The sequence below is a fragment of the Musa acuminata genome, chromosome BXJ1-3 (assembly GCF_036884655.1).
Source record: "Musa acuminata AAA Group cultivar baxijiao chromosome BXJ1-3, Cavendish_Baxijiao_AAA, whole genome shotgun sequence".
Lineage (NCBI taxonomy): Eukaryota > Viridiplantae > Streptophyta > Magnoliopsida > Zingiberales > Musaceae > Musa > Musa acuminata.
Window position 1 is genome coordinate 22,735,216 of NC_088329.1, and position 144,179 is coordinate 22,879,394.

The window sequence follows — 144,179 nt, forward strand, 5'->3', positions numbered from 1 at the left end:
CATAAACTTCTTCAAAAATAAAGCTATTAAGAAAAGCACTTTTAACATCCATTTGAAATAACTTAAATTTATTACTACTAGCATAGGTAAGGAGCATCCTTATGACTTCTAATTGCGCCATAGGAGCGAAGGTCTATTTATAATCGATCCCTTCTTCTTAGTTGAAACCTTTGACCACTAATCTAGCCTTGTTTCTAACCATGATACCAAGTTCATCTTGCTTGTTTCTAAAGACCCATTTAGTACCAATAACTAAATGGTCATTTGGCCTCGGAACTAGCTTCCACACCTCATTTCTCTCAAATTGATTTAACTCATCTTGCATTGCGGTGACCCATGAATCATCTTTCAAGGCCTCATCAATGCATTTAGGTTCAATTTGGGAGAGAAAACCGATGTTTGCACAAAAATTCTTAAGAGAGAAACGAGTTTAAACCCCTTTAGATGTGTCTCCTATGATTAGCTCCTTAGGATGTACTTTCAATCCTTAGGTAAGGATGTTTCGGAAGAAGATGTATCCAAGTTGCTAGATGGAGAAGGGGTTTCATTTAAATTCAAAGCATCAAAATTAACATCATCATCAAAATCATTTTTCTTAACTTTGGAAACTTCATTAAAAATAACATGAACAGATTCTTCTATAATCAAAGTTCTTTTGTTAAATATACGAAATGCTTTAGAAACAAAAGAATAGCCAAGAAAAATTCCTTCATCAGATTTTTCATCAAATTTACCTAAGGCATCATTTTCATTCAAAATAAAACATTAACATTCGAAAACTTTAAAGTATGAAATGTTGGATTTTTTGTTGTTCTACAACTCATAAGGAGTTTTGGAAAGTAGTGGTCTTACTAGAACCCTATTCATAATATAGCATGTCGTATTTACGGCTTCGGCTCAAAAATATTTGGGTAGGCTATTTTCGTTTAACATGGTTCTTGTCATTTCTTGTAAGTTTCTATTCTTTCTTTCTACTACTTCATTTTGTTGATGATTTCTTAGAGTAGAAAAGTTATGGTTGTATCTATTAGATTTATAAAATTCTTGAAAATCATGGTTTTGAAATTCACCACCATGATCACTTCGAATTGACGAAATCATAAAACCCTTTTTATTTTGAACAAGTTTTCAAAACATAGAGAAATACCTAAAGCATTCACTTTTGTGTGCCAAAAAATAAGTCCAGGTGTATCTACTATAATCATCCACGATGACGAATGCGTATTTGTTACCTCCTAGACTTGATGTAGCAATTGGTCCGAACAAGTCCATATGGATCAATTGCAAAGGTCTAGAGGTGCTTATTTGGTTCTTATGTTTAAAGCTACCTTTTATTTGTTTTCCTAGTTGACATACATCACACACATTATCTTTGACGAACTTGATATAAGGAATTCCTCTTACAAGTTCTTTAGATAAAATTTGAGATATTAGTTTTATGCTAGCGTGACCTAATCTCCTATACCAAAGCCAAGCATCATCATTCAAAACCAAAAAGCATATTTCATTACATAGATCATTAATGTCGATAGTGTATATATTATTTTGTTTTAAGGTAATCATAGATGTATTTTTGTGTGGTTTTTCAATAATGCAAGAATTAGATTCAAATATAATGATATATCTTTTATCACACAATTGACTAATGCTTAAGAGATTATGCTTTAAGCCATCTACCAATAACACATCTTTAATAAAGAAGTTGGATTTGTTACCTATGGTTCCTTTGCTAATGATTTTACCCTTGTTGTTATCTCCGAAGGTGACATATTCTTTGTCTATACTAGTGAGGTTAGAGAATTAAGATGGATCTCTGATCATATGCCTTGAGCATACACTATCAATGTACCATCTCTTGCTCCTAGCTTGTAATGGTACATTTTTCTACAAAAAAATGATGATTTTTAGGTACCCATTTGACCTTTGGTGTCTCAAAAATCGATCTACATAGCTTATCATATTGCATTGAGTCATTTGAGATTCTTTTAGGAACCCAAATCAATTTATGTAGACTACATTTCTTGAATGGACAATGATAAGCTACATCCCCAAATTTGTAACAAAAGTTACATTTGTTTCGAGGTGAAACATGCAAAGTAGGGCCTTTAACAAAGGTGGTCGGATTTTGGTGTGAGCTAATCATAAATCCGATTCCGCCTTTTCTATGAATGTGACCCTTGTTGGCAAGGATTATGTTCAAGGACTTGCTACCAACCTCAAATTTCTCTAAGGTTTCTTTGAGTAGCAAGTTTTCCTTTCTAAGTGTTTCTAGTTCATCACATTTCATACATGGAGCAAAACTATCATTGTGCTCAACTTTTAATCTATCGAAATCACCAACAAGAGAAGCATGCTCCTTTTTTAATAATTTATATTTTTTAATACTTGATTTGTATTTATCAAATAAATTATGAAAAGCATTTAATAGTTCATCAAAGGATAAATTTGCATCAAATGAACTTGTTACCACATCTCCAATGGCCATTAGTGCATAGTGAGCAACTTGCTCAGTGATGGTAGGCTCCTCTTCTTCGGATGCACTTGAGTCATCCCATGTTGCTTTGAAAGTCTTCTTCTTTGGTTGCCTCTTCTTGGCTAGGGGACATTCACACTTGTAATGTCCTGGCTTCTTGCATTTGTAGCATATTACTTGATCTTTCTTGGGTTCAAATTTATTTTTAGTGTCATTTTTAAATTTATTCCTTTTTTAAATTTTTTAAATTTTTTGTTAAGAGTGTCAAATCTTCATCAAGTTCCTCATCACTTGAGTTTTCTTTCAAGTGGTCTTCTTGGGTTCTTAGTATTATATCTTTCCTGTTCTTTGGAAGAGTGTCCTCAAGCTCTTTATGAGCTTTACAAGTCATTTCATAGGTCATTCATGACCTAATTAGTTCTTCGAGAAGAAATTTATTTAGATATTTGTTCTTTTGAATGACCGTTACATTAGGGTCCCAACTCTTTGGAAGGGATCTTAAAATTTTATTAACAAGTTCAAAATCCGAGAAACTTTTACCAAGTCCTTTTAGACCATTGACGATATCCATAAATTGGGTGTACATGTTTCCAATAGTCACACTTGGTTACATCCGAAACAACTTATAAGTGTACACCAAAAGATTAATTTTTGACTCCTTCACTCTACTAGTGCATTCATGAGTCACTTTAAGTGTGTGCCAAATATCAAAAGCTGTTTCACAAATTGACACTCGATTAAACTCATTTTTATCTAATGCACAAAACAAGGCATTCATAGCCTTGGCATTTAAAGTGAAAGTCTTCTTCTCCAACACATTCCAATCATTCATTGGAAGAGAAGACTTTTGAAAACCATTTTCGATAATGTTCTATAGCTCAAAATCCATTGAAATTAGGAAGATCTTCATTCTAGTATTCTAATATGTGTAATCCGTCCCATTGAACATGGGTGGACATGTAATTCAATGACCCTCTTGGTTGTTGGCAAATGTCATCTCTCTTAGGTTTTAAACCAAACGAGAGTGAACCTTGCTCTGATACCAATTGTTAGAATCAAAAGTGGCACTAAGGGGGGGGGGGGGTGAATTAGTGCAGCGAAAAATTCTTCAATTTCATAAAATATTTCGTACATTCGATGGAAATCGATTTAGAAAGATAGCAACTTGAAACGTAAGAGAGCGTAGGTATAATGAAAGCAAGATGAGGAGGAGAAGCAGTTTGCTATAAAATGATTTGCAATTAAAGTAAATTACTTAAAACGAAATGCAAACCAGAATTTAGAGTGGTTCGGTCAATGTGACCTACATCCACTTTCGGATTCCTTCTCCGTCAAGATCATCGGCATCCACTAAATGGCTTCTTTCAATAGGTGAAGACCAATCTCCTTTTACAGCTTTTTCTCCTTTTGTCAGGTTTAGAAGAGAACCCTTACAAATCTCACACCTCTCTTGAATGATCTCAAAACTTAGAAAGGGAGGAGGAGGACTCTAGCACTTGTTTACAACACTTTTACACCCTAATAACTCAATATTATAATCACACTTTGGTGTATTTTCATGCAGAAAAGCGTGGGGTATTTATAGGCCCCAATGGCTTTCAAAAATGGAGTTAAAAAGTGTCTCATCCCGGATTTCCGGGGTACTGGCGGTACCACCGCCATTAATACGCAATACCACTGCCTGACATCTGACACTGAGTAGTACCACTGCCCAGTCTAGGCCATACCACCGCCTGACAGAGCTCAGAGATTGAGCTCTAGAGGTACCACCGCCTAATAGGTGCGGTACCACCGTTGGCAGCATTTACTACTGATGGTACCACCGCTGGCAGCATTTACTACCGATGATACCACCACCCAATCTGGGTGGTACCATCGCCCAGACCATCTAGGGTGCTGCTTTCTAGGCAGTGCCACCGTCGGCTAGGAATTCAACATCCGAGTTGGGCCTTGACTTTGGCCCAAACCAGCCTAACTCCGAACCCAGTTGGCCCCTCACGGAGTTGATGGGACTACCTCCCAAATCAACTCTAATTATCGTTCTAACTACGATTAAGGCAAGCATAGTCTGGTATGTCAAATTTTCACTTGGTGATCTTCCGACGAACTTTTCAGCTAGTCTTCCGTTGAACTCCCAACCAACTCTCGACTAGTCTTTCAATGTGCTTCCGGTGATCTCTCGACAAGCTTTCGAGAGTCTTCCAATGTGTTTCCGGTGATCTCACGATGAACTCTCGGCGAGCTCCCGATATATCATCCGAGTCTTTGATTCTGGCCCATCATCTGCTTTATGCCTTATTACTATCGTAATTAATCCTGCACACTTATCTCAACACAAGGATTAGATCAAATAATTTACCAATTGATTTCATCATCAAAATCCAAAATTCAACAACAATATCTACTCTTCTTGGCCCGATGCTCGAACTCATGTCTCGAAGCCTTCTATCGATACGTCGACCGATCCTTCGGCTCGATATCCAATCTTCTTACATATTTTTCTCCGGCCCAACATGATTCTTCCTGCTTTAATTGTCTCTCCCTAATCGAAGCATCCAGCGTCACTCAAAATATAGATTAAATCATAAACACTATCAATTGGTTTCATCATCAAAATCTGAGATTCAACAATCTCTCCCTTTTTTATGATGACAACCAATTGATGACGGAGTTAACCTTAACTCCCCCTATCAATATGGCATATTGATAGACTCTTGGATTCAAAAATCCAAGCAATATGTTATCATAAACTAATGCATAACATCATCATACTTCTTCCCTTTTGTCACCAATAAAAAGGAGACGTGCAACTATCAAGTGTTTTAGACATTATAGTTCAAATCATTGCATAATAAATATTATCTTCAGTTTTATCATCATGTAAGCTAGCAAAAACTTTTATATCATTTTTTAAAAAATGTAAGCTAGCAATATTTGAGATGTTCAAGAAAGCAACTTTTGCTTCTTGATGTTGAATCTCAGATTTTGATGATGAAGACAATTATAATTTGTTTGATCTAATCTATATATTGAGAAAAGTGTGCAGATTAACTATGATGGCTTTCCGTATTGAATGAAAACCAGTTTTGTCCGAATTAGTTTTAATCGAAACACAAGTCTTTTGAAATCGCAAAAGTTTTCTACTGCACTAATTCACCCCCTCTTAGTGCCGCTCTTGATCCTAATAATTGGTATCAGAGCAAGGTTCACTCTCATTTGGTTTTAAACCCAAAAGAGATGGCATTTGTTGGCAACCTAAAGAGCCATTCAATTACATGTCCGCCCATGTTCAATGGGACGGATTACACATATTGGAAGACTAGAATGAGGATCTTCCTGATTTCAATAGATTTCAAATTATGGAATATTATAGAAAATGGCTTTCAAAAGTCTTATCTTCTAATGAACGATAAGAATGATTTGGAGAAGAAAACTTTCACTTTAAACGCAAAGGCTATGAATGCCTTGTTTTGTGTATTAGATAAAAACGAGTTTAATCGAGTATCGATTTGTGAAATAGCTTTTGACATTTGGCACACACTAGAAGTGACTCATGAAGGGACAAGTAGAGTGAAGGAGTCAAAAATTAATCTTTTAGTGCATTCTTATGAGTTGTTTCGAATGAAACTGAATGAGACCATTTGAAACATGTACATCCGATTTATGGATGTCGTCAATAGTCTAAAAGGACTTGGTAAAAGTTTCTTGGATTTTGAACTTGTTAATAAGATTTTAAGATCCCTTCCAAAAAAAGTTGGGATCCTAAAGTAACGGCCATTCAAGAGGCCAAAGATCTAAATAATTTTCCTCTTGAAGAACTAATTGGGTCATTAATGACCTATGAAATGACCTATAAAGCTCATGAAGAGCTTGAGGACACTCTTCCAAAGAACAAAAAGGATATGGCACTAAAAACTCAAGAAGACCATTTGAAAGAAAACTCAAGTGATGAGGACCTTGATGAAGACTTGACACTTTTAACAAGAAAATTTAAAAAATTCATTAAAAGGAACAAATTTAAAAATGACACCAAAAAAAAATTTGAATCCAAGAAAGATCAAGTAATTTTCTACGAATGCAAGAAGCTGAAACACTTCAAGAGTGAATGTCCCCAAGCAAAGAGAAGGCAACCAAAGAAGAAGGCTCTCAAAGCTACATGGGACAACTCAAGTGCTTCCGAAGAAGAGGAGCCAACCAACACCGAGCAAGTTGCTCACTATGCACTAATGGCTATTGAAGATGAGGTAACAAGTTCATTATATGCAAATTTAACTTTTGATGAGCTTTCAAGTGTTTTTTGTGAATTATTTGATGAATTTAGAATCTTAAGTAAAAAGTATAACTCTTTGAAAAAGGAACATACTTCTCTTATTAGAAACTTTGATAGAGTAAAGATTGAGCATGAAAATAGCTTAGCATCCTGTACAAAATGTGATGAACTAGAATTACTTCAAAAAGAAAACTTGCTACTTAAGAAAACCTTAAAAAGTTTGAGGTTGGTAGCAAATCCTTGAACATGATCCTTGCCAACAAGGGTCACGTTCATAGAAAAGGCGGAATCGGATTTGTGAGTAGCTCATACCATAATCCAACCACCTTTGTTAATGGCCCTACTTTGTATGTTTCACCCTGAAAGAAATGCAACATTTGTTGTAAATTTGGGTATATAGCTTATCATTGTCCATTTAAATAATGTAGTACATATAAATTGATTTGGGTTCCTAAAAGAACCTCAAATGACTCAATGCAATAAGATAAGAAATGTAAATCAATTTTTGAGGCACCCAAGGTCAAATGGGTATCTAAAAATCATCTATTTTTGTAGAAAAATATACCATCACAAGTTAGGAGCAAGAGATGGTACCTTGATAGTGGATGCTCAAGGCATATAACTAGAGATCCATCTTAATTCTCTAAGCTCACTAGCATAGACGAAGGATATATTACCTTCGGAGATAACAACAAGGGTAAAATCATTGGCAAAGGAACCATTGGTAACAAATCCAACTTTTTAATTGAAGATGTATTGTTAGTTGATGGCTTAAAGCATAACCTCTTGAGCATTAGTCAATTATGTGATAAAAGATATATTGTTAAATTTGAATCTACTGCTTGCTTTATTAAGAAACCACACAACAACACATCTATGATTGCACTAAAATAAAATAATGTATACACCATTGACATTAATGATCTTTGCAATGAAATGTGTTTTTTGATTTTGAATGATGATGCTTGGCTTTGGCATAGGAGATTAGGTCATGGTAGCATGAAACTAATCACCCAAATTTCATCTAAAGAACGTGTAAGAGGAATTCCTCATATCAAGTTCGTCAAAAATAATGTTTGTGATGCTTGTCAACTAGGAAAATAAATAAAAAGTAGCTTCAAACCTAAGAACCAAATAAGCACCTCGAGACTTTTGCAATTGATCCATATGGACTTGTTCGGATCAATTGCTACATCAATCCTAAGAGGTAGCAAATATGCATTTATTATCGTGGATGATTATAGTAGATACACATGGACTTATTTTTTGGCATACAAAAGTGAATGCTTTAGGTATTTCTCTAAGTTTTGCAAACTTGTTCAAAATGAAAAGGGTTTTATGATTTTTTCAATTCGAAGTGATCACGGTGGTGAATTTCAGAACTGTGAATTCCAAGAATTTTGTGAATCTAATGGATACAACCACAACTTCAATACTCCAAGAAATCCTCAACAAAATGGAGTAGTAGAAAGAAAGAATAGAAACTTACAAGAAATGGCAAGAACATGGCATGCCAAATATTTTTGGGCCGAAGCCTACCCAAATATTTTTGGGCCGAAGCCGTAAACATGGCATGCCATGTCATGAATAGAGTTCTAGTAAGACCCTTACTCACCAAAACTTCTTATGAGTTATGGAACAATAAAAAACCCAATGTTTCATATTTTAAAGTTTTTGGGTATAAGTGTTTTATCTTAAATTAAAAAGATGCTTTAGAAAAATTTGGTGCTAAATCCGATGAAAGAATTTTTCATAGCCATTCTTCTATTTCTAAAGCATTTCGTATCTTTAATAAAAGAACTTTGATAATAGAAGAATCCATTCATGTTTTTTTAAATGAGGTTTCCGAAATTAAGAAAAATAATTTTGATGATGATGTTAATTTTGATGCTTTGAATTTAAATGAAACCCTTTCTCTATCTAGCAACTTGGATGCATCTACTTCCGAAACATCCTTACCCAAGGATTGGAAGTATGTGGATACTCATCCTAAGGAGCTAATCATATGATACACATCTAAAGGAGTTCAAGTTCATTCTTCTCTTAAGAATTTTTGTGTCAACGTAGCTTTTCTCTCCCAAATTGAACAAAAATGCATTGACAAGGTCCTGAAAGACAATTAATGGGTCATTGCAATGCAAGATGAGTTATATCAATTTAGAGAAATAAGGTGTAGAAGCTTGTTCATAGTCCAAATGACCATTTAGTTATTGGTACTAAATAGGTCTTTAGAAACAAGCAAGATGAATTTAGTATCGTGGTTAGAAACAAGGCTAGATTAGTTGCCAAAGGTTTCAACCAAGAAGAATTGATCGATTATGAAGAGTCCTTCGCTCCTATGACACGATTAGAAGTTATAAGGATGCTCCTTGCTGTTGAATATCAGATTTTGATGATGAAGTCAATTGTCATTTGTTATCTAATCCATATGTTGAGATAAGTGTGTAGGATTAACTACGATGGCAGTAAGTTATGCAGTAAGAGTTGTGCTAGAGTCAAGACCATGATCACGTTGGGGGTTCGAGAGTTCGACGAAAGTCTAGACGGTCATTAGAGGTTATGCGGGAACAAAACTAAGAAGTGCAGTAGTTTGCCAAAGAAGCTCGTTGGAACTCACCAAGTGGATCATTGCAAGTCCAAGAGATTTTCTAGAAGTCCGCCGGAGCATTACCGAGGGTTCGTCGGATGTTTGCCGGAAGTTCGCTAGAAGCTCGCCGGAAGAAGCGATTGATGCACCAGAGCAAGTTGCAGTAAATTTCTTAAGAAATATCGTAGTTAGCATGTAGATTAAGCAAGGAATGGGAGGTGATCCCATTAACTTAATCTGGGGGCAATTGGGCCCTCGACAAACCCAAATTGGGCTGAATGGATAAGCCCATTCAGACCCAGATTTCTTGGCCGACGGTGGCACCGCTTGGGTCAGCGGTGGCACCGCCCAGGAGCTCAGTCTCTCAGGAAAACTGGGCAGTGGAACCACCCCAATTAGGTGGTGGCACCGCCTGGGCTCAGTCTCCGAGCAAGACTGGGTGGTGGAACCGCCCCAGTCAGGCGGTGGCACCGCTAGAGCTCGGTCTCCGAGCTCTGTTAGGCAGTCGTACCGCTAGGACCTTGGAAATATGAGAGATGACATTTTTTAGCTCCAAATTCAAACCAGTTTGGGGCCTATATATACCCCACCCTTTCCTGCATAAAAGGGCACCAAAAATCCAATATTACTCTGTGATTTTTAGAGCTCAAAAGTGTTGTAAAGGCTAGAAATTCTCCTCCCTCTTTTCTTCTAAGTTTTGATCTTTCAAGAGAGGAGAGAAAATTCTGTAAGGGTTGTCTCCTAAGCCTGTCAAAAGGAGTGAAACTGTAAAAGGGTGGTTGGCCTTCGCCTATTGAAGGAAGGCCTCTAGTGGATGTCGGTGACCTTACCGGAGGAGGAAGCCAAAAGTGGATATAGGTCAAGATTGACCGAACCACTCTAAATCTCGGTTTACATTTACTTTCTATTTTCTATCTTAATTGCAAACTGCCTCCATAGCTTTACTTTTACTACACTTCGCCTAATCTAAGTTAAAGCAATTTCTGAATCGACTTTCGTATCGAAATTGCTTTTATCATACGAACGTCATATTTCAGTTTGCAATTACATTATGTTCTCTATCTTAACTTCAAACTACCTCTATATCTTTACTTTAACTGCATCTCGCTTGATCATAAGTTAAAGTGATTTCTGAATCGACTTTCTTACCGAAATCGTTTTTATCGTACGAACGTTATTTTAAATCGTCGAAAGTTTTCTACTGTGCTAATTCACCCCCCCCCCCCCTCTTAGTGCTCTTGATCCTAACAATTGGTATCAGAACGGGGTTAACTCTCAAATGGATTAAAACCCAAGAGAGATAGCATACGCTGGAATCCAAGAGGGGCACTCTATTACACGTCCGCCCATGTTCAATGGGATGGACTACACCTATTGGAAGACCCGAATGAGGATCTTCCTTATTTCAATATATTTTGAACTTTGGAATCTTGTCGAAAATAGATTTTCGAAGTCTTCTCTTCCAATGATCGATTGGAATGAGTTGGAAAATAAGACTTTCACTCTTAATGCAAAGGTTATGAATGTCTTATTTTGTGCACTTGATAAAAATGAGTTCAATCGTGTTTCGATTTGTGAAACTGCGTTTGATATTTGGCATACACTCGAAGTGACTCACGAAGACACAAGTAGAGTAAAAGAGTCAAAAATCAATCTTTTGATACATTCTTTTGAACTTTTCTGAATGAAACCGAGCGAGACTATTGGCGACATGTACACCCGTTTCACGGATATCGTCAATGGTCTAAAAGGACTCGGCAAAAGTTTTTCGGATTTTGAGCTCGTAAATAAGATTCTAAGATCCCTTCCTAAGAGTTGGGACCCTAAATTCACTACTATTCAAGAGGCTAAAGACTTAAATAACTTCCCTCTTGAAGAACTAATTGGGTCATTAATGACCTATGAAATAACTTGCAAGGCTCATGAAGAGCAAGAAGATATTCTTCCAAAGAACAGGAAGGATATGACACTTAGAACGTTAGATGACCACTTGAGAGAAAACTAAGTGATGAGGACTGTGACGATGACTTGGCACTTCTAACAAGGAAATTCAAAAAATTCATTAAGAGAAACAAGTTTAAAAATGACACAAAAAATAAATTTGAACCCAAAAAGGACCAAGTCATTTACTACGAGTGCAAAAAGCCGGGACACTACAAAAGTGATTGTCCCCAAGCCAAGAAGAGAACATCAAAGAAGAAGGCGCTCAAAGTAACGTGGGATAACTCAAGTGCGTCCGAAGAAGAGGGGTCCAACACCGAGCAAGTTGCTCATTATGCCCTAATAGTCATCGGAGAGGAGGTAACAAATTTAATTGATACAGATTTATCATTTGATGAATTATTAAATGTCTTCTATGACTTATCTGATAAATGTAAAATAATCAATATAAAATATAAATTATTGAAAAATAAGCATGATAGTCTTATTAGCAATTTTGATAAATTAAAAACTGAATATCATGATAGTTTAGCTCAATGTGAAAAATGCTATGATCTAGAAACTCTCCAAAAGGAGAATTTGCTACTTAAGGACGCCTTGAAGAAATTTAAGATTGGTAGCAAGTCTTTGAACATAATCCTCACAAATAAGGGTCACGTTCCCAAAATAAGTGGAATCGGATTTGTGAGAAGTCCTCGCCAAAATCCAACCACCTTCATAAAAGGCCCTATTTTATATATTCGGCACCAAAGCAAATGCAACTTTTGTTGCAAACATGGACATAAAATGTATCATTGTCCATTCAAGAAAATTAGCCCGAACAAACTGATTTGGGTTCCTAAAGGAACCATGATAAACTCTATGCAACATAATAAATAATGTAGATCAGTTTTTGAGGCACCCAAAAGTAAATGGGTACCTAAAAATTATCCTTTCTTATAGAGATATAAACCATCATAAGCTAGGAGCAAAAGATGGTACCTTGATAGTGAATGCTCAAGGCATATGACCGAAGATCCATCTCAATTCTCTAAGCTCACTAGTATAGATGAAGGCTATGTCACCTTCAGAGACAACAACAAGGGTAAAATCATTGACAAAGGAACCATAGGTAACAAATCCAACTTCTTTATTGAAGATGTTTTGTTAGTTGATGGTTTAAAACATAACCTCTTGAGCATTAGTCAATTATGTGATAAAGGATATATCATCAAATTCAAATCTAATACTTGCATCATTAAAAATTACACAAAACCACATCTATGATTGTATTAAAACATAATAACGTATACACCATTGACATCAATGATCTTTGTAATGAAATGTGTTTCTCGGTTTTGAATGAGGATGCTTAACTTTGTCGTAGAAGATTAGGTCCTAGCATTAAACTAATCACTCAAATATCATCTAAAAAATTTGTATGAAGAATTCCTCATATCAAGTTCATTAAAGATAATGTGTATGATGCTTATCAATTAGGAAAACAAATTAAGGGTAGTTTCAAATCTAAGAATCAAATAAGCACCCCTAGGCTCTTACAATTGATCCATATGGACTTGTTCAGACCAATCTCTATATCAAGCCTAGGAGGTAGTAAATACGCCTTCATCATTATAGATGACTATAGTAGATACACATGGACTTATTTCTTGAAACATAAAAATGAATGCTTTAGATATTTCACCATGTTTTGTAAACTTGTTCAAAATGAAAAGGGTTTTATGATTTCATCAATTCGAAGTGATCACGGTGGGGAATTTCAAAACCGTGATTTCCAAGAATTTTATGAATCTATTGGATACAACCACAACTTCTCTACTCTAAGAAATCCTCAACAAAATAGAGTAGTAGAAAGAAAGAATAAAAATTTACAAGAAATGGCAAGAACCATGTTGAATGAACATAGCCTACCCAAATATTTTTGGGCTGAAGCCGTAAACATTGCATGCTATATATTGAATAGAGTTCTAGTAAGACTCTTACTCACCAAACTCCCTATGAGTTGTGGAACAATAAAAAACCCAATGTTTCATATTTTAAAGTTTTTGGGTGTAAGTGTTTTATCTTGAATGAAAAAGATGCCTTAGAAAAATTTGATGATAAATCCGATGAAGGAATTTTTCTTGGTTATTCTTCGGGTTCTAAAGCTTTTCATATTTTCAATAAAAGAACTTTAATTATAGAAGAATCCATTCATGTTGTTTTCAATGAGATTTCCGAAATCAAGAAATATGATTTTGATGAGGATGTTAATGTCGATTCTTTGAATTTAAATGAAACCCCTTCTCCAACTAGCAACTTGGATGCATCCACTTCCGAAACATCCTTACCCAAGGATTGGAAGTATGTAGATGCTCATCCTAAGGAGCTAATTCTAGGAGACACATCTAAGGGGGTTCAAACACGTTCTTCTCTTAAAAATTTTTGTGCCAATGCCGCTTTTCTCTCCCAAATTGAACTTAAATGTATTGACAAAGTCATGAAAGATGATTCATGGATTATCGCAATGCAAGATAAGTTAAATCAATTTGAGAGAAATGAGGTGTGGAAGCTTGTTCCTAGGCCAAATGACCATTTAGTTATTGGTACTAAATGAGTCTTTAGAAACAAGCAAGATGAATATGATATCGTGGTTAGAAACAAGGCTAGATTAGTGGCCAAAGGTTTCAACCAAGAAGAAGGTATCGATTACGAAGAAACCTTCAATCCTGTGGCTAGATTAGAAGCCATAAGGATGCTTCTTGCCTATGCTAGTAATAATAATTTTAAGTTGTTTCAAATAGATGTTAAAAGCACTTATCTTAATGGCTTTACTTCTGAAGAAGTTTATGTTGAACAACCTCCCAGATTTGAAAATAATAGCCTCCCTAATCATGTATTTAAATTAACTAAAGCTCTCTATGATTTAAAACAAGCCCCAAGGGCTTGGTATGAGAGACTTAGTACTTTTCTTATTGAAAATAATTTCACAAAAGGCAAGGTCGATACTACATTGTTTATCAAGAATTTTAAAATTAATTTTCTCATTGTTCAGATTTATGTTGATGATATTATCTTCGGTTCTACGAATGAATCTCTTTGTGAATCTTTTGCTAAAACCATGTCTCTTGAATTTGAAATGAGTTTGATGGGAGAATTAACCTTTTTCTTAGGCTTACAAAATAAGCAACTAAGCAATGGCATCTTTTTTAGTCAAACTAAATATGCTTTAGATCTGCTGAAAAGATTTAATATGAATAGCTCAAAAGTATTAACACTCCTATGAGCACCTCCACTAAGTTAGAAGTTGATGAAAGTGGAGAAAACTTCGATCAAAAAACTTATAGGGGTATGATAGGAAGTTTACTTTACCTCACTACAACTAGACCAAATATCATGTTTAGTGTATGACTCTGTGCTAGGTTTCAATCGAACCCTAAGATATCTCATCTCAAAGCGGTTAAAAGAATACTTAGATATCTTAAAGGTACCACAAATCTAGGATTATGGTATCCAAAAACCGAGAATTTTAAGTTAATTACTTATGCTGATGCGGATTTTACTAGGTGTAGACTAGATAGAAAAAGCACATCAGGAACATGTCAATTTTTGGGACATTCCCTTGTTTCCTGGTCATCTAAGAAACAAAACTCAGTTGCACTATCAACAACCGAAGCTGAGTATATTGTAGTTAGTGCATGCTGTGCACAAGTTGTATGGATGAAAAATACCTTAGAAGATTATAAAGTCCATCTTAAAAACATTCACATTAAATGTGATAACACAAGTGCAATATGTTTAAAAAAGAATCCCATTCAACACTCAAGAACAAAACATATTGATATTAGACATCACTTTATACGAGATCATGTCACTAATCATAATGTAATCATAGAGTTCATTGATACTAAGAATCAACTAATTGATATTTTTACAAAACCTCTAAGTGAAGAACAATTTAATTTCATTAAAAGAGAATTAGGAATGTTAATATATCCGAATGCATGAACTTGTTAAGATTATTTTTCGGACTTTTTTTATTTAATGATCAAATCACTTAATTGCCATGATGATTTTACACAATTACATGCCTTAATTACATGTTGGAAATTATGTGTTTTGGATACAAAAATTTTTATGATAATAAGCATGTTTTATCTTCATGATTGAATTTGAAAATCTATAGCAAAACCTTATCCAAATGCATGAAAGTGTTAAATTTCATTTTCGGACCTTCTTGATCCTAACAATTGGATTTTCTCAATACATTATTCTCTTCTGGACTTAATAAACATATGTCATATCGAGTTTGATTCACATTATTGATTTTTGACATATGGAATCAACTAGCAAATGCATCTCTCATAGACTTATCATGTGAAAAATATCTTTTAAGAAATGGATTTAATGATTTCTTCTTATATCTTTTGAGAAACAGTTTTACGTGCAAGGATTTGATTCACATACATATCTTGATCTGTGTAAAAATGAAGCGTGCTTTAATATCTTATCAATTTTAACTTCATTCGAGTAAGCTCACAAATGGCTTTCCTCCTTCATGCAAAAAGATAATAACAAATAAAGAAGAAGAAGTAATGAAAGTTACCTCCATGTCATGTTTTCCTTGAGATGTTTGTATAATTGGTATCCTATCACTCATTGTTGAAAAATGACATAAACCTAATTAAAATTTGCCTACATTGTTCTCCTTTTTTTTATGACAAAGGGGGAGAAATATATGAATTGATTCTATGAGTGCCATATTTGAATGAGAAATATATGAATTGATGCTATGAGTACCATATTTGAATTTAATGCTATATGAATTGATGCTATGAGTGCCATACTTAAATTTGAATTATGTTGAGATATCAAAAGCTTACATCAAAATATATGATAAATTAGTGATAGAATTACTATGATTGCCATATTTGCACTATACCATATTTGCACTATGTTATTGCCATATTTGCACTATATTATGATATCTAGAGCTTACATCGTAATTCTACAAATTGATATCTTGTCAAGTGATGAAATGCTATGATTGCTAAACACTTGAAATATTTACATTATGTTAAGATATCAAGAACTTACATCGTAATTTTACATGTTGATATCTTGCCATATGATGAATTACTACAATTGCTATCTTTCACATTTGAAATGTAAAACCTGAAAATGGATGTCAAGCCTTGACATCATTTTCAGAGAAATACATCATGATAGGAATCATGATGGGAGTATTGATAAGGTTAAATGATCTTAACTTATCAATATATCTCTTGAATTCAAAGGCTTTGAATTTAAGAATGACTTATCTCAAGTATGGCATATAGATAGGGGGAGTTAAGTTTAACTCCGTTATCAATTGATTGTCATCATCAAAAAGGGGGAGATTGTTGAATCTTGAATTTTGATGATAAAGTCAATTGTCATATGTTATCTAATCCATATATTGAGATAAGTGTGCAGGATTAACTACGATGGCAGTAAAACATACAGTAGGAGTTACGCCGGAGTTAAGACCATGATCACGTTGGGGGTTCGAGAGTTTGACGGAAGTCCGGACGGTGATCGGAGGTTTTGCGAGAACAAATCTGAGAAGTCCAAGAGTTTGCCAAAGAAGCTCGTTGGAACTCGCTAAGTGGATCATCGCAAGTCCAAGAGATTTGCCGGAAGTCCACCGGAGCATCGCCGAGGGTTCGTCGGATGTTCGCCGGAAGTTCGCTGGAAGCTCGCCGGAAGAAGCGATTGATGCACCAGAGCAAGTTGCAGTAAATGTCTTAAGAAATATCATAGTTAGCATGTAGATTAAGCTAGGAATAGGAGGTGATCCCATTAACTTAATCTGGGAGAAATTGGGCCCTTGACAGACCCAAATTGGGCCGAATAGATCAGCCCATTTGGACCTAGATTTCCTGGCCGGCGGTGGCACCACCTAGGAGCTCAGTCTCCCAAGAAAGCTGGGCGGTGGAACCGCCCTAGTTAGGTGGTGGCTCCGCTTGGGCTTAGTCTCCGAGCAAGATTGGGTGGTGGAACCGCCCCATTCAGGCGGTGGCACCGCGAGAGCTTGGTCTCCGAGCTCTGTTAAGAGGTTGTATCGCCCAGTTTGGCTATAGTACCGCCATGACCTTGGAAATCCGGGAGATGATATTTTTTAGCTCCAAATTCAAACTAGTTTAGGGCCTATATATACCCCACCTTTTCCTGCATGAAAGGGCATAGAAAATCCAATCTTACTCTGTGATTTTTAGAGCTCAAAAGTGTTGTAATGGCTAGAAGTTCTCCTCTCTCTTTTCTTCCAAGTTTTGATCTTTCAAGAGAGGAGAGAAAATTCTGTAAGGATTGTCTCCTAAGCCCGTCAAAAGGAGTGAAACTATAAAAGGGTGGTTGGCCTTCGCCTATTGAAGGAAGGCCTCTAGTGGACGTCGGTGACCTCATCGGAGGAAAAAGCCAAAAGTGGATGTAGGACAAGATTGACCGAACCACTCTAAATCTCGGTTTGCATTTACTTTTTGTTTTCTATCTTAATTGAAAACTACCTCCATAGCTTTACTTTTACTGCACTTCACCTAATCTAAGTTAAAGCAATTTCTGAATCGGCTTTTATACCGAAATCTCTTTTATCGTACGAACATCGTATTTCGGTTTGCAATTACATTCTATTCTCTATCTTAACTACAAACTGCCTCTATATCTTTAATTTAACTGCATCTCGCTTAATCATAAGTTAAAGTGATTTTCGAATCGGCTTTCTTACCAAAATCATTTTTATCATATGAACATCGTTTTAAATCATCTAAAGTTTTCCGCTTCACTAATTCACCCACCCTCCTCTTAGTGCTCTTGATCCTAACACTTGCCTATGCTAGTAACAATTTTAAGTTGTTTCAAATGGATGTTGAAAGTGCTTTTCTTAATGGATTTATTTCCAAAGAAGTTTATGTTAAACAACCTCTCAGATTTGAGAATAATAATCTCCAAATTCATGTATTTAAATTGACTAAAGCTCTCTATGGATTGAAACAAGCCCCAAGGGCTTGGTATGAAAGACTTAACTCATTTCTTATCGAAAATAATTTCTCTAAAGGCAAGGTTGATACTACATTGTTTATCAAAAATTTTGAAAATAATTTTCTTATTATTCAAATTTATGTTGATGATATTATTTTCAGTTTTACGAATGAATCTCTATATGAGTCTGTTAGGACTCTAGCTTGGAGAGTCCTAATTGAGAGGGACATTCATGTAAAAATGTTAGGACTCTAGCTAGGAGAGTCCTAATTGAGAGGGACATTCTGTTAGGACTCTAGCTAGGAGAGTCCTAATTGTGATGGGCATTCATGTAGGAGGTTTTTTCTTAGAGAAGAATTAGGAGTTGTAAGGGAATAGGAGTCTTTAGTAGGAGTCATATTAGGAGTTGGTTAGAAGTAAGAGTCTTAAGTAGGAGTCCTATTAGGAGTTTGGGTTTAGAAGCCCTATAAATAGCCATGTCTTCCGTCTCTTTTCTTAAGCAATAGATGAATCTTTTCTGCAGCCTTTGAGCAGCAACTTGGAGGGAGGAACCCCTATAGAGTTCCAAGGAGGCCGATCCCCTAAAGAGATCAACCCCAAGTTTAGAATTTGCAAGGGTTCTAACACCTGGTATCAGAGCAGCGTTCTTGGCGTCTCGCTGCCCTTCCATAGCCATCCATCAACCCTCTACAACCATCCAAAGCAATTCCCACAATTGCTTAAAAGATCGTCACCGAATTCCGTCATCATCTCCACCACCACGGATCATCCTTTGATCTCCCCGTGAATTGCAACAGGTTCTGGTTTCCTACCTTACTGCTGCTGCAATTTAGTTATCCTTATTCGAAAATCCAAAAAAAAAAAAAAATCGTTCCTATATTGCTGCATAAACTTTCGTCACAAAGTTTTCATCTCTACGACGAAAGATACATTGCAGAATTCCAGCCGCATAACACCATCTGTTTGATCTTGCTACTGTGCTTTTTCTATCCAAATTTCTACGAAATTTTTATGACATCTTTGACACTTCTTAATAGTGGATTTCCCTTTGGTTTCATCAAAAAATTCTCAATATAAACTACTGATCTTTTATGTCCAATCTGCTGCACTTGAATTGCAGAATTCAAGCCGCATAGCACCATCTTTTTGATCTTGCTACTGTGCTTTTTCTATCCAAATTTCTACAAAATTTTTATGACATCTTTGACACTTCCTAACAGTAGATTTCCCTTTGGTTTCATTGAAAAATTCTCAATATAAACTATTGATCTTTTATGTCCAATCTACTGCACTTGAAAATCTATGCTGCAGAAAATTTCAGCTGCATATCGTTGCCTTAACCCATCTATTTGCAATCTTTTTTGAATGAAATTTCTTATACACTTCATAGATCATCTTGGCTTCCATCTAAGATTGATCTATTAAGAAATTCATCTCTAAAAATGATTTTATGTTGCTGCAAATTTTCATCGTAACCCGCTGAAATTTTTCGACGATAATTCTGCAATTGCAACTTGCACCAATTTCCTTGCTATTATACTGCCGAAATTTTCTTGATTAAATTAGATATCCTTGCTGTCATATAAACTATAATTTTGCTATCAATTCTCTCCTCAATTCTCTCAAGTTTTTGGTGGAAATTACGTCGAGAAACCGTTGTTTCTTCGACGACAATTCTACTCTTACAAGACAGCACATACTTGCTGCAACTTCCACGGATTTCTGTCAAACCTTTGCTACCATCTACCACAGATCCAAAAGTTTCAACCACAGTCCTAAAACTCTACTAAACCACACCCTCAAACTGCACCCAAAACTGCCACAAAACAAGCCTAAATCGTAGCCTACATCCACCAATCCACCAACCCTTTTGACCATCACTTCTCTCAACCTATACATGCCTTTAACCTAACAACAAAAGAGAGATCTTAACATCATAGATTTGGAGGCATATATTATGGCATCTAAGGAGGTAATCAATGTTAAATTCGAAGCCTTGGAGGCGCGAATGGAGGATAGATTCGGATGCTCTTTACCGAACTCAGATTGGGCCGACCACTAAGCCCGAAGAAATCACATCAAGGAGAGAGCTTTGCCCAATCACACCAACCCCAAAGATATGACTTCCAAGAGAGGGGAAGCTCTATGACCAACCCCAACTATCCATGCATGAGAGTGGACTTCCCTAGATGGGAAGAAGGAGACCCGATTGGTTGGATCTCACGCGCGGAGCGATATTTTCGGTACCACAATACCGCGGATGTATCTATGGTGAAAATTGCAGCTATACATCTTGAAGGGGATGCTATACAGTGGTTTGACTGGTTTGAACATACTTATGGAGTCCTTTCATGGCGACAATTCAAAGAAGGACTACTGATTCGCTTCAGACCAACCGATTACGAGAATATTGACGAACAACTAGCAAAGATCCAACAAACCTCCACCATTCAGGAGTACCAGTAATATCCCTCGCTTTTAAAAATTATTAATAAAGATTTATTTATAAATCGGAGGACCTATATGTAAATATAGAAATTTCAAAGACTAAACTGTTAAGTTGTAAAAAGAAGTAAATAAAGAAAAACTGAAAATTTCGGTTTTATCCCACCGCCTCCCACGCACTCTCTGTTTCTTCGAGAAACAGAGAGGAGCGGTGGGGCATGAGGAGTGAAGAAAAGAAGAAGAGGGAAAAGAAGAGAGGAGGAAGAAGAGAGGAAGAAGAGGGAGAAGAGAAGAAGAAGAAGAAGAGTAGGTGGCTGCAGCGAGGGCTGCAGCGAGGAGCTGTGGGGCAGTTGCTTACCAAATTGTTTGTAACTCTCTCTGTTGGACAGTTCAATTCATATGAAGCATTGTCTTATCTGAAAGTATTATCCAATGATTATTTCTGAGTAAATTGGAGCACGATTGATAGTTTGAATCATTTGTTCAATGTGCCTTCTGTATTCTGCCAGAAATCGAGCTTTGGTCGATTTCTCATATTCTGGTTTCATTCCTTTGGAAATTGATATCCTTTAGCTTTCTTATTCAATTGAGCTTTATATTACTGCTTTGAATTCTTGTATGTTCTTGTCCTTAAAGTTATTGCATTCTTGAAAACTGTTGTGTAACGTTTATGCTATATCGTATTGACTCATATAGGCACATGTATATCCTATTGTTCCGCATTTGCTTTCGATATGTGCCTATTCCAGTTTCATTCCTTTGGACATTGAATTCATCAAATCTTCTTATTGAATTGAGTTATATGTGATAGCTTGGATTCCATATGTAACCTTGCTTTCAATTCCTTTCAAATCTGAATATGCTTGTGAAATATTATTGCTTACTTCGGATTGACTCGTAAAGGCACATGTACGCTTCGTTGTTCCGCGTGTGCTTCCGACATATGCTACTTGTTGTTGAAACTGCCCTTTTGTACTCTGGTGTGTGGGATTGTCTGGACCTTTGCCATAAATGGTAAAGGGTATGCGCTATTTGCCCGCTATGTGGGGTCCCGCTATGAGGGATATTCTGTATGCGCTTGTTGCCCGCTACGTGGGTATGTGATTAGAGCCTGCGATGCTCTGCCGGCCCCCTTTGACTTCACCTAGACGTGGGTGGATGGAGCTCCCAGACATGGGAGACTTTTGTCAGGTGGTCATTCAGAAATGGATGAATCACATTCTGACTGAGATCCCACTACACCTTCTGTATGTTTGATATGATATCCAGAGCTTTGGTTATGTGTTTCTGTACATGCTTTGGATAAGATTGATATGTTTGCAACGTCAAAGACAACGTTTGAGCTTCTGTACGGTATTTGTTATTGATATGCTCTGAAATGTTTCCTCCACTGTTGATATGTTTCGAAATGTTCCATATGTCGTTGATATGCTCCGGAACATTTCATACGCCATTGATATGCTCCAAATTACTCTGTGCTCCATTTGCTATGAACTGATATGTTCTGAAATGTCCTATCTACCATTGATATGCTCCAAATTACTCTGTGCTCCATTTGCTATGAACTGATTTGTTCTGAAATGTCCTATCTGCCATTGATATGTTCCAATTACTCTATGCTCCATTCGTTATGGATCAAATATGTTATGAATGACATGATACGTATGATTTGGTATCTATTGAGATGGTATCCTTGAGAATTCTGGTATTCTGCCTTGCATTATGATACCTTACTCGTTTCAAACCGTTCCTTTTGTTCTGAATATGCTTTGTCACTTGCTGAGCCATTTTTGGCTCACTCCGTTGTTATATAAACCTTTCAGGTCAGCTTGTCACTCTTCGAGATGTTTGATTTGGGCTGAGGCAGTGGATAGCTATTCAGAATTATGGGCAAGTCCTGTTGGTTGTTATGCTATTGTTGTATAAGCATATTTTGTATGTAATGAATTGTTCTGATGATCGAAATGGATATACTGTGTAAAAGTGTTAGAAGATCTCTCTTATTTGGAATTTCGAAATGTTAAGTCTAATTTATGACGATATGAACTTGTGGTGAATAGTTGGAGTTCTGATTGTATAATTTATTTAGCTTGTGGATTTATAAATGTTGTTCATGTTTGTCAAGTTGGCTTGGGTTGCCATAAATGTGAATTATCGAGTGATGTGATATATGATTATAAACTGCACAGGTTTTATGGATGTGAATATGAATAGAATGTTTTCAGTGTCCTCAAAAGTTAGTTTGGATCCTGGATTGGTCTGTGACGAAAATTTTAAAAATCATGGATATTTTGAGGGGCGTGACAGTACCAAACCAGTTTTGAAAGGTTATCTAATCAAACTCATGATTGGTCTCAAAAACAGCTATTGTGGACCTTCATTGAGGGCTTGAAGCCGGAGATCCGAGGAGAAGTTAAAGCGCGACAACCGTATACGCTTATGGCAGCCATCTCTTTCGCACGACATCAAGAGGAGCAATTGAACCATGAAGCTCGGAGGACTAGGGTCTCTCCTCAACCAGTTATATTGAAGCCCTTAGCCCCCCCTACTGTCGACCAAGTCCCTACACTAAAGAGGTTAACAAGAGAAGAGCTTCGGGAGCGATATGCGAAGGGGTTATGTTGGCATTGTGACGAGCCGTGGAGCCGTGAGCATCGCTGTAGTAAAGGGGGACTTCTTATGATTGAACCGATAGAAGAAGAGGTCATTGAACATCCAAAAGAGAGCCTTGAACATGAAGAAGAAGATGCAGAAGAAGAGCCACAACCGACCGAAGTTACGGTACATACACTAGCTAGCTACTCAAACCCGCAAACGATGAAAATTGGAGGCCTTCTCAAACAACAACCAATCACTGTTCTCATCGACACGGGCAGTACTACTAACTTCCTAAATAGTAAGCTTGCTGTTCGGATATCATTACCTATCGAGAATCGCTGCAGGTTTGATGTTAAGGTCACTGACGGACGGATTTTGAATTGTGATCATAGGCGCTTGCCGGAGAAACTATTGCTGCAGGACCAAGAGATAATTGCAGATTTCTTCCTTCTCCCTCTTAAAAATCATGAGGCCATGCTCAGAATTAAATGGTTGACAACATTAGGTGATATTTCTTGGAATTTTATGAAACTAATTATGAAATTTTACAGTAAGGAGAAACAGGTGACATTGCACGGGAAACGTGGGGGCGACATAACAACGATTTGCACACAACAAATAGAGAATGTTTTGCATAAAGCATGCAGCGGCTTTTTGGTACAACTTGAGCAGCAAACTAAGGGAGAGCCAACAGAATTTGAAGATCCAAATCTACTTCCTTTGCTTGCTGAATTTTCAAATATATTTGATGAACCGCGCAACCTACCTCTTACCTGTCGGCATGATCATTGTATAATGATTCTTCCAGGCAAATCTTCAGCAAATGCTCAGCCATATCAGTATCCACATCTCCAGAAGGATGAAATAGAAAGGATTATAAAAGAGATGCTCGAAACAGGAGTTATTCGGCCAAGTTGCAACCTCTACTCTTCGCCGGTGCTACTTGTACGCAAGAAGGACGGAACAAGGCGAATATATGTTGATTACCGAGCTCTCAATGGCATAATCATCAAGGACAAATACTTTATTCCAATAGTAGATGAATTGCTAGATGAAAGGGAGCACAAATCTTTATAAAACTGGACCTTTGATCCGGGTATCATCAAATACGAGCATGCGAAGAAGACATACGGAAAATCACCTTTTGAACACATAACAACCACAAATTTTTGCTTTCTTCAACAAAAGGTGGATTATCTTGGGTATATCATATCAGAGGAAGGTGTGGCAGTGGACCCCTTCAAAATTGGAGCAATGCAAAACTGGCCGACCTCGAGAAACATAAAATTGCTACATGGCTTTCTGGGTTTAACAGGCTACTACCGCAAGTTCGTGAAAAACTATGGAAAGATCAGTGCACCACTTACTTCCTTACTAGAAAAAGATGTCTTCCAATGGTTGGACAGAGCCTCCGCTGCCTTCGACAAACTTAAGGTAGCCATGACGATGACGCCGGTGCTAACACTACCAGATTTCAACCGACCCTTCATTATTGAGGCCGACACATCTGGAGTCAGAATTGGAGCCATTCTCATGCAAGATGGTCGACCACTCGCATACACTAGCAAGGCATTATCTCCCTCCGATCAAAATATGTCAACATATGATAAGGAGATGCTCGCCATTGTGCGGGCAGCAACGAGGTGGAGATTGTACTTGATCAGGCGATACTTTCAAATCAAGACCGACCATAAAAGCCTAAAATATCTCTTGGAGCAAAAGATATCTTCCCCCGAGCAGCAAAAATGGGTAACAAAACTTCTTGGATTTGATTTTGAAATAACTTACAAAAAGGGGAAAGAGAATGTTTTTGCATATGCGCTTTCGCAGCTACCCGAGCAAGTTGAAGTTTCGACCGTTTCACTTCCGACCAGCGACTTCCTTGAGGATATTAAGATGGAATGGCAGGAAGATTCAGATACTAGTAAGATTATAAAAAAATTGGAGGAAGCACCAAGCCCCATGGCTCATTACAATTGGGACTCAAAAGAATTACACTATAAGGGACGCATTGTGCTTGTGACAAATTCTACTTGCATCTTCAATAGCAGATTTTGGACAAAGTTATTCTATATGCAGGGTACTAAATTGAAAAGGAGTACGACATATCACCCACAAACCAACAACCAACCGGAAGTTTTAAACAGGTGCTTGGAGACAGCCCAAAGCCACCCACCAAATATGACTACCAAAGAGAACTCCAGACCCAGCCAAGTGCCATTATTGATCGACGGATCGTGACTCGACGACGACGACCCACTAATGAAGTGCTAATACAGTGGGCGAACCTACCAAAAGAAGATGCCACTTGGGAGAACTATAACGACTTGAAGATCAAATTCCTAGAATTCATTAATCATCAGCCTCGAGGACAAGGCTGATTTGAAGACGGCCGGCGGGTCTGTTAGGACTCTAGCTTGGAGAGTCCTAATTGAGAGGGACATTCATGTAAAAATGTTAGGACTCTAGCTAGGAGAGTCCTAATTGAGAGGGACATTCTGTTAGGACTCTAGCTAGGAGAGTCCTAATTGTGAGGGGCATTCATGTAGGAGGTTTTTTCTAAGAGAAGAATTAGGAGTTGTAAGGGAATAGGAGTCTTTAGTAGGAGTCATATTAGGAGTTGGTTAGAAGTAAGAGTCTTAAGTAGGAGTCCTATTAGGAGTTTGGGTTTAGAAGCCCTATAAATAGCCATATCTTCCGTCTCTTTTCTTAAGCAATAGATGAATCTTTTCTGCAGCCTTTGAGCAGCAACTTGGAGGGAGGAACCCCTATAGAGTTCCAAGGAGGCCGATCCCCTAAAGAGATCAACCCCAAGTTTAGAATTTGCAAGGGTTCTAATAGAGTCATTTGCTAAAGTATGAGTCTTGAATTTGAAATGAGTTTGATGGGAGAATTAACTTTCTTTTTGGGCTTACAAATCAAACAACTAAGTAATGATATATTTCTTAGTCAAACAAAATATGTTTTAGATTTGCTAAAAAGGTTTAATATGGATAGCTAAAAGGCTATCAACACTCCTATGAGCAACTCCACTAAGTTAGAAATTGATGAAAGTGGAGAAAGCTTTGATCAAAAAGCTTATAGGGGCATGATAGGAAGTTTCTTTACCTCACTGCAACTAGACCAGATATCATGTTTAGTGTAGGACTTTGTGCTAGGTTTCAATCTAAACCTAAGATATCTCATCTTAAAGCAGTTAAGAGAATTCTTAGATATCTTAAAGGAACCACAAATCTAGAATTATGGTATCCAAAATTTGAGAACTTTAAGGTAATTGCTTCTGCTAATGCAGATTTTGCTAGATGTAGATTAGATAGATAAAGCACATTAGGAACATGTCAATTTTTAGGGCACACACTTGTTTCTTGGACTTCCAAGAAACAAAATTCGGTTGCACTATCTACAACCGAAGCCGAGTACATTGCAGCTAGTGCATGTTGTGCACAAGTTGTGTGGATGAAAAATACTTTAGAAGATTATAAGATTCATCTTAAAAAAATTCCCATAAAATGTGATAACACAAGTGCAATATGTTTAACAAAAAATCTCATTCAACACTCTAGAACTTAACATATTGATATTAGGCATCACTTTATATGAGATCATGTTAATAATCATAATGTAATCTTAGAGTTTCTTGATACGAAACATCAATTAGCTGATATTTTTACAAAGCCCTTAAGTGAAGAACAATTTGACTTTATTAGAAGAGAATTAGGAATGTTAATTAGTCTGAATGCATGAATTTGTTAAATTTTCGGACTTTCTTGATTCTTTGATCACTCACTTAAATTTTGTGCTGATAATTTTATGATGCGAATTTTACATGATGATAAGGTTGTGTACTTCAATAATATGTTTACTTTGATGTTGGAAATTTTGTGCTTTGATGTTAAAAGTTTCTATAATGATGAGCATGTTATCATACAATGATGCAATATCATGTTTTCTTTGATGATTATGATTTCTATTGAATATTGAGAAGTTTTAATCATACATCGAATTCTTAATCTTTGAGTACTACAAAGCACTAATGATATTAGCTCATGCAAGTAGTGATGAAAAGCTATGACAAAACATTTTATAAATGCATGAAGTATTTATACATATCTTGATGTTTGATTTATGGAAGTCATTAACAAATGCATCTCTCATGAATTTCATTCATATGAATTTTTGATGAGAAATGGATTGGATGTAATGCTCTTCTCACTATGAAGTTTTATTCATGAATTTCTCCATCATGTGATACTCCTCTCCCATGAATTCTTCTCATGAAAATTGAAGGAATTCTAATAGATATCTTAATCCTTAAAGGATGAATTCTCGTGTGTGATAATGAAAGCATGTGTGATAATTTTTGTGGGGATTTGATTTCATATGGATATCTCGATCCTTTTCAAGAATCCCTTCTCTTTGTCAAAATGAAAGCATGTTTTAACATTTTTGACTTGATTCAAATAATTTTACAAACTTAGTTCTTAATAGATTCCCTCCTTGCCTTCTTTTCTCTTCTTCATGCAAAATTATGATGATAAGGGGGAGAAGTTGTTGGAATCTATTATTTTAATGTTGATAACATCTAATGATGAGAACTTTTGAGTGTGAAACTTGTTTGAACTTTTTTTTTTATCACACTTGCATTGTTGAATTGTTTTCCTTTTTGTTGATGACAAAGGAGGAGAAATAATACCAAAATATGATAAATTGATGACAAATGTATGCAATATATTTCATCATATATATTTGTAATGGTTGCTTGATAAATTTATTTCATTATGATAAGATATCTAGAGCTTAACTTGCTATTTTGTAATTGATATATTGTCATAGAATAATGAATTGCTATCTTGGTATTGGATGTCATGCCTTGACATCATTTTGAAATTGGATGTCATGCCTTGACATCATTTTGATAAATACATGGCATCATATTTTGAGAATGATAGATCATGATAGGAATCATGATATGCATGTTGATAAGTTTAATTAACTTATCTTATCGGTTTGTTTCTTGAATTCAAAGGCCTTGAATTCAAGAATGTCTTTTCTCAAGTATAGCATATTGAATTTCATCATCAAGAATTCAAGGGGGAGTTGAGGTTAACTCCATCATTAATTGATTGTCATCATCAAAAAGGGAGAGATTATTGAATTTCGGATTTTGATGATGAAGTCAATTATAATTTGTTTGATCTAATCTATATGTTGAGAAAAGTGTGCAAGATTAACTACGATAGCAATAAGACATAAAGCAAGTGTTGTGCTAGAGTCAAGATCGAGATCTCATTGGGAGTTCGAGAGTTCGACGAAAGTCCGGACGTTCGTTGGAGGTTCTGCGGGAACCAATCAAGAAGTCCAGGAGCTTACCAAAGAAGCTTATCGGAACTCGCCAAGAAGATCGTCATAAAGTCTAAGAGCTTGATGAAGTATGCTGGAACATTGCTGAGAGTTCGTCGGATGTTCGCCGAAAGTATGCCGGAAGCTCGTCGAAAGAGCAATTGACGCACCAGAACAAGAAGCACTATAAATTGTGTCTTAATTATCGTAGTTAGATCATAAATTAAGTTAGGATTGGGAAGTAATCCCACTAACTTAATTATGGGCCAATTGGGCCCTTAATAGGGCTGAATTGTGCCAAAATTGAGCACCCAATTCAGCCATTAAAAACATGGCCCGCGGTGGCACCGCCTAGAAGGTAGTGCCCCTAATTTTTTTGGCAGTGGTACTGCCCAGGCTGGGCAGTGGTAACGTCGGTAGCAGTGCTGCTAGTGGTGGTACCGCCTAGTGACATATCAATGGTGGTAGTACCACCTAGAAATGGCGGTGATACTGCTAGTATCTCGGATTCCGGGGATGTGATACTTTTTTACTCCAATTTTGAAGCCATTAGAGCCTATAAAAACTCTACTCTTTTCTACATGAAAGGGCACAAAAGCATTGAGATAATCTTGAATTGTTGGGGTGTAAAAGTGTTGTAAACAAGTGCTAGAGTCCTCCTCCTCCCTTTCTAAGTTTTGAGATCATTCAAGAGAGGTGTGAGATGTTGAATCTCGGATTTTGATGATGAAATCAATTGTCAATTGTTTGTCTAATCTATGTGTTGAGATAAGTGTGCAGGATTAACTACGATGAAAGTAAGATATGCAGCAGGAGTTGCGTCGGAGTCATGACAATGATCACATTGGGAGTTCAAGAGCTCGACGGAAGTTCGGACAGTCGTCGGAGGTTCTGTGGGAACAAATCCGAGAAGTCCAGAAGCTTACCAAAGGAGCTCGTCGGAACTTGCCAAGTGGATCGTCGCAAGTCCAGGAGTTTGTCGGAAGTCCGCAGGAGGATCACCGAGGGTTCGTCGGATGATCGACGGAAGTTCGCCGGAAACTCGCCGGAAGAAGCGATTGACGCACCGGAGCAAGCTGCAGAATATGTCTTAGGAAATAATCGTAGTTAGCACATTGATTAAGTTAGAAATGGGAGGTGATCCCATTAGCTTAATCTTGGGGCAATTGGGCCCCTGAAAGAATCAAATTGGGCCGAATGGATTAACCCATTCGGACCCTGATTGCTGTGGGAGGTGCAACCGCCCAAGCCAGGAGGTAGCACCGCCCAGACTATGTCTCCCAGCGAGACTGGGCGGTGCAACCGCCCCAGCCAAGAGGTGGCACCGCCCCAGGCTCAGTCTTCGAGCGAGACTAGGCGGTGCAACCTCTTCCGTCAAGAGGTAGCACCGCCAGAGCTCAAGTTTCGAGCTCTGCCAGGCGGTGCAACCTCCCCAGTCAGGCGGTGCAACCGCCTGAGCTCGGTCTTCGAGCTCTGACAGAGGTGGCACCGTCCAGAGGCTCAGTCTTCGAGCTCTGCCAGGCGGTGCAACCGCCCCAGTCAGGAGGTGCAACCGCCTGATCCCGGAATTCCGAGAATTGACATATTTGAGCTCCAAATTTGAACTGGGTTGGAGCCTATAAATACCCCACCCATTAAGCACTGAAAGCACATAACACACACTCGAAATCTTGCTGTCTTTCTGTGGTTCTTAGAGCTCAAAACTACTAGTTCTCCTCTTTCTGTTCTTCAAAGTTTGAGTTGTAAAGAGAGGAGAGAAAACTTCTGTAAGGGTTGTCTCCTAAGCCCGTCAAAAGGAGTGAATCTGTAAGAAGGTGGTTGGCCTTCGCCTATTGAAGGAAGGCCTCTAGTTGATGTCGGTGACCTCGTCGGTGGAGGAAGCCAAAAGTGGAGTAGGTAAAGATTGACCGAACTACTCTAAATCTCGGTTTGCATTTCCTTTGAGCATTTTACCTTCACTGCAAACTTCTCAATAGCTACTGCCCTCTGCGATTTTACGAACAAGTTTCAATGTTTAGACGTAAATCTGCGTTTAGAAAATCTGCGTTTAGACATAAATCTGCTTTTTCGTATGATCATCATATTACAGATTGCATTTCGTTTTGAGCTTTACCAATACTGCACACTGCCTTTATACTCCTGCTTAAACTGTGTCTTATCTAATCAAGTGATTTACGAATCAGCATTTAGACGTAAATCAGTTTCTTCGTACGAACGTCGGATTTCAGTTTGCGCCGATATTCTGGTTTTCATCATAGCTGCAAACTGCCTACTTAGTTTGACTTTAACCTTGATTAATATAAACTTTCATACAGAAGTTGTTTTTATCGTTCGAACGCAGCTTTCGATTTTAATCGCAGAAAGTTTTTCGCTGCACTAATTCACCCCCCCCCCCCTCTTAGTGCTCTCGATCCTAACAATTGGTATCAGAGCCCGGTTAACTCTCAAACGGATTAAAACCCAAGAGAGATGGCTTACCCCGGAAACCAAGAGGGCCATTCTATTACACGTCCACCCATGTTTAATGGGACGGACTACACCTATTGGAAGACCCGAATGAGGATCTTTCTTATCTCTATGGATGTTGAACTTTGGAATCTTGTCGAAAATGGTTTTTCAATGTCTTCTCTTCCAATGATCGATTGGAATGATTTGGAGAAGAAGGCTTTCGCTCTCAATGCAAAGGCTATGAATGCCTTATTTTACGCACTTGATAAAAACGAGTTTAATCATGTTTCGATTTGTGAAATTGCATTCGATATTTGGCACACACTCGAAGTGACTCATAAAGGCACAAGTAGAGTGAAAGAGTCAAAAATCAATCTTTTGTTACACTCTTTCGAACTTTTCCGAATGAAACCGAGTGAGACTATTGGCGACATGTTTACCCATTTCACGGATGTCGTCAACGGTCTAAAAGGACTCGGAAAAAGTTTTTCAAATTTTGAGCTCGTAAATAAGATTCTAAGATCCCTTCCTAAGAGTTGGGATCCTAAAGTCACTGCTATTCAAGAGGCAAAAGATCTAAACAACTTCCCTCTTGAAGAACTAATTGGGTCATTAATGACCTATGAGATGACTTGCAAAGCTCATGAAGAGCAAAAAGACATCCTTCCAAAGAACAGGAAGGATATGACACTTACAACTTTGGAAGACCACTTGAAAGAAAACTCAAGTGATGAGGACTGTGACAATGACTTGGCACTTCTAACAAGAAAATTTAAAAAATTCATTAAAAGAAACAAGTTTAAGAATGACACTAAAAATAAACTTGAACCCAAGAAGGACCATGTTATTTGCTATGAGTGCAAAAAGCCGGGACACTACAAGAGTGATTGTCCCCAAGCCAAAAAGAGAACAACAAAGAAGAAGGCGCTCAAAGCAACATTCGAGCGCATCCGAAGAAGAGGAGTCCAACACCGAGCAAGTTGCTCATTACGCCTTAATGGCCATCGGAGATGAGGTAACGAATTTATTAGATGCTGATTTATCTTTCGATGAATTATTAAATGCCTTCCATGACTTATTTGATGAATGCAAGATTATCAATAGAAAATACAAATTGCTAAAAAAGGAGCATGATAGTCTTACTTGTGATTTTGATAAGTTAAAAACTGAATATCATGATAGTTTAAATTCATGTATCAAATGCCATGATCTAGAAACTCTCCAAAAAGAAAACCTGCTACTTAAGGACACCTTGAAGAAATTCGAGGTTGGTAGCAAGTCATTGAACATGATCCTTGCAAACAAGGGTCACATTCCAAAAAGGAGTGGAATTGGATTTGTGAGAAGTCCTCACCTAAATCCAACCACCTTCATAAAAGACCCCATCTTACATGTTCAACACCAAACCAAATGCAACTTTTGTTGCAAATTTGGACACAAGACGCATTATTGTCCATTCAAGAAAATAAGTTCAAACAAACTGACTTGGGTTCCTAAAGGAACCATAATAAACTCTATGCAACATGATAAACAATGTAGATCTATCTTTGAGGCACCCAAAAGCAAATGGGTACCTAAAAATCATCCTTTCTTGTAGAAACCCACACCATCGCAAGCTAGGAGCAAGAGATGGTACCTTGATAGTGGATGCTCAAGGCATATGACCGGAGATCCATCTTAATTCTCTAAGCTCACTAGCATAGACGAAGGCTATGTCACCTTCGGAAACAACAACAAGGGTAAAATCATTGGCAAAGGAACCATAGGTAACAAATCCAACTTCTTTATTGAGGTATTCAAACCATAGGTAAACTCTTGAGCATTAGTCAATTATGTGATAAAGGATACACTGTCAAATTCGAATCTAATGCTTGCATCATTGAAAAACCACATAAAAACATGTCCATGATTGCATTAAAACAAAATAACGTATACACTATTGACATAAATGATATGTGTAATGAAATGTGTTTTTCGGTTTTAAACGAGGATGCTTGGCTATGGCATAGAAGATTAGGTCATGCTAGCATGAAATTAATCACTCAAATATCATCTAAATAACTTGTAAGAGGAATTCCTCATATCAAGTTCATCAAAGATAATGTATCTGATGCTTGCCAATTAGGTAAACAAATTAAGGGTAGTTTCAAGACTAAGAATCAAATAATCACCTCTAGGCCCTTACAATTGATCCATATGGACTTGTTCGGACCAATCTCTACATCGAGTCTAGGAGGTAGCAAATACGCCTTTGTCATTGTTGATGACTATAGCAGATATACATGGACCTACTTCTTAAAACAGAAAAATGAATGCTTTAGATATTTTACCAAGTTTTGTAAACTTGTTCAAAATGAGAAGGGTTCTATGATTTCGTCAATTAGAAGTGATCATGGTAGAGAATTTCAAAACCATGATTTCCAAGAATTCTGTGAACTCAATGGATACAACCATAATTTCTCTACTCCAAGAAATCCTCAACAAAATGGGGTAGTAGAAAGAAAAAATCGAAATTTACAAGAAATGGCAAGAACCATGTTGAATGAACATAGCCTACCCAAATATTTTTGGGCCGAAGCCGTAAACACTGCATGCTATATTTTGAATAGAGTTCTAGTAAGACCCCTACTCACCAAAACTCCTTATGAGTTATGGAATAACAAAAAACCCAATGTTTCATATTTTAAAGTCTTTGGGTATAAGTGTTTTATCTTGAATGAAAAGGATAACTTAGGAAAATTTGATGCTAAATCCGATGAAGGAATCTTTCTTGGTTATTCTTCGGTTTCTAAAGCTTTTCGTATCTTCAATAAAAGAACTTTAATTATTGAAGAATCCATTCATGTTGTTTTCAATGAGATTTCAGAAATTAGGAAAAATGATCTTGATGATGATGTTAATTTTGATTCCTTGAATTTAAATGAAACCCCATCTCCAACTGGCAACTTGGATGCATCCACTTCCCAGATTTCCTTACCCAAGGATTGGAAGTATGTAGATGCTCATCCTAAGGAGCTAATCTTAGGGGACACATCAAAGGGGGTTCAAACACGATCTTCTTTTAAAAATTTTTGTGCCAACGCCGCTTTTCTCTCCCAAATTGAACCCAAATGTGTTGATGAAGCCATGAAAGATGATTCATGGATTATCGCAATGCAAGATGAATTGAATTAATTTGAGAGAAATGAGGTGTGGACGCTTGTTCCTGGGCCAAATGACCATTTAGTTATTGATACTAAATGGGTCTTTAGAAACAAGCAAGATGAAAATGGTATCGTGGTTAGAAACAAGGCTAGATTAGTGGCCAAAGGTTTCAACCAAGAAGAAGGTATCGATTATGAAGAAACCTTCGCTCCTGTGGCTCGATTAGAAGCCATAAGGATGCTCCTTGCCTACGCTAGTAGTAATAATTTTAAGTTGTTTCAAATGGATGTTAAAAGCGCTTTCCTTAATGGCTTTATTTCCGAAGAAGTCTATGTTGAACAACCTCCTAGATTTGAAAATAATAGTCTCCCTAATCATGTGTTTAGATTAACTAAAGCTCTCTATGGTTTAAAACAAGCTCCAAGGGCTTGGTATGAGAGAATTAGTTCTTTTCTCATTGAAAATAATTTCATAAAAGGCAAGGTTGATACTACATTATTCATCAAGAATTTTGAAAATAATTTTCTTATTGTTCAAATTTATGTTGATGATATTATCTTTGGTTCTACGAATGAATCTCTCTGTGAATCTTTTGCTAAAACTATGAGTCTTGAATTCGAAATGAGTTTCATGGGAGAGTTAACATTCTTCTTAGGTTTACAAATCAAACAACTAAGCAATGACATCTTTATTAGTCAAACTAAATATGCTATAAATTTACTAAAGAAGTTTAATATGAAGAACTCAAAAGCCATTAACACTCCTATGAGCACCTCCACTAAGTTAGAAATTGATGAAAGTGGAGAAAGCTTCGATCAAAAAACTTATAGGGGTATGATAGGAAGTTTACTTTACCTCACTGCAACAAGACCAGACATCATGTTCAGTGTAGGACTTTGTGCTAGATTTCAATCAAACCCTAAGATATCTCATCTCAAAGCAGTTAAAAGAATACTCAGATATCTTAATAGTACCACAAATCTAGGATTATGGTACCCAAAATCAGAGAATCTTGAGTTAATTGCTTATGCTGATGCGGACTTTGCTGGTTGTAGATTAGATAGAAAAAGCAAATCAGGAACATGTCAATTCTTAGGACAAGCCCTTATTTCCTGGTCATCTAAGAAACAAAACTCGGTTGCACTATCAACAACCGAAGCTGAATATATTGCAGCGAGTGCATGCTGTGCACAAGTTGTATGGATGAAAAACACCTTAGAAGATTATAAAGTTCATCTTAAAAATATTCCAATTAAATGTGATAACACAAGTGCAATATGCTTAACAAATAACCCTATACAACACTCAAGAACAAAACATATTGATATTAGACATCACTTTATACGAGATCATATTACGAATCATGATGTAATCATAGAGTTCATTGATACTAAACATCAACTAGCTGATATTTTTACAAAACCTCTAAGTGAAGAACAATTTGATTTTATAAGAAGAGAATTAGGAATGTTGATGTGTCCGAATACTTAAACTAGCTAAAATTATTTTTCGGACTTTATTGAATGATCAAATCACTTGATTAGTATTACATGCTTTGGTATCACTTGATCAAATAACATGTTGGAAATTATGTTTTGGAAAAGTTCATTTCATTTTCGGATTTGCTTAACAATTTGAATGCTAAAAATCGGATTTTCCTGTACACTCTTATGTAAATTTTTTTTTGGAAAAATGAGTTTCCTCTTTCATGCACAAAGAATTATAACATACAAGGAGAAGAGGTATTCAAAGCATTATACGTGTCATGCCTTCCTTTATGTGCTTGATAACCTGCTTATATTGTTCTCCTGGAATCACATCTACCATGCTTTTTTGTTGATGACAAAGGGGGAGAAATATATGAATTGATATGTTTGCTATCACTGATGTTGATATAGTTGCTATCACTGATGCTGATATGTTTGCTATCACTGATGTTGATATGGTTGCTATCACTGATGCTATGATTAGGCCATACTTGCATCACCAAGAAATATATGATTGCTATCATTGCTATGATTAGGCTATACTTGCATCACCAAGAAATATATGATTGCTATCATTGCTATATGCCCTGTATCAAGATATCAAACAAAAATTTGCATCATACGAACTGATATCTTACCATGTGATGCAATGCTACTCTTGCTAAATATTCGAAATGTGTATATCATATAATGATATCAAAATCTTGCTTCACAGCTTTACATGTCGATATCTTATAATATGATGAATTGCTACAATTACCATCATTCAAACTTGTTATATTTGAAAATGAATGTCAAGCCTTGACATCATCTTCAAAGAGATACATCATGATAGGAATCATGATAGGAATATGTCTATTGAATTTATAAAGTTTTTAAATTCAAGAAGTATGACATATAGACAAGAGGAGTTAAGGTTAACTCCATTATCAATTGATTGTCATCATCAAAAAGGGGGAGATTGTTGAATCTCGGATTTTGATGATGAAATCAATTGTCAATTGTTTGTCTAATCTGTGTGTTGAGATAAGTGTGCAGGATTAACTACGATGAAAGTAAGACATGCAGCAGGAGTAGTGCCGGAGTCATGACAATGATCACGTTGGGAGTTCAAGAGCTCGACGGAAGTTCGGACAGTCGTCGGAGGTTCTGCGGGAACAAATCCGAGAAGTCCAGAAGCTTGCCAAAGGAGCTCGTCGGAACTTGCCAAGTGGATCGTCGCAAGTCCAGGAGTTTGCCGAAAGTCCGCAAGAGGATCACCAAGGGTTCGTTGGATGATCGACGGAAGTTCGCCGGAAACTCGCCGGAAGAAGCGATTGACGCACCGGAGCAAGCTGCAGAATATATCTTAGGAAATAATCGTAGTTAGCACATTGATTAAGTTAGAAATGGGAGGTGATCCCATTAGCTTAATCTTGGGGCAATTGAGCCCCTGAAAGAATCAAATTGGGCCGAATGGATTAACCCATTCGGACCCTGATTGCTGTGGGAGGTGCAACTGCCCAAGCCAGGAGGTAGCACCGCCCAGACTATGTCTCCCAGTGAGACTGGGTGGTGCAACCGCCCCAGCCAAGAGGTGGCACCGCCCCGGGCTCAGTCTCCGAGCGAGACTGGGCGGTGCAACCTCTTCTGTCAAGAGGTAGCACCGCCAGAGCTCAAGTTTCGAGCTTTGCCAGGCGGTGCAACCTCCCCAGTCAGGCGGTGCAACCGCCTGAGCTCGGTCTTCGAGCTCTGGCAGAGAAGTGCAACCGCCCCTGACAGACGTGGCACCGCCCAGAGGCTCAGTCTTCGAGCTCTGCTAGGCGATGCAACCGCCCCAGTCAGGAGGTGCAACCGCCTGATCCCGGAATTCCGGGAATTGACAGATTTGATCTCCAAATTTGAACTAGGTTGGGGCCTATAAATACCCCACCCATTCAGCATTGAAAGCATAGAACACACACTCGAAATCTTGCTGTCTTTCTGTGGTTCTTAGAGCTCAAAACTACTAGTTCTCCTCTTTCTGTTCTTCAAAGTTTGAGTTGTAAAGAGAGGAGAGAAAACTTCTGTAAGGGTTGTCTCCTAAGCCCGTCAAAAGGAGTGAATCTGTAAGAAGGTGGTTGGCCTTCGCCTATTGAAGGAAGGCCTCTAGTTGACGTCGGTGACCTCGTCGGTGGAGGAAGCCAAAAGTGGAGTAGGTCAAGATTGACCGAACCACTCTAAATCTCGGTTTGCATTTCCTTTGAGCATTTTACCTTCACTGCAAACTTCTCAATAGCTATTGCCCTCTGCGATTTTACGAACAAGTTTCAACGTTTAGACGTAAATATGCGTTTAGACGTAAATCTGCTTTTTCGTATGATCATCATATTGCAGATTGCATTTACGTTTTGAGCTTTACCAATACTGCACACTGCCTTTATACTCCTGCTTAAACTGCGTCTTATCTAATCAAGTGATTTACGAATCAGCATTTAGACGTAAATCAGTTTCTTCGTACGAACGCCGAATTTCAGTTTGCGCCGATATTCTGGTTTTCATCATAGCTGCAAATTGCCTGCTTAGTTTGACTTTAAACTTGATTAGTATCAACTTTCATACAGAAGTTGTTTTTATCGTTCGAACGCAGCTTTCGATTTTAATCGCAGAAAGTTTTTCGTTGCACTAATTCACCCCCCCCCTCTTAGTGCTCTCGATCCTAACATGAGACTTATAAGGGTTCTCTCCTAAACCTGTGAAAAGGAGAAAGCGCTGTAAAAGAGGTTGGTGGTCTTCACCTACTGAAGGAATGCCTTTAGTGTGTTAGGATCAAGAGCGGCACTAAGAGGGGGGGTGAATTAGTGCAGTGGAAAACTTTTGTGATTTCAAAAAACTTGTTTCGATTAAAACTGATTCCATCAAGAATAGTTTCAATTCAATCTGTTTCAGAAAGAATTTGAACTTGAAAGCTTTCATGAAAGTGCAAGAGAAGACTAAGGTAATTTGTAGTAATGTAAATTACACAAATGAAAATTATCGATTTCGTAAAGTCTTCGTACGATTAAAGCCGATCTAGGAAGGTGTTTACTAGAAAGCATAAGTGTAGTGAAAGCAAGATGAGGAGAAGAAGTACTTTGCTATGAAATGATTTACAGTTAAAGAAAATTGCTCAAAACGAAATGCAAACCAGATTTAGAGTGGTTCGGTCAACGTGACCTACATCCACTTTCAAATTCCTCCTCTAACAAGGTCTCTAGCATCCACTAAAAGCTTTCCTTCAATAGGTGAAGACTGAACACCTCTTTATAGTACTTTCTCCTTTTCCTGTGTTTAGGAGATGAACCCTTTCAAGTCTCACTCCTCTTTCTTGGATGGTTACAAGGCTAAAGAGATGAAGGAGGAGAACTCTAACTTTTACAATACTTTAAGGCTCAAGAACGTAAGAATATGCCAATAGGTTTCGTGCCCTTTCATGCAGGAAAGGGTGAGGTTTTTGTTAGGATCAAGAGCACTAAGAGGGGGGGGGTGAATTAGTGCAGCGGAAATCTTTCACTATTAAAATCGAAAGCTGCGTTCGTTTGATAAAAACGATTTCGATGTAAAAGCTGATTCTAAGATTACTTTAACTTAAGATTAAGCGAGATAACGTTAAAGTAAATCTACGAAGGCAGTTTGCAGTTTATGATAAAAATCAGAATGCAAGCGCAAACTGAAATGCGACGTTCGTATGATAAAACTGAATTACGTCTAAATGCCAATTTTGAGGATACTGAACTTTGAGATACATTTCATAAATGCACAGAAGGCAGTTTGCAGTTATGATTGAAATCAAAACGTAAACGTAAACTGAAATGTAATGATCGTATGAAAAAGCCGATTTACGTCTAAACGCAGATTCGGAAAGATCTGAACTTAGAAACTCGTTCGTAAAAGCGCAGAAGGCAGTAGCTATTTAGGAGGTTTGCAGTAAAGATAAAATGCTCAAAGTAAATGCAAACCGAGATTTAGAGTGGTTCGGTCAATCTTGACCTACTCCACTTTTGGCTTCCTCCACCGACGAGGTCATCGACGTCAACTAGAGGCTTTCCTTCAATAGGCGAAGGCCAACCACCCTTTTACAGTTTCACTCCTTTTGACGGGCTTAGGAGACAACCCTTATAGAAATTTTCTCTCCTCTCTTTATAACTCAAAACTTTGAAGAACAGAGGGAGGAGAACTTTTGGCCTTTTCAACAATTTTGAGCTCTAATAATCACAAAAAAAGATCAAGATTTCGAGTGTAAGTTGTTCTCTTTCAGTGCTGAATGGGTGGGGTATTTATAGGCCCCAACCCAGTTCAAATTTGGAGCTCAAAACTGTCAATTCCCGGAATTCCGGGATCAGGCGGTTGCACCTCCTGACTGGGGCAATTACACCGCCTGGCAGAGCTCGAAGACTGAGCCTCTGGGCGGTGCCACCTCTGTCAGGGGCGGTTGCACCTCTCTGCCAGAGCTCGAAGACCGAGCTCAGGCGGTTGCACCTCTTGACTGGGGCGGTTGCACCGCTTGCCAGAGCTCGAAGACTGAGCTCAAGCGGTGCTACCTCCTGTCAGGGGAGGTTGCACCGCCCAGTCTCGTTCGGAGACTAAGCCCAAGCGGTGCTACCTCCTGGCTAGGGCGGTTGCACCACCCAGTCTCACTCGGAGACTTAGCCTAGGCGGTGCTACCTCCTGGCCTGGGCAGTTGCACCTCCCACAGCAATCAGGGTCCGAATGGGTTGATCCATTCGGCCCAATTTGGGTTTTTTAGGGGCCCAATTGCCCCAAGATTAAGTTAGTGGGATCACCTCCCATTTCCAACTTAATCATTGTGCTAACTATGATTTTTCCTAAGATATTTACTGCAACTTGCTTCGGTGCGTCAATCGCTTCTTCCGGCGAGCTTCCAGCGAACTTCCATCGATCATCCGATGAACCCTCGGTGATGCTCCTGCGGACTTCCGACAAACTCCTGGACTTGCGATGATCCACTTGGCGAGTTCCGACGAGCTTCTTTGGCAAGCTCATGGACTTCTCGGATTTGTTCCTACAGAACCTCCGACGACTGTCCGAACTTCCGTCGAACTCCCAACGTGATCATTGTCTTGACTCCGGCGCAACTCCTGCTGCATGTCTTTCTTCCATCGTAGTTAATCCTGCACACTTAAAACAAAACTTCGATCGAGACAATTAATCTTAAGCAATTAACCAAGTTGTTTGGCATGTCATTGGTCCCTCGACGCTTCGTCCGATTCTTCGACGCATCGTCCTCTCCTGCAGCCTATTGTCTAATCGGCCAGTTGACTCCGCAACTCTGATATCCTTGGCACAATACCTGCTCTTTTTGGCCCGATGCCCGAGTCCACGGCCCGAAGCCTTCTGTCGATACGTCGACCGATCCACCAGCCCGACGTCCAATCTTCTGACATGTTCCTCCGGCACAACATGATTTTCCTGCTTTAATTGTCTCATCTTGATCGAAGCATCCTGCGTCACTCAAAACGCAGATTAAATCATAAACATATATCAAGTAGTTTCATCATCAAAATACGAGATTCAACAATCTCCCACTTTTTTATGATGACGACTACTTGATGACGGAGTTAACCTTAACTCCCGGAGTTTAAACGAACTCCCCCTATCAATATGCCATATTGATAGAATCTTGAATTCAAACTGAATTCAAGTCATTGCAATATAATCTTGAATTCAAACTAAATTCAAGTCATTGCAATATTCATCATGAATACTTGCAACACGTCATCATGAACTTATACATAAACTTATGCATAACATGTCATGTCATCAACATACTTCTCCCCCTTTGTCATCAACAAAAAGGAGAAGTACCACAATCAAGTGTTCGTGATATTGGTTCAACTCATTGTATGAAAAACATAATATCAAGTTTTATCATCATGCAAGTTTGCTATTATCAACATGTAAAATTGCGATGTAAGCTTTTGATATCATAACGCAAACATTTCAAGTGTTTATTAATTGTAGCATTTCATCACATGGTAAGATATCAACGCATAAAATTACGATACAAGTTCTTGATATCTTAACGCATGATGCAAACATGGCATAATGCAAGTTTGGCAATCATAGCATCAATTCATATATCTCTTGATAATGCAAGCATTGCAAATATGACAATCATATCAATTCATATATCTCTTGATGATCCAAGCATAGCATCAGTGTTCATAGCATCAATTCATATATTTCTCCCCCTTTGTTATCAAAACGGAGAACGATATAAGCAAATTTTAAGCATAAGTGCTTGTAATTATTCATGTCATAACTAGGTTCATGTCATTTTCCAATAGTGAGTGATAGGATATCAATTATACAAATATCTCAAGGAAAACATGACATGGAGATAGCTTTGAAAAACTTCTTCCTTTTTTTTTATCTGTTATTATCTTTTTGCATGAAGGAGGAAGACTATTTGTGATACATGCTATTTGTGAATTTACTTCGAGTGAAATTAGAATCGATGAGAGATTAAATCATGCTTCATTTTTACAAGGATCAAGATATGTATGTGAAACAAATCCTTGCAAGTAAAAACACTTTCATCCATATTCATCAAATCCATTTCTCAAAAAATATTTTTCACATGATATATGTATGAGAGATGTATTTGCTAGTTGATTACATATGTCAAAAATCAATGATATGAATTAAAATTGATATGACATATGCTTGTTAAGTTCGGAAGAGAGTAAACTTGATATGTTAGGATCACGAGAATCCGAAAATGAAATTTGACTCTTTCTTGCATTCGGACAAGGTTTTGCTATAGATATTCAATTACAATCATGAAGGTAAAGCATGCTTGTTATCATAGAAGTTTTGTATTCAAGCACATAATTTCCAACATGTAATTGTGTAAAATCATTATGCCAATCAAGTGATTTGATCATTCAATCAAAAAATAATTTTAACACGTTCAATCATTAGGACGTATTTTTGCCATAGTTTTTCAAATACAATCATGAAGAAGAGGCATGCTCATCAACATGGTAGTACGATGGCAAGTTTACAATTTTAAGACACGCAAGCTAGTAATTTTGAGATGTTCAAGAAAGCAACTCTTGCTTCTTGAAATATAAGTTTTGCTACATGTGCAAGTTAACTTTTTGCTTCTGCAAGATATCATTCCTTGGTGATGTTCAATATAGCAAAGTTCTACATCATGCAAGCTAGTGAATCTTATAACATTTTAGAACATGCATAATCACCAAAGCATCATAAATTTTAATGATGTGCAAAATTACAAATTTTGTATGTTTGCATTTGTGCATCTTGAGATTTGTAAGATAGCACTTCTTGGTGATGTTCAAGATAGCAATTCCTTTTCTTTTGAGAACTGTAATTATTTTCTTTCTCCCTTTTTTTAATTATATGAGCTAGCAAATTAGCTTTCAAGCATGTTTTGCTCCCCCTTTGTCATTGTCAAAAAGAAGGGAAGACCTTTTACGTTAATTTCTAAATTATGACAAAGGTAAGGTTTCAATCTTATTTGTGCATCATTATATTTTCAAATTCGAACATGCATAATTTCAAAAACCTTATATTTCATTCATGCATGATCCTGATTAAATCAATCAATATTATGAGCATATCATACATGATACTTAAATTTTTAACTATTTATCAACATTTTGATCATGATACCAAACATTCATCATTTAGAGCATTCATGACATTAAATCAACATTTATAATACTTCATTTTAGCAACAACTCATAGCATTTTAAATCATGATTCATATCATAAGCAATACATCACATCATAATTAAAAAGCTCAAGTATTGCGTGCATCATTGCAAATCATAAATGTTTCATATCATGATGGTATCAATTTTGTTAAATTGTATCCTACCATGCATGATCATAACTTTTCATTTGTATACATCAAAATAAATTAATGAATATTTTATGTATTCATATCATCACATAAGGAATATCAAGAAGAAAATAATTGGGTGATGAGATAAACCTTTCATGAATACAAAGAATTGCATAAAAATCATATCATGAATACAAGGAATACAGGTCACAATCATTCAAGAGAAAAATCATCATTCATTTTCAATTCATTCAATTTGACAAATCATGATCATGATTTTGATAAAACTCATTTCAAATTTAAATCATCAAAATCATTTTTATGGCTCACAAAATTTATAACATAAATAGATTCATGATTTCATTAATAATATATTTTTCCCCCATTTTTGAAGTGTTTCATCTTAAGTGATCGATTTAATGTTAGCATGCCTTTTCATTTACGTCAAATCAAAACATGCATCAATTTTTAAAGCCACTGTTATTATCATGAAAATCGATAATCCATAATTATCAAGAATCATCATACATAATTTCAAAAATATATACTCATTAATCATAACTTCAAATTAAACATGATTTAATATACTAAAAATCGAGAAATAACAATGGACATCAACATGATACACATTATTACTTCTTAACCATGATTTCATATTTTCAATCAAAATCATTGTGTTTGTTTATCATAAAATATGCAAGATTATCATTTTCGAAATTACTAGCATTATCATAATATTTTTTTTTTAAACATTAATTCTAAACTAAAAAAGAAAATACATCATGAAAGCATCAAGTAATTTTAAAATAAATTAGGGGGATTTTGATTACCTCATCATTGAAAGCGATTAAGGCGTAGTTTGCCACCTTGCCTTTCTTGATTTTCTCCTCGTCTTCGGAGGAGCTCGATTCATCCCACTTTGTGTTCATCTTCTTCGGCCTCTTCCTTCGTTCAAGTTTTTTGTTTATTTTAGATTTTTGTTTAATGAACTCATTAAGATTTAGTGTTCGAAGTTCAAGTTCATCATTGTCCTCATCACTTGAGTCATCGCTCAAGTGGTATTCATTTGTCCGGAGTTCCAAATCCTTCCTGTTCTTTGGAAGGTGGTTTTGTTCATCATGTTCATCATGTGCATTGTGCACCATTTCATATGTCATCAATGAACCAATTAGTTCTTCAAGTGGTAAGTTGTTTTGGTGTTTAGCTTCTTGTATTGTAGTTACTTTTGAATCTCACTTCTTAGAAAGAGAACGCAAAATCTTGTTTACGAGTTCAAAATCCGAAAAATATTTTCCAAGAGCTCTTAAACTATTGACGACATCCGTGAAACAGGTGTACATGTCGCCTATAGTCTCGCTTGGTTGCATTCGAAAAAGCTCAAAATCATGCAATAAAATGTTAACTTTCGAGTCTTTGACTCTACTAGTTCCCTCGTGCATGATTTCAAGTGTTCGCCAAATTTCAAAAGTCGTTTCGCACGTAGAAATCCGATTGAACTCATTTTTGTCCAAAGCGCAAAATAAGGCATTCATAGCCTTTGCGTTTAAAGAAAAATACTTCTTCTCCAAATCCGACCATTCGTTCATCAGTTTAGAGGGAAGTTGAAAATCGTTTTCAATGATATTCCATAAATCCAAATTCATAGAAATCAAGAAAACTCTCATTCGAGTTTTCCAATAAGTGTAGTCCAATCCGTTAAACAACGGTGGACGAAAGGCCGATAAACCCTCTTGAAAGCTATGAAGAGCCATTTCTCTCGGGTGTAAATCCGAAATGAGAAATACCGGGCTCTGATACCAATTGTTAGGATCAAGAGCACTAAGAGGGGGGGGTGAATTAGTGCAGCGGAAATCTTTCACTATTAAAATCGAAAGCTGCGTTCGTTTGATAAAAATGATTTCGATGTAAAAGACGATTCTAATATTACTTTAACTTAAGATTAAGCGAGATGACGTTAAAGTAAATCTACGAAGGCAGTTTGCAGTTTATGATAAAAATCAGAATGCAAGCGCAAACTGAAATGCGGTTTATGTCTAAATGCCAATTTTGAGGATACTGAACTTTGAGATACGTTTTATAAATGCACAGAACTTGTCTAAATGCCGATTTCACATAACGCAGTTTGCAGTTATAATTGAAATCAAAACGTAAACGTAAACTGAAATGTAATGATCGTACGAAAAAGCCGATTTACGTCTAAACGCAGATTCGGAAAGTTCTGAACTTAGAAACTCGTTCGTAAAAGCGCAGAAGGCAGTAGCTATTTAGGAGGTTTACAGTAAAGATAAAATGCTCAAAGTAAATGCAAACCGAGATTTAGAGTGGTTCGGTCAATCTTGACCTACTCTACTTTTGGCTTCCTCCACCGACGAGGTCATCGACGTCAACTAGAGGCCTTCTTTCAATAGGCGAAGGCCAACCACCCTTTTACAGTTTCACTCCTTTTAACGGGCTTAGGAGACAACCCTTACAGAAATTTTCTCTCCTCTCTTTACAACTCAAAACTTTGAAGAACAGAGGGAGGAGAACTTTTGGCCTCTTCAACAATTTTGAGCTCTAAGAATCACAGAAAAAGATCAAGATTTCGAGTGTAAGTTGGTCTCTTTCAGTGCTGAATGTTAGGATCGGAGCGGAACTAAGAGGGGGGGGTGAATTAGTGCAGGGGCTTAAAACGTTGGTTTCGACAAATCTTTCGTACGATAAAAATCAGAATCGGAAGTGCTTAACTTGAAAGTGTATTCACAAAGTTGTGCAGTAAATGTAATTAGGAAATAAAGCAAGTAAGAGGATTTGCAGTAATGTAAATAGCAGTAATGAAATGCAAACCAGAGATTACGCCGTTTTTAAAGTGGTTCGGTCAAGTGACCTACATCCACTTGCGAGGCCCCTCTTCGATGAGGCTCCCACCTTCCACTAGCAAATCTCTTGAAAGGGAAGGTTAAATGCCCCTCTTACAACTTTTACAAGCGGTTCACTCTCTTACAGATTTTCAGCAAGAAAGAAGGAGGTGAACATTAGCAAATTGAAAACAAGAAAGGCAAAGACTCTTCTAAGACTTTTCTCTCAATCACTTGCTGCTCAAAAAGTTGTCTTCTCAGCTGAGACTTGAGAGGTATTTATAGGCCTCAAGAGAATTCAAATTTGGGCTCCAAAAATTTGAATTCTCTTATGTTCCCGATGCTGGCGGTGCCATCGCCCAGCCAAGCGGTGCCACCGCCCAGTGCTCGGGTGCTGGGCGGTGCAACTGCCCAGCCCAAGAGGTGTCACCGCCCAGCTCTCGGGTGCTGGGCGGTGCCACCGCCTAGCCTAGGCGGTGCCACCGTCTAGGCCAAATCAGCTCACTGGTTGGGCTCCAAACTTGGCCCAAACCAGTCCGAACTCGGGCCCAATTGGCTCCTACTTGGGTTATAGGATTAACACCTAATTTTAACCCTAATTAACGTGCTAACTACGAATTTAAAGACATTTTCTAAGCTATTACAAAGTTCGTAAGTCAAGACTTCTTTCGGCGAGCTTCCGGCGAACTTCCGGCGGTCTTCCGAGAAACTCTCGGAAACCATTCTACGGACTCCCGGCAAGCTCCTAGACTTCACGATTTGATCTCGGCGAGCTCCACGAACTTCCAACGAACCTTCCGGCGAGCTTCCGAAAAACCCTTCGGCAAGCTCCCTACTCATTCTTGGCTAGTTCTGGCAGCATTCCCGACGAACCTTCGGACTTTCGTCGAACTCTCGAACTCGCAATTAATCCTTCGTGCTTGACTCCGACACTTTGTTTTGCTTTATGTCTTCGTCGTTATCGTAGTTAATCCTGCACACACAAGCAAAAACTCTACTCTGATCTAGACAATTATTATAAAGCGAATTGACATTCTGTTGCCCGGCACATCATTGGTTAGCGCTTCGTCCGATTCTTCGGCGCATCGTCCTCTCTTGCGGCTTGTTGCCCAATCAGCGGTTGACCTCCGCAACGCCGATATCCTTGGCGCAATTCCACTCTTGGCCCGATGCCCGACGTCCGAAGCCTTCTGCCATCCAATATCCTAACGTGATCTCCTCCGGCGCAACGTCAATTCCTCCTGCTTTAATTGTCTAATCCTGATCGAGTAGACCTGCATCACTCAAAATACAGTTAAAGATAAACATAATTATCAATTGGTTTCATCATCAAAATACGAGATTCAACAATCTCCCCCTTTTTGATGATGATAACCAATTGATGACGGAGTTAAACTTGACTCCCGGAGTTTAAACAAACTCCCCCTATCAATATGCCATATTGATAGAACCTTGAATTCAAACTGAATTCAAGTCATTGCAATATTCATCATGAATACTTGCAACACGTCATTATGAACTCATGCATAGACTTATGCATATCATGTCATCAACATACTTCTCCCCCTTTATCATCAACAAAAAGGAGAAGTACAACTATTATTTGTGTTTGTAATATAAGTTTATCATTATGCAGTTTTGAAGCTAGAAAATTTAGCAAGTAATGCATCATGCTTAGGACATTCAAGCTATCAAGTTTTAGATATGCAAGTTTTACAGTATACAAGATAGCACTTTTGGTAATGTTCAAGATAGCAAGTTCTACATCATGCAAGCTAGCAATAATTGAGATTTTCAAGAAAGCAACTCTTGCTTCTTGAAATATGCAAATTTGTCAAGTTTTGCTAGATGTGCAAGTTAGCATTTTTGCCTCTTAAGATAGGCAAGATAGCACATTTGCTTCTTTTGAGATAGCAACTTTTTGCTTCTCTTTAGACTACAAGCTAGCAATTTTTACGATATGTAAGTTTCACAATATACAAGCTAGTAAAAATTTCGAAAGCAAATGCAAGATAGCTTTCTTGTGTAAGCTCATAATTCTGGCTTCCTATTGCAATGTGCAAGTTGCAAGTTTTGCTTCTTGAGATAGGCAAGATAGCACTTTTACAATTTTTGTTTCTTAAGATAGGCAAGCTTGTGATGTTCAAAATAACAAGTTCTTTCTTCTAGAAGTGTCATTTTTTGCTTTCTTTGCAAAGTGTAAGCTAGCAAAATGTTTGAAAAAGTGATCAAGTTTTGCAACATACAAGCTAGCAAAAATTCCAAACTAGCAAGAGATAATGTTTTACATGAGGCAAGCAAACAATTTGGCAAATGTTACATTTGCATCTTCTCTTTTGAGAAGTGCAATTTTTGCTTTCATCTTGAATTGTGCAAGCTAGTTAGTTTGCCTCTTTTCATGATGTCCACGCTAGAAATTCTTGCTCCCCCTTTGTCATTGTCAAAAAGAAGGGAAGACCCTTATATCAATTTTCATATTATGACAAAGGTAAGTATCATTCTTATTTATGCATCATTATATATTCAAATTAAAACATACACAATTTCAATAACCTTATTTTTCATGCACGATACCGAAAAATAAATCAATCATCATTAATAAGCATATCATACATGATACTCAAACATTAAAATTTTCAAGCATTTATCAACATGTTGATCATGATACCAAACATTCATCATTTAAAGCATTCATGATACACATCATATGCAATAAATACATCATGTACATTATTATCATAAGTATTGCATACATCATTTTAACTTTATGAATATTTCATCATTGCATGCATCATACCAAAACATTTCAAGCCATGCAAGCCATAAATACAAAGAAATCATGTCATGAAGGATAAAATCATTTGAATACCAAAAGACATTATTCATATAGTAAATATCTTCTTTAAATAAAACATCAAGAAAAATCATAGGAGTACAAAGAAGAGATCTTGTTTTAAAAGAAAAATCAAGTAATAACTCTAAGAACTCACAAGGAAAAATCATGATTCATTTAGAAAATCTCCTCTCAAGAGAATATCAAGTAAAATCGTAGAAGATCGATTAATGAGAAATTTTGATTTATAATAAAATCTCATGTATCGAATGTCGAGAAATCAAAATGATGATTTATATAAAAAATATCACAAGTTATATTCAAGAGAAAAATCATCATTCATTTTCAACTTATTCAATTTGTCACATCAATATTTCTTAGATATACATGATACCAAAACATGGTTTTAAATCTTTAACATATAACATGCATAAATTGAAAGGAGAAGGGAAGAATTCAAACGTACAAAGATTTCAACCATCTCATAAACAAATGTAAGACCAAGTCATGAATCCAAAATTCCATGAATCAAAATGATCATCAAAGGTAATCTCATGTTATTCCAAGAAATCAATATCATGATTTTGATAAAACTCATTTCAAATTTAAATCATCAAAATCATCAAAATATCAACATTACTTTCAAGAGATTCAAAATGGTATATATAGATTTATCATAATAAACATCAAGATCAATAGGATAGAGAAAAATAATTTTTCAAGGAAAAAATATTTTCCTCTTTTTAGTTGTTTCAATTCATATGTTTTTATTTCACTTATACCAAATAAAAACATGTATAATGTTTAAAACCGGAAGTGTAAGATTTATTACAACAAAGATTAATAAGGCACTTTCATTATGGTAAAAATCAATAATCCATAAATCACAAGATTCATATGCATAATTTCGAAATTTATTAAGCATGATCATTATGCATGACACTAAAACATGGTTTCAAAATGTTTAATATTTTCATTACATCATTATGCAATGGTTTCATTGAACATAATTTTGAATGATTCTTATAGATAACTAAAACTTCTTTAGTTTTAATTTATGTGATTGACTTTATATTAGCATGCTCAAGTTTTGTTCTTATGTCAAAAACATACATCATGTTTGAAAACCAAAGACAAGGTTTTAAAAAAAATCATCAAGCCTTCCATATAAAAACCATGCATCATCATTGAAGGTTAATATGGAAATCATCAAAATACACATTCTTGCTTCTCAAGCACATATATATGATTATTTAAATCTAACATTTTATTCTATTAACATAAAACATACAATTTTTAAGAAAAATAATTATTCAAAAGAAAAGAGAAAATGCATCATGGAAAACATCAAGTAATTTCAAAATAATTCAAGAGAGTTGAGTTACTTACCTTGTAGTCAAAGCCCGTCAAAACCCAATTCGCCGTTTCACCTTTGGAAGTTCTTGATTCATCCTCGGTTGTCTTCCTCTTCTTTGGCTTCTTTTTCAGTTCAAGTTCATTGTTTATTTTAGATTTTTGTTTAATAAACTTATTAAGATTTAGTGTTCGAAATTCAAGTTCATCATTGTCCTCATCACTTGAGTCATCGCTCAAGTGGTATTCATTTGTCCGGAGTTCCAAATCCTTCCTATTCTTTGGAAGGTGGTTCAAGTGTTGATTATGTTCATCATGTGCATTGCGCACCATTTCATATGTCATCAATGAGCCGATAAGTTCTTCAAGTGGAAAACTATTTAAATCTTTTGTTTCTTGTATTGCCGTTACTTTTGATTCCCAAGCTTTAGAAAGTGATCGTAAAACTTTACTAACAAGTTCAAAATTCGAGAAACATTTGCCAAGAGCTTGTAAACCATTGACGACATCCGTAAAAAGGGTGTACATGTCAACAATGGTTTCGCTCGGCTTCATTCGAAAAAGCTCGAAATCATGCATTAAAATGTTGATTTTCGAATCTTTGACTCTAGAAGTGCCTTCGTGTGTGATTTCAAGAGTGTGCCATATATCGAAAGCCGTTTCGCACAAAGAAACCCGATTGAACTCATTTTTGTCCAAAGCGCAAAATAAGGCATTCATAGCCTTTGTGTTTAAAGAAAACATCTTCTTCTCCAAATCATTCCAATGGTTCATTGGAAGAGAAGACATTTCAAATCTATTTTCGACTATGTGCCATAAATTCAAATCCAAAGAAAGTAAGAAAACTCTCATTCGAGTTTTCCAATAAGTGTAGTTCGTCCCATTGAAAAAGGGAGGACAAATGAGAGAGTGACCCTCTTGAAAGCCGTAAAGAGCCATTTCTATTTGGGTGTTAAACCAAGGTAGAAAAATGTGGCTCTGATACCAATTGTTAGGATCGGAGCGGCACTAAGAGGGGGGGGTGAATTAGTGCAGGGGCTTAAAACGTTGGTTTCGACAAATCTTTCGTACGATAAAAATCAGAATCGGAAGTGCTTAACTTGAAAGTGTATTCGCAAAGTTGTGCAGTAAATGTAATGAGGAAATAAAGCTGGTAAGAGGATTTACAGTAATGTAAATAGCAGTAATGAAATGCAAACCAGAGATTACGCCGTTTTTAAAGTGGTTCGGTCAAGTGACCTACATCCACTTGCGAGGCCCCTCTTCGATGAGGCTCCCACCTTCCACTAGCAAATCTCTTGAAAGGGAAGGGTAAATACCCCTCTTACAACTTTTACAAGCGGTTCACTCTCTTACAGATTTTCAGCAAGAAAGAAGGAGGTGAACACTAGCAAATTGAAAACAAGAAAGGCAAAGACTCTTCTAAGACTTTTCTCTCAATCACTTGCTGCTCAAAAAGTTGTCTTCTCAACTGAGACTTGAGGGGTATTTATAGGCCTCAAGAGGATTCAAATTTGGGCTCCAAAAATTTGAATTCTCTTATGTTCCCGATGCTGGCGGTGCCACCGCCCAGCGCTCGGGTGCTGGGCGGTGCAACCGCCCAGCCAAGGAGGTGTCACCGCCCAGCTCTCGGGTGCTGGGCGGTGCCACCGCCTAGCCTAGGTGGTGCCACCGCCAAGGCCAAATCAGCTCACTGGTTGGGCTCTAAACTTGGCCCAAACCAATCCGAACTCGGGCTCAATTGGCCCCTACTTGGGTTATAGGATTAACACCTAATTCTAACCCTAATTAACATGCTAACTACGAATTTAAAGATATTTTCTAAGCTATTACAAAGTTCGTAAGTCAAGACTTCTTCCGGCGAGCTTCCGGCGAACTTCCGGCGGTCTTCCGATAAACTCTCGGAAACCATTCTGCGGACTCCCGGCAAGTTCCTAGACTTTACGATTTGATCTTGGCGAGTTCCGATGAGCTTCTTCGGCAAGCTCCGATCTTTCTCGGCGAGCTCCGCGAACTTCCAACGAACCTTCCGGCGAGCTTCCGAAAAACCCTTCGGCAAGCTCCCTACTCATTCTTGGCTAGTTCCGGCAGCATTCCCGATGAACCTTCGGACTTTCGTCGAACTCTCGAACTCGCAATGAATCCTTTGTGCTTGACTCCGACAATTTGTTTTGCTTTATGTCTTCGTCGTTATCGTAGTTAATCCTGCACACACAAGCAAAAACTCTACTCCGATCTAGACAATTATTATAAAGCGAATTGACATTCTGTTGCCCGGCACATCATTGGTTAGCGCTTCGTCCGATTCTTCGGTGCATCGTCCTCTCTTGCGGCTTGTTGCCCAATCAGCGGTTGACCTCCGCAATGCTGATATCCTTGGCGCAATTTCGCTCTTGGCCCGATGCCCGACGTCCGAAGCCTTCTGCCATCCAATATCCTAACGTGATCTCCTCCGGCGCAACGTCAATTCCTCCTGCCTTAATTGTCTAATCCTGATCGAGTAGACCTGCATCACTCAAAATACAATTAAACATAAACATAATTATCAATTGGTTTCATCATCAAAATACGAGATTCAACACTGAATGGGTGGGGTATTTATAGGCCCCAACCTAGTTCAAATTTAGAGCTCAAAACTGTCAATTCCCGGAATTCCGGGATCAGGCGGTTGCAACTCCTGACTGGGGCGGTTGCACCACCTGGTAGAGCTCGAAGACTGAGCCTCTGGGCGGTGCCACCTCTTTTAGGGGCGGTTGCACCTCTCTGCCAGAGCTCGAAGACTGAGCTCAGGCGGTTGCACCTCCTGACTGGGGCGGTTGCACCGCCTGCCAGAGCTCGAAGACTGAGCTCAGGCGGTGCTACCTCCTGTCAGGGGAGGTTGCACCGCCCAGTCTCGCTCGGAGACTGAGCCCAGGCGGTGCTACCTCCTGGCTGGGGCGGTTGCACTGCCCAGTCTCACTCGGAGACTTAGCCTAGGCGGTGCTACCTCCTGGCCTGTGCGGTTGCACCTCCCACAGCAATCAGGGTCCGAATGGGTTGATCCATTCGGCCAAATTTGGGTTTTTTAGGGGCCCAATTGCCCCAAGATTAAGTTAATGGGATCACATCCTATTTCCAACTTAATCATTGTGCTAACTACGATTTTTCCTAAGACATTTACTGTAACTTGCTCCGGTGCGTCAATCGCTTCTTCCGGCGAGCTTCCGGTGAACTTCCGTCGATCATCCGATGAACCCTCAGTGATGCTCCTACGGACTTCCGGCAAACTCCTGGACTTGCGATGATCCACTTGGCGAGTTCCGACGAGCTTCTTTGGCAAGCTCATGGACTTCTCGGATTTGTTCTCGCAGAACCTCCGACGACTATCTGAACTTCCGTCGAACTCTCGAACTCCCAATGTGATCATTGTCTTGACTCCGGCGCAACTCCTGCTGCATGTCTTTCTTCCATCGTAGGTAATCCTGCACACTTAAAACAAAACTTCGATCGAGACAATTAATCCTAAGCAATTAACCAAGTTGTCCGGCTTCGTCCGATTCTTCGGCGCATCGTCCTCTCCTGCAGCCTATTGCCCAATCGGCCAGTTGACTCTGCAACTCCGATATCCTTGGCACAATACCCGCTCTTTTTGGCCCGATGCCCGAGTCCACGGCCCGAAGCCTTATGTTGATACGTCGACCGATCCACCGGCCCGACGTCCAATCTTCTGACATGTTCCTCCGGCACAACATGATTTTCCTGCTTTAATTGTCTCATCCTGATCGAAGCATCCTGCGTCACTCAAAACACAGATTAAATCATAAACATATATCAAGTAGTTTCATCATCAAAATACAAGATTTAACAGTTTTTATATGCCCCAATGGATTTAAAAATGGAGCCAAAAAGTGTCTAATCCCAGATTTCCGGGGTCCTAGCGGTACCACCGCCATTACTGGGCGGTACTACCTCTTGACAACTAACACTGAGCAGTACTACCGCTTAGTCTGGGTGATACCACCACCTGACAGTGCTCGGAGACCGAGCTTTAGTGGTACCACCGCCTGACAAGGGCGATACCACCGCTGGCAGCAATAACTACCGGCGGTGCCACCACCGGTCAGGAATTCAAGGTCCTAGTTGGGCTTTGAATCCGACCCAAATAAGCATAACTTAGGGACCAATTGGCCCCTAATTAAGTTAGTGGGATTACCTCCCAATTCTAACTTAATTTATACTCTAACTACGATAATTAACACATGATTACTGCACTTCATGTTCCGGTGTGTCAATTACTCTTCCGGCAAGCTTCTGGCGTACTTCCGACGAATATCCAATGAACTCTCGGCAATGCTCCAGCGGACTCCCGGCAAGCTCCTAGACTTTGCGATGATCTTCTTGGTGAGTTCCGACGAGCTTTGATGGCAAGCTCTTGGACTTCTCGGTTGGTTCCTACAGAACGTTCGACAAACATCTGGACTTCCGTCGAACTCTCGAACTCCCAACGTGATCTCGATCTTGACTCCGGTACAACACCTGCTCTATGTCTTACTGCCATCGTAGTTAATCCTATACATTTTTCTCAACATATAGATTAGATCAAACAAATTACTATTGACTTCATCATCAAAATTCGAGATTCAACAATCTCTCTTTTTTTTATGATAACAATCAATTGATGACTGAGTTAACCTTAACTCCCCCTATCTATATGCCATACTTGAGAAAAGACAATCTTGAATTCAAGGCCTTTGAATTCAAAAATCAAACCAATAAGTTAAATTCATTAAACTTATTAATATGCACATCATGATTCCTATCATGATCTAACATTCTCAAAATGATGTTAAGGCATGACATCCATTTTTAAGTTTTGATATTTCAAATATGAAGGATGACAAACATAGTAATTCATCATTCTATGGTAAGATATCAATTGTAAAATTACAACTTAAGCTCTAGATATCTTATCATAATGAAGAAAATTTATCAAGCAAACATTTCAAGTATATATGATAAAATACATTGCATATATTTGTCATCAATTTATCACATTTTGGTATTATTTCTCCCCCTTTATCATCAACAAAAAGGAGAACGATTCAACAATTCAAGTTTGGTAAAAATTCATGTCATATTTCAACTAGTAAATATTCTTACCAATCATATTTCAAGCATTCATTATATGGTATTATTCAAAAGTTCTCAACATTAAAAGTTATAATTATTAAAGGGATAGCTTCTATCAACTTCTCCCTTTTTATTTTTCATCAAAACTTTGCATGAAGAAGGAAGGTAAGGAAGAAATCCATTGAGAACCAACTTTGTGAAATGATTTGAATCAAATAAAAAATGATAAAAGAGTTTCATTTAATCAAGCTTCATTTTTCACAATGATCAAAATATTCATGTGAAATCAACTCCTCATTCTTATAAGTGTTCATCTCATACAAAAAAATTCATAAAAATTCTTTCTTTATTAAGAAAGAATTCATGTGAAAGAATCATCATATTAAGGATAAAAGAAATTCCATGGATAAACTTTCATATTAAGAGGAGCATCATATCAAATCCATTTCTCATTAAAAATTTATAAGAGTGAAATTCAAGAGATACATTTGTCAATGAAATCCATGAAGTGATTGAGTGTATCAAAAGTGATGGAGCAAGGGTATGAAGTAAATTTGATACCAAGGAAGATAAAAATGAAATAGGTTCATGAAAGCTCCATTCAAGGAATACATTAAGTGAAAGATAGTCCGGAAAAGATATATATCAAATTCATATATTTGGACAAATTAGCATTTCTAACTCTTTTCAAATGATCATAATACATCAAGTCATAGATACCAACAGTTAAATGTATCAAGGAATTTATCCATTCAAAAGATTTATCAAGTCTAATTCTTAGAGTGATATATTCATTAAAATAAGCTCAGAATTTAACCATCAAAGTAGTTAGCGTAGAATTTTACTATTAAAATAAGTAGCATTTTAGGCATCAAAGCACAACATTGCGATCATCAAGGCAAGTAGCATTTTAAGCACAACATTGTGATCATCAAAGTAAGCAGCATTTTAAGTTTACAACATTAAGGTAAACATCATAACAAAGAGGAATTGTATCCACTTCTCCTTAAATACATACACAGCTTATTCAGGTGGTGGAAAGTTAAAATGTCTAAACAAAGTATTAAACTATTGATGAATTTACTGCAACTCAGTTAAGATTTGATCTTGGCATTGTTCAAGTCGATCTTGTCATTGTTCAAAATGATCCATCCGAGTCCCTATGTCATCGATAGATGAGGGAGGTGCTTGCTCTTCTAGAGGCGATTCCTCAAAGGGACCAGTTGGAGGAGATAGATTCCCCTAAAAATTGGTGTTTCAGGTTCTGATTCGGGTTAGAGGGGATCAGTCCTTCTAGGCAGTCTAGTCCATATACCATTTCTAAATGTACATCTTATCCGTCGAAGTAGATTTCTATTTATGATACTAAATCTGTCTAGTTTTATAACTTCTTCTTCGGGTGGAATGACAATATCATAGGCATGAAGTAGTCTTGTGATTAAGCCACCATATGGAAGCATCATGTCCTTTTTTGATATTTCAATCATGTTTTGTTGGATTAGGTAACCAAAACAATTGTTATGTTCCTTCATAATCCAATACATGGTACCTAGTTCCATTTGGCTTACTTCATCATAATGATATTGCTTTGGAAGAATGATACTTATCAGGATATGATGAAGTATTTTTGTGCTTAAAGATAGTAAATATTCACAGCTTTTCGGAAGTATCGTTAAGTTAGGATTGCCAAAAATTGTTCCTAAGGCATCAACGTAAGTGGTCCCCACTGTTTCATTATCCCATTGTCCTCTAAAATAACACCCTCTTTCTTTTACTGGGATTCCTATGATGTTGCAAATTGATATATCCATAATGAGTATTTGATGTCCTAATAGATAGGTAGATACCCTTTCTTCTTCATCTACATGTAAATTATTATAAAGTAGCCTAACAAGTCTAGGGTAAATAGGTTCACTAATTTGAAGAATTGGGAGAATGTCTAGATTAGCAAACCATTGAATAGGTTCTAAATTACTTAACTCATCTAAATCAACATATTTACCCTTATAAACATGTCTAGACTCTATGGAAAAAAATTTTAGGGCATATTGATTAGAATCGAAAAATAGGGAGTCATAATTTTCTTCTAATCTCCTCTTCCCTTTGTCCCTAGAGGATCTTCTAGAACCTATAAAGACTGCTATTATGAAGATAGATAATGAGCAAGAGTAGATAATACAAAAGAGAAATCAATGCCATTTAGAGAATTCCTTAGTTGTGATCTTCAAGAGGATGTAGGAGATTGATCCTTGATCTAGTAGGAAATAGGGATTTTTTGGGCAGCTAAAGGGAGAGAATGGTGTTCAAAGGGGGTTTGGAGCTGTTTGGGGGAGTGGAGAATGAGTTGGAGTTGGTTCTACCGCCGACCCTAGCTTGGATTTATAAAGGGGCAGGTTGCGGGCGGTGGCACCGGTGGTTGGGCGGTGCTACCGCCTACAACACTTATTTGCTGGCGGTGCTACTACCAGTTGGGCAGTGCTACCGCCTACAACAAGTTCCAATTGGGCGGTGCTACCGCCAGCTGGGGCGGTGCCATCGCCTACATATAGTGAGCACTGCTCACAAAATTTACTCATTCACATTTATATCAAAATATAACATAAGGGGAGTGGATTCATGCCAACACACAAATGCATACAACACGTGCATGATTCATATTAATGCAACGATTCATATCTAAACCTCATATAGTGTTGAATCTCATATTTTGATGATGAAACCACTTGATATATATTTATAATTTAATCTGCATTTTGAGTGACGCAGAATACTTCGATCAGGATGAGACAATTAAAGCAGGAAAATCATGTTGTGCCGGAGGAACATGTCAGAAGATTGGACGTCGGGCCGGTGGATCGGTTGACGTATCGATAGAAGGCTTCGGGCCGTGGATTTGGGCATCAGGCCAAGAAGAGCAAAGATTGTGCCAAGGATATCGGAGTTATGGAGTCAACTGACCGATTGGGCAATAGGCCGCAAGAGAGGACAATGTGCCGAAGAATCAAATGAAGTGTCGAGGGACCAACAACATGCCGAACAACTTGATTAATTGCTTAGGATTAATTGTCTCGAACGAAGTTTTATTTTCAGTGTGCAAGATTAACTACGATAACTTGAAGACATAAAGCAAGTCTACCGGAGTCAAGTTCGATGGGTGTTCAAAAGTCCGCCGAGAGTCTGAAGATTCATCGGAAGTGTTGCCAGAACCAACCGAGAAGAAATCGGGGACTTGCCGAAGTTTTCGGAAGTCTGCTGGAGAGATCGTCGGAGGTTCACGGAGATCACCGAGAAGGTTCGGCTACTTGCCAAAGACTCGCTGAACTCGTCATAAGACCGGGAGCCTGCTGGGAGTCCGTCGGAAGAAATCCGAGGGCGTATCGGAAGTCCGTCGAAAGTTTTTTTTTTTGGTAAGTAAAAGTAAATTGATTATGTGTAAAGTTTCTACAACTAGCTTTATCTATACAAGTCATAGACAAAGCCAAGTAACTCATAGAGTGCGAATGCGATAGTTATGACTACACATGCTGTAGACTATAACTACCTGTGGGTACATTATTTGGCATAATTCCCAAGATCTTTAGCTAATAGCAAAATTAAATTTGATAAAAATATCTTTTTCTCTTCGGGTGAAGTGCTCGGTTTTGAGATCATGCTCCATACAGGATCTTGAGTCTCTAATAATCTCTTTCAAGAGCTGAGCATTGTTTGTGTGTTGACATTCAAAGATTCTATTACATCTCTCCTTCCACATCCACCAAATAGCGCATCTGAAAGTAACCTTTGCCAGTTGTGTAAGAGGCCCTTTTCTTGAGAAACATTGCATAAGGTCGCCTAGTTCTTGGTGCAAGTTTGGTTACGGCAGTCTATTGAGTTCAAATCGCTAGAGAATCTCCTTCCATATCCATTTTGTATAATCACAAGCAAAATAGAGGTGGTCAACAGTTTCTTCTTGTTGCAAACAAAGGGAGCATCGGTTAACATGATAGATACCTCTTCTTTTCATATTGTCTATTGTAGGTAGTTTATTGAGAAGGGCCTGCCATGTACATAAGGAGTGTCTTTGTGATCCCGGTCGATCCCATGTCCAACTGCTTGGGACCCACTTGTTATTTCTTTGCCTAATTTGATTCCATGCGGATGTGGCACTAAATTTGCCATTGTCATGAGGCCAAATAAGTGTATCTGAAGAGTTGTTCCTGATTGGAATAGCTATGATAGTCGGCCAAAGTGATAACATTTCGGGAGAAATAGGATTAGGGAGACACCAAGTACCGTTAGCAATGAACTCGGAAACCTTCCAATCTTTGGGAGCCCCAAGATCTTTTCGTATTCTGTCGCCATATAATTGAAATATACTCTTCCCATTCACCCAAGGATCGTACCACATATTAGTACTAGTTCCAGAAGAGATTGCATACGAAATATGTTTGATTAGCCAATTCCTTGCCTTTAAAATTCCTTTCCAAGCTGCAGAGTGGTATGTTCTTGTTGAAATTTCCCAGATTGATTCCTTTGAAAGATACCTAGCAGAAACCCATTGTGACCATAAGGAACATTTGTTTTGCAAAAGATCCCACAATTGTTGTACCAGGCATGCTTGATTCCAATCTCTAGTATTTCTCAAGTTTAGCCCCCCTTCATCTTTCGGTTTGCAAATGCTATCCCAATTTACCATATGCATTGCCTTATCATTTGTGCCATTCCAGAAGAAGTTCATTAATAACCGTTCAATATCTTGGAGAAGTCCAGTAGGCAAAAGAAATGCATTACACCAATATATAGAGTAGGAGTGCAATACAGAACGGATGAGTTCGAGTCGTCCTGCTTTTGATAGAAGCCTATTTTTCAAAGAAGAAATTCTATTCTTTATTTTTTGCAGGATAGGCTGACAGTGGGTTTTGTGAATGCCTGTGGATATGAGCGGGAGACCCAAATAAGGAACTGGCAGGCTTCCTTCACTAACCCCCAAAGTTTGTGCAATAAAGACCTTATCCTCAACGTAAGGGCTCATATATACTTTACTTTTTGCATGATTTAACTGAAGTCCAGAAACCATACCAAAGTCATCATGCAGTTTTGAAGCTAGAAAATTAAGCAAGTAATGCATCATGCTTAGGACATTCAAGCTATCATGTTTTAGATATGCAAGTTTTACAGCATACAAGATAACACTTGGATCAAGTCGAGCCAGTAGCGGCGACCACTGTAGCGGCGGCCAGATCTAGGGGCGACCACTGTAGCGGCGACGACACTGTAGCGGCGGCCAGATCTAGGGCGACCACTGTAGCGGCGACGACACTGTAGAAGCGGCCATATCTAGGGCGACCACTGCAGCGGCGACGACACTGTAGCGGCGGCCAGATCTCCCTAGGGCGATCTGACTCCTGCAGCATCGGCTTTCTCCCACGGGCGACGGGCGACGACACTGTAGCGGAGATCTGATTTCCTGCAGTGTCGGCTGTTTCCCAAGGGCGACGGTACTGTAGCGGCGACGACGACACTGTAGCAGCGACGGTACTATAGCGACGACGACACTGTAGCGGCCCAAACAAATCTCGCCAGCAAGGATATTCTTCCTCAACAAACTCAGGCCACAACAAACATCGTCAACAAGGATATTCTGTCTCAATAAACTCATGCCCCAACAAACGTCTCTAGCCAGGCTACTCCAACAAGTATTATCCAGGATATTGTGCTGCAACAATCTTATCGTGCTTCAACAAACCCTGCCAATCAAGACCACATGATTCAAGGTATTTTAAAGTTTAAAAATCTGCAAGCTGTAGATGAAGTGGATAAATATAGGAATAAAGCCATAAAAGGTAAGGATATTGTGCGGGAGGAAAATACAAAACCGAAGGATAAGAAAAAGGATGGTACAGCCCATCCAAAGTCGTAAGATGAATACCTTACCACCTTTTCATTTCTTTATTACTGATGAAGATAACATGTTGGAATGTTCGCGGACTTAATAAGCCGGAGAAATGTCGGGAGCTCAACAGAATAATCAAGTCTGCCGCTTGTGATATTGTTATTCTAGTAGAAACGAAAATTAAACAATCGCGCGTTCAAGCTCAAAAGAATTTAATATGGCCGGACGCAGAACTGTTTACCAATGACTCAAATGAAACTTTTGGTAGAATATGGGTCTTATGGCATCCTAACTCTATTAATGCTTGGTTTATTTCTGCTACTGATCAATTCATTCATCTTAAGGTAGAGGACAAAAAGAATGGCTGTCAATTCAATTTCACTGGTATATATGCTTCAAATAGTATGCAAGAAAGAAATACTCTTTGGTTTGACCTGACTAATATTGTAAATGGCTGTCTCAATGTACCTTGGATTGTTCTTGGAGACTTTAATACTGTTCGGTACACAAATGAAAAAGAGGGGGGTAGACAACTTTCAGAAAGCCAACTTCAAAGTTTTAATGATTACATTGATACTGCAGCTTTGTTTGATATGAAATCTGTGGGTAATTGGCTCTCCTGGAGTAATCAAGGTGCAGCTAACAGAAAAATAATGGCTCGACTTGATAGGTGTTTGATTAATCATGAATGGTTAACAGTTTACCCAGATTCACTTCTTGAGTATGGTGCTCCTTTGTTTTCTGACCATTCTTTAATGTATATACACGCAGACAAAGCGACACCAAGAGGCAAGAAACCGTTTAGATTCTTTAACATGTGGAGTACTCATCCTCAATTTCTTGATGTTATCAGATCTGCTTGGAATGTTAACGTGCATGGATCCCCCCCTTACATCTTATGTCAAAAGCTCAAAGCCTGTAAAGCAGCACTAAAGGAGTGGAATACAAATACCTTTGGCAATATTACCACCACAGTTCAATTTTGCAGGAAGGAACTAATGTCATTGCAACATGAGCTGCAACTTCAGCCAAATGATGAGAATATTATCTACAAAGAGACAGAAGCTAGAAATAACTTCATGCAAGCCTTAAAACAGGAGGAAAGTTTTGCAAAGCAGAAGTCTCGACAGCATTGGCTTACACTGGGAGATTCCAATACTAAATTTTTCTATGCTTCAATTGCTACTCGAAGGGCGGTTAACCGTATCAGCAAATGCAGAGACAAAGATGATAATCTTATTGAGAATTTAGATGAGGTTAAAGCACACACAGAGCAATTTTTTTATTCCTTACTCAATCAAGCTGGGAAAACTAATAACTAACATTCATGTGGAGCCGACTAGAAAACTTGATTCGGAAGCTATTTCAATCCTCAATGCCCCAATTACAGACGACGAAATTGTATGTGTTGTCTTTAAGTCACCAAAGCACAAAAGCCCAGGTCTAGATGGATTTCCAACTGAATTTTACCAAACTGCTTGGTCTATTATTGGAAATGATGTGATCAAGGCTTGCCAACATTTTTTCTCTTCAGGTCAAATTCTTAGAGAGATGAATTGTACTTTTATTTCTTTAATCCCGAAGAATGCAGGGGCAGATTCACTATAGAACTATCGACCCATATCATTATGCAACTTTATTTACAAGATCATCTCCAAAGTATTGGCAAATAGAATGCAAAAAGTAATACACAAGATCATTAGCCCAAATCAAGCTGCTTTCATTAAAGGGAGAAGTATACATCATAACATTTTGCTTGCTAATGACTTGGTCAAAGATTTGCATTCAAAAGCAAGAGGGACAAAAATATGTTTTAAAGCTGATTTACGGAAAGCCTTTGATTCAGTTAATAGGAAATTTATCTATAAGATGCTCCTCGATATGAACTTCCCACAGCAATGGGTTAATTGGATTCAATCTTGCTTGGAAACTCCAAAGTTTTCGATACTCTTTAATGGCTCACCTATTGGTTTTTTTGGGAGCACGAATGGCATCCGACAAGGTGATCCACTCTCTCCGTATCTCTTTACTATTGCGATGGAAGGACTTAGCTGTATGTTGGAACATGCAGTCTTAAATGGCAGCATTAAGGTACCCAATGCTGGCTCTATTCATATATCACATATAACATTTGCAGATGATTTACTTATCTTTCTCCTAAATGATCCAACTTTAGTCCGTCGAAAGTTCGCCGAAAAGCTCGCTGGAAGGAAACTCAACATTGTCAGTTAAAAACTTGCCTAGGACTATGTCTTAATTTCGTAGTTTGTAAGTAATTAGGGTTAGGATTAAAGGTTAATCTTATAACCCGGTCAGGGGCCAATTGGGCATGAGTTTGGACTAGTTTGGGCCAAGTTTGGAGCCCAACCAGTGAGCTGAAATAGTCTAGGCGGTGGCACCACCCAGAACCTGAAGGATCTGGTGGTGGTACCGCCGGACTAGGTGGTGGCACCGCCCAACACCCGAAAGATCGGGCGGTGGCACCGCTAGTAAATGATCAATATGACATTGACAAGCGGTGGCACCGCCACCGACAGGTTGTGGCACCGCCAGCTCCAGGAATCTAAGAGGAATTCAAAATTTGGAGCCCAAATTTGAATCCTCTTGGGGTCTATAAATACCCCTTAATTCTCAACAGAGAATACAACCTTTGAGAAGTTAGAGATTAAGATAAAGCCTTAGCAAAGTCTTTAACAAGTCTTGTTTTCAATAGCTTAAGTGTTCACCTCCATCTTTATCTTTGAAAATCTGTAAGAGTGTGAACCACTTATAAAAGGTTGTAAATGGGGTATTTGTCCTTCCCCTTCAAAGTGATTTATTAGTCGAAGTTGGGAGCCTTATCGAAGAAGGCTTCGCAAGTGGATGTAGGTCATTTGACCGAACCACTTTAAATTGGTGCGTTCCTTGAATGTGTGAGTGTTTACCTTACTGAAACCGTTATTTACATAGCAGCAAGCTTTTGGTTTTTATCTCCTTACTTTACTCGAGCTACTTTACCATGTAATTCTTTGTCGAATTGAAATCTCTATGCATTTACGAAATCATTTTCAAACTTACCAGTTTTAATCCGCTGCACTAATTCACACCCCCCCCCCCCTCTTAGTGCCGCTCCAATCCTAACAATTGGTATCAGAGCCACGATTTTCTACTTTGGTTTAACACCTAAACAGAAATGGCTCTTTTCGGCTTTCAAGAGTGTTACTCTCTCATTCGTCCTCCCTTTTTCAATGGGACGGACTACACTTATTGAAAAACTTGAATGAGAGTTTTCTTACTTTCTTTGGATTTGAATTTATGGCATATTGTTGAATCCGACTTTAAAAGGTCTTCTTTTCCAATGAAAGATTGGAATGATTTGGAGAAGAAGACATTTTCTTTAAATGCTAGAGCTATAAATGCTCTATTTCGCGCCTTAGATAAAACATAGTTTAATCAGGTTTCTTTGTGCGAAACAGCTTTCGATATTTGGCACTTTCTTGAAACCACACACGAAGGCACAAGTAGTGTTAAGGTTTCAAAGGTCAATATTTTAATGCACGATTTTGAACTCTTTCGAATGAAACCAAGCGAAATCGTTGTTGACATGTACACTCGTTTTACGGATGTCGTCAATGATTTAAAAGCACTTGGTAGAAGTTTTTTGGATTTTGAACTTGCAAACAAGATTTTGCATTCTCTTTCTAAAAATTAGAATTCAAAAGTAACTGTGATACAAAAAGCTAAAAACCTAAACAACTTACCACTTGAAGAACTAATTGGTTCATTGATAACATATGAAATGGTGCACAATACACATAATAAACAAAATAACCTTCCAAAGAACAGGAAGGATTTGGGACATAGAACACATGAAGACCACTTGAGCATAAGCTCAAGTGATGGTGAATTTAAACTTGCAAAGAAATTTAAAAAGTTAATGAAACAAAAATTAAAGAATAAAAAGAATGTAACTACTTGCTTTAAACACAAGAAGAAAAACATAAATTGGGATGAATCAAGCTCCTCCGAAGATGAGGAGAAAATCAACAAAGGCGAGGTGGCAAACTACGTCTTAACCGCTTTCAATGATGAGGTAATCGAAATCCCCCTAATTTACTTCAAAATTATATAATGCTTTTCATAATGCACTTTTTTTTTATAATTTAGTTTTGAATCAATTTTCTTAAAAATTAAATGTTTAAAAATGAAAATACAAAAATATGATCATGCTTGTAATTTTGAAAATGACAATGAAAATTGCATGTTTTATGTTAATGCAATAAAATGTTAGATATAAATATAATGCTTGTACACCTAGTAAGATTAATCTTATGTGTGTGCTTGAGAAACAAGAATGTGTATTTTGATGATTTCCATATTAATGACGATGCATGGCTTTTGTATGGAAGGCTTGATGATTTTTTTATGAACCTTGTCTTTGGTTTTCAAACATGATGTATGGTTTTGACATAAGAATGCATAATGATGTAATAAAAATATTAAATATTTTGATACCATGATTGACAATTTTATGCATGAGATTTTAAAACTTATACATGATGATTTTTGTGATTTTTTTTTCGATCCTAAACATTGATGCATGTTTTTATTTACCATAAAAGAAAAGAACATGCATGTATAAAATAAATCACATGAATTAAAACAACTAAAGGGTGGAAAGGTTTCTTCTTAAAAAATTTATTTTTTCAACTTTATCGATTTTGTAAAAAGGGAAATTAATGAATCTATTTCTATCACTTTTGTGAATCTCTTGAAAGTGATCTTGATTTGATGATTTAAATAAGCTTTATCTTGATTTTTTGAAATTTATAAATTGAGATTTCTTATGCTTAAGTCAAGATTCTATATGCATGAATTAATGTCTTGTTCTCTTACAAGATTGAATGAATTCTATTTTTTTCATGATTTCCTAAGAATTCTTTACATTATTTATTTAAGAGGAGATTTGTTAAAATGATTCACGGTTTCTCTTGAATTTTTGGAATTATGACTTGAGTATTCATTTTATAAATCGAGATTGTTAATCATGATTCTCTAGTTTTATCAAAGAGAACATTTTTTAAAATGAATAATTAATTTGTTTTCTCTTGATTTTTTGATACCCACAATTTGAGAAAATGTACCTTGAGGCTTGGAATATTTTATGCATAAATTGATTTTCCTTATAATTCAATACTCCTTTGTAATTATGATATGTTTATCGCATGATATGATTAAATCACTGTTATAAAAGAAAAAGGAAATTGTTAGCTTGCTAATTGCAAAAATATATGCTAGTTTGAATGATAAAACATAAGATTGTCTATAGTGCAAATTTATTGTTCTCATGATGTGTAGATTGAAATAATGATTAGAATCTTGATGGTTTTTATGACAAAATTTATTTTTTGATCCTAAATGATTGATGATATATATATATATATATATATATATATATATATATATATATATATATATATATATATATATATATATATATGCTCAAAAGGACAAAGGCATGCTTGTATGAAACAACTAAATAGAGAAAAGTATTTTTCTTGAAAATTCTTTTTGTCTATCTTATTGACTTTGATGAATCCATTTGTATTATTTTTTATGAATCTCATGGATTAAGAAAATAATTTGAATTTAATGGGTTTTATTGAAATCATGATCTTGATTTCTCATAATTATAATTTAAATTTTCTATTGAATGAATCAAGATTGTTTTCTATTTAAAAGGAGATTTGTCGAAATGTTTCATGGTCTTTTAGTATTCATGATCTTAATAATTATGTTTTGAAACTTTATGTAAATCAAGATTGTTCATCATGATTCTCTCTTTGAATATTTAAAGAGGAGAATTTTCTAGATGAATTATGATTTTGATGATTGAATATTTGATATGCATGAATTGAGATCTTGCTCTCCTACTATTCTTTTTGCTATTCACCAAAAATAAGACTAATTCTAATAAATCATGATATGCTATATGAATTTTATTGTATTCATGAAGTAATATCTTATCACCAAATTTTGTTTGATATTCCTTCATGTGATAATATGAATGTATGAAACACTTATGATATGATTTTTATACAATTCCGTGTATTCATAAAATATTTATCTCATTACCCAATTAATTCTTCTTGATATTTTTTTTTGGTAAGTAAAAGTAAATTGATTATGTGTAAAGTTTCTACAACTAGCTTTATCTATACAAGTCATAGACAAAGCCAAGTAACTCATAGAGTGCGAATGCGATAGTTATGACTTCATATGCTGTAGACTATAACTACCTGTGGGTACATTATTTGGCATCATTCCCAAGATCTTTAGCTAATAGCAAAATTAAATTTGATAAAAATATCTTTTTCTCTTCGGGTGAAGTGCTCGGTTTTGAGATCATGCTCCATACAGGATCTTGAGTCTCTAATAATCTCTTTCAAGAGCTGAGCATTGTTTGTGTGTTGATATTCAAAGATTCTATTACATCTCTCCTTCCACATCCACCAAATAGCGCATCTGAAAGTAACCTTTGCCAGTTGTGTAAGAGGCCCTTTTCTTGAGAAACATTGCATAAGGTCGCCTAGTTCTTGGTGCAAGTTTGGTTGCGGCAGTCTATTGAGTTCAAATCGCTGGAGAATCTCCTTCCATATCCATTTTGTATAATCACAAGCAAAATAGAGGTGGTCAACAGTTTCTTCTTGTTGCAAACAAAGGGAGCATCGGTTAACATGATAGATACCTCTTCTTTTCATATTGTCTATTGTAGGTAGTTTATTGAGAAGGGCCTGCCATGTACATAAGGAGTGTCTTTGTGATCCCGGTCGATCCCATGTCCAACTGCTTGGGACCCACTTGTTATTTCTTTGCCTAATTTGATTCCATGCGGATGTGGCACTAAATTTGCCATTGTCATGAGGCCAAATAAGTGTATCTGAAGAGTTGTTCCTGATTGGAATAGCTATGATAGTCGGCCAAAGTGATAACATTTCGGGAGAAATAGGATTAGGGAGACACCAAGTACCGTTAGCAATGAACTCGGAAACCTTCCAATCTTTGGGAGCCCCAAGATCTTTTCGTATTCTGTCGCCATATAATTGAAATATACTCTTCCCATTCACCCAAGGATCGTACCACATATTAGTACTAGTTCCAGAAGAGATTGCATACGAAATATGTTTGATTAGCCAATTCCTTGCCTTTAAAATTCCTTTCCAAGCTGCAGAGTGGTATGTTCTTGTTGAAATTTCCCAGATTGATTCCTTTGAAAGATACCTAGCAGAAACCCATTGTGACCATAAGGAACATTTGTTTTGTAAAAGATCCCACAATTGTTGTACCAGGCATGCTTGATTCCAATCTCTAGTATTTCTCAAGTTTAGCCCCCCTTCATCTTTCGGTTTGCAAATGCTATCCCAATTTACCATATGCATTGCCTTATCATTTGTGCCATTCCAGAAGAAGTTCATTAATAACCGTTCAATATCTTGGAGAAGTCCAGTAGGCAAAAGAAATGCATTACACCAATATATAGAGTAGGAGTGTAATACAGAACGGATGAGTTCGAGTCGTCCTGCTTTTGATAGAAGCCTATTTTTCCAAGAAGAAATTCTATTCTTTATTTTTTGCAGGATAGGCTGACAGTGGGTTTTGTGAATGCCTGTGGATATGAGCGGGAGACCCAAATAAGGAACTAGTAGGCTTCCTTCACTAACCCCCAAAGTTTGTGCAATAAAGACCTTATCCTCAACGTAAGGGCTCATATATACTTTACTCTTCGCATGATTTAACTGAAGTCCAGAAACCATACCAAAGTCATTCATAATAGTAGCCAGGTTCTTTACTGAAGTTGGATCATTTAGGAGAAAGATAAGTAAATCATCTGCAAATGTTATATGTAATATATGAATAGAGCCAGCATTGGGTACCTTAATGCTGCCATTTAAGACTGCATGTTCCAACATACAGCTAAGTCCTTACATCGCAATAGTAAAGAGATACGGAGAGAGTGGATCACCTTGTCGGATGCCATTCGTGCTCCCAAAAAAACCAATAGGTGAGCCATTAAAGAGTATCGAAAACTTTGGAGTTTCCAGGCAAGATTGAATCCAATTAACCCATTGCTGTGGGAAGTTCATATCGAGGAGCATCTTATAGATAAATTTCCTATTAACTGAATCAAAGGCTTTCCGTAAATCAGCTTTAAAACATGTTTTTGTCCCTCTTGCTTTTGAATGCAAATCTTTGACCAAGTCATTAGCAAGCAAAATGTTATGATGTATACTTCTCCCTTTAATGAAAGCAGCTTGATTTGGGCTAATGATCTTGTGTATTACCTTTTGCATTCTATTTGCCAATACTTTCGAGATGATCTTGTAAATAAAGTTGCATAATGATATGGGTCGATAGTTCTCTAGTGAATCTGCCACTGCATTCTTCGAGATTAAAGAAATAAAAGTACAATTCATTTCTCTAAGAATTTGACCTGAAGAGAAAAAATGTTGGCAAGCCTTGACCACATCATTTCCAATAATAGACCAAGCAGTTTGGTAAAATTCAGCTGGAAATCCATCTGGACCTGGGCTTTTGTGCTTTGGTGACTTAAAGACAACACATACAATTTCGTCATCTGTAATTGGGGCATTGAGGATTGAAATAGCTTCCGAATCAAGTTTTCTAGTCGGCTCCACATGAATGTTATTAGTTTTCCCAGCTTGATTGAGTAAGGAATAAAAAAATTGCTCTGTGTGTGCTTTAACCTCATCTAAATTCTCAATAAGATTATCATCTTTGTCTCTGCATTTGCTGATACGGTTAACAGCCCTTCGAGTAGCAATTGAAGGATAGAAAAATTTAGTATTGGAATCTCCCAGTGTAAGCCAATGCTGTCGAGACTTCTGCTTTGCAAAACTTTCCTCCTGTTTTAAGGCTTGCATGAAGTTATTTCTAGCTTCTGTCTCTTTGTAGATAATATTCTCATCATTTGGCTGAAGTTGCAGCTCATGTTGCAATGACATTAGTTCCTTCCTGCAAAATTGAACTGTGATGATAATATTGCCAAAGGTATTTGTATTCCACTCCTTTAGTGCTGCTTTACAGGCTTTGAGCTTTTGACATAAGATGTAAGGGGGGGATCCATGCACGTTAACATTCTAAGCAGATCTGATAACATCAAGAAATTGAGGATGAGTACTCCACATGTTAAAGAATCTAAACGGTTTCTTGCCTCTTGGTGTCGCTTTGTCTGCGTGTATATACATTAAAGAATGGTCAGAAAACAAAGGAGCACCATACTCAAGAAGTGAATCTGGGTAAACTGTTAACCATTCATATCGAGGAGCATCTTATAGATAAATTTCCTATTAACTGAATCAAAGGCTTTCCGTAAATCAGCTTTAAAACATATTTTTGTCCCTCTTGCTTTTGAATGCAAATCTTTGACCAGGTCATTAGCAAGCAAAATGTTATGATGTATACTTCTCCTTTTAATGAAAGCAGCTTGATTTGGGCTAATGATCTTGTGTATTACCTTTTGCATTCTATTTGCCAATACTTTCGAGATGATCTTGTAAATAAAGTTGCATAATGATATGGGTCGATAGTTCTCTAGTGAATCTGCCCCTGCATTCTTCGAGATTAAAGAAATAAAAGTACAATTCATTTCTCTAAGAATTTGACCTGAAGAGAAAAAATGTTGGCAAGCCTTGATCACATCATTTCCAATAATAGACCAAGCAGTTTGGTAAAATTCAGCTGGAAATCCATCTGGACCTGGGCTTTTGTGCTTTGGTGACTTAAAGACAACACATACAATTTCGTCGTCTGTAATTGGGGCATTGAGGATTGAAATAGCTTCCGAATCAAGTTTTCTAGTCGGCTCCACATGAATGTTATTAGTTTTCCCAGCTTGATTGAGTAAGGAATAAAAAAATTGCTCTGTGTGTGCTTTAACCTCATCTAAATTCTCAATAAGATTATCATCTTTGTCTCTGCATTTGCTGATACGGTTAACAGCCCTTCGAGTAGCAATTGAAGGATAGAAAAATTTAGTATTGGAATCTCCCAGTGTAAGCCAATGCTGTCGAGACTTCTGCTTTGCAAAACTTTCCTCCTGTTTTAAGGCTTGCATGAAGTTATTTCTAGCTTCTGTCTCTTTGTAGATAATATTCTCATCATTTGGCTGAAGTTGCAGCTCATGTTGCAATGACATTAGTTCCTTCCTGCAAAATTGAACTGTGATGGTAATATTGCCAAAGGTATTTGTATTCCACTCCTTTAGTGCTGCTTTACAGGCTTTGAGCTTTTGACATAAGATGTAAGGGGGGGTTCCATGCACGTTAACATTCTAAGCAGATCTGATAACATCAAGAAATTGAGGATGAGTACTCCACATGTTAAAGAATCTAAACGGTTTCTTGCCTCTTGGTGTCGCTTTGTTTGCGTGTATATACATTAAAGAATGGTCAGAAAACAAAGGAGCACCATACTCAAGAAGTGAATCTGGGTAAACTATTAACCATTCATGATTAATCAAACACCTATCAAGTCGAGCCATTATTTTTCGGTTAGCTGCACCTTGATTACTCCAGGAGAGCCAATTACCCACAGATTTCATATCAAACAAAGCTGCAGTATCAATGTAATCATTAAAACTTTGAAGTTGGCTTTCTGAAAGTTGTCTACCCCCCTCTTTTTCATTTGTGTACCGAACAGTATTAAAGTCTCCAAGAACAATCCAAGGTACATTGAGACAGCCATTTACAATATTAGTCACGTCAAACCAAAGAGAATTTCTTTCTTGCATACTATTTGAAGCATATATACCAGTGAAATTGAATTGACAGCCATTCTTTTTGTCCTCTACCTTAAGATGAATGAATTGATCAGTAGCAGAAATAAACCAAGCATTAATAGAGTTAGGATGCCATAAGACCCATATTCTACCAAAAGTTTCATTTGAGTCATTGGTAAACAGTTCTGCGTCCGGCCATATTAAATTCTTTTGAGCTTGAACGCGCGATTGTTTAATTTTCGTTTCTACTAGAATAACAATATCACATGCGGCAGACTTGATTATTCTGTTGAGCTCCCGACATTTCTCCGGCTTATTAAGTCCGCGAACATTCCAACATGTTATCTTCATCAGTAATAAAGAAATGAAAAGGTGGTAAGGTATTCATCTTACGACTTTGGATGGGCTGTACCATCCTTTTTCTTATCCTTCGGTTTTGTATTTTCCTCCCGCACAATATCCTTACCTTTTATGGCTTTATTCCTATATTTATCCACTTCATCTACAGCTTGCAGATTTTTAAACTTTAAAATACCTTGAATCATGTGGTCTTGATTGGCAGGGTTTGTTGAAGCACGATAAGATTGTTGCAGCACAATATCCTGGATAATACTTGTTGGAGTAGCCTGGCTAGAGAGGTTTGTTGGGGCATGAGTTTGTTGAGGCAGAATATCCTTGTTGACGATGTTTGTTGTGGCCTGAGTTTGTTGAGGAAGAATATCCTTGCTGGCGAGATTTGTTTGGGCCTGAGTTTGTTGAGTTATTGTGGACGGATCCAATGATATTGGAAGAGATGAGGTTCCTGACTTATGTTTCTCCTGTCCACTAGTACCAAGGGAAACCTCTGTTGTGGAAGGCTCCGACATTATAGGAAGAGATATAGTTTTGGATTTGTCTTTCTGTCCGCGGTGCTGTCCTTGCGAGTCGGAATGCTCAATAGTCTTCGCCACCATCGGTGCTACTGCCATTAGAGAAGACTCGCTTTGTTGCTGAGGTGCTTGACGTGGTCGATAGACCTTTGTGATTTGTTTTGGAGTTTGCTGACAAGCTCCATTTGCATGACCAAAAGATAAGCAGTGCTGACATCGTTGTGGCTTCCAGGAATATGAGACATGTACCTTCCGAGTGTTCCCGTCAAGATCACGATAGAAAACCTCATTTGGAAGATCTTCGTCGGAAGAAACCAGTACACATGCTCGTGCAAATGCTAATCTCGTCTGAGCAGTTGTTGCTTTGTCGATGTAGAGTGGCAGTCCCAGAGTGCTACATAACTTTGCAATAAAACGTCGACTCTAAAGATGTAGAGGAAGACCTTGAAAGGATACCCATAATGGAATAGACTGTAGGCTATCTAACTCCAAACGAACATCAGGAGACCAGCGTCGTAGAATCATTGGATGGCCGCGAATAGTCCAGAATCCTTCGAGGACCCGTTGTAAATCTTCTTCAGAGTATAGCTTGCAAACAAAGAATCCGTTCTCCAGCATATGAAGATCAAATGACGATATTCCCCATCGAGTTTTGATAAATGATGATAGTGGGAAATAAGATGTTTTGAGACCTACCACATAGCCAACAATCGCCATAGACCATGTCTCAATAAGCTCTGCTGAATCAGCAGTCTCGTATACAGCAATCTTCTTATCAGCCTGAACTTCTGGAGTAAAGAATTCCAAGCTTAGATCCGGACTTCCAACCGGAGCCTTGAAGAGGCTAGTCCAAGGCATAGGGTCACTGGAAATGAGGGCAGGCTGCCGCGATCTAGAGCGCGACCTACTTCAATGCTGTTTCGTCGAAGGAGTTTCTCTCTGGAGAGGATATGGAGGAGGAGCCAATTGAGGGGTAACGGTAGGGAGTCTTACCATCGTATCAACCCTCCCGCCACCATCGCCAGCCCTAGGGGCCGTCGCTGCCATGTTTGATCCCTCTTCTGGTCGCGGCTATAGAATCGTCTCCATAGGGAAAAGCCACCGTCGCAGTATATCAGATCGCCGATACAGTACTGTCGCCCTAGAGAGATCTGGTCGCCGCTATAGTATCGTCACCCTTGGGGAGAAGCCGACGCTGCAGGAGATCCGATCACCACTACAGTAAGGGAGATCAAATCGTTGCTATAGTATAGTCGCCCGTGGGAGAAAGCCAACGCTGCAGGAGTCAGATCGCCCTAGGGAGATCTCGTCGCCGCTACAGTGTCGTCGTCGCTATAGTACCGTCGCTGCTACAGTGTCGTCGCCGCCGTTACAGTACCGTCGCCCTTGGGAAACAGCCGACATTGCAGGAAATCAGATCTCCGCTATAGTGTCGTCGCCCGTCGCCCGTGGGAGAAAGCCGATGCTGCAGGAGTCAGATCGCCCTAGGGAGATCTGGCCGCCGCTACAGTGTCGTCGCCGCTACAGTGGTCGCCCTAGATCTGGCCGCCGCTACAGTGTCGTCGCCGTTGCAGTGGTCACCCTAGATCTGGCCGCCGCTACAGTGTCGTCGCCGCTACAGTGGTCGCCCTAGATCTGGCCGCCGCTACAGTGTCGTCGCCGCTACAGTGGTCGCCGCCGCTACAGTGGTCGCCGCCGCTACCTCTTGTAGTATCAACCTTGCCTTTTGTGAAGTTATTTTTGATAAGAAAAGAACTATTCTTTTCTTATGCATGAAATACAAATGGGGAGAAATTTTGATCATGCATGGTAGGATGCAATTTGACTAATTAATACCATCATGATTTGAAATATTTATGATTTGAAATTATGCATGCAATTACTTTTTATTGTGATGATATTTGCATATAATGTGTATCATGAATACTCTAAATGATGAATGCTTAGTATCATGATTAAAATATTGATAAATGCTATGATTTGTTACCAAACTGATGTATCATGTATGATATGCCCATAGTGATTAATTTATTTGTATAATGCATGAAGTACGGATACAAATGTAAAGTTTTGAAATTGTGCATATTTTAATTTGAAAACATAATGATGCACAAATAAGATTGACACTTACCATTGTCATGATTTAGAAATTGATGTAAAGGGTCTTCCTTTCTTTTTTCCAATGACAAAGGGGGAGAAAGAGTTGCTAATGTGCTATCTTGAATTGATATAAAGCGTCATCTCAAAGAGAAATTAGCTAGCTTGCACAAGTCAAGAAAATGCAAAAACTTGCTTACCTTCTTGCACATCCAAAGAGAAGATGCAAATGTAACACTTGCCAAATTGTTTGCTTGCCTCGTGTAAAACATTGTCTCTTGCTAGTTTGGCATTTTGCTAAAGAAGCAAAAATGACACTTCTCAAAAGAGAAGAAAGAGCTTGCTATCTTGAACATCACAAGCTTGCCTATCTTAAGAAACAAAAATTACAAAAGTGCTATCTTGCCTATCTCAAGAAGCAAAACTTGCAACTTGCAGATTGCAATAGGAAGCAAGAATCATGAGCTTACACAAGAAAGCTATCTTGCATTTGCTTTCGAAATTTTTGCTTGCTTGTATGTACCAAAACTTATATATCGTAAAAATTGCTAGCTTGTAGCCTAATGAGAAGCAAATAGTTGCTAAACTTACACATCTTTAATTGCTAGATTGCTTGATGATAAAATTTGATACTATGTTTATTATGTAATGATTTGAACTTTTTATCTCTAAACACATAAGAGTTGGAACTTCTCCTTTTTGTTGATGACAAAGGGGGAGAAGTATAATGATATGACATGTTATGCATAAGTTTATAATGGCATGTTGCTTAGAGTTTTGAATCTAAGAGTTTCTATCAATAAGCCAAATTGATAGGGGGAGTTTGTTTAAACTCCGGGAGTTAAGGTTAACTTTGTCATCAAGTGGTTGCCATCATCAAAAAGGGGGAGATTGTTGAATCTCATATTTTGATGATGAAACCACTTGATATGTGTTTATGATTTAATCTACGTTTTGAGTGACGCAGGATACTTCGATCAAGATGAGACAATTAAAGCAGGAAAATCATGTTGTGTTGGAGGAACATGTCAGAATATTGGACGTCGAGCCGGTGGATCGGTCGACGTATCGATAGAAGGCTTCGGGCCTTAGATTCGGGCATCGGGCCAAGAAGAGCAGAGATTGTGCCAAGAATATCGGAGTTGCGGAGTCAATTAACCGATTGAGTAATAGGCCGCAAGAGAGGATGATGTGCCGAAGAATCGGACGAAGCGTCGAGGGACCAATGACATGTCGGACAACTTAATTAATTGCTTAGGATTCATTATCTCGATCGAAGTTATGTTTTAAGTATGCAAGATTAACTATGATAGTTTGAAGACATAAAGCAAGTCTACCGGAGTCAAGTTCGATGGGTGTTCGAGAGTCTGCCGAGAGTTCGAAGATTCGTCGGAAGTGCTACCGGAACCAACCAAGAAGAAATCGGAGACTTGCCGAAGTTTTCAGAAGTCCGCCGGAGAGATCATCGAAGGTTCACGGAGATCACTGAGAAGGTTCGGCTACTTGCCAAAGACTAGCTGAACTTGCCATAAGACTAGAAGCCTATTAGGAGTCCGCCGGAAGAAATCCGAGGGTGTATCGGAAGTCCACCGAAAGTTCGTCGGAAGGAAACTCGACGTTGCCGATTAAAAACTTGCTTAGGACTATGTCTTAATTTCATAGTTTGCATGTAATTAGGGTTAGGATTAAAGGTTAATCATATAACCTGGTTAGGGGCCAATTGGGCCCGAGTTTGGACTTGTTTGGGCCATGTTTGGAGCCCAACCAGTGAGCTGAAATAGTCTAGGCAATGGCATCGCTAGACTAGGCAGTGGCACCACCTAGAACCCGAAGGATCGAGCGGTGATATGGCCGGACTAGGCGGTGGCACCACCCAGCACCCGAAAGATTGGGCGGTGGCACTACCACCGATAGGCGGTGGCACCACCAGTAAACGATCAATATGACATTGACAAGCGGTGGCACTGCCAGCTCCAGGAATCTAAGAGGAATTCAAAATTTGGAGCCCAAATTTGAATCCTCTTGGGGTCTATAAATACCCCTCAATTCTCAACAGAGAATACAACATTTGAGAAGTTAGAGATTGAGATAAAGCCTTAGCAAAGTCTTTAGCAAGTCTTGTTTTCAATAGCATAAGTGTTCACCTCCCTCTTTCTCTTTGAAAATCTGTAAGAGTGTGAACCACTTGTAAAAGGTTGTAAGAGGGGTATTTTATCCTTCTCCTTCAAAATGATTTGCTAGTGGCAGTTAGGAGCCTCATCGAAGAAGGCTTAGCAAGTGGATGTAGGTCATTTGACCGAACCACTTTAAATTGGTGTGTTCCTTGAATGTGTGAGTGTCTACCTTTCTGAAACCATTATTTACATAGCAACAAGCTTTTGGTTTTCATTTCTTTACTTTACTCTAGCTACTTTTACCAAGTCATTCTTTGTCGAATCTGTTAGGATCGGAGCGGCACTAATAGAGGGGGGTGAATTAGTGCAGCGGATTAAAACTTGTAAATTTGAAAATGATTTCATAAATATGTAGAGATCTCTATTTGTCAATAACATGGAGAAAGTAGCTCGAGTAAAGTGAGAAGATGAAAACTGAAAGCTTGTTGCTATGTAAATAACGGTTTCAGAAAAGTAAATACTCACATATTCAAGGAACACACCAATTTAAAGTAGTTTGGTCAAAATGACCTACATCCACTTGCGAAGCCTTCTTCAATGAGGCTCCCAACTTCTACTAGCAAATCACTTTGAATGGGAAGGACAAATATGTTGGGAAAATCTTTGGGAGCGACATCATATGCGTAGCGGAAGAATAAGAAAACAAAATCCCCGATTCCTAAAGATATGTTCGTCATCATGCGAAGATTGGTGTACAAAATCCGCGAAACTAAAAAACTGCATATAGAATAGATTGTGTTACCTAGAGAAATCGTATATCTCTATTTCCTTATAGATCCTTAGGAGAGGGTGAAGGATGTCAAGCGTCCTCATCTCTAGTGGTGATCCACACAGCAAAGCTGTGACGACGCTCCTCAAAACTCTAGGCCTGCTTTGAGGAGGAGAGGGGAAGGAGAATAGGAGAGGTAAGTAAAAGCTCTAGCCTATGAGGCTCTGAATCCCTCCTATTTATAGAGGTCCTCTGTCAAACCCTAATGGATCCTCGCTTAGTGGGTATTGGATCTGCATCCAATAACCCAAGCCTTTTAGATTAGTGGATCTCTATCCAATAATCTCTAATGGGCTCTTATTGGATCTCGTCCATGGGATCCAATAATGCAGGGGCTTATAGGATATCCAATAAGACAGGACTATGTCAGATATCTCATATCCGAACCTCTACTCATCACCATGCCTACCATATGTGTGTGACCCTCTAGGCCCAATATCGAGCTGGCCGTGAGTCGTACCTGTCAGAACTCCTTCTAGCTTAGTGAATTATTATCTCTGTAATAATTCACTTAACTCATCAACTACGGACGTACTAGCCCACTATGTCGTAGTCCCTAAATGATACAAAGGAATCTAATCCATTGGACCTGTCTGTCCTCAGTTACCGTATACCTATAGTCCCTCATCCATCTAATATCCCAGAGACCGTATATCGAGCATGGTGCTGTCAGACCCATACGGTTTCTACTCGAGTCTCGCTCTAATCGGATTCTCCTAGAGAACTCTTTCTCTCTTAACCCGAATGACCCTAGCCAGGGATTTGTCTGAGCAAGAACACATGGAATATTCCTCTCATGACGCCGAGAGTGGATGATCCTCTATCGACACTTAATAGCCCTCATAAGATCGACTACCACTCCCAATGACCAGCTGTACTAGATCTAGGACAATCAAACCTATAAGTTTGGTATCAAAGAGTAGAGCACTCATACAGGACATCCTTGGTGTCTCAAGTCTAAGGACCAGATATACCACTAGGACTACGGAATCGCTGTTTGACAATAAGGCATCATCAACCATCCAGCATTTCGTAAGCGGATAAATCAGTGAACTCATTCCCCAATGAGCACTGTACTGTATCCCTAGTGTCCCTACACGAGCATCTATGAGACCCGCTGTATCTATCATATGGACGGGTATACAGCACATCAGTCTGTTCGGTTATCACGATGTCCCTCTCGAGTAACCTATGACCAGGATTATTTAGGATATGTGTTTAAAAGTGAATCGATCTCATTTTCGTGATCTCATCTCAATCTGATTCTCATTGCACAAATCCAAGGACATCACAATATATATATGCATATATGAAATAGTTATAAAGTGATATATGTCAAAATATAATAAGCAAAAAAGATTCTATATCAAGTCACACGTGCCATCACTCACGAGATTGGCTTGCTGGGGAACCTATGACTAGCAATCTCCCACTTGACCTAAAGCCAATCACCTATGTGTCTGATCCCCATCAGACCCTTGTGATGCTCAAAGACAATCTGAGACAACGACTTTGTTAGTAGATCTGCAATGTTATCTTCGGACGGAACTCTTTCCACTGCTACATCTCCTCGGGTTACAATCTCTCTGATAAGGTGGAACCTCCTCAAAACATGCTTAGATTTCTGATGAGACCTAGGTTCCTTTGCTTGAGCAATCACCCCGTTGTTTTCGCAATATAAGGAGATCGACTCCTCGCTACCCGGCACGACTCCCAAATCTGTGATGAACTTCTTCACCTAGACTCCCTCCTTTGCTACATCTGATGCAGCAATGTACTCCGCCTCTTTGATCGAGTCAGTAGTAGTATCTTGCTTGGAACTCTTCCAGCACACTGCTCCTCCATTCAATGTGTACACATACCCCGAATTCGACTTGTTATCATCGACATCAAACTGAAAACTTGAGTCTGTGTAGCCTTCAACCTTAAGGCTACTACCTCCATATACTAGTAAAAGATCCTTAGTCCTTCTCAAGTACTTAAGGATACACTTACTGCTTTCTAGTGCTCCAAGCCTAGATCATCTTGATACCTGCTTGTGACACTCAAAGCATGTGCTATATCAAGCCTAGTATATAGCATGACATACATGATAGACCCTATTGTTGAGGCATAAGGTATCATATCCATGTTCGCCCTTTCTTCTAGAGTCTTTGGGGACATATTCATAGAAAGCGATATCCCATGTCTCATCGGTATGAGACTTCTCTTAGAATTTTCCATGCCAAACCTTTTGACAATGGTTTCTTTGTACCTGGATTGGGACAAGCCAAGCATCCTCTTGGATCTATCTCTATATATTCGAATCCCCAAGATATAGGATGCTTCCCCTAAGTCCTTCATGGAGAAGTGTCTAGATAACCAAGTCTTTACTGTGGATAACATTCCTACGTCATTCCCAATGATCAGGATGTCATCCACATATAACACCAAAAAGGTGATAGCGCTCCCACTTACCTTCCTGTATACACAAGGCTCATCTTCGTTCTTAACGAAATCATAAGATCTGATTGCCTCATCAAATCTTATGTTCCAACTTCAAGAAGCTTGCTTTAGTCCATAAATTGATCTAAGCAACCTACACACCTTATCTGAGCAGTTCTTGGATACGAATCCCTTAGGTTGCATCATATACACCTCCTACTCAAGGTTTCCATTAAGGAATGTGATTTTCACATCCATCTGTCAGATCTCATAATCATAGTGTGCTGCAATAGCCAATAGAATTCTGATGGATTGCATTGCTACGGGTGAGAAGGTTTCGTCGTAGTCAATACCTTGCCTTTGACGATACCCCTTAGCCACTAGCTTTGCTTTATAGGTCTCTACCTTTCCATCTACTCCGATCTTTTTCTTAAAGATCCACTTGCAACCGATGGGTACAATACCTTCGGGCATATCAACTAGGTTCCAAATCTTGTTGGAGTACATAGAATCCATCTCAGAATTCATGGCTTCTTACCACTTCCCGGAGTCTATACTCATAATAGACTCTTTGTAGGTCTGAGGATCAATATCCTCAACATCTTCTCCTCTAATATGTCCCACATATCTCTCAAGAGGATGGGATACTCTATCAGACCTACGTAAAGTTGAAACTTGTGTATTAGGTACCTGAACAGACTCGGGTTGTAGAGTGGTGCTTGAGCTTGGTTCTCCAACCTCGCTCAACTCTATCATTCTCCCACTATCTCCACCAAGAATGTGTTCCTTCTCAAGGAACACTGCTCTCTTAGCTACAAAGACTTTTTGGTCCTCGAGATGATAGAAATAATACCCACAAGTTTCCTTGAGGTATCCCACAAATTTGTATCGCTTTGTCCTTGATTCTAACTTATCGGGATTGTGTCTTTTAATGTGGGCAGGGTAGCTCCAAATCTTAACAACCTTAAGATCAAGCTTCTTCCCTTTCCATATCTCATATAGTGTAGACACCACCAACTTAGTTGGAACTATATTCAGAAGGTAAGCTGCGGTTTCTAGGGCATATCCCTAGAATAAGATGGGTCGATCCGCGAAACTCATCATGGACCGTACCATATATAATAGCGTACGATTCCTCCTTCCAGAGACACCATTGAGCTGAGGTGTATAAGGAGGTGTCCATTAGGATAATATCCTATGGTCCTTGAGGAACTGAGTAAACTCTATACTTAAGTACTCACCTCCTCGATCTGATCGAAGAGTTTTGATAATCTTTCCAATATGGTTCTCCACCTCATTCTTATACTCTCTGAATTTCTCAAAGGCCTCAGACTTGTACTTCATTAAGTACACATATCCATACCTTGAGAAATCATCAGTAAAGGTAATGAAGTAGGAGTAACCACAAATGGTATGAGTTGACATGGGTCCACATACATCACTATGTATGAATTCTAATAGCTCAATGGCTCTCTCTACAGTTCCACTAAATGGAGAGTTGGTCAGTTTTCCATGAAGGCAAGGCTCGCAAGTTGCATATGACACATAGTTGAATGGATCTAGATATCCATCATTTAGCAACTTTTGAATCATTCTTTCATGGATGTGACCTAGCCTACAATGCCACAGGTATGCACTGTTCATCTCATCTCGTTTCCTCTTGGACACATTTACATTCATGATATGTACCTGAAGCTTTATCAAGCTTTTGTTTCGCCCTTTCTGCAAGGTACTCTTTGCAGTTCCTCTTCCAGTGCCCATCTTTACCACAGTGGAAGCACTGGCCTTTGTACTTTGCTGGGTCTTTCTTAGCAATATTTGCTTTACCTGGTTTACCCTTGCCCTTTCCCTTCTTAAGGGACCTTTCTGCTTTCCTTTTCTTTCTGGTCTCACCAGTGTAGAGAACTGGCTTCTCTTTCTTAATAGTACTCTCTACCTCCCTCAACATATTGAGGAGCTCTGAGAGAGTCACCTCAAGCTTGTTCGTATTAAAATTCATTATGAACTGTGAAAAGGAATCTGGTAGGGACTGAAGCACAATGTCCACACACAAGTTATCCTCTAGGACCATTCCTAGACCTGTGAGTTTCTCTATCCACTCAATCATCTTTAGGACATAGTTCTAAACCAGTGTCCCCTCAGTCATCCTAGCGCGGAAGAGGCTCTTGTATATCTCATATCGCTGAGTCCTTCCCTGTTCCTCAAACAATTTGTGGACATGTAGGAGAATGGATTTGGCATCTATCTTTTCATGTTGTCTCTGTAACTTAGGAGTCACAGAGCCCAACATATAGCACTGAGCAAGAGTGGAGTCATCAATGTACTTCACATAGCGAGTCATCTCATCCTCGCTTGCCCCTTCTTCAGGCATAGGCATAACTGTATCAAGGACGTACATGATTTTCTCCGTCGTGAGAATAATTCTCAAGTTACGGAGCTAATTCGTATAATTTAGACCTGTGAGGCGGTTGACATCAAGTATGCCACATAAGGGATTTAAAAGCGATATTTTCTGAAAATAAAGATACAGTAGAAATGAATAACATGCAGATTTTGCAAATAATAAACTATCAAGATATGGACTTCTATCTTAATATGCACCCACTATTTTACTAACGAGTCACGCGACACCCTCAGCACGTGAAACGAAAGTCTCCGGTAGACTTCTAGTGGGGATCAGGATCCAATCAGCATCTCAGTGTAACCTCGAGAGACTCGACCAATCACACTAAGCCTAAAAGGTAGGCAACTCTTGTCGATCACTACTCCTTGTGATTCCTGCCCTGTTCGACCTCGGAATCATCATGGTCTCGAGGGACTCAACCGACCATGATGCTTAGTTAAGTCAACACCTTCGTTACAAGATGAGTCTGATTTGATGATATACCCTCGAGGGACTCGACCAAGCATACCATGTCCTCAGGTCACCGATGACATCTTTATGTCGTTAGAAAGATAGCGAATCGCGATATAGGTGAGTCTCGAGGGACTCGACCAACTCAACCTACATCGGGAATCAGTTCCTACTTATAACGATGGAAGGTCACTTGGGTCAATCCAATTGCCTCACGTTTACCGAATTAATATTATCGAGAGAGATGTTTCTATGATTTGGTCTCCTAATATTACATGTCACACATATACATATTTAATATATATCTACATCGCATGCAAATATAAATACATATCTAGTATGTGTATAAGCAATCACACCAGATGAACATGGACCACAACCTAATGTGATTAGGCTCGAGCCAGTAGGCCTAATCACTCACATCAAGATCTATGTCTGCAACGGTGCATCTCCATGCCCTGTGATCGTTCATCTCGTCCTCGTCGGTTCCGTTGATATCTCGATGCATCTTCCATGCATCGCGATCGTCTGTCTCGTGGGTCCCGCTATCGCATCCACGCTCCCGCTACGCCTCGTGTGATTACAACTTAATCATAGGCACGCAGGTCCCACAATAAACGAGAAATATAATAGAGGCTCGTAGACCCCAATAATAATAATCATAAGTACACACATCACACGGTCCATGATCATCCGTCCACATATCATATATCACATGTATAAATAATCATCATCATGTAGGACTACTAGATAATAATAAAAATAATAATCAACTAAACTTTTTAATTCATTTGTATTTTATGAAATCAGGGTCATATAGGGAATTTCTTAATTCCTAGGAGTATTTTCGTAATTTAGACAAAAGATAGAAATTGAAATTTCTCAAATTTTGAGGGGCAAAACTATCTTTTGTTAGGATCGGAGCGGCACTAAGAGGGGGGGTGAATTAGTGCAGCGGATTAAAACTTCGATTTTAGAAAATCTTTCGTACGATAAAAATGGAACTTGAAAAGCTTTAACTTGAACTTGTGTTCGTAAACGTGTGCAGCAAAGGTAATGAGGAAATAAAGCTCTTAAGAAGGTTTGCAGTAATGTAAATAGCGATAAGAAAATGCAAACCAGAGATCATGCCGATTTTACAGTGGTTCGGTCAAATGACCTACATCCACTTGCGAGGCCCCTCTTCGATGAGGCTCCCACCTTCCACTAGCAAATCTCTTGAAATGGAAGGGCAAATACCCCTCTTACAACCTTTTACAAGCAGTTAAACCTCTTACAAATTTTCAGTAAGAAAGAAGGAGGTGAACTCTCTAGCAAATTGAAAAACAAGACTTGCTAATACTTTCTAAGACTTTTCTCTCAAATAATTGCTTCTCAAAAGGTTGTGTTCTCAGCTGAGACTTGAGGGGTATTTATAGGCCTCAAGAGGATTCAAATTTGATCTCCAAAATTTGAATTCCCTTGAGTTCCCGAGGCTGGCGGTGCCACCGCCTATCGACCGTTGCACTAGCGGTGCCACCGCCCGACTTCTCGGGAACTCAAGGGAATTCAAATTTTGGAGATCAAATTTGAATCCTCTTGGGGTCTATAAATACCCCCCAATTCTCAGCAGAGAACACAACCTTTTGAGAAGCTAGAAGTTGAGAAAAGCTTTAGGAAAAGTCTTATTTTCAATAGCTTGAGTGTTCACCTCCTTTCTTTTCATTGAAATCTTTGTAAAAGGGTGAACCACTTGTAAGAGGTTGTAAGAGGGGTGTAAGAAGGAGATTGATCTTCGCCTAGTAAAGGAAGATCATTAGTGGATGCCGGTGGCCTCGACGGAAGAGGAATCGGAGGAGTGGATGTAGGTCATGATTGACCGAACCACTATAAACTATCGTCTTCTCTGGTTTGCATTTATCTTATTGTCATTTATATTACTGCAAACCATCTTCACTTTGATGCTCTACTTCTTTGTCTCCTTCTTACATATGCCTTCAAGTTAAAACGCAATCGAAACGGTTTCAAACGAAACATTGCTTTTATCGTACGAAGTTTCCGTAAGTGTTTAAATCGTCAAAAGTTTATCATACTTTACCGTTGCACTAATTCACCCCCACCCCCTCTTAGTGCCGCTCCGGTCCTAACAATTGGTATTAGAGCCACATTTTTCTACCTTGGTTTAACACCCAAATAGAAATGGCTCTTTACGGCTTTCAAGAGGGTCACTCTCTCATTTGTCCTCCCTTTTTCAATGGGACGGACTACACTTATTGGAAAACTCGAATGAGAGTTTTCTTACTTTCTTTGGATTTGAATTTATGGCACATAGTCGAAAATGGATTTGAAATTTCTTCTCTTCCAATGAACCATTGGAATGATTTGGAGAAGAAGATGTTTTCTTTAAACGCAAAGGCTATGAATGCCTTATTTTGTGCTTTGGACAAAAATGAGTTCAATCGGATTTCAACGTGCGAAACGGCTTTTGATATTTGGCGAACACTTGAAATCACACACGAGGGAACTAGTAGAGTCAAAGACTCGAAAGTTAACATTTTAATACATTATTTCGAGCTTTTTCGAATGAAGCCGAGCGAAACCATTGTTGACATGTACACCCGTTTTACGGATGTCGTCAATGGTTTACAAGCTCTTGGCAAATGTTTCTCAAATTTTGAACTTGTTAGTAAAGTTTTACGATCACTTTCTAAAGCTTGGGAATCAAAAGTAACGGCAATACAAGAAACAAAAGATTTAAATATTTTTCCACTTGAAGAACTTATCGGCTCATTGATGACATATGAAATGGTGCGCAATGCACATGATGAACACAATGAACACTTGGACCACCTTCCAAAGAACAGGAAGGATTTGGAACTCCGAACAAATAAATACCACTTGAGCGATGACTCAAGTGATGAGGACAATGATGAACTTGAACTTCGAACACTAAATCTTAATAAGTTTATTAAACAAAAATCTAAAATAAACAATAAACTTGAACGGAGGAAGAGGCCAAAGAAAAGAAGGCAACCAAGGATGAATCAAGAACTTCTAAAGGTGAAACGGCGAATTGGGCTTTGACGAGCTTCGACTACAAGGTAAGTAACTCAACTCTCTTGAATTATTTTGAAATTACATAATACTTTTCATGAGTTATTTTTTAGTTTAGGATTAATTTTCTTAAAAATTACATGAAAACAAAAAATTAGAAATCATGCTTATCATTCTAGTAATTTTGAAAATAATTATGAAAATTGTATGATTTTGATTAAAAATGCCTTATGAAATATGATATCATGCCTAATGAATTTATTTTTTGAAACTATGCATGATGATGATGAGTTTTGGGTAATTTATAGTTTATTAATTATTGATGACTTCCATAATGATCTTTTATGATTCATGGATTATCGATTTTTATCATGATGAAAGTTGCTTTTAAAAATGATGCATGGATTTTGTATGCAAACTAAGTATGAAAAGATAGATTCACCTAAAAAGAAAAATGCATGACTATAACAAATAACAAAATGATTTTGTTTGAAAATACCTTATGCCCAATGAAACCATCATTGATGAATATGCTTTATGTTTAATAGTTTCTTTGGCTTATATGCCTTATCATGATAAATATTTTGAAAAGTTTGTATCATACTTGATGACTATTATACATGATGATTTATTGGTCTTGAAGTTATTCAATTTTGATTAAATGAAATCATGTTTGACTTGAAATAATGAGTTGAAATCAATTTTTTTTTGGAATTATGTGTTGCACTTTTTTATCTTGATGATCTTTGATTTTTTTTGTTTTAAAACGATGATGCATGGATTTGAAAGAAAAGGACATGCATGCATGGAATCAATCAATAAGTTGAAACAAAAGGAGGTAAGATTTTTTATTGAAAATTTTCTTTTTCTCTGTCTTATTGATTTATACCTAAGAGATCAATAAAATTATTTATGCCATTTTGAATCTCTTGAAAGAAATGTTGAGATTTTGATGATTTAGACGATTTGAATTTGAATGAGTTTTATCTAAAATCATGATCTTGATTCCGTGATATTTACAAATTAAGATTTATTATGAATCAAGATTTTTCATTAATCGATCTCCTAAGATTTTCTTTTGATTATTTATGAGTAGGTTTTTCAAAAAGAAATCATGTTTTTTGGTATTCACATGTTCTAATCCTTCATGATAAAATTTTTATGTAATTCCTTATACTCATGAAATGTTTATCACCCAATTATTTTCTTTTTGATATTCCTTATGTGGTGATATAAAATTATGCATGAAATACTTTTGAGATTATTTTGATGCATACAAATGAAAAGTTATGATCATGCATGGTAGGATACAATTTGACAAATTAATACCATTATGATTTGAAATATTTATAATTTGGAATGATGCATGCAATACTTATGCTTTTTATTATGATAATATATGTGATGTATTGCATATGATGTGAATCATAAGATTTTATATGCATGAATTGAGATTTTGTTCTCCTATGATTCTTTTCGCTATTAACTAACAAGAAACTTGTTCTTGTAAACCATGATACGCTACTTGATATCTTGATAATTTATAACTTGAGTTTTCCTTTTGAATCAAGATTGTTTCATATCATGTTTTCTATTTACAATTGAAGAAATTTGTCAAAAATGATATATGTCTTTTGACAATCAATTTTATCTTTGTTATTTACCCTTGTCATGATTTGAAGATTATAGTAAAGGGAAATGAATTACATGATTGTATTGTTCTTCCCTTCTTTTTGACAATGACAAAGGGGGAGATAGCTAGCTTGTACAAGTCAAGGAGATGCAAAACTTGATTGCTAGCTTGTCTATCTTAAGTAGCAAAGATTGCTAACTTGCTTATTTCAAGAAGCAAAAGTTGTCTTCTTGAATATTACTATCTTGCCTATCTCAAGAAGCAAAAATGCTAACGTGAACATCTAGCAAATTTGTATATTTCAAGAAGCAAGGGTTGCTTTCTTGTACATCTCAAAACTACTAGCTTGCATGCTCTAAAAATATTGTAAAATTTGCTAGCTTGTATGTTGTAGAAATTACTATCATACTACCTTGCATATCTATGATGATAGCAAAATTGCATAATGATAAAACTAGGAGATTATGTTAATTATGCAATGTTGGTATCCAATGTTGAACTTGGATATTTCAAAAACTTGCAACTTGCACATTGCAATAGGAAGCAAGAGTCATGGGCCTACATAAGAAAGCTATCTTGCATTTGCTTTCGAAATTTTTACTAGCTTGTATGTTGCAAAACTTGCTCACTTTTTCAAAAACTTTGCTAGCTTGCACTTTGTAAAGGAAGCAAAAATAGCACTTCTCTAAAGAGAAGAAAGAACTTACTATTTTGAACATCACAAAAATTTGCTACCTTGCATGATGTAAAATTTGCTAAGATCACTATCTCAAAAGAGTTGCTATCTCAAAAAAGCAAATGTGCTATCTTGTCTATCTCAAAATACAAAGCATGCTAACTTGTTACGGAAGCAAAATTGCTAGCTCAAACATTGCAAAGGAAGCAAAAATTTGCTAGCTTGAAACTTGCTAGCATGTAGTCTAAAGAGAAGCAATTAGTTGTTATATCAAGAAATGCAAACATGCTAAACTTACACATCTTTAATTTCTAGATTGCATGATGATAAAATTTGATACTATGTTTTTCATGCAATGTATGAAACTTTTTTTCTCTAAACACATAAGAGTAGGAACTTCTCCTTTTTGTTGATGACAAAGGGGGAGAAGTATATTGATGACTTCATGCCTTAAATTGAATATTTTATATATTTACATGATGGTTTAAATGTTTATCAGAACTAGTGATGAATGTTACTTGGATTTGGGATAATCCAAGTGTTCTATCAATGGCATATTGATAGAACACTTAGATCTGCATCCAATAACCCAACTCTTTTAGATTAGTGGATCTCTATCCAATAATCTCTCATGGGCTCTTATTGGATCTCGTCCATGGGATCCAATAATTCAAGGGCTTATTGGATATCCAATAAGACAATGGCTCTATCGGATATCTCATATCCAAACCTCTACTCATCGCAATGCCTATCATATGTGTGTGACCCTCTAGGCCCAATATCGAGCAAGCTGTGAGTCATACCTATTAGAACTCCTTCTAACTCAGTGAATTATTATCTCTATAATAATTCAGTTGACTCATCGACTACGGACGTACTAGGCCACTACATCGTAGTCCCCAAACGATACAGGGGAATCCAATCCATTGGACCTGTCTATCCTATTAAGATCAAGAGCACTAAGAGGGGGGGGGGTGAATTAGTGCAGCGAAAAACTTTCGACGATTAAAACTACATTCGTACGATAAAACCAATTTCTGTCTTAATGCCGATTCGGAAAATACTTAACTATGAAAAACGTTCGTAAATGAGTAGAAGGCAGTAAGCTACTAAGGAGGTTTACAGTAAAGATAAGATGCTCAAAGTAAATGCAAACTGAGATTTAGAGTAGTTCGGTCAATCTTGACCTACATCCACTTTTGGCTTCCTCCTCCAATGAGGTCACCGACGTCCACTAGAGGCCTTCCTTCAATAGGCAAAGGCTAATCACCCTTTTACAGTTTCACTCCTTTTGACGGGCTTAGGAGATAACCCTTACAAACTTTTCTCTCCTCTCTTGAAAGATCAAAACTTGGAAGAAAAAAGGGAGGAGAACTTCTAGCCTTTATAACACTTTTGAGCTCTAAAATCACAAAGCAAGATCAAGCTTTCCGTGCTTTTTTTGTTCTCCTTTCATTGTTGAAAGAGTGGGGTATTTATAGGCCCCAAACTAGTTTGAATTTCGAGCTCAAAACTGTCTTCTCCCGAAATTCTAAGGTCTGGCGGTTGCACCGCCTAGCAGAGCTCGGAGACTGAGCCTCTGGGCGGTGCCACCTCTTGTTAGGGGCGGTTGCACCACATGGCAGAGCTCGGAGACTAAGCCTCTGGGCGGTTCCACCTCCTGTCAGGGGCGGTTGCACCGCTTGGCAAAGCTTGGAGACCGAGCTCAGGCGGTTCCACCGCTTGTCAAGGGCGGTTGCACCGCCCAGTCTTGCTTAGAGATTGAGCCCAAGTGGTGCCACCGCTTGATTGGGGCGGTTGCACTACCTAGTCTCGCTCGGAAATTAAGCCCAAGCGGTGCCACTGCTTGACCTGGGCAGTTGCACCGCCCAGCTTTCCTAGGAGACTATCTCCTGGGCGGTGCTACCGCCAACCCTGACGGTGCCACCGCCTAGCAAGAATTCTGGTCCGAATAGGTTGATCCATTCGGCCCAATTTGGGTCTATCAAGGGCCCAATTACCCCTAGATTAAGTTAATGGGATCACCTCTCATTCTTAACTTAATCTACATGCTAACTACGATATTTCTTAAGACATTTACAGCAACTTGCTCTGGTGCATCAATCGCTTCTTCCGGCGAGCTTCCGGCGAACTTCCGGCGAACATCCGACGAAACTTCGGCGATGCTCCGGTGGACTTCCGGCAAACTCCTGGACTTGCGACGATCCACTTGGTGAGTTTCGATGAGCTTCTTTGGCAAGCTCTTGGACTTTTCAGATTTGTTCCCGTAGAACCTCCGACGACCGTCAGGACTCCGTCGAACTCTCGAACCCCCAACGTGATCATAGTCTTGACTCCGGTGCAACTCATATTGCATGTCTTACTTCCATTGTAGTTAATCCTACACATGTAAAACAAAACTTCGATCGAGACAATTAATCCTAAGCAATTAATCAAGTTGTCCGACATGTCATTGGTCCCTCGACGCTTCGTCTGATTATTCGGTGCATCGTCCTCTCCTACGGCCTATTGCCCAATCGGCCAGTTGACTCTGCAACTCCGATATCCTTGGCACAATACCCGCTCTTCTTGGCTCGATGCCTGAGTCCACGGCCCGAAGCCTTCTGTCGATACGTCGATCGATCCACTAGCCCGACGTCCAATCTTCTGACATGTTCCTCTGGCACAACATGATTTTTCCTGCTTTAATTGTCTCATCCTGATTGAAATATCCTGTGTCACTCAAAATATAGATTAAAACATAAACACAATTATCAATTTGTTTCATCATCAAAATACGAGATTCAACAATCTCCCCCTTTTTGATGATGACAACCACTTGATGACGGAGTTAACCTTAACTCCCAGAGTTTAAACAAACTCCCTCTATCAATATGCCATATTGATAGAACCTTGAATTCAAACTAAATTCAAGTCATTGCAATATTCATTGTGAATACTTGCAACACGTCATCATGAACTTATGCATAAACTTATGCATAACATCATACTTCTCCCCCATTGTCATCAACAAAAAGGAGAAGTCCAACTATTCTTGTGTTTGGAGTATTAATTCAACTTATTGTATGAAAAATAGAGTATCAAATTTTATCATCATGCAATCAAGCAATTAAAGATGTGCAAGTTTAGCATGTTTGCTTTTCATGAAATAGCAACTGTTTGCTTCTCTTTAGACTACAAACTAGCAATTTTTACGATATGTAAGTTTTACTTGTGTAAGCTCATGATTCTTGCTTCCTTTACAATGTTTGAGCTTGCAATTTTGCTTTCGTTGCAAAGTGCAAATTTAGCGTGTTTAGCATCTTGAGATTGGCAAGATAGAACATTTTTGCTTTTTCTTGAGATTTCAAGCTAGCAATTCTCGGTGATGTTCAAGATAGCAATTTCTTCTCTTTTGAGAAGTGCAATTTTTGCTTTCTTCTTGAATTGTGCAAGCTAGCTATCTCCCCCTTTGTCATTGTCAAAAAGAAGGGAAGGTCCTTTATGTCAATTCCTAAATCATGACAAAGGTGAGTAATTATTCTTATTTCAAAATTTTATAATTGAGATAAACCTTGAAATCAAATTAAGGTAATTTTAATCATGATTCACATCATATGCAATACATCACATACATTATAATAAAAAGCATGAGTATTGCATGCATTATTTTAGCAACAAATCATAGCATTTCATCACATGCCAAGATATCAGCAAGTAAAATTACGATGCAAGTTCTTGATATCTTAATGTGATGCAAACATGGCATATGGCAATCATAGCATTTCTATCATCAATTTACCATATATTTCGTTGCAAGCTTCTTTTGATATCTTAACATAATTCAAATTCAAATATGACACTCATAGTATCAATTCATATATTTCTCCCCCCCCCCCCCCCCTTTGTCATCAACAAAAAGGAGAACGATATAAGCAAATTTTAAACGTAAGTGCGGTAATGATTCATGTCATAACTAGGTTTATGTCACTTTTCAACAATGAGTGATAGGATATCAATTATACAAACATCTTAAGGAAAACATGACATGGAGATAGCTTTCATTACTTCTTCCTTTTTATTTGTTATTATCTTTTTGCATGAAGGAGGAAAGTCACTTGTGAGCTTACTCGAATGAAGTTAAAATTAATAAGATATTAAAATACACTTCATTTTTACAAGGATCAAAATATGTGTGTGAATCAAATCCTTGCACGTAAAACTATTTCTCTAAAGATATAAGAAGGAATCATCAAATCCATTTCTCGAAAGATATTTTTCACATGATAAGTCTATGAGAGATGCATTTGCTAGTTGATTCCATATGTCAAAAATCAATGATTTGAATCAAACTCGATATGACATATGTTTATTAAGTCCGGAAGAGAATAATGTATTGAGAAAATCCGATTGTTAGGATCAAGAAGATCCGAAAATAAACTTTAACACTTTCATGCATACAGACAAGGTTTTGCTATAGATTTTCAAATTCAATCATGAAGATAAAACATGCTTATTATCATGGAAATTTTTGTATCCAAAACACATAATTTCCAACATGTTATTAAGGCATGTAATTATGTAAAATTCTCATTATAGCAATTATATCCTACCATGCATGATCAAAATTTCTCCCCATTTTATCATTGTAAATAAGAAAGAAGAAGGGAAGAACAAAATAGTGTAAAATATTTTAATCATTTCAAGGCATATAAGCCATAAATACAATCACATCATGTCATGAAAGATAAAATCACTTGAATACCAAAAGACATGATTCATTTTGACATATCTCCACTTTAAATAAAAAATGAAAAGAATTCTTAGGAGATCATGACATAGATAGAATTCATTCAATCTTGTAAGAGAACAAGATATTAATTCATTCATATAAAATCTTGACTTAAGCATAAGATATCTCAATTTATAAATTTCAAAAAATCAAGATAAAGCTCATTTAAATCATCAAATCAAGATCATTTTCAAGAGATTCACAAAAGTAATACAAATAGATTCATTAATTTTCCTTTTTGAAAAATCAATAAAGTTGAAAAAATAAATTTTTCAAGAAGAAACCTTTCCACTTTTTAGTTGTTTTAATTCATGAGATTTATTTCATACATGCATATTCTTTTCTTTTATGCCAAATAAAACATGCATCAACGTTTAGAATCGAAAAATGAATTTCGTCATAAAAACCATCAAGACCAAATCATCATGTATAACTTTTAAAATCTAATTCATAAAATCGTCAATTATGGTGTCAAAAACATTTAATATTTTCATTACATCATTATGCATTACTTCAAATCAAACATGATTTCATTTAATCAAAATCGAGAAATTAGTTAATCAAACATGATACCATTCAACAATGTTAATCAAACATGATACATATTATTACTTCTTAACCACATATAGCATGGTTTCATAAGGCATTTTTAATCATTTTGTTTATCATAAACATATAATTTTCATGATTATTTTCAAAATTACTAGAATGAGAAGCATGATTCTTAATTTTTGTATTTTCATTATAAAACATGTAATTTTCAAGAAAATTAATTTTAAACAAAAAAAGGAAAATGCATCATGAAAAATATCAAGTAATTTCAAAATAAATTAAGGGGGTTTCGATTACCTCATCGTTGAATGTCGTTAAGGCATAGTTTGCCACATCGCCTTTCTTGATTTTCTCCTTGTCTTCGGAGGAGCTCGACTCATCCCACTTTGTGTTCTTGTTCTTGTGTTCAAAGCAAGTAGTTCCGTTCTTTTTGTTCTTAAATTTTTGTTTCTTTAATTTTTTAAATTTCATTTGTAGTTCTTGTTCTCCATCACTTGAGCTTATGCTCGAGTGGTCTTCAAATGTTCTATGTCCCAAATCCTTCCTATTCTTTGGAATGTTGTTTTGTTCATCATGTGCATTGTGCACCATTTCATATGTCATCAACGAACCAATTAGTTCATCAAGTGGAAAAATATTTAAATCTTTTGTTTCTTGTATTGTCGTTACTTTTGATTCCCAAGCTTTAGAAAGTGATCGTAAAACTTGACTAACAAGTTCAAAATTCGAGAAACATTTACCAAGAGCTTTTAAACCATTAACAACATCCGTGAAACGGATGTACATGTCAACAATGGTTTTGCTCGGCTTTATTCGAAAAAGCTCGAAATCATGCATCAAAAAATTTACTTTAGAATCTTTTACACTACTTGTGCCTTCGTGTGTGATTTTAAGAGTGCGCCAAATATCAAAAGCCGTTTCGCACGTAGAAATTCGATTAAACTCATTTTTGTCCAAAGCGCAAAATAAGGCATTCATAGCCTTTGCGTTTAAAGAAAAATACTTCTTCTCCAAATCCGACCATTCGTTCATCGGTTTAGAGGGAAGTTGAAAACTGTTTTCAACAATATTCCATAAATCCAAATTCATAAAAATCAAGAAAACTCTCATTCGAGTTTTTCAATAAGTGTAGTCCAATCCATTAAACAACGGTGGACGAACAACCGATAAGCCCTCTTGAAAGCCATGAAGAGCCATTTCTCTTGGGTGTAAATCCGAAATGAGAAATACTGGGCTCTGATACCAATTATTAGGATCAAGAGCACTAAGAGGGGGGGGTTAATTAGTACAGCGGAAAACTTTTGATGATTAAAACTGCATTCGTACGATAAAACTGATTTTCGTCTTAACGCCGATTCAAAAAATACTTAATTATGAAACACGTTTGTAAATGAGCAGAAGGCAGTAAGCTACTGAGGAAGTTTGCAGTAAAGATAAGATGCTCAAAGTAAATGCAAACCGAGATTTAGAGTGGTTCGGTAAATCTTGACCTACATCCACTTTTGGCTTCCTCATTCGATGAGGTCACCGACGTCCACTAGAGGCCTTCCTTCAATAGGCGAAGGCCTACCACCCTTTTATAGTTTCACTCCTTTTGACGGGCTTAGGAGACAATCCTTACAAATTTTTCTCTCCTCTCTTGAAAGATCAAAACTTGGAAGAAAAGAGGGAGGAGAACTTCTAGCATATCCTTAGTTACCATGAACCTATAGTCCCTCATCCATCTAATATCCCAGAGACCGTATATCGAGCATGGTGCAGTCAGACCCATACGGTTTCTACTCGAGTCTCGCTCTAATCGGATTCTCCCGGAGAACTCTTTCTCTCTCAACCTGAATGACCCTGGCCAAGGATTTGTCTGAGCAAGAACACATGGGATATTCCTCTTATGACGCCGAGAGTGGATGATCCTCTATCGACACTCAATAGCCCTCGTAAGGTCAACTACCACTCCCAATGCCCAACTGTACCAGATCTGGGACAGCCAAAGCTATAAGTCTGGTATCAAAGAGTGGTATAGGACATCCTTGGTGTCTCAATTCTAAGGGCCAGATATACCACTAGGACTACGGAATCGTTGCTTCACAATAAGGCATCATCAACTATCCAGCATTCCGTAAGTGGATCAATCAGTGAACTCATTCTCCAATAAGCACATGTACTGTATCCCTAGTGTCCCTACACGAGCAATTATGAGACTTGCTGCATCTATCATATGGACAGGTATACAGCACATTAGACTGTCCGGTTATCACGATATCCCTCTCGAGTAACCTATGACCGTGATTATTTAGGATATGTGTTTAAAGGTGAATCGATCTCATTTTCGTGATCTCATCATGATCTGATTCCCATTACACAAATCCAAGGATATCACAATATATATATGCATATATGCAATAGTTATAAAGTGATATATGCTAAAATATAATAAGCAAAAAAGATTCTATATCAAGTCACACGTGCCATCACTCACTTGATTGGCTTGCTGGGCACCTATGACTGGCAAAATACCCCTCTTACAACCTTTTACAAGTGGTTCACACTCTTATAAATTTTCAAAGAGAAAGAGGGAGGTGAACACTCAAGCTATTGAAAACAAAACTTGCTAAAGACTTTGCTAAGGCTTTTATCTAAATCTCTTACATCTCGAAGGTTATATTCTCTGCTGAAAATTGAGGGGTATTTATAGACCCTAAGAGGATTCAAATTTGGGCTCCAAATTTTGAATTCTCTTGGGTTCCCGATGCTGGCGGTGCCACCGCTTGTCAATGTCTAACACTGACAATGTACTGACGATGCCACCGCCGGACCTCTCGGGTGCTAAGCGGTACCACCGCCCGGTCCGATAGTACCACCACCCGATCCTCGGGTTCTAGGTGGTGCCACCACCTGGTCCGACGGTTCCACCGCCCGATCCTATGGGTCACTAGATGAGCTTCAAATCTGGCCCAAACTAGGTAATATCGGGCCCAGTTGACCCCTAACCAGGATATAAAATTATCCCTTAATCTTAACCCTAATTATATGCAAACTACGCAACTGAAAACATAGTCGTGAGCAAGTTTTCAATCGGCAAATGTGGAGTCGCCTTCCGGCGAGCTTTCCGACGATCTTCCGGCGGACTTCCGATACACCCTCGGATTTCTTCCGGCGGACTCCCAGCAAGCTCCCGATCTTGTGGCGAGTTCAGCGAGTAGCTGAGCCTTCTCGGTGATCTCTGCGAACCTCCGACGATCTATTTGGCTAACTTCCAAAAACTTTGACAAGTCCCCGATTTCTTCTTGGTTGGTTCCGACAGCATCTCCGACGAATCTTCGGACTTTTCGCGGACTCTTGAACACCCATCGAACTTGACTCCGGTAGACTTGCTTTATGTCTTCAAGCTATCATAGTTAATCCTACATAAGTAAAACAAAACTTTGATCTAGACAATTACTCCTAAGCAATCAAGTTGTCTAGCATGTCATTAGTCCCTCGACGCTTCGTCCGATTCTTCGGTGCATCGTCATCTCTTATAGCCTATTGCCCAATCGGCTAGTTGACTCCGTAACTCCGATATCCTTGGCTCAATACTCGCTCTTCTTGGCCCGATGCCCGAATCCACGGCCCGAAGCCTTCTGTCGATACGTCGACTGATCCACCGGCCCGACGTCCAATCTTCTGACATGTTCCTCCGGCGTAACATGATTTTCTTACTTTAATTGTCTTATTCTGATCAAAGTATCCTGCATAAATCAAAATGTAGATTAAATCATAAACACATATCAAGTGGTTTCATCATCAAAATATGATATTCAACATAATCGAAATCACTACGCATTTACGAAATCATTTTCAAACTTACAAGTTTTAATCCATTGCACTAATTCACCCCCCCCCCCCCCTCCTCTTCCTCCTCTTAGTGCCGCTCCGATCCTAACATATAGAACTTGTAAATACATATGATTCATGATTCATCATTTGTACGCAAACATTATAAAAACTTGTATGGAAAAATGCATATGGCTTATTGCGTACACTATAAGATCATGATTCAGGTGAGTGATCAAGAAAGTCCGAAAGCAAAAATTTAACACATTCATGATCTTGTTAGATAGAATTCAATCCGAAAAAAAATTAGGAGGGATTGTATCATAGAAGTTTAGAAATCCGGAAGAAGTTAGAAAGGGAACTTGTGCATAAGAATTTTCAAGTTTGAAAGATCAAGATCAAGTGTTTATCAAACAAGATTTCAAATAATTATTGCATCATGATCTTATAAGTATTATTTTGTAACTAACAGTTTTAATTCTTATGATCCCCCTTTTATTATTTTGGCTAGAGAGCTTTATGAGTTATTTTGGATCTTTGGTCATAAGCCTTGAGCATCCAAAATCAACGTATCATCTCTTGCTCCTAGCTTATGATGGTACACGTTTCTACAAAAGAGGATGATTTTTAGGTACCCATTTGACCTTGGGTACCTCAAAAATCAATCTTCTTAACTTATCATTTTGCATAGAATTCTTTACGGTTCCTTTAGGAACCCAAATCAACTTGTGTGGACTACGCTTCTTAGATGGACAATGATAAGCTATATGTCCAAGTTTGCAACAAAAATACATTTGATGTGATGTGATACATGCAAGGTAGTGCCTTTAATAAAGGTGGTTGGATTTTGATGAGAGCTACTCACAAATCCGATTCCGTCTTTCCTCTAAATGTGACCCTTATTGGCAAGGATCATGTTCAAGGACTTGCTACCAACCTCAAATTTCTTAAAGGTATCTTTGAGTAGTAAGTTTTCCTTTTGAAGTATTTCTAAATCATCATATTTCATACATAAAGCTAGACTATCATTGTGCTCAACTTTTAATCTATCAAGATTACTAATAAGAGAAGCATGTTCCTTTTTAAAAGTTATATTTTTTACTCAAGATTCTACATTCATCAAACAATTCATGAAAAGTACTTGAAAGCTCATCGAAAGTTAAACTTGTGTCTAATGAACTTGTTACCTCATCTTCAATAGCCATTAGTGCATAGTGAGCAACTTACTCGGTGTTGGTTGGCTCCTCTTCTTTAGATTCACTTGAGTCATCCCATGTAGCTTTGAGAGCTTTCTTCTTTGGTATCCTCTTCTTGGCTTGGGGACATTCGCTCTTGTAGTGTCCCGGCTTCTTGTATTCGTAGCATATCACTTGATCTTTCTTGAGTTTAAATTTATTTTTAATATCATTTTTAAATTTATTTCTTTTTATGAATCTTTTGAACTTTCTTATTAAGAGTGCCAAATCATCATCAAAGTCTGCATCACTTGAGTTTTCTTTCAAGTGGTCTTATTGTGTTCTCAGTGTCATATCCTTTCTGTTCTTTGAAAGGGTGTCCTCAAGCTCTTCATGAGCTTTACATGTCATTTCATAGGTCGTTAGTGACCCAATCAGTTCTTCAAGAGGAAAATTATTTAAATCTTTGACCTCTTGAATAGCCGTGACTTTAGGGTCCCAATTTTTTAGTAGGGATCTTAAAATCTTATTAAAAAGTTCAAAATCCAAGAAACCTTTACCAAGTCCTTTTAGGCCATTGATGACATCCGTAAATCGGGTATACATATCTTCATTGGTCTCACTCGGTTTCATTCAAAACAACTCATAAGAATGCACCAAAAGATTAATTTTTGACTCATTCACTCTACTAGTGCCTTCATGAGTCACTTCGAGTGTGTGCCAAATGTCAAAAGCCGTTTCACAAAATGATACTCGATTAAACTCATTTTTATCTAATGCACAAAATAAGGCATTCATAGCCTTTGCATTTAAAGTAAAAGTCTTCTTCTCCAACTCATTCCAATCGTTCATTAGAAGAGAAGACTTTTGAAAACTATTTTCGACAATATTCCAAAGCTCAAAATCCATTGAAATTAGGAAGATCCTTATTCTAGTCTTCCAATATGTGTAATCCGTCCCATTGAACATGGGCGGACATGTAATTGAATGGCCCTCTAAGTTGCCAGCAAATGTCATCTCTCTTGAGTTTAAAACCAAATGAGAGTGAATCTTGCTATGATACCAATTGTTAGGATCAAGAGCGGCACTAAGAGGGGGGGTGAATTAGTGAAGTGGAAAACTTTTACGATTTCAAAAAACTTATTTTGATTAAAACCGATTCCATTGAGAATGGTTTCAATTCAATCTGTTTTAGAAAGAATTTGAACTTGAAATTTTTCATAAAAGTGCAAGAGAAGACTAAGGTAATTTATAGTAATGTAAATTACACAAATGAATAGTGTCAATTTCGTCAAGTCTTCATACGATTAAAGCCGATCTAGGAAGGTGTTTACTTGAAAGCGTAAGTATAGTGAAAGCAAGATGAGGAGAAGAAGCACTTTGCTATGAAATGATTTACGGTTAAAGAAGATTTCTCAAAACGAAATGCAAACCAGTTTTAGAGTGGTTTAGTCAACGTGACCTACATCCACTTTCAGATTCTTCCTCCGACGAGGTCTCCGGCGTCCACTAAAAGTCTTCCTTCAATAGGTGAAGACCGAACACCTCTTTATAGTACTTTCTCCTTTTCTTGGGTTTAGGTGATGAACCCTTACAAGTCTCACTCCTCTTTCTTGGATGGTTACAAGGCTTAAGAGATAAAAGAGGAGAACTCTAACTTTTACAATAATTTAAGGCTCAAGAACTCAAGATTATGCCAATAGGTTTCGTGCCCTTTCATGCAAGAAAGGGTGGGATTTTTATACGCCCCAATGGCTTAGAAAATGGAGCCAAAAAGTGTATAATCCCATATTTCTAGGGTCCTAGCGGTACCACCACCATTACTGGGCGGTACTACCGCTTGACACTTGACACTGGGCGGTACCACCGCTTAGTCTGGGTGGTACCACCACTCAATCTGGGCGGTACCACCGCTTGACAGAGCTCTGGCAGTACCACTGCTTGACAGGGGCGGTACCACCACTGACAGCAATAACTACCGACGGTGCCACCGCTTGACAGGGGTGGTACCACCGCCCAGAATTCCTATGAAACTAAGTCTCCCTAGCGGTGCCACCACCGGTTGAGAATTCAGGGTCCTGGTTGAGCCTTGAATCTGACCCAAACCAACATAACATAGGGCCCACTTGGCCCCTAATTAAGTTAGTACGATTACCTCCCAATCCTAACTTAATTTACGCTCTAACTATGATAATTAAGACATTATTACTGCACTTCATGTTCCGGTGCGTCAATTGCTCTTCCGGCGAGCATCCGACGTACTTCCGGCGAACATCCGACGAACTCTCGGCAATGCTCCGGCAGACTCCTGACAAGCTCCTGGACTTCTTAGTTGGTTCCCGCAGAACTTCTGACGAACATTCGGACTTCCGTTGAACTCTCGAACTCCCACATGATCTCGATCTTGACTCTAGCACAACACCTTCTTTATGTCTTACTGCCATCATAGTTAATCCTACATATTTTTCTCAATATATAGATTAGATCAAATAAATCATAATTGACTTCATCATCAAAATCCGAGATTCAACATAGTGGACACCAGAGACCTCGTCGGAGGGGGAATCCAAAAGTGGATGTAGGTCACGTTGACTGAACCACTCTAAATCCTGGTTTACTTTTCATCTGAGCAATTTATATTACTGCAGATCTCCTTAATTCTCTCTTACACTTTTACGAAAGCTTTCAAGTTAATAATTTCTCCAAAAACAGATTGAATTGAAACCAATTTTGTCCGAATTAGTTTTAATCGAAACACAAGTTTTTTGAAATCGTGAAAGTTTTTCGCTGCACTAGTTCCTCTCCCCCCCCCCCTTTTTATTGCCGCTCTTGATCCTAACACTTGAAATATGAAAGTTAGCAATCTTTGCTTCTCCTTTAAGATGTGCAAGTTAGTAATTCTTGCTTCTCTTTTAAGAAGTGCAAGCTATCAATTTTGCTTTCTAGCAAGTTTTGCTCCTGCTATGTCATCGTCAAATAGAAGGGAAGAATACAATGTTATAATTCTTTTCCCTTTCTATCAATTTCCAAATCATGACAAAGGTAAAAAACAAAAATGAATGTCAAAAGATCATATATCATTTTTGACAAGTTTTTTCTTTTTTATAAATAGAAAGCATGATAGGAAATAATCTTGATTCAAAAAAAAGCTCAAGTTATAATTCCAAGAATTCACAAGAAAAATCATGATTCATTTGACAAAAAGATTGTTGATTCATACATTTAAATAAATATTTTTAAACCAACATCACTTCATGATACAAACATTTGTTTTCAAAATCTTCATCATTACTCCCATGCATGATTGTTAGCACCAAATATTCATCATTTATTTTCTCCTCTTTAGTAAATGACAAGAAGAAACAAGGAGAAGAAAATATCTCAATTCATAGAAAGATCTCAAGTTATAGATCTCAAAAAATCAAGATAAAGTTCATTCAATTTCAAATCGTCAAATCAAAATCATTTTCAAAACATTCATAAAAAGGACATAGATAGATTCATTAATCTCTCCATTTTAGAAAAATGGTAAGAAGAAACATAGGAGTTCAAAAACAAGATCTTGATTCATAGAGAAATCTCATGTATCAAATATCGAGAAATTAAGATGATGATTCATATAAAAATAATATCACAAGTTATAATCAAGAGAAAAATCATCATTTATCTTCAAATCATTCAACTTGTTAAATCAATAAAGTCACTTTTAAGATATTCATAAAAATGATACAAATAGATTCATCAAAATCAATAAGATAGATAAAAAGAAATTTTAAAAAATGTTTTCCTCATTTTAGTTATTTCATAAAAATGATTTGGTATTATGCATGCAATACTTTAACTTATGATAATGATGCATTCAATGATGAAATATTCATGATTAAATTTACTTTGACTTGAATTCAATTTGAATTCAAGATTCATCTCAATTATACCATATTGATAGGGGAAGTTAAGGTTAACTCTGTTATCAAATAGTTATCATCATCAAAAAGGGAGAGATTGTTGAATCTCGGATTTTGATGATAAAACCAATTGATAGTGTTTATGATCTGATTTGCATTTTTAGTGACATAGGAAGCTTCAATCAGGGAGCAAAAATTAAAGCAGGAAGAATCATGTTGGGTCAGAGTGGAACATGTCAGAAGAGTGGACGTCGAGCTGGAGGATCAATCGACGTATCGGCAGAAGGCTTGGGGCCATAGGTTCGGGCATCGAGCCAAGAAGAGTGAGAATTGTACTAAGAAAATCAAAGTTACAAAGGTCAACTGGTTGATTGGGCAATAGGCCGCAAGAGAAGACGATTCGCCGAAGAATCGGACAAGGCATCAATGAACCAATGACATACTGGACATCATTTGATTTAGCTTTATAATAATTATCTAGATCGAAGTAGGTTTTACGTGTAATTGGGTTGGAATTGGGCCAACTCAATTAGGGACTAATTGGGCCCAAGTTTGGGCTGTGTTGGGCCAAGTGAAAGGCCCAAGCAATTACCCAACAGGTGGAACCGTAAATGACACAGTCTTTGAGACTGTGTCAAGCGATGGTACCGCTAGTTTAGGTAGTGGTACTGCCCAAACATAGTCTCCGCAACTATGTCAGGCGATGGTACCACTAGACTAGGCAGTGGTACCACATAGTAGCAGGATGTCAATCAGTGGTATTGCCTAGTGTCAGTGCTGCAGGCGATGGTACCGCCAAGACCTGGGAATGAGATCTTTTATAGCTCTAATTTTGAAATCATTTAGGGTCTATAAATATCTCAACTATTCCTGCATGGAAAGTAAGAATTGAGCATGAAATTGAGTTAAAAAAAGGAAAAAAAACTTGAAAAAATTTATGAAACTCTCTTAGGATTTAGGATCACTTCTTCCTAGTATTTAGAAGTTCTCCTAAGAAAGATAGGCTTGTAAGGGTTATCTCCTAAACCCGTGAAAAGGAGAAAGAGTGTAAAAGGGTAGTTGATCTTCGCCCATTGAACGAAGATCATTGGTGGATATCGGTGGCATCGACGGAAAAAGAATTGGGAGTGGATGTATGTCACGATGACCGAACTACTATAAAACTCAGTTTGCATTTACTTTAAGTTCTTTACTTTCATTGCAAACTGCTTTACTTACTTATTCACTATGCTTTCGTATGCTTTCATGTTAACATCTTTTCGATATGAATTTTTATCGAACGAAAGTTTCAAAATCAATATTTTTAACGAAAGTACTAATTCACCTGCCCCTCTTAGTCCCGACTCGATTCTAACAATTTATACAAGTCATACTTCTTGAATGGACATTTATATGAAAAGTGTCCACACCTACCACAAAAATTATATTTATTTTCATGGGAAACATATAATGTGGGTTCTTTAATAAATAAAGTCAGTTTTTGTTTAATGTTTTTTGGCTACTCACAAAACTGATTCCTACCTTTTTATGTACTTAACCCTTATTGGCAAGAATTATGTTTAATGATTTGCTACCAATTTTAAATTTTTCTAATGTTTATTTTGGTAACACATTTTCATTCTTAACTAAGTCTAACTCTACACATTTAGTTCAATGAGTTAACATGCAATTACCATGCTCATTTTTTAATTTTTTAAATTTACTAGCAAGAGAAGCATGCTCCTTTTTTAATAATTTATATTTTTTACTAATTAATTTAAAATTATCAAATAAATAATTAAAGGCATTGAATAATTCATCATTAGATAAAGAAGATTCGTTTGAGTTGTTTACCTCATTATCAAGAGCCATCAAAGCAAAGTTCACCACTTTATCTTCATCAATTTGCTCCTCATCTTTGAATATACTCGAATCATTTCAGGTAGCCTTAAGTGCTTTTTTTTTCTTTGGCAGCTTCTTCTTTTTAAGTTTATTTTTATTTTTTTATTTTTATTTTAGGATTTTTTGGAATATTATTCTTATATTAATCAAGTTTATCATGTGCCTTGTACGTTATTTCATAGGTCATTAAAGACTTGATAAGTTCTTTAAGAAGAAAATTGTTCAAATCCTTTGTCTCTTGTATTGCCATCACTTTTAGATCCCAACTTTTTGAAAGGGATCTTAGTATTTTATTAATAAGTTTAAAATTAGAAAAATATTTACCAAGTGCTTTCAAACCATTGACGATATCCGTAAAACAGGTGTACATGTCTCCAATGGTTTTACTTAATTTCATTCGAAACAATTCAAAACTATGCATGAAAAGATTAATTTTTGAATCTTTAACTCTACTAGTGCCTTCGTGTATGATTTCAAGAGTGTGTCAAATGTTATGCGTAGTTTCATAAATAGAAACCCAATTAAATTCATTTTTATCTAGAAACAAAGCGTTCCTCGCTTTAGCATTCAAAGAAAATAATTTTTTTGCATGATTTTGAGCTTTTTCGAATGCAACCAAGTGAGACTATAGGCGACATGTACACCCGTTTCAAGGATGTCGTCAATAATCTAAGTGTTCTTGGTAAATCTTTTTCGAATTTTGATCTCGTGAGCAAGATCTTAAGATCCCTTCCAAAAAGGTGGGATCCTAAAATAACCGCAATACAAGAAATAAAAGATTTAAATATTTTTCCACTTGAAGAACTAATTGGTTCATTGATGACATATGAAATGGTTCACAATACACATGATGAACATGATGAACAAAATCACCTTCTAAAGAATAGGAAGGATTTGGAACTCCGGACAAAAGAATACCACTTGAGCGATGACTCAAGTGATGAGGACAATGTTGAACTTGAACTTCGAACACTAAACCTTAATAAGTTTATTAAACAAAAATCTAAAATAAACAATGAACTTGAACGGAGGAAGAGGCCAAAGAAGAGGAAGGCAACCAATGATGAATCAAAAACTTCTAAAGGCGAAACGGCGAATTGGGCTTTGACGGGCTTCGACTACAAGGTGAGTAACTCAACTCTCTTGAATTATTTTGAAATTACTTAAAGCCCTTCATGAGTGCTTCATTTAGATAGTAGGAATAGGAAATAAAAAAATCATTTTTCAAAAATCATATCATGTTTTTCTTTGTACCATCTTTGAAAAATTAAAAAAATTGATCATGAAAAGTATATTGCAAAGGTTTCATGCATGTTATGTTTTGAAATGTTGAATGATGTAATATTAGGGATGATAATATGATATATGATAATGCTTAGGATTAATCTATACATATGTATACATCATGCATGAGTTTTTGAAGTAAATGTTGATTTGAACCTCTCATTTTAGATTAATATGCATTTGGTCTAATCGTTTTTATGATGAATTAAGATGGCATTCTCATGACATATTAAGATGACATAGTGCATGTACATCTATGTATGAATTTCTTGATAGTCTTTTGATGATAGACGTGATATCATGATGTGTTTGGTCTTAACGGCTTCATGACGAAACTTATGTTTCAATTTTAAATGAGGATACTTGTTTTCACAAAAAGACTTGAATACCCTCACATGAAATCAATTGTATGAAATGGAAATAATTTTCTATCCTATTGAGATTAATGAATTTATTTTACCAATCTTGTGAATCTCATGAAAATAAACATGATGAATATTTTATAAATGAGTTGGCTTATAAGATTTTGCCTTTACGTCTTGAACTTTCATGCTTATATTGATTTGGCATATAAAGACTAAGGCATGCTTAGATGAAAAAGAATCACTTAAAAAATAATTTTCCCATCTGATCGAGATTAACGATTTCATGATATTTTGTGAATCTCGAAATTGATTTTGATGACTTGATTATGAGTTTCAAGTTACCGATTTGATTTGAATAAGTTTTATTTAAATCATAATCTTGATCTTGCAAAATTGGAATCACAAATAATATCTTTTGGTATTCATGAATTGATACTCACAATATGAAAGTATTGGTATTCATGACTTGAATTTGATTGAAACATTGCATGCTTAAATTAATCATTCTCCTATGTTTCAAAAATTCTTTAAAAGCCTTATGAGATGACTGAAAATTAATTTGCTTTATGATGAATCACGAATCATGACTTGATCTATGATATTGATATATTGGTTGTATAATTCTTTTGCTCTATTAAAAGGTTTTATTGAATGAATCATGTCCTTCCTGAATTTTCTTGATATCATGACATGATTTTATAAGTTGGCTTGTATAATGATTAAAATCTTTTGGCCATTGATTTCTCCCTTCTTTTCAGTAATGACAAAGGGAGAGAAATATATGAATTGATACTACGAGTGCCATATTTGAATGATAAATATATGAATTAATGCTATAAGTGCCATATTTGAATTTGAATTATGTTAAGATATCAAAAGAAGCTTGCATCGAAATATATGGTAAATTGATAATCGAAATGCTATGATTGCCATATACCATATTAAGATATCAAGAACTTGCATTATAATTTTACTTGCTGTATCTTGTCATGTGATGAAATGCTACGATTTGTTGCTAAAATGACATGCAATACTTATGCTTTTTATGTTATGTATTACATATGATGTGAATCATGATTAATATTGCCTTAATTTGAATTCAAGGTTTATCTCAATTATGGAATTTTTAAATAAGAATGATTACTCACCTTTGTCATGATTTAGAAATTGACATAAAGGGTCTTCCCTTCCTTTTGACAATGACTAAGGGGGAGATAGCTAGCTTGCACAATTCAAGAAGAAAGCAAAAATTACACTTCTAAAAAAAAAAGAAATTGCTATCTTGAACATCACCAGAATTGCTAGCTTGAAACATCAAGAAAATGCAAAAATGTGCTATCGTGCCTATCTCAAGAAAAGCAAATATGCCTCTTGCATATATTTGAATTTGCTAGCTTATAAAACTTGCATATTTCAAGAAGCAAGAGTTGCTTTCTTGAACATCTCTAAATTTCAAGCTTGCAAGTTCTAAAATGTTGTAAAATTGCTAGATTGCATGATGATAAAAATTTAATATTATGTTTTTCATGCAATGAGTTGAACCCATATAACAAATACTTGATTGTGGTACTTCTCCTTTTTGTTGATGACAAAGGGGGAGAAGTATGTTGATGACATGACATGTGATGCATAAGTTTATGCATATGTTCATGATGATGTGTTGCAAGTATTCATGATGAATATTGTAATGACTTGAATTCAGTTTGAATTCAAGGTTCTATCAATATGGCATATTGATAGGGGGAGTTTGTTTAAACTCCGGGAGTTAAGGTTAACTCCATCATCAAGTGGTTGTCATCATCAAAAAGGGGGAGTTGTTGAATCTCGTATTTTGATGATTAAACCACTTGATATGTGTTTATAATTTAAATTGCATTTTGAGTGATGCAGGTCTACTCAATTAGGATTAGACAGTTAACGCAGGAGGAATTGACGTTGCGCCGGAGGAGATCACATCAAGATATTGGACGGCAGAAGGCTTCAAATGTCGGGCATCGGGCCAATGAGAGCGAAATTACGCCAAGGATATCGGGGTTGCAGAGGTCAACCGCCGATTGGGCAACAAGCCACAAGAGAGGACGATGCACCGAAGAATCGGACGAAGCGCCAACCAATGACGTGCCGGGCAACAGAATGTCAATTCACGTTGTAATAATTGTCTAGATCGGAGTAGAGTTTTAGCTTGTATGTGCAGGATTAACTACGATAACGATGAAGACATAAAGCAAAACAAAGTGTCAGAGTCAAGAACGAAGGATTCATTACGTGTTCGAGAGTTCGACGGAAGTCCGAAGGTTCGTCGAGAATGCTGCCGGAACTAGCCGAGAATGAGTAGGGAGCTTGCCGAAGGGTTTTTCGGAAACTCGCCGGAAGGTTCGTTGGAAGTTCGCGGAGCTCGCCGAGAAAGATCGAAGCTTGCCGAAGAAGCTCGTTGGAACTCGTCATGATCAAATCGTGAAGTCTAGGAGCTTACCGGGAGTCCGCAGAATGGTTTCCGAGAGTTTATTGGAAAACCGTCGAAAGTTCGCCGGAAGCTCGCCGGAAGAAGTCTTGACTTACGGACTTTGTAATAGCTTAGAAAATGTCTTTAAATTCGTAGTTAGCACGTTACTTAGGGTTAGGATTAGGTGTTAATCCTATAAACCAAGTAGGGGCCAATTGGGCTCTAGTTCGGACTGGTTTGGACCAATTTTGGAGCCCAACCAGTGAGCTGAAATAGTGTAGGCGGTGGCACCGCCTAGCACCCGAGAACTAGGCGGTGGCACCGCCTGGGTTGGGCGGTGGCACCGCCCAGCACCCGAGAGCTGGGCGGTGGCACCGCCAGCATCGGGAACCAAAGAGAATTCAAATTTTGGAGCCCAAATTTGAATACTCTTGCGGCCTATAAATACCCCTCAAATCTCAACTGAGATCACAACCTTTTGAAAAGCAATAGTTTGAGTTAAGAGCCTTAGAATAGTTTTTGCAAGCCTTGTTTTTCATATTGCTTAAGTGTTCACCTCCTCCCATCTTGTTGAAAAGAATTGTAAGAGTGTGAACCACTTGTAAAGGTTGTAAGAGGGGTATTAGTCCTTCCCCTACAAGAAATTTGCTAGTGGAAGTTGGAAGCCTCTTCGAAGAAGGCTTCGCAAGTGGATGTAGGTCATTTTGACCGAACCACTTTAAAAACTACTGCGTTATCTGGTTTGCATCCTACTTTTGCCATTTACATACTGCAAACTTTTCTACTTAGTTACTACGCTTCCATACGTTTCTAAGTTAACAAGCTTCTAAAATCGCTTTCGATTGATATTGCTTTTCATCGTACGAAAGATTTATCAAAAACGAAGTTTTAATCCGCTGCACTAATTCACCCCCCCCCCCCTCTTAGTGCCGCTCCGATCCTAACAATTGGTATCAGAGCCCGGTATTTGTCATTTCGGATTTACACCCGAGAGAAATGGCTCTTCATGGCTTTCAAGAGGGTTTATCGGTTTTTCGTCCACCGTTGTTTAACGGATTGGACTACACTTATTGGAAAACTCGAATAAGAGTTTTCTTGATTTCTATGAATTTAGATTTATGGAATATCGTTGAAAACAGTTTTCAACTTCCCTCTAAACCGATAAACGATTGGTCGGATTTGGAGAAGAAGTATTTTTCTTTAAACGCAAAGGCTATGAATGCCATATTTTGTGCTTTGGACAAAACTGAGTTCAATCGGATTTCAACGTGCGAAACGGCTTTTTATATTTGGCGAACACTTGAAATCACGCACGAGGGAACTAGTAGAGTCAAAGACTCGAAAGTTAACATTTTATTGCATGATTTTGAGCTTTTTCGAATGCAACCAAGCGAGACTATAGGTGACATGTACACCCGTTTCACAGATGTCGTCAATAATCTAAGTGTTCTTGGTAAATCTTTTTCGAATTTTGATCTCGTGAGCAAGATCTTAAGATCCCTTCCAAAAAGGTGGGATCCTAAAATAACCGCAATATAAGAAACAAAAGATTTAAATATTTTTCCACTTGAAGAACTAATTGGTTCATTGATAACATATGAAATGGTTCACAATACACATAATGAACATGATGAATAAAATCACCTTCCAAAGAACAGGAAGGATTTGAGACTCCGGACAAATGAATACCACTTGAGCGATGACTCGAGTGATGAGAACAATATTGAACTTGAACTTCGAATACTAAATCTTAATAAGTTTATTAAATAAAAATCTAAAATAAACAATGAACTTGAATCGAGGAAGAGGCCAAAGAAGAGGAAGGCAACCAAGGATGAATCAAAAACTACCAATGGCGAAACGACGAATTGGGCTTTGACGGGCTTCGACTACAAGGTGAGTAACTCAACTCTCTTGAATTATTTTAAAATTACTTAAAGCTCTTCATGAGTGCTTAATTTAGATAGTAGGAATAGGAAATAAAAAAAAATTGTTTTTCAAAAATCATATCATGTTTTTCTTTGTAGCATCTTTGAAAAATTAAAAAATTTGATCATGAAAAGTATATTGCAAAGGTTTCATGAATGTTATGTTTTGAAATGTTGAATGACGCAATATTAGGGATGATAATATGATATATGATAATGCTTAGGATTAATCTATACATATGTATACATCATGCATGAGTTTTTGAAGTAAATGTTGATTTGAACCTCTCATTTTAGATTAATATGCTTTTGGTCTAATCGTTTTTATGATGAATTAAGATGATATTCTCATGACATATTAAGATGACATAGTGCATGTACATCTATGTATGAATTTCTTGATAGTCTTTTGATGATAGACGTGATATCATGATGTGTTTGGTCTTAACGGCTTCATGACGAAACTTATGTTTCAATTTTAAATGAGGATACTTGTTTTCACAAAAAGACTTGAATACCCTCACATGAAATCAATTGTATGAAATGAAAATAATTTTCTATCCTATTGAGATTAATGAATTTATTTTACCAATCTTGTGAATCTCATGAAAATAAACATGATGAATATTTTATAAATGAGTTGTCTTATAAGATTTTGCCTTTACGTCTTGAACTTTCATGCTTATATTGATTTGCCATATAAAGACTAAGGCATGCTTAGAGGAAAAAGAATCACTTAAAAAATGCTTTTCCCATCTGATCGAGATTAATGATTTCATGATATTTTGTGAATCTCGAAATTGATTTTGATGACTTGATTATGAGTTTCAAGTTACCGATTTGATTTGAATAAGTTTTATTTAAATCATAATCTTGATCTTGTAAAATTGGAATCACAAATAATATCTTTTGGTATTCATGAATTGATACTCACAATATGAAAGTATTGGTATTCATGACTTGAATTTGATTGAAACATTGTATGCTTAAATTAATCATTCTACTATGTTTCAAAAATTCTTTAAAAGCCTTATGAGATGACTGAAAATTAATTTGCTTTATGATGAATCACGAATCATTTTTTTTGGTAAGTAAAAGTAAATTGATTGTGTAAAATTTCTACAACTAGCTTTATCTATACAAGTCATAGACAAAGCCAAGTAACTCATAGAGTGCGAATGCGATAGTTATGACTACACATGCTGTAGACTATAACTACCTGTGGGTACATTATTTGGCATCATTCCCAAGATCTTTAGCTAATAGCAAAATTAAATTTGATAAAGATATCTTTTTCTCTTCGGGTGAAGTGCTCGGTTTTGAGATCATGCTCCATACAGGATCCTGAGTCTCTAATAATCTCTTTCAAGAGCTGAGCATTGTTTGTGTGTTGACATTCAAAGATTCTATTACATCTCTCCTTCCATATCCACCAAATAGCGCATCTGAAAGTAACCTTTGCCAGTTGTGTAAGAGGCCCTTTTCTTGAGAAACATTGCATAAGGTCGCCTAATGAATCACGAATCATGACTTGATCTATGATATTGATATATTGGTTGTATAATTCTTTTGCTCTATTAAAAGGATTTATTGAATGAATCATGTCCTTCTTGAATTTTCTTGATATCATGACATGATTTTGTAAGTTGGCTTGTATAATGATTAAAATCTTTTGGCCATTGATTTCTCTCTTCTTTTCGGTAATGACAAAGGGGGAGAAATATATGAATTGATACTACGAGTGCCATATTTGAATGATAAATATATGAATTAATGCTATAAGTGCCATATTTGAATTTGAATTATGTTAAGATATCAAAAGAAGCTTGCATCGAAATATATGGTAAATTGATAATCGAAATGCTATGATTGCCATATGCCATATTAAGATACCAAGAACTTGCATTGTAATTTTACTTGCTGATATCTTATCATGTGATGAAATGCTACGATTTGTTGCTAAAATGATGTATGCAATACTTATGCTTTTTATGTGATGTATTACATATGATGTGAATCATGATTAATATTGCCTTGATTTGAATTCAAGGTTTATCTCAATTATGGAATTTTTAAATAAGAATGATTACTCACCTTTGTCATGATTTAGAAATTGACATAAAGGGTCTTCCCTTCCTTTTGACAATGACTAAGGGGGAGATAGCTAGCTTGCACAATTCAAGAAGAAAGCAAAAATCGCACTTCTCAAAAGAGAAGAAATTGCTATCTTGAACATCACCGAGAATTGCTAGCTTGAAACATCAAGAAAATGCAAAAATGTGCTATCGTGCCTATCTCAAGAAAAGCAAATATGCCTCTTGCATATATTTGAATTTGCTAGCTTATAAAACATGCATATTTCAAGAAGCAAGAGTTGCTTTCTTGAACATCTCTAAATTGCAAGCTTGCAAGTTCTAAAATGTTGTAAAATTGCTAGATTGCATGATGATAAAAATTTAATATTATGTTTTTCATGCAATGAGTTGAACCCATATAACAAACACTTGATTGTGGTACTTCTCCTTTTTGTTGATGACAAAGGGGGAGAAGTATGTTGATGACATGACATGTGATGCATAAGTTTATGCATATGTTCATGATGATGTGTTGCAAGTATTCATGATGAATATTGTAATGACTTGAATTCAGTTTGAATTCAAAGTTCTATCAATATGGCATATTGATAGGGGGAGTTTGTTAAACTCCGGGAGTTAAGGTTAACTCCATCATCAAGTGGTTGTCATCATCAAAAAGGGGGAGATTGTTGAATCTCGTATTTTGATGATGAAACCACTTGATATGTGTTTATAATTTAAACTGCATTTTGAGTAATGCAGGTCTACTCGATCAGGATTAGACAGTTAACGCAGGAGGAATTAACGTTGCGCCGGAGGAGATCACATCAAGATATTGGACGGCAGAAGGCTTCGGACGTCGGGCATCGGGCCAAGGAGAGCGAAATTGCGCCAAGGATATCGGGGTTGCGGAGGTCAACCGCCGATTGGGCAACAAGCCACGAGAGAGGACGATGCACCGAAGAATCGGACGAAGCGCCAACCAATGACGTGCCGGGCAACAGAATGTCAATTCACGTTGTAATAGTTGTCTAGATCGGAGTAGAGTTTTAGCTTGTGTGTGCAGGATTAACTACGATAACGATGAAGATATAAAGCAAAACAAAGTGTCGGAGTCAAGCACGAAGGATTCATTATGAGTTCGAGAGTTCGACGGAAGTCCGAAGGTTCGTCGGGAATGCTACCGGAACTAGCCGAGAATGAGTAGGGAGCTTGCCGAAGGGTTTTTCGGAAGCTCGTCGGAAAGTTCATTGGAAGTTCGCGGAGCTCGCCGAGAAAGATCAGAGCTTGCCGAAGAAGCTCGTTGGAACTCGTCAAGATCAAATTGTGAAGTCTAGGAGCTTGCCGGGAGTCCGCAGAATGGTTTCCGAGAGTTTATCGGAAAACCGTCGGAAGTTCGCCGGAAGCTTGCCGGAAGAAGTCTTGACTTACGGTCTTTGTAATAGCTTAGAAAATGTCTTTAAATTCATAGTTAGCATGTTACTTAGGGTTAGGATTAGGTGTTAATCCTATAAACCAAGTAGGGGCCAATTGGGCTATAGTTCGGACTGGTTTGGGCCAATTTTGGAGTCCAACCAGTGAGCTAAAATAGTGTAGGTGGTGGCACCGCCAGATTTGGCGGTGGCACCGCCTAGCACCCGAGAGCCAGGCGGTGGCACCGCTTGGGCTGGACGGTGGCACCTGCTGGGCGGTGGCACCGCTTGGCTGGGCGGTGGCACCGCTAGCATCGGAACCAAAGAGAATTCAAATTTTGGAACCCAAATTTGAATCCTCTTGAGGCCTATAAATACCCCTCAAATCTCAGCTGAGATCACAACCTTTTGAAAAGCAATAGATTGAGTTAAGAGCCTTGGAATAGTCTTTGCAAGCCTTGTTTTTCATATTGCTTAAGTGTTCACCTCCTCCCATCTTGTTGAAAAGAATTATAAGAGTGTGAACCACTTGTAAAGGTTGTAAGAGGGGTATTAGTCCTTCCCCTACAAGAAATTTGCTAGTGGAAGTTGGAAGCCTCTTCGAAGAAGGCTTCGCAAGTGGATGTAGGTCATTTTGACCGAACCACTTTAAAAACTGCTGCGTTATCTGGTTTGCATCCTACTCTCGCCATTTACATACTGCAAACTCCTCTACTTAGTTACCATGCTTCCATACATTTCTAAGTTATTAAGCTTCTAAAATCGGTTTCCATTGATATTGCTTTTCATCGTACGAAAGATTTATCAAAACCGAAGTTTTAATCCGCTGCACTAATTCACCCCCCCCTCTTTGTGCCGCTCCGATCCTAACAAGAATAACTAATAAAATAAATGCTTATTGTTCGGGATTCCAATTTATTTTCATTAGGCCTGTAATGCCTTGCCTCAACTGGACAACCCCATGTTAGGAAAAGAGTCGGGACAGAGAGGGGGCGGGGGTGAATTAGTGCAGCGGAAAGATTACGTCTATTCAAAAACTTCATTTCGATTAAATCCGTTTCCGACGAAAAACTATTTCGTAAAAGTAATAACTTTGAAAGCATATGTAAGAGAGTAGGCATAGTAAAACAAGTAAGGAGGTTTGCATTAAAGATAAATTGCACAAAAAGAAATGCAAACTAGAGAACACGCCAATTTTATAGTGGTTCGGTCGTCATGATCTACATCCACTCCGCCGATTCCTCTTCTGTTGAGGCCACCGGCATCCATTATCGATCTTCCTTTAATAGGTAAAGATCAATCTCCTTCTTACACTCCTCTTCTCTTTTTCATAGGTTTAGGAGTCAACCTTTATAACCACACACTCCTCCTAAATAGAATTCTAAACTTAGACTATAGGAGGGGATTTCTCTATTGATTGCAAAAGCGTTTTCTCACTTTTAAATACTTTGTGCTTGTGTGTGTTAACTAGGGATGAGAGGGGTATTTATAGGCCTCAAGTTGATTCAAACTTGGAGCATAAAAATATTTCATCCCGGGCTTCCTGGGTCCGAATGGTACCATCGTTTGTGCTTGGGTGGTACCATTGTCAGTGCCAGTCTGACACTAACAATGTGCTTGGCAATACCACCATCCAATCTGGCGGTACCACCGCTTGGCACTAGGCCACTAGGTGGTACCACCGCCTGGCATCCTGCCAAGGGTGGTATTACCACCCAGACTGGCGGTACCACCGCTTGACATAGTCTCAAAGACTATGCTATGACGGTGTCACTTCTTGGGTCACTGTTTGGGCCTTTCATTATGCCCAACACAATCCTTATATAGACCCAACTGGCCACTAATTGAGTTGGCCCAAATCCAAATCCAATTACGTGCTAACTACGATTCCTAAGACATATTCTAAGCTAAACAAGTCCGTAAGTCTAGTTTCGTCCGGCGAGCTTCCGGCGACCTTCTGGCGAACTTCCGACGATCTCTCGGCAATGTTCCAGTGGACTCCCGGTAAGCTTCTGGACTTCATGATGATCTTCTTGGTGAGTTCCGACGAGCTTCTTTGGCAAGCTCCTAGACTTCTCGACTGGTTCCTACAGAACTTCCGACGAACGTCCGGACTTCCAACGAACTCTCAAACTCCCAATAAAATTGCATCTTTGACTCCGAGACTTCATTTTGCCTTATGCCTTGCTATCATAGTTAATCCTGCACATGTAAAAACATACTTCGATCTAGACAATTGATACTAAGCATTAATCATGTTGTCTAGCATGTCATTGGTCCTTCGACGCTTCGTCCGATTCTTTGGCGCATCGTCCTCTCTTGAGGCCTATTACCCAATCCACCAGTTGACTCCACAACTCCGATATCCTTAGTGCAATATTCGCTCTTCTTAGCCCGATGCCCGAATCCATAGCCCGAAGTCTTCTGTTGATACGTCGACCGATCCACTAGCTCGACGTCCAATCTTCTAACATGTTTTCCCCCGGCCTAACATGATTTTTCCTACTTTAATTGTCTCATCCTGATCGAAGCATCTTACATCACTCAAAACGCAGATTAAATCATAAATACTCATCAATTGGTTTCATCATCAAAATCCGAGATTCAACAATCTCCCCTTTTTTTATGATGATAACCAATTGATGATATTTTTTTTTTTTGGTAAGTAAAAGTAAATTGATTATGTGTAAAGTTTCTACAACTAGCTTTATCTATACAAGTCATAGACAAAGCCAAGTAACTCATAGAGTGCGAATGCGATAGTTATGACTACACATGCTGTAGACTATAACTACCTGTGGGTACATTATTTGGCATCATTCCCAAGATCTTTAGCTAATAGCAAAATTAAATTTGATAAAAATATCTTTTTCTCTTCGGGTGAAGTGCTCGGTTTTGAGATCATGCTCCATATAGGATCTTGAGTCTCTAATAATCTCTTTCAAGAGCTGAGCATTGTTTGTGTGTTGACATTCAAAGATTCTATTACATCTCTCCTTCCACATCCACCAAATAGCGCATCTAAAAGTAACCTTTGCCAGTTGTGTAAGAGGCCCTTTTCTTGAGAAACATTGCATAAGGTCGCCTAGTTCTTGGTGCAAGTTTGGTTGCGGCAGTCTATTGAGTTCAAATCACTGGAGAATCTCCTTCCATATCCATTTTGTATAATCACAAGCAAAATAGAGGTGGTCAACAGTTTCTTCTTGTTGCAAACAAAGGGAGCATCGGTTAACATGATAGATACCTCTTCTTTTCATATTGTCTATTGTAGGTAGTTTATTGAGAAGGGCCTGCCATGTACATAAGGAGTGTCTTTGTGATCCCGGTCGATCCCATGTCCAACTGCTTGGGACCCACTTGTTATTTCTTTGCCTAATTTGATTCCATGCGGATGTGGCACTAAATTTGCCATTGTCATGAGGCCAAATAAGTGTATCTGAAGAGTTGTTCCTGATTGGAATAGCTATGATAGTCGGCCAAAGTGATAACATTTCGGGAGAAATAGGATTAGGGAGACACCAAGTACCGTTAGCAATGAACTCGGAAACCTTCCAATCTTTGGGAGCCCCAAGATCTTTTCGTATTCTGTCGCCATATAATTGAAATATACTCTTCCCATTCACCCAAGGATCGTACCACATATTAGTACTTGTTCCAGAAGAGATTGCATACGAAATGTGTTTGATTAGCCAATTCCTTGCCTTTAAAATTCCTTTCCAAGCTGCAGAGTGGTATGTTCTTGTTGAAATTTCCCAGATTGATTCCTTTGAAAGATACCTAGCAGAAACCCATTGTGACCATAAGGAACATTTGTTTTGCAAAAGATCCCACAATTGTTGTATCAGGCTTGCTTGATTCCAATCTCTAGTATTTCTCAAGTTTAGCCCCCCTTCATCTTTCGGTTTGCAAATGCTATCCCAATTTACCATATGCATTGCCTTATCATTTGTGCCATTCCAGAAGAAGTTCATTAATAATCGTTCAATATCTTGGAGAAGTCCAGCAGGCAAAAGAAATGCATTACACCAATATATAGAGTAGGAGTGCAATACAGAACGGATGAGTTCGAGTCGTCCTGCTTTTGATATAAGCCTATTTTTCCAAGAAGAAATTCTATTCTTTATTTTTTGCAGGATAGGCTGACAGTGGGTTTTGTGAATGCCTGTGGATATGAGCGGGAGACCCAAATAAGGAACTGGCAGGCTTCCTTCACTAACCCCCAAAGTTTGTGCAATAAAGACCTTATCCTCAACGTAAGGGCTCATATATACTTTACTTTTCGCATGATTTAACTGAAGTCCAGAAACCATACCAAAGTCATTCATAATAGTAGCCAGGTTTTTTACTGAAGTTGGATCATTTAGGAGGAAGATAAGTAAATCATCTGCAAATGTTATATGTGATATATGAATAGAGCCAGCATTGGGTACCTTATGTTGGAACATGCAGTCTATGTTGGACCAATTGATGATAGAGTTAACTAAACTTCAGGAGTTTAAATAAACTCCCCATATCAATATGTCATATTAATAGAAACTCTTGGATTCAAAAATCCAAGCAACATGTTATCATAAACTTATGTATAACATCGTACTTCTCCCCCTTTGTCATCAACAAAAAGGAGAAGTACCACTATCAAGTGTTTAAACATACAAGTTCAAATTGTTGCATAATAAACATAAAGTTTTATCATCATGCAAGCTAGCAAAAATTTTACAGCATTTTAAAACATACAAGCTAGCAATTTTGAGATGTTCAAGAAAGCAACTCTTGCTTCTTGAAACTTGTAAGTTCATAAATTTTGCTAGATGTGTAAGTTAGCATGTTTTGCTTCTTGAGATAGGCAAGATAGCACTTTTGTTTCTTTTGAGATAGCAACTCTTTGCTTCTCTTTAGATTACAAGCTAGCAATTTTAGCAGGTTTTACATCATACAAGCTAGCAATTTTTACGATATATAAGTTAACAAATTTGCTTTTCTTTGCGATATGCAAGATAACATATTTTTGCATCTTCTTGAAATATACAAGCTAGCAAACTTAGTGATGTTCAAGTTAGTAAGTTCTTTCTTTTCTTTTGAGAAGTGCATACTAGTAATTCTTTCTCCCCCTTTGTCATTGTCAAAAAAAGGGAAGAATAATATAATAGTGTAATTCATTTCGTTTTACTTCAATCTTCAAATCATGACAAAGGATAAATAACAAAGATAAAAAATCAAGTTATGAATGTCAAAACATTTTTTTATAATGAATATTTCATCATTGCATGCATCATTATCATAAGTTGAAGTATAGCATGCATGATTCTTTTTATAAAATCATCATTATATATTTCTAAAATATAAAATCATCATTATATGCATGATTCTAAATCATTATTAATATTCCAATCATTATTTCAATCATAAAAAATAAAAGATATCATACGATGAATGCCACAAGACATGATTTATTTTATTAAATCTCTTCTTTTTATAAATAGCAAAAAGAAACATAGAAGATCAAATGATAAGATCTTGATTTATAGAGAAATCTCATGTATCAAATATCGAGAAATCAAGATGATGATTCATATATAAAAAAATATCACAAGTTATAATCAAGAGAAAAATCATCATTTATCTTCAAATCATTCAACTTGTTAAATCAACAAAGTCATTTTTGAGAGATTCATAAAAATGATACACATAGATTCATCAAAATCCATAAGATGGAGATGTTTCATTTTAAGTTGTTGGTTTCATACAAGTATGCCTTTATCTTTTTATACCAAATAAAAACATGCTTTAATCGTTTAGGATTAAAAAATAAATTTCGTCATAAAAACCATCAAGATCAATAAACCATAAATTATCATGTATAACTTTAAAATCCTATGCATAAAATCATCAATCATGGTATCAAAACATTTAATATTTTTATTACATTATCATGTCATACAAGACACTCAATCAGTTATAATACAAGAAGTCATTCAAGAATCAAAGTGAAGGATCTTGATTTATATAAAGAAATTATCAAGTTTTGATTCCAAGAATTCAAGATCAATGATATAGATAAAGATTTTTTTATAACAAATAAAGTCATGGGAGAACACATAAAGGATTTTGATTCATGCATTCAAACCATTATTATTTCAACTCATCATGCATAGTTTCAAAAGATAAATTCATTAAGCACTATCATTATGCATCATTACATTATTTCATCAAGCATGATTTCATAAAGTGTTTTCAATCAAAAGTAATACGAAAATCATTAAGATACACATTATCATTAAAACATCTAGCATGATTTAAGTCTAACATTTTGTTCCTTTATCATAACATATGCAATTTTTATGATTATTTTCAAAATTACTATATGAGCATGATTCCTAATTTTTTACATTTTTATTTATTAAACATACATTTTTTAAGAAAAATAATATTTTTTTAAAAACTAAATTAAAATTAACTCATGAAAAACCATCATGTAATTTCGAAATAAATTAAAAGAGTTTCGTTTGAGTTGTTTACCTTGTTGATGAAAGTCGTTAAGGTGTAGTTTGTCACCTCGTCTTCATTGGTTTGCTCCTCGTCTTCGGATGCACTTATTTCATCCCATTTTGTGTTCTTCTTAAGTTTGTTTTTATTTTTTTATTGTTGTTTCATGAACTTTTTAAATTTCATGAGAAGTTCATGTTCACCATCACTTGAGCTCATGCTCGAGTGGTCTTCAATTATTCTAAGGCCAAAATCCTTCCTGTTCTTTGGAAGGTTGTTCTTGAGTTCTTTATGTGTATTGCACGTTATTTCATAGGTCATCAAAGACCCTATTAGTTCTTCGATAGGGAAATAGTTTAAGTTTTTTTATTCTTGAATAGCGGTTACTTTTGAATCCCAAGTTTTAGAAAGTGAGCACAAAACTTTATTCACAAGTTCAAGATTCGAAAAACTTTTACCAAGAGCTTTTAAACCATTGATGACATCCGTAAAATGGGTGTATATGTCTTTGATGGTTTCGCGTGGTTTCATATGAAACAGTTCAAAATCATGTATTAAAAAATTAATTTTCGAATCCTTAACACTACTTGTGCCTTCGTATATGATTTCAAGAGTGTGCTATATATCGAACGTTGTTTCGCATGTAGAAACCCGATTAAATTTTTTTTTATCCAAGATATAAAATAAGGCATTCATAGCCTTTGTATTTACAGAAAAAGCCTTCTTCTCCAAATCATTCCAATGGTTCATTGGAAGAGAAGACCTCTGAAAATTAAATTCGACTATACGCCATAAATCAAGATTCAATGAAAGCAAGAAAACTCTCATTCGAGTTTTCCAAAAAGAATAGTCCGTCCCATTGAAAAAGGGAGGACGAATGAGAGAGTGGCCCTCTTGAAAGCCGAAAAGAGTCATTTCTCTTTGGGTGTTAAACCAAATAAGAAAATGAGGCTATGATACCAACTGTCAGGAAAGGGGTTGGCACTAAGAGGGAGGGTGAATTAGTGCAGCGAAAAGATTATGTCGGTTCAAAAATTTTATTTCGATTAAATATGTTTCCGATAAAAAACCATATCGTAATGGTAATAACTTTGAAAGTATTGTTGAATCTCGGATTTTGATGATGACGTCAATTGTCATTTGTTATCTAATCCATATGTTGAGATAAGTGTGCAGAATTAACTACGATGAAAGTAAGACATGCAGCAGGAGTTGCGCCAGAGTCAAGACTATGATCACGTTGGGAGTTCGAGAGCTCAATGGAAGTTCGGACGGTCGTCGGAGGTTCTGCGGGAACAAATCCAAGAAGTCTAGGAGCTTGCCAAAAGAAGCTCGTCGAAACTCACCAAGTGGATCGTCGCAAGTCCAGGAGTTTGCCGAAAGTCCGTCGGAGCATCGCTGGAGGTTCGTCGGATGTTCACCGGAAGTTCGCCGAAAGCTCGCCGGAAGAAGCGATTGACGCACCGAAGCAAGTTGCAGTAAATGTCTTAAAAAATTTGTAGTTAGCACGATGATTAAGTTAGAAATGGGAGGTGATCCCATTAACTGAATCTTGGGGCAATTGGGCCCTTGAAAAACCCAAATTGGGCCGAATGGATCAGCCCATTCGGACCCAGATTACTTGGCCAGAGGTGGCACTGCTTGGGTCGACGGTGGCACCGCCTAGGGCTCAGTCTCCGAGCTTTGGCTGGGCAGTGCAACCGCCCCAGTCAAGCAGTGCACCACCTGAGCTCGGTCTCCGAGCTCTGGCAGGAGGTGCAACTGGCCCTAACAAGCGATGGCATCGCCCAGAGGCTCAGTCTCCTAGCTCTGCCATGCGGTGCAACCGCCAGACCCCGAAATTCCGAGAATTGACAGTTTTGAGCTCGGAATTCAAACTGGTTTGGGGCCTATAAATACCCCACTCTTTCAATAATGAAAGGGCAACAAAAACCACCGAAATCCTGATCTTACTCTGTGATTTTTAGAGCTCAAAAGTGTTGTATGAGTTAAAAGTCTTTCTCCCTCTTTTCTTCCAAGTTCTGATCTTTCAAGAGAGGAGAGAAAATTCTATAAGGGTTGTCTCCTAAGCCCGTCAAAAGGAGTGAAACTGTAAAAGGGTGGTTGGCCTTCGCCTATTGAAGGAAGGCCTCTAGTGGACGTCGGTGACTTCGTCGGTGGAGGAAGCCAGAAGTGGATGTAGGTCAAGATTGACCGAATGTTAGGACTCTAGCTTGGAGAGTCCTAATTGAGAGGGACATTCATGTAAAACTGTTAGGACTCTAGCTAGGAGAGTCCTAATTGAGAGGGACATTCTATTAGGACTCTGGCTAGGAGAGTCCTAATTGAGAGGGGCATTCATGTAGGAGGTTTTTTCTTAGAGAAGAATTAGGAGTTGTAAGGGAATAGGAGTCTTGAGTAGGAGTCCTATTAGGAGTTGGTTAGAAGTAAGAGTCTTAAGTAGGAGTCCTATTAGGAGTTAGGGTTTAGAAGCCCTATAAATAGCCATGTATTCCTTATCTTTTCTTAAGCAATAGATGAATATTTTCTGCAGCCTTTGAGCAGCAACTTGGAGGGAGGAACCCCTATAGAGTTCCAAGGAGGCTGATCCCCTAAAGAGATCAATCCCAAGTTTAGAATCTACAAGGGTTCTAACACCTGGTATCAGAGCAGCGTTCTTGGCATCTCGCTGCCCTTCCACAGCCATCCATCAACCCTCTACAACCATCCAAAGCAATTCCCACAATTGCTTAAAAGATCGTCACTGGATTCCGTCATCATCTCCACCACCACGGATCATCCTTTGATCTCCCCGTGAATTGCAACAGGTTTTGGTTTCCTACCTTACTACTGCTGCAATTTAGTTATTCTTATTCGAAAATCCAAAAAAAAAAGAAAATCGTTCCTATATTGCTGCATAAACTTTTCGTCACAAAGTTTTCATCTCTACAACGAAAGATACATTGCAGAATTCCAGCCGCATAGCACCATCTGTTTGATCTTGCTACTGTGCTTTTTCTATCCAAATTTCTACGAAATTTTTATGACATCTTTGACACTTCTTAACAGTGGATTTCCCTTTGGTTTCATCAAAAAATTCTCAATATAAACTACTGATCTTTTATGTCCAATCTGCTGCACTTGAATTGCAGAATTCAAGCCGCATAGCACCATCTGTTTGATCTTGCTACTGTGCTTTTTCTATTCAAATTTCTACAAAATTTTTATGACATCTTTGACACTTCCTAACAGTAGATTTCTCTTTAGTTTCATCGAGAAATTCTCAATATAAAATACTGATCTTTTATGTCCAATCTGCTGCACTTGAAAATCTATGCTGTAGAAAATTTCAGCTGCATATCATTGCCTTAACCCATCTATTTGCAATCTTTTTTAAATGAAATTTCTTATACACTTCATAGATCATCTTGGCTTCCATCTAAGATTGATCTATTAAGAAATTCATCTCTAAAAATGATTTTATGTTGCTGCAAATTTTCATCGTAACCCGCTGAAATTTTTCGACGATAATTCTGCAATTGCAACTTGCACCAATTTCCTTGCTGTTATACTGCCGAAATTTTCTTGATTAAATTAGATATCCTTGCTGTCATATAATCTGTGATTTTGCTATCAATTCCCTCCTCAATTCTCTCAAGTTTTTGGTGAAAATTACGTCGAGAAACCGTTGTTTCTTCGACAACAATTCTACTCTTACAAGACAGCACATACTTGCTGTAACTTCCACGGATTTCTGTCAAACCTTTGCTACCATCTACCACAGATCCAAAATTTTCATCCACAGCCCTAAAACTCTACTAAACCACACCCTCAAACTGCACCCAAAACAACCACAAAATAAGCCTAAACCGCAACCTACATCCACCAATCCACCAACACTTTCGACCATCACTTCTCTCAACCTATACATGCCTTTAACCCAACAGCAAAAGAGAGATCTTAACATCATTGATTTGGGGCCATATACTATGGCATCTAAGGAGGCAATCAATGCTAAATTCGAAGCCTTGGAGGCGCGAATGGAGGATAAGATTCGGACGCTCTTTGGCGAACTCAGATTGGGCCGACCACTAAGCCCGAAGAAATCATATCAAGGAGAGAGCTTTGCCCAATCACACTAAGCCTGAAGAGATGACTTCCAAAGGAGGGTAGGCTCTATGACCAACCCCAACTATCCATGCATGAGAGTGGACTTCCCTAGATGGGAAGAAGGAGACCCGATTGGTTGGATCTCGCGCGCGGAGCGATATTTTCGGTACCACAAAACCGCGGATGTATCTATGGTGAAAATTGCAGCTATACATCTTGAAGGGGATGCTATACAGTGGTTTGACTGGTTTGAACATACTTATGGAGTCCTTTCATGGCAACAATTCAAAGAAGGACTGCTGATTCGCTTCAGACCAACCGATTACGAGAATATTGACGAACAACTAGCAAAGATCCAACAAACCTCCACCATTCAGGAGTACCAAACCAGGTTTGAAAGGTTATCTAATCAAACTCATGATTGGTCTCAAAAACAGCTATTGAGGACCTTCATTGAGGGCTTGAAGCCGGAGATCCGAGGAGAAGTTAAAGCGCGACAACCGTATACGCTTATGGCAGCCATCTCTTTCGCACGACATCAAGAGGAGCAATTGAACCATGAAGCTCGGAGGACTAGGGTCTCTCCTCAACCAGTAATATTGAAGCCCTTAGCCCCCCCTACTGTCGACCAAGTCCCTACACCAAAGAGGTTAACAAGAGAAGAGCTTCGAGAGCGATATGCGAAGGGGTTATGTTGGCATTGTGACGAGCCGTGGAGCCGTGAGCATCGCTGTAGTAAAGGGGGACTTCTTATGATTGAACCGATAGAAGAAGAGGTCATTGAACATCCAAAAGAGAGCCTTGAACATGAAGAAGAAGATGCAGAAGAAGAGCCACAATCGACCGAAGTTACGGTACATACACTAGCTGGCTACTCAAACCCGCAAACGATGAAAATTGGAGGCCTTCTCAAACAACAACCAATCACTGTTCTCATTGACACGGGCAGGACTACTAACTTCCTAAATAGTAAGCTTGCTGTTCGGATATCATTACCTATCGAGAATCGCTGCAGGTTTGATGTTAAGGTCACCGACGGACGGATTTTGAATTATGATCATAGGCGCTTGCAGGAGAAACTATTACTGCAGGACCAAGAGATAATTGCATATTTCTTCCTTCTCCCTCTTAACAATCATGAGGCCATGCTTAGAATTAAATGGTTGACGACATTATGTGATATTTCTTGGAATTTCATGAAACTAATTATGAAATTTTACAGCAAGGAGAAATAGGTGACATTGCACGGGAAACGTGGGGGCGACATAACAACGATTTGCACACAACAAATGGAGAATGTTTTGCATAAAGCATGCAGCGGCTTTGTGGTACAACTTGAGCAGCAAACTAAGGGAGAGCCAATAGAATTTGAAGATCCAAATCTACTTCCTTTGCTTGCTGAAATTTCAAATATATTTGACGAACCGCGCAACCTACCTCTTACCCGTCGGCATGATCATTGTATAATGATTCTTCCAGGCAAATCTTCAGCAAATGCTCAGCCATATCAGTATCCACATCTCCAGAAGGATGAAATAGAAAGGATTATAAACGAGATGCTCGAAACAGGAGTTATTCGGCCAAGTTGCAACCTCTATTCTTCGCCGGTGCTACTTGTACGCAAGAAGGACGGAACAAGGCGAATATGTGTTGATTACTGAGCTCTCAATGGCATAATCATCAAGGGCAAATACTTTATTCTAATAGTAGATGAATTGCTAGATGAAAGGGAGCACAAATCTTTACAAAGCTGGACCTTTGATCCGGGTATCATCAAATACGAGCATGCGAAGAAGACATACGGAAAACCACCTTTTGAACACACAACAACCACGAATTTTTGCTTTCTTCAACAAAAGGTGGAATATCTTGGGCATATCATATCAGAGAAAGGTGTGGCAGTGGAACCCTTCAAAATTGGAGCAATGCAAAACTGGCCGACCTCGAGAAACATAAAATTGCTACATGGCTTTCGGGGTTTAACAGGCTACTACCGTAAGTTCGTGAAAAACTATAGAAAGATCAGTGCACCACTTACTTCCTTACTAGAAAAAGATGTCTTCCAATGGTTGGACAGAGCCTCCGCTACCTTCGACAAACTTAAGGCAGCCATGACGACGACGCCAGTGCTAGCACTACCAGATTTCAACCGACCCTTCATTATTGAGGCCGACACATATGGAGTTAGAATTGGAGCTATTCTCATGCAAGATGGTCGACCACTCGCATACACTAGCAAGGCATTATCTCCCTCCTTTCAAAATATGTCAACATATGATAAGGAGATGCTCGCCATTGTGCGCGCAGCAACGAGGTGGAGATTGTACTTGATCAAGCGATACTTTCAAATCAAGACCGACCATAAAAGCCTAAAATATCTCTTGGAGCAGAAGATATCTTCCCCCGAGCAGCAAAAATGGGTAACAAAACTTCTTGGATTTGATTATGAAATAACTTACAAAATGTGGAAAGAGAATGTTGTTGCAGATGCGCTTTCGCAGCTACCTGAGCAAGCTAAATTTTTGGTCGTTTTACTTCCAACTAGTGACTTTCTTGAGGATATTAAGATGGAATGGCAGGAAGATTCGGAGACTAGTAAGAAAAAAAAAAAAAAATTGGAGGAAGCACCAAGCTCCGTGGCTCATTATAATTGGGACTCAAAAGAATTACACTATAAGGGATGCATTATGCTTATGATAAATTCTATTTGCATCTTCACGAGCAGATTTTGGACAAAGTTATTCCATATGCAGGGTACTAAATTGAAAAGGTGTATGGCATATCACCCACAAACCGACGGCCAGACGGAAGTTGTAAATAGGTGCTTGGAGACAGCCTAAAGCCACCCACCAAATATGACTACCCAAGGAGAACTTCAGACTCAGCCAAGTGCCATTATTGATCGACGGATCGTGACTCGATGACGACGATCCACTACTGAATTGCTAATACAGTGGGCAAACCTACTAACAGAAGATGCCACTTGGGAGAACTATGACGACTTGAAGATCAAATTCCCAGAATTCACGAATCATCAGCCTCGAGGACAAGGCTGATTTGAAGAGGGCGGGTCTGTTAGGACTCTAGCTTGGAGAGTCCTAATTGAGAGGGACATTCATGTAAAACTGTTAGGACTCTAGCTAGGAGAGTCCTAATTGAGAGGGGCATTCATGTTGGAGGTTTTTTCTTAGAGAAGAATTAGGAGTGGTAAGGGAATAGGAGTCTTGAGTAGGAGTCCTATTAGGAGTTGGTTAGAAGTAAAAGTCTTAAGTAGGAGTCCTATTAGGAGTTAGGGTTTAGAAGCCCTATAAATAGCCATGTATTCCTTCCCTTTTCTTAAGCAATATATGAATATTTTCTGTAGCCTTTGAGCAGCAACTTGGAGGGAGGAACCCCTATAGAGTTCCAAGGAGGGCTGATGTTAGGATCGGAGCGGCACTAAGAGGGGGGGGTGAATTAGTGCAGCGGATTAAAACTTCGATTTTAACAAAATCTTTCGTACGTTAAGAACGAAACTTGAGAAATTTAACTTGAAGGCGTATTCTTGAAGTTGCGCAGCAAGAGTAATAAGGAACTAAAGCAGTAAGAAGATTTACAGTAATGTAAATGACAATAATAAAAAGCAAACCAGAGATTACGCCGATTTTTAGAGTGGTTCGGTCAAATGACCTACTCCACTTGCGAGGCCCCTCTTCGATGAGGCTCCCACCTTCCACTAGCAAGTCTCTTGAAATGGAAGGGTAAACACCCCTCTTACAACCTTTTACAAGCAGCTCAACCTCTTACAATTTTTCAATAAAAAAGGAGGAGAACTCTCTAGCAAATTGAAAACAAGACTTGCTAAGACTTTCTAAGACTTTTCTCTCAATCAAAATGCTTCTCAAAAGTTGTAACCTCAGCTGAGATTTGAGGGGTATTTATAGGCCTCAAGAGGATTCAAATTTTGGGCTCCAAAATTTGAATTCTCTTAGGGTTCCCGGTGCTGGAGGTTCCACCGCCCAACCAGGCGGTTCCACCGCCCAGCGCTCGGGTGCTGGACGGTGCAACCGCCCAACCAAGGAGGTGTCACCGCCCAGCCAGGCGGTGCCACCGCCTGGCTCTCCAATTCAATTGTTTGGCTTAATTTTAGCCCAAACCAAATCTGACTTTGGGCCCTAACCAGGATATAGGATTATCTCTTAATCCTAATCCTAATTACAGGTGAACTACATAACACAAAAAAAACATCCTAAGCAAGTTTTTTAACCGCGAACGTCGAGTCTTGTTCCGGCGAGCTTTCCGACGAACTTCTTCCGACGGACTCCCTGCAAGCTCCCAATCTTTGTGATGACTTTAACGAGTAGCCGAGCCTTCTTGGTGATCTCCGCGAGCCTCCGATGATTTCTTCGGCGAACTTCCGACACGTTCCCGATTTCTTCTCGGATGGTTCCGGCAGCATCTCCGATGATTCTTCGGTCTCTTAAACGTCCATCGAGCTCGACTCCGGTATCCTTGCTTTATGTTTTCTGGTTATCGTAGTTAATCCTGCACACTTAACTCAATAATATGGATTAGATCAATTAACCCACCAATTGATTATATCATCAAAATCCGAGATTCAACAATCTCCCCCTTTTTGATGATGACAATCAATTGATGACGGAGTTAAACATAACTCCCCCTATCTATATGCCATATTATGAGAAGATAAAAAACACTTGCATTCCATCCCATTGGATTCAAGCATAACCCGATAAGTTCTAATCGTAGAACTTTATCGTTATCCTCATTAAACAATAGTAAGTACGAAACTTCGATGAAAATCATAAGTTAAATGATACGGGACGAATTTTGCTACGACAGAAGATAAAGATTTTCAATATAAATTTCATGATATCAATCTTGTGATATTTTCAATAGTCATCACTTCTCCCCCTTTGTCATCAACAAAAAGAGACAAGCCAGCTAATTGATGATTATAGAAAAAGGTTTAGCATTTATCAAAGTTCATCATTCAAATTTGCCAGAAATAGTTTATCCAAAAGACATCATCATCTATGCAGATTAAGACAGTAGTTATCTAAAGGAAAGATCAGTTATCGTACAATCGATGGCAAACATGAACTTGTTTTTAAAAGCAAACAGAACAGAATAAAAAGATACATCAATTTAATCCTTAGGAGGTAATCCACAGTGCTGATACATGATATCTATTTTTTCATTCATCTGTCGTAGTGTCTTCAAAATTTCAACTTGTTGATTCTGAATTTGTTCTTGCTGTGATTTGATCTGAGATAGCTCCGCCATAATGATATCTTCAGAGGAGGAAACAGGAACTGAAGGTGCTGCTCCAAAGGGACTAGGAGGAGGAGATTCATTTCCCATAAGAATTGGTGTTTCGGGTTGTTCTATTGGTGTAGGAATTGGATCCGTCCTTCTAGGCTGCCTAACCCATATGCCATTGCTAAAAGTGCACCTAAGTTTTTTCAGCAGGTTTTTATTTATTATGTTATATCGATCATTTTGAATAGATTCTTCATCGGGTGGAATGCAAATGTCATAGGCATGAAGAATTCTAGTGATTAACCTCCCATATGGCAATATAGTATCTTTAGTCATAATTTCCTGCATGTGTTGGCGAATCAAGTACCCGAAACAATTATGCTGACCGGTCATAATCCAATACATGGTTCCTATCTCTATTTGACTTACTTCGTCAAGATGAAATTGTTTGGGGAATATGATGCTTGTGATAATGTGATGAAGAATTTTAGAGTTGAAAGGAAGTGTTCACAGCTCTTGGGTAGGAAGTCAAGGTTTGGATTTGCAAAAATTGTTTTCACGGCTTCGGAATAGGTTGCTCCTATTTTTTTGACGTCCCATTTACCTTTAAAATAGCATCCCCTATCTTTTTCAGTTATGCCAATTAGCTCACAAATGGTGCTGTCAAATATTCTAATGGGTGTTCCTAGAATGTAAGTGCTTAGGCTATCATTGTCTTCATATAGGTTGGCATAGAACAATTTCACTAACCGTGGATAGATTGGTTCATCTATTTGTAGTAGAGGTAGAGCTTCTAGGTGTGCAAACCACCTAATGGGTTCTAAGTCCTCTAGTTCATCCAAATCAACGTATTTTCCCTTATGGACACATCGTGTTTCAAATTTTTGAAAGCTAAGGGCTACCTCTTTTGATCTAAAAAGGTCATGGTTATATGAATCTCCTTCAATCCTTATTCCTTTTGATCTCTTAGGAGCCATTTTCTAGACAACATGATGATGAAATTGTAAAAAATAAGCAAGAGAAAGAGAAAAGAAAAGAGGGATTTCAAGTGTTACCTCGTGGAGATTATGTTGAGAGATGGAAAGCTTGGACCACCAAGAATCCTTCTCCAATGTTTCTAAGAGTTAGAATGAGGGTTAGAGGGAATGGGAGAGGGTTTTGAGAGGTCTTTCTTCGGGTTGGGGGCGGTGTCACCGCCGGCCCTAACCCCTCGGGTTAAAAGGGTGACTCGGTCGGTGTCACCGCCAAACTAGTCGGTGTCACCGCCTGGCGCCCGAGCGCCAGCCGGTGCAACCACCGGATTTGGCGGTGCCACCGCTGGCATCACGCGGAGGAAAGAAAAAAAATTTTCTTCCTTCCTTTTGTTTAGCTTCTTCCCTCAAGATCATAATTTATACTTTAATGGATCATTTTGAATTGAAGAAGAAGGAAGAATTCAAATTCATAAACGAAGGGAAAAGAACGAGTCCTTTTTGTGAAGTTCATTTTAGGGACAGTTTAGCATGCCTAATTCCCTTCGGATGAATTCAAATTGGTCTTCATTCAAAGCTTTTGTAAATATATCTGCTAATTGATGCTTTGTGTCAATGAATTCTAGAACAACATCATTGTTAAGAACATGATTGCGTATGAAATGATGTCTAACGTCGATGTGCTTAGTTCTAGAGTACTGAATTGGATTTTTAGTAAGGCATATGGCACTAGTATTATCGCATTTTATGGGAATATTTTCAAGGTGAATTCCATAGTCTTCTAATGTATTTTTCATCCAAATTACTTGTGCACAACATGCACTTGCAGCAATGTATTCGGCTTCCGCCGTAGATAGTGCAACTGAATTTTGTTTCTTGGAAGTCCAAGAAAAAAGTGCATGTCCTCAAAATTGGCATGTTCCGGATGTACTTTTTCTATCTATCCTGCATCCGTCAAAATCGGCATCTACATAAGCTATTAGATCGAATTTTTCAGATTTTGGATACCACAATCCTAAATTTGGAGTTCCTTTAAGATACCTAAATATTCTTTTAACACTCTTAAGATGAGATAATTTAGGATTAGATTGAAACCTAGAGCAAAGTCCTACACTAAACATAATATCCGGTCTAGTCGCAGTGAGGTAGAGTAGACTACCTATCATTCCCCTATATGTTTTTTGATCGAAACTTTCACCATTTTCATCCATATCTAACTTAGTCGCAGTACTTATAGGGGTGTTTATTGCTTTTGAATTATCCATGTTAAATCGTTTTAACAATTCTAATGTATATTTAGATTGGTTAAGAAATATACCATCACTAAGTTGTTTGATTTGTAATCCCAAAAAGAAAGTTAATTCACCCATTAAACTCATTTCAAATTCAAGACTCATACATTTGGCAAATGATTCACATAGTGATTCATCCGAAGAGCCTAACACAATATCGTCAACATAAATTTGCACAATAAGAAAATTATTTTTAAAATGTTTAATAAACAATGTAGTATCAACCTTGCCTTTGGTAAAATTATTTAAAATAAGAAAGGAACTAAGCCTTTCATACCAAGCTCTAGGAGCTTGTTTTAAGCCATAGAGAGCTTTAGTCAATTTGAATACATGATTAGGAAGAAGAGAATTTTCAAATCCGGGAGGTTGTTCGACAAATACTTCTTCGGAAATAAAACCATTCAAGAAAGCACTTTTAACATCCATTTGAAATAGTTTAAAATTATTATTACTAGCATAGGCAAGGAGCATCCTTATGGCTTCTAATCGAGCCACGGGAGCGAAGGTTTCTTCGTAATCGATACCTTCTTCTTGGTTGAAACCTTTGGCCACTAATCTAGCCTTGTTTCTAACCACGATACTATTTTCGTCTTGCTTGTTTCTAAAGACCCACTTAGTACCTATGACTAAGTGGTCACTTGGTCTAGGAACAAGCTTCCATACCTTATTCCTCTCAAATTGGTTCAATTCTTCTTGCATTGCAATGATCCAAAAATCATCTTTTAAGGCTTTGTCAATGCATTTAGGTTCAATTTGAGAAAGGAAAGCGGCGTTAGCACAGAAATTTTTGAAAGAAGAACAAGTTTGAACACCTTTTGATGTATCTCCTATAATTTGCTCTTTTGGATGAGCATCTACATACTTCCATTCTTTTGGTAAAGAAATTTCGGAAGAAGATGCATTCAAATGGCTATTTTGAGGAGTGAGTTCATTTAAATTCAAATTATCAAAACCAAGATCATCATCAAAATTATTTTTCTTTAAATCGGAAATTTCATTAAAAACTACATGAATAGACTCTTCAATTACTAAAGTTCTTTTATTAAAAACCCGAAAAGCTTTAGAAACGGAAGAGTAACCAAGAAAGATGCCTTCATCGGATTTAGCATCAAATTTTCCTAAAACATCCCTTTCATTTAAAATAAAGCATTTACAACCAAAAACTTTAAAATAGGAGATGTTTGGTTTTTTGTTATTCCATAATTCATAGGGAGTTTTGGATAAGGATGGTCTTATTAGGACTCTATTCATGATGTAGCAAGCCGTATTTACGGCTTCGGCCCAAAAGTACTTAGGTAAACTATGTTCATTCAACATAGTTCTTGCCATTTCTTGTAGGTTTCTATTTTTCCTTTCAACTACTCCATTTTGTTGAGGATTTCTTGGAGTTGAGAAGTTGTGATTGTACCCATTACTTTCGCAAAAATTTTGAAAGTCACGGTTTTGGAATTCACCACCGTGATCACTCCGAATTAATGAAATCATGAAGCCTTTTTCGTTTTGAGTGAGTTTACAAAATTTAGAGAAACACTTGAAGCAATCACTTTTGTGAGCTAAGAAATAGGTCCAAGTGTATCTAGAGTAGTCATCCACAATCACAAAAGTATATTTGCTTCCACCTAGACTTGTTGTATCAATTGGTCCAAATAAGTCCAAATGGATCAATTGTAATGGTCTAGTAGTGCTAATTTGATTTTTTGGTTTGAAGCTTGTTTTTATTTGTTTACCTAGTTGACATGCATCGCATACTTTGTCCTTAATAAACTTTATATTTGGAATTCCTCGTACTAATTCTTGAGATGAGATCTTAGATATTGTTTTCATGCTTGCATGGCCTAATCTCCTATGCCAAAGCCAAGCATCATCATTTACGGCGGAGACGCACATTTCATTACTTAGTTCATCAAGATTGATGGTATAGACATTATTTTGTTTTAAAGCAATCATAGTCATGTTATGATTTGGTTTTTCAATAATGCACATATTTGATTCAAATCTAACGATGTAACCTTTATCGCATAGTTGACTAATACTCAAGAGATTATGTTTCAATCCATCAACTAGTAAGACATCATCAATGGAAAAATTAAATTTGTTACCAATAGTTCCCTTGCCAATGATTTTGCCCTTGTTGTTGTCTCCGAAGGTAACGTACCCTTCTTCTTTGCTAGTGAGCATAGAGAAATGAGATGGATCTCCAGTCATATGTCTTGAGCATCCACTATCGAGATACCATCTCTTGCTCCTAGCTTGTGGGTTTGTCTACAAAAGAGGATGATTTTTAGGTACCCATTTGATTTTGGGTGCCTCAAAAATTGACCCACTAACTTTGTTATTTATGATTGAATTCTTTATAGTTCCTTTAGGAACCCATATTAATTTTTGTGAACTAATTTTCCTAAATGGGCATTTGTAGGCAATATGTCCGGATTTGCAACAAGTTGCATTTCATATAAGAGGAAACATGTAATGTAGGTCCTTTTATGAAAGTGGTAGGATTTTGATGTAATCCTTTTACAAATCCAATTCCATTTCTATCTGCGATGTGACCCTTGTGTGCAAGGATCATATCTAATCCTTTGCTACCAACCTTAAACTTGTTTAAGGTTTCCTTAAGAAGCAAATTTTCATTTTTTATTGCTTCTAAGTGCTCACACTTAGAACATGGAGTAGTTTGAAGACTATCAAACTTATCTTGTAGCAAAGCATGCTCTTTCTTTAAGATACTTAACTTCTTGCTAACAGTTCTACATTCATCAAATAATTCATGAAAAGCGATAGATAGTTCTTCAAAAGATAAATCTTCATTAAATAAATCACATACCTCTTCTCCTAACGCCATTAGCGCGTAATGAGCAACTTGCTCGGTGTTGGACTCCTCTTCTTCAGATGCGCTTGAATCATCCCACGTTGCCTTGAATGCCTTCTTCTTTGATGTTCTCTTTTTGGCTTTAGGACAATCGTTCTTATAGTGTCCCGGTTTTTTGCATTCATAGCAAATCACTTGGTCCTTCTTTTGTTCAAATTTATTTTTTGTATTATTTTTAAATCTGTTCTTTCTTAAATATTTTTTAAATTTTTGAGTCAAAAGTGCAATGTCATTGTCACTGTCCTCATCACTTGATGTTCCTTTCAAGTGGTCTTCTTGTGATTTGAGTGCCATATCCTTCCTGTTCTTTGGAAGGGGGTTCTCGAGCTCGTCATGAGCTTGACATATCATTTCGTAGGTCATTAGAGACCCAATGAGTTCTTCAAGAGGGAATACTTTAAGGTCTTTGGCCTCTTGAATGGCCGTAACTTTTGGATCCCAACTTTTAGGGAGGGATCTTAAGATTTTAGTTACTAGTTCAAAGTTAGTAAAATCTTTACCAAGAGCTTTGAGTCCATTGATGACATCCGTAAACCGGGTGTACATGTCTCCGATGGACTCACTTGGTTTCATTCGGAAAAGTTCGTAAGAGTGCACAAGGATGTTGATTTTGGACTCTTTCACTCAGCTAGTGCCTTCATGAGTGACCTCAAGAGTTCTCCAAATATCAAAAGCCGAATCACACATTGAAATACGATTAAATTCGTTTTTGTCTAGTGCACAAAACAAGGCATTCATAGCCTTTGCATTTAAAGCAAAAACCTTCTTCTCCGATTCATCCCATTCGCTCATCGGAAGAGAAGATTTTTGAAATCCATTCTCAACAATAGACCAAAGCTCAAAGTCCATAGAAATGAGGAAGATTCTCATGCGAGTCTTCCAATATGTGTAATCCGACCCATTAAACAAAGGTGGTCGTGCAATAGAATGGCCCTCTTGCATGCCGGAGTAAGCCATCTCTCTTGGGTATTAAACCAAATATGAGAGATAACCTTGCTCTGATACCACTTGTTAGGATCGGAGCGGCACTAAGAGGGGGGGGGTGAATTAGTGCAGCGGATTAAAACTTCGATTTTAACAAAATCTTTCGTACGTTAAGAATGAAACTTGAGAAATTTAACTTGAAGGCGTATTCTTGAAGTTGCGCAGCAAGAGTAATAAGGAACTAAAGCAGTAAGAAGATTTGCAGTAATGTAAATGACAATAATAAAAAGCAAACCAAAGATTACGCCGATTTTTAGAGTGGTTCGGTCAAATGACCTACTCCACTTGCGAGGCCCCTCTTCGATGAGGCTCCCACCTTCCACTAGCAAGTCTCTTGAAATGGAAGGGTAAACACCCCTCTTACAACCTTTTACAAGCAGCTCAACCTCTTACAATTTTTCAATAAAAAAGGAGGAGAACTCTCTAGCAAATTGAAAACAAGACTTGCTAAGACTTTCTAAGACTTTTCTCTCAATCAAAATGCTTCTCAAAAGTTGTAACCTCAGCTGAGATTTGAGGGGTATTTATAGGCCTCAAGAGGATTCAAATTTTGGGCTCCAAAATTTGAATTCTCTTAGGGTTCCCGGTGCTGGAGGTTCCACCGCCCAGCCAGGCGGTTCCACCGCCCAGCGCTCGGGTGCTGGACGGTGCAACCGCTCAGCCAAGGAGGTGTCACCGCCCAGCCAGGCGGTGCCACCGCCTGGCTCTCCAATTCAATTGTTTGGCTTAATTTTAGCCCAAACCAAATCTGACTTTGGGCCCTAACCAGGATATAGGATTATCTCTTAATCCTAATCCTAATTACAGGTGAACTACATAACACAAAAAAAACATCCTAAGCAAGTTTTTTAACCGCGAACGTCGAGTCTTGTTCCGGCGAGCTTTCCGACGAACTTCTTCCGACGGACTCCCTGCAAGCTCCCAATCTTTGTGATGACTTTAACGAGTAGCCGAGCCTTCTTGGTGATCTCCGCGAGCCTCCGACGATTTCTTCGGCGAACTTCCGACACGTTCCCGATTTCTTCTCGGATGGTTCCGGCAGCATCTCCGATGATTCTTCGGTCTCTTAAACGTCCATCGAGCTCGACTCCGGTATCCTTGCTTTATGTTTTCTGGTTATCGTAGTTAATCCTGCACACTTAACTCAATAATATGGATTAGATCAATTAACCCACCAATTGATTATATCATCAAAATCCGAGATTCAACAGCTGATCCCCTAAAGAGATCAATCCCAAGTTTAGAATCTACAAGGGTTCTAACACCGAACCACTCTAAAATCGCGGTGCTCTCTGGTTTGCATTTACTTTGAGCATATTATCGTTACTGCAAACCTCCTCAATAGCTTTCTGCCTTCTGCGCTTTTACGATCGTGTTTCAAAGTTCAGTATTTTCTGAATCGGTGTTTAGACGTAAATCAGTTTTATCGTACGAACATCATATTTTAGTTTTCGCTTACATTCTGATTTCCATCATAACTGCAAACTACCTTTATAGATTTGCTTTAACTGCATCTTGCTTAATCACAAGTTAAAGTGATTTACGAATCGACTTTTCAACCGAAATCGCTCTTATCGAACGAACGCAGTTTTAATCGTTGAAAGTTTTCCGCTGCACTAATTCACCCCCCCCCCCTTTTAGTGCTCTTGATCCTAACAAGTGTATGAAAGAGAGTAGGCGTAGTAAAACAAGTAAGGAGGTTTATAGTAAAGATAAATTGCACAAATAGAAATACAAACCAGAGAATACACCAATTTTATAGTGGTTTGATCATCGTGACTTACATCCACTCCGTCGATTCCTCTTTCATCGAGGCCACCAGCATCCACTATCGATCTTTCTTTAATAGGTGAAGATCAACCTCCTTCTTACACCCCTCTTCTCGTTTTCATAAGTTTAGGAGTTAACCTTTACAACCACACACTCCTCCTAAATAGAATTCTAAACTTAGAATATAGGAGGGGATTTCTCTAGTGATTGCAATAGCGTTTTCTCACTTTTAAAGACTCTATGCTTATGTGTGTTAACTAGGGATGAGAGGGGTATTTATCAGCCTCAAGTTGATTCAAACTTGGAGCCTAAAAATATTTCATCCCGGGTTTCTTGGGTTCGGGCAGTACCACAGCCTGTGCTGGGCGGTACCACCGTCAGTGTCAGTCTGACACTGACACTACGCTGGGCAGTACAACCGCCTGGCATTGGGCCATTAGGTGGTACCACTGCCTAGACTGTCGGTACCACCACCTGGCACCTTACCAGGGGCGATACCACTGCCCAAACTAGCGGTACCACCGCTTGACACAGTCTCGAAGACTATGCCACGATGGTGTCACTTCTTGGGTCACTATTTGGGCCTTTTTTTGGGCCCAACACAATTCTTACATGGGCCCAATTGGCCCCTAATTGGGTTGGCCTAAATCCAAACCCAATTACATGCTAACTACGATTCCTAAGACATATTCTAAGCTTAACAAGTCCGTAAGTCTAGTTTCTTTCGGTGAGCTTCTGGCGAACTTCTGACTATCTCTTGGCAATGTTCCAGCGGACTCTCAGCAAGCTCTTGGACTTCATGATGATGTTCTTGGTGAGTTCCAATGAGCTTCATTGGCAAGATCCTGGACTTCTCGGTTGGTTCCTACAGAACATCCGACGAATGTCTGGACTTCCGACGAACTCTCGAACTCCCAATGAAATCGCGTCCTTGACTACAGGACTTCATTTTGCTTTATGCCTTGCTATCATAGTTAATCCTGCACATGTAAAAACACACTTCGATCTAGACAATTAATACTAAGCATTAATCATGTTATCCGGCTTGTCATTGGTCCCTCAACGCTTTGTCCGATTCTTTGGCGTATCGTCCTCTCTTGCGGCCTATTACCCAATCGACCAGTTGACTCTGCAACTCCAATATCCTTAGTGCAATATCAGCTCTTCTTGACCCGATGCCCGAATCCATGGCCTGAAGCCTTCTATCAATATGTCGATCGATCCACCGGCTCGACGTCTAATCTTCTGACATGTTTTCAAAGATAGCTTGAAAGCGTACAGAAGATGCGTAGTGGATGCGTAGTGAACATGAACTCCTCACTATGAAATTTAAAAGGTTCATAAAACAAGAGTTAAAGAACAAAAATAAAAAGAACGTAACTATTTGCTATGAACGCAAGAAGAAGGAAGCTCTTTAAGACAAATCAAGCTCATCTAAAGACGAGGAGAAAATCAAAAAAGGCGATGTGGCAAACTATGTCTTAACGGCTTTTGTCACGCCCCTCAAAATATCCATGATTTTTAAAATTTTCGTCACAGACCAATCCAGGATCCAAACTAACGTTTGAGGACACTGAAAACATTCTATTCATATTCACATCCATAAAACCTATGCAGTTTATAATCATATATCACATCACTCGATAATTCACATTTATGGCAACCCAAGCCAACTTGACAAACATGAACAACATTTATAAATCCACAAGCTAAATAAATTATACAATCAGAACTCCAACTATTCACCACAAGTTCATATCGTCATAAATTAGACTTAACATTCCGAAATTCCAAATAAGAGAGATCTTCTAACACTTTTACACAGTATATCCATTTCGATCATCAGAACAATTCATTACATACAAAATATGCTTATACAACAATAGCATAACAACCAACAGGACTTGCCCATAATTCTGAATAGCTATCCACTGCCTCAGCCCAAATCAAACATCTCGAAGAGTGACAAGCTGACCTGAAAGGTTTATATAACAACGGAGTGAGCCAAAAATGGCTCAGCAAGTGACAAGCATATTCAGAACAAAAGGAACAGTTTGAAACGAGTAAGGTATCATAATACAAGGCAGAATACCAGAATTCTCAAGGATACCATCTCAATAGATACCAAATCATACGTATCATGTCATTCATAACATATTTGATCCATAACGAATGGAGCATAGAGTAATTGGAACATATCAATGGCAGATAGGACATTTCAGAACAAATCAGTTCATAGCAAATGGAGCACAGAGTAATTTGGAGCATATCAATGGTAGATAGGACATTTCAGAACATATCAGTTCATAGCAAATGGAGCACAGAGTAATTTGGAGCATATCAATGGCGTATGAAATGTTCCGGAGCATATCAACGACATATGGAACATTTCGAAACATATCAACAGTGGAGGAAACATTTCAGAGCATATCAATAACAAATACCGTACAGAAGCTCAAACGTCGTCTTTGACATTGCAAACATATCAATCTTATCCAAAGCATGTACCGAAACACATAACCAAAGCTCTGGATATCATATCAAACATACAGAAGGTGTAGTGGGATCTCAGTCAGAATGTGATTCATCCATTTCTGAATGACCACCTGACAAAAGTCTCCCACATCTGGGAGCTCCATCCACCCACGTCTAGGTGAAGTCAAAGGGGGCCGGCAGAGCATCGCAGGCTCTAATCACATACCCACGTAGCGGGCAACAAGCGCATACAGAATATCCCTCATAGCGGGACCCCACATAGCGGGCAAATAGCGCATACCCTTTCCCATTTCTGGCAAAGGTCCAGACAATCCCACACACCAGAGTACAAAAGGACAGTTTCAGCAATAAGTAGCATATATCGGAAGCACACGCGGAACAACAAACGTACATGTGCCTTTACGAGTCAATCCGAAGTAAGCAATAATCTTTCACAAATATATTCAGACTTGAAAGGAATTGAAAGCAAGGGCACATATGGAATCCAAGCAATCACTTATACCTCAATTCAATAAGAAGATTTGATGAATTCAATGTCCAAAGGAATGAAACTGGAATAGGCACATATCGAAAGCAAATGCAGAACAATAGGATATACATGTGCCTATATGAGTCAATACGATATAGCATAAACGTTACACAACAGTTTTCAAGAATGCAATAATTTTAAGGACAAGAGCATACAAGAATTCAAAGCAGTAATATAAAGCTCAATTGAATAAGAAAGCTAAAGGATATCAATCTCCAAAGGAATGAAACCAGAATATGAGAAATCGACCAAAGCTCGATTTCTGGCAGAATACAGAAGGCACATTGAACAAATGATTCAAACTATCAATCATGCTCCAATTTACTCAGAAATAATCATTGGATAATACTTTCAGATAAGACAGGCTTCATATGAATTGAACTGTCCAACAGAGAGAGTTACAAATAATTTGGTAAGCAAGTGTCGTAGAACAAAATCTCTGTTGGCAGAATTCATAATGTCAGATTCAACAGACAACTGGACAGGTGTTTGGATTCCAAATCTTTCAATCCATATATCAAAGAAAGGTCTACGAGTCTAGTTTCCAATGAAATCAGTTTTGAACAAATCAGAGTTTCCAACAAAGACTTATAGGCAGCTCGGTATCAAAAGGTCAGAATATCAGAAGTTGCACAGATTCGAATCGTTACGTCTAAACAGGAGATATATCAAATGCAAGGCTAGAACAATTCAAAGTTCCTCATATTCAAAGAAAATGTAGAGATAAAATGGCAGTGAGGAACGATCAAGATACTTGCAATAGGAAAGATTAGAGCAATTATAGGAGGAACGATCAGGGAACTTGCCTTTCAAATATTTGATCTGAATCTCCAAGGAAGGTGTCAGTCCAATCCTTCTACTTTTCCTCGGTGTCCTCTCTCTGTTTCGTTTTGTGCTCCCGTTTTCTTCCTTTCATCGCAACTACACCACGTGTCGAACATCGAGGCACAGTCACCTGCTCTCTCTTACTCTCATTCCTTCTTTTTCTTTCCCAACCGCAGTTGCCACAGCCGCCGCCGCTGCCGCTGCCACAATCGCAACTGCGGTCACAACCGCAGCCCCCTTCCACTGCACTATTTCCTTCTTCCCTTCTCTCGTTCCTACTCTTTCTCTTTCCCAAAAGCAGCTACTGCAGCCACCACCGCTGCCGCAGCTACCGCAGCCAACGTCACAGCCGCAGCCGGAGTCGCAGCCACGGCCGCAGCCATCACACTCGCAGCCTCTTCTTCCTCCTCTGCTCTATTTCCTCCTCCTCTTCCAGCTGCAGCTGCCACTGCCGCAGCTGCCACCCCTTCTCCTCTTCCTCTCTTCTTCCTCTCCTTCCCTTTCTCTTCTTCTTCCTCTCCTTCCCTTTCTCTTCTTCTTCCTTTCCTTCTCTTCTTTCCCAGCCACAGCTGCAGCTGCCATCGCCGCAGCCGCAGCCCCTTCTCCTCTTCCTCTCTTCTTCCTCTCCTTCCCTTTCTCTTCTTCTTCCTTTCCTTTTTCTCTTCCTCTTTCCCTGCCACAGCTGCAGCTGCCACAACCGCAGCCGCAGCTACTTCTTTCCCTTCTCCTCTTCCTTCTCCTTCCTTTCTTCTTCTTCTCTCCCCGCTGCAACTGCTGCAGTCGCGGCCGCAGCCACGGCCGCAACCTCTCCCTCCTCCCCTGCTCATCTTCCTCTTCTTCTTCTCTTCCAGCTGCAGCTGCCATCGCCGCAGCTGCAGCCCCCTTCTTCTCCCCGACGAACAGCACCTCCTTTCCTCTGTTTCCTCCTGCAGGAAACAGAGGTGCCGCCTCTTCACCCGCTTCTACTTCTTCTCTTTTTCCTCACCATCTCTTCCTCTCCTTCTCTTCCAGCTGCAGCTGCCACCGCCGCAGCCGCAGCTCCTCCTTTCCCTTCTCTTCTTCGTCTCCTTCCTTTCTTCTTCTTCTCTTCTTCTCCTTCCTCCCCTTCTTCTCCCCGACGTCACACACACCCTCTCCTCTGTTTCCTCTGCAGGAAACAGAGGTATCACAACCTCTTCTCCTGCTTCCTCTTCCTCTTCTCTTCCTTCTTCTTCTTCTCCTCTTCGAACGCCCCACCTCTCCTCTGTTTCCACCTGCAGGAAACAGAGGTGCTGCAGCCCTAGCTGCTGCCACCTCTCGCTCCTCTCCCTCTTCCCTCTCTTTTCCCTCTTCTTCTCCTTCTTTTCTTCTCCTCTTCCCTTTTCCTCCCCAACCCTACACACCTCCTCGCTGCAGCCTTGCCGCAGCTATCATCCTCTCTTCTTCTTCTTCTTCTTCTTCTTCTTCTTCTTCTGCTTCTTCTTCTTCTTCTTCTCTTCTCCCTCTTCTTCCTCTCTTCTTCTCCCCACGCCCCACAGCTTCTCGCTGCAGCCCTCGCTGCAGCCACCTCCTCTTCTTCTTCTTCTTCATCTTCTTCTCTTCTCCCTCTTCTTCCTCTCTTCTTCCTCTCTTCTTCCTCCTCTCTTCTTTTCCCTCTTCTTCTTCTTTTCTTCAACCACTCTCCTTCTTCTCCTCACGCCCCACCGAAAGAAACAGAGTGCGTGGGAGGCGGTGGGATAATACCGAATTTTCGGTTTTTCCTTTTCTTTTTTTTTTCTTTTTGCAACTTAGCAGTTTAGTCCTTGTAATTTCTATATTTACATATAGGTCCCCCAATTTACATATAAATCCTTATTAATACATTTTTAAAAGTGGGGGATATTACAGCTTTCGATGATGAGGTAATCAAAATGCCCTTAGTTTAATTTAATTTACTTTAATTATTTTTTTTGAAAATTGTATGTTTAAAAATGTAATGAAAATACAAAAAATTAGGATCATGCTAGTAATTTCAAAAATGATAATAAAAATTGCAGATTTAATTACAAAGTGATTTTGGTTGAAAATGCCTTATGCTCAATGAAATCATGATTGTTGAATATACTTTATGTTTAATGATTTCTTTGGCTTGTATGTCTTATCATGATGAATGT

General features: G+C 37.9%; 1 long non-coding RNA gene across 1 annotated transcript; it reads right to left on the reverse strand.

Moving 5' to 3' along the window:
- Positions 1 to 139,871: 139,871 nt before the first annotated feature.
- LOC135623933 (uncharacterized) lies at positions 139,872 to 144,095 on the reverse strand. The gene is made up of 2 exons (XR_010491566.1): positions 142,029 to 144,095; positions 139,872 to 140,172 (listed from the first exon to the last, which is right to left on the reverse strand). It is a non-coding gene; the product is annotated as an uncharacterized LOC135623933 (long non-coding RNA).
- Between the last annotated feature and the right edge of the window lie 84 nt (positions 144,096 to 144,179).